Source organism: Tetrao urogallus (assembly GCF_951394365.1).
Source record: "Tetrao urogallus genome assembly, chromosome: 20".
Lineage (NCBI taxonomy): Eukaryota > Metazoa > Chordata > Aves > Galliformes > Phasianidae > Tetrao > Tetrao urogallus.
The window spans coordinates 4,652,934-4,793,948 of record NC_136833.1 but is presented as its reverse complement, the minus strand read 5'-3'; the positions used below and the strand labels follow the sequence as shown (position 1 = coordinate 4,793,948).

The 141,015-nt window shown below is 47.7% G+C and overlaps 8 protein-coding genes across 10 annotated transcripts; 4 read left to right on the top strand and 4 right to left on the bottom strand.

The window, feature by feature from the left end:
* Positions 1-2,217: 2,217 nt before the first annotated feature.
* LIG3 (DNA ligase 3) lies at positions 2,218-17,191 on the top strand (the record flags this gene model as incomplete). Its single annotated transcript, XM_079545281.1, has 21 exons — positions 2,218-2,359; positions 2,533-2,597; positions 2,849-3,398; positions 4,053-4,190; positions 5,168-5,365; positions 5,804-5,955; positions 6,831-6,997; positions 7,603-7,680; positions 7,795-7,963; positions 8,534-8,689; positions 9,103-9,234; positions 9,965-10,044; positions 10,487-10,574; positions 11,299-11,376; positions 12,000-12,123; positions 12,520-12,662; positions 13,455-13,529; positions 14,118-14,264; positions 15,325-15,499; positions 16,158-16,249; positions 16,958-17,191. The coding sequence occupies 21 exons, from the start codon at positions 2,218-2,220 to the stop codon at positions 17,189-17,191; spliced, it is 3,183 nt and encodes a 1,060-aa protein (XP_079401407.1).
* A 3,157-nt stretch (positions 17,192-20,348) lies between these two features.
* Positions 20,349-27,882, bottom strand: RFFL (ring finger and FYVE like domain containing E3 ubiquitin protein ligase; the record flags this gene model as incomplete). Its single annotated transcript, XM_079545181.1, has 6 exons — positions 20,349-20,530; positions 20,776-20,799; positions 21,698-21,905; positions 22,237-22,320; positions 23,613-24,017; positions 27,703-27,882. 6 exons carry the CDS (start codon positions 27,880-27,882, stop codon positions 20,349-20,351), a joined length of 1,083 nt encoding a protein of 360 aa, XP_079401307.1.
* A 15,461-nt stretch (positions 27,883-43,343) lies between these two features.
* RAD51D (RAD51 paralog D) lies at positions 43,344-46,872 on the bottom strand (the record flags this gene model as incomplete). Its single annotated transcript, XM_079545178.1, has 10 exons — positions 46,564-46,872; positions 46,419-46,480; positions 46,164-46,282; positions 45,444-45,525; positions 45,211-45,345; positions 44,798-44,893; positions 44,582-44,672; positions 44,251-44,321; positions 43,873-44,040; positions 43,344-43,421 (listed from the first exon to the last, which is right to left on the bottom strand). Exons 1-10 carry the CDS (start codon positions 46,757-46,759, stop codon positions 43,344-43,346), a joined length of 1,098 nt encoding a protein of 365 aa, XP_079401304.1. The 5' UTR covers positions 46,760-46,872.
* Positions 46,873-48,604: 1,732 nt separating this feature from the next.
* Positions 48,605-57,050, top strand: UNC45B (unc-45 myosin chaperone B; the record flags this gene model as incomplete). The annotated part of the gene is made up of 19 exons (XM_079545174.1): positions 48,605-48,766; positions 49,081-49,117; positions 49,589-49,764; positions 50,128-50,217; positions 50,474-50,641; positions 50,758-50,926; positions 51,090-51,260; positions 51,501-51,672; positions 52,088-52,388; positions 52,758-52,852; positions 53,379-53,520; positions 53,879-54,019; positions 54,398-54,525; positions 54,642-54,708; positions 54,810-54,923; positions 55,057-55,172; positions 55,794-55,911; positions 56,011-56,166; positions 56,483-57,050. The coding sequence occupies 19 exons, from the start codon at positions 48,605-48,607 to the stop codon at positions 56,747-56,749; spliced, it is 2,790 nt and encodes a 929-aa protein (XP_079401300.1). The 3' UTR covers positions 56,750-57,050.
* A 250-nt stretch (positions 57,051-57,300) lies between these two features.
* Positions 57,301-61,880, bottom strand: LOC306954219 (schlafen family member 5-like; the record flags this gene model as incomplete). The annotated part of the gene is made up of 5 exons (XM_079545280.1): positions 57,301-57,318; positions 58,617-59,151; positions 59,443-60,166; positions 60,866-60,994; positions 61,436-61,880. The coding sequence occupies 5 exons, from the start codon at positions 61,878-61,880 to the stop codon at positions 57,301-57,303; spliced, it is 1,851 nt and encodes a 616-aa protein (XP_079401406.1).
* A 5,214-nt stretch (positions 61,881-67,094) lies between these two features.
* On the bottom strand, positions 67,095-69,044 carry PEX12 (peroxisomal biogenesis factor 12; the record flags this gene model as incomplete). The annotated part of the gene is made up of 3 exons (XM_079545123.1): positions 67,095-67,494; positions 68,080-68,624; positions 68,919-69,044. The coding sequence occupies 3 exons, from the start codon at positions 69,042-69,044 to the stop codon at positions 67,095-67,097; spliced, it is 1,071 nt and encodes a 356-aa protein (XP_079401249.1).
* A 2,930-nt stretch (positions 69,045-71,974) lies between these two features.
* Positions 71,975-131,940, top strand: AP2B1 (adaptor related protein complex 2 subunit beta 1; the record flags this gene model as incomplete). 3 transcript variants are annotated; one of them, XM_079545210.1, is made up of 22 exons in its annotated part: positions 71,975-72,011; positions 73,842-73,947; positions 75,295-75,430; positions 77,190-77,435; positions 87,932-88,122; positions 89,996-90,217; positions 90,931-91,051; positions 93,155-93,250; positions 97,421-97,536; positions 98,435-98,600; positions 99,088-99,186; positions 101,936-102,195; positions 104,472-104,664; positions 110,762-110,782; positions 113,321-113,362; positions 115,135-115,281; positions 116,066-116,211; positions 118,550-118,679; positions 125,739-125,823; positions 126,488-126,574; positions 130,460-130,614; positions 131,866-131,940. In XM_079545210.1, the coding sequence occupies 22 exons, from the start codon at positions 71,975-71,977 to the stop codon at positions 131,938-131,940; spliced, it is 2,877 nt and encodes a 958-aa protein (XP_079401336.1). The 3 variants fall into 3 exon arrangements, with proteins under 3 accessions (XP_079401336.1, XP_079401337.1, XP_079401338.1); XM_079545211.1 differs by lacking the exon at positions 110,762-110,782; XM_079545212.1 differs by lacking the exons at positions 110,762-110,782; positions 113,321-113,362.
* A 5,619-nt stretch (positions 131,941-137,559) lies between these two features.
* Positions 137,560-139,514, top strand: RASL10B (RAS like family 10 member B; the record flags this gene model as incomplete). The annotated part of the gene is made up of 3 exons (XM_079545108.1): positions 137,560-137,775; positions 138,805-138,929; positions 139,244-139,514. The coding sequence occupies 3 exons, from the start codon at positions 137,560-137,562 to the stop codon at positions 139,512-139,514; spliced, it is 612 nt and encodes a 203-aa protein (XP_079401234.1).
* Between the last annotated feature and the right edge of the window lie 1,501 nt (positions 139,515-141,015).

The window sequence follows — 141,015 nt, the reverse complement described above, 5'->3', positions numbered from 1 at the left end:
TCTGTGAAATCAGTTTCCTGCAGCTTTGTGGAAAGCTGCTCACCAGATATGCAGTTCCATTCACAGGTGCTTAAAGGTGGCCAAACAGGGAGCTGGAGGAGTTTATTCAAATAAAAACATAAAACCCAAACCAATTTTTATTCCCCTCCTCGCAAAAGTGCTTTGCAACCCAGAATATGCAGTAGAATTAACAGCAGAGACCACTATCAGCACCACAGCAATTGAAACACCCACTCAGACCCACCGGCCACAAACAGCTCTGACAACACAGCTTCAAATTTTCACCCCTTCTTTTGGTGCCACTGCAGACGAACACCCAAATAAACTCTTCAGGATGAAGAGCTCCCAGCTGCTTTGTTCAGGGGGCAGGAACTAAGAGCGGCCCTGCTTTGCTGCTGTTACTTCCAGGCCTTTTAAAAGCATCCAAACAGCAGTTGTGTCAGCTTCCTGCTGAAGAAATTGATGTGAAAGCCAAACGCTTTGTCCCTGCAGCATTCTGCCACCTGCCTGTGCTTACTGCTCTTCATTACCAGTCGGGGCATCCATCTCCTGCCCCCGGAGGGGAGCCCTCCTGCTTCACTTACCTGTCCAGGAGGCACCAAAACCCCCGCAGATCAAGAAAAGCCGGCAGGCAATTCATCTCGCCCTGCTCGAGCCTTTGAAATGCCCTCTGCAGGCTGCTCTACTGATCACAGCCTATTTTAGATCACTGCTGACTTTCAGACACTAAAAGTTACAGAAGCGAATCCGACCACTGGGAGGTTGCTCAGTTGCCTCATTTAAACCAGATAAGGCACTGCAGCTCGTGTCAGCCCAAGTTCATCTTTCTACTCCATCTCTTTTACCAGGCAAAACACAATAAAAGAAAGATAACACCAAAGGAGATGCCACAAACACTGCACTGTGCTCTGTGCTCCCTGCAAGCTCTCTCTGAAGAATGCACCCACATCTGCTTCTGGGTGTCAGGATCATCTTCCCCCACAAGAGGCCACAGTTATGCTAAATGTTGCACAACCAACAGTTGCCTCTGTAAATAGTTTCTTAATGGTACATCCTTTCATGAAGTAATTGGCACAATAAAAAGCTTAACCGCATTAAACTTCCATACCTTTAACTCTGGTCTGTCAAATGCTTGGTCCTGGAGCTGCTTCTCACAGTGTCCAGTTCAGCGTTCCAGCACTGAAGCACAGCACCGTACAGATGCCTTCCACGTACAGCAGTTGTGAAGGACTTCCCCAGCACCCTGACCCTGCTGCAAATCATCATCAGGGGCTCAAAGCCATGCTGGGTTAGCCTGAGGAGCTCAGTTCTTCTATTTCAGGATTCCCACCTCTTTGGCACCACAAGGGACCGGCAAATTTCTCTTCTGAATGGTATGCACTGTGCGAGAGCAAAGTCCTGCACTGTGAGGTATTGCAAATTAATGCAGACTTGCTGCTTTACAGCCATATTTACTAACAAGAAATGGTTCTCTAATGGACATCATCCCAGTTTTTCAAAGTTTTATACCTCATCCACAGCTCCGAACAGCCCAGTTTGTATAGCTGGAGATTGGCGTGCAGCGAAAACAAGGAAGACGGCTGTAGTCCACCTTGTGCTTGCTGGAGGCCTGCAGTGCAGCAGTAACAAGTCTGCCGATGCAAATTCTGCACCCTGCCCCTCACAGACTGCCTCAGACATGCTGAGCAACAGCACAGCAGGTCAGTGACGGCCCAGAGTCCTTCTGGGTGACGGCAGGAACCATGCTGGTGGTGTGCGTGGCACCCTCACCCCAAATCCCTTGCAGCATCCCAGCTCCACCCAACAGATCCTTCGGCAGGGAAATGGAAAGCTGTTCCCACAACCAGGCTCCAAGATCACTGAGCTCTAGGAAGAACTGAGGTAACACTGCAGCACCTCAGGGCTGTGCAGATCCGTGAGGGCTCCTGGAGGGCCGGCATTTGGGCCAGGAGCAGAGCAGTGCCTCAGACCCACAGGAACACACAGCAGTGCTCTGAGGGCTGATCTTGTGAGGCCGAGTGATACAGCAGTGCCCCAGGCCTGGGCAGGCAGAGTGCAGTGCTCCTGGAAGGCACGTTCTGAAGCCCAAGTGACTGCCAGCACCTCACGCCTGCACAAACACAGCTCGTGGAGGGCTAGGTTTGATACTGCAGCACCTGAGAGCTCTGCCGACATGGCACAGTACTCCTGGAGCACCCATTTGGTGGAGTCAGGAACATGGCATCCCCTCAGACTTTCACGAACGTGGCACAGCGCCCTCGGAAGGACGATTCTGGAGGCTGGGGGCGAGGCGCTGCCTCACGCTCGGACGCACACCGCAGCCACGCGCCATCGCCTCAGCGGCGCCACGAGCGGGAAAGTGCGCGCGCGAGAACGCGAGGCGGTGCAAAAGGCGGGAATCGGCGCGAGGCGGCAGCACGCTCCGCTGTTGGGCGGGGCCTGACCTGGGGGGCGGAGCCTTCGGCGCCGGGATGGGGCACAACGCCCACTGCGTCGTTGCGCGCATAGCGCATGCTCTGACGTCACTTCCAGGCTGCCGGAAAGGGGGGGGGGCTGCGGTGCTCTGCGCCTGCGCCCTGTTCTACGGTGGCCCGGAGGTGGCGGCGGGGTGAGGCCCAGAGCGAGGGGCGGTGAGAGCGGGAGCGATCGGGGGGGGTTTGCGGGTGAAGAGGCGAAGTGGCGGCGGCGGCGGAGCCAGAAGGGTTGGGGGCGGTAGGAAGCGTGGAACCGGTGGGCGGCGGGCGGCATCGGGGTGGCGGTGGAGGCTCTCTGCGGCCCGGCTGCAGCGTTGGCCTGCGGGGCGGCGCGGGCCCGGCTCAGCGTCCCCTCTCTCCTCTCTCGCTTACAGCGGCCCGAGGCGGGCTGGATGCCCGCGGGCAGCGCGGCGCTCACTCGGGCTGCTCGGGCGCTCGGGCTCGGCTGCCCCAGGGCGCTGCTCTCCTGGCCGAGGCCCTGGTCGCACTGCGCTGCTCTGCCCGGCTCCCGCTGCCGGCCGTCGGTGAGTGCGGCTGCCCGCTGTGTGCGCGTGAAGCCGGGCGGCGTCGCCGCGAGTCTCCTCGTCCCTCCACCCGTGCACGCGTGGCCGTGCCGGGCCTGCGCGGCGGCGGGGGACATGGCCGAACAGAGGTACTGCGTGGATTACGCCAAACGCGGCACGGCCGGCTGCAAGAAGTGCAAGGAGAAGATCGTGAAGGGGATGGTCCGCATCGGGAAGATCGTTCCCAACCCTTTCACGGAGTCTGGCGGGGATATGAAGGAATGGTACCACGTCAAGTGCATGTTTGAGAAGCTGGAGAAGGCCCGGGCAACCACCAAGAAAATTGAAGACATCACGGATTTGGAAGGGTGGGAAGAGCTGCAGGATGGGGAGAAAGAACTGATCACCAACCTCATATCAGGTGAGATACCAGGTGGGAGCTGGGCTGCTGCTGAACGGCTCCTTCTCTGGTTATGCCACCAATTACTGCACAGCCACGTGTTTACCTTGCAGTTGCAGAATCGTAGAATGGCTTGGGAGGGACCCTTTGGTTCCAACCCCCTGCTGTGGGCTGGTTGCTCCCACCAGCTCAGGCTGCCCAGAGCCCATCCAGCCTGGCCTCGGGCACCTCCATGGATGGGGCACCCACAGCTCTCTGCGAGTGCCAGGGCCTCACTGCTGTGACTAAGAGTCCTTGCTGACTTGTTAGCATGATTTAATGAGAAGATGGATGGGGCTCAGACCTGTGCCTGAGCCTGATAGTAAAGGGAAGTAAGTGGGCACTTGTGGAATAGAGCTCCTTACTTTGTTTGTCATGATTGACTGGAGGAGGTGATTTAATCCAGGCATAGATGCTTAAAGTTCAGATTAATGCCCCAAGGAAGCATCGTTCATTTTCCATTTTCATCCTTTTTCGTGAACTTTGCTAAATCATGTAGTCTTTTACCTTTTGCTGTATGAGAAATGTCCCTCCATCCCCAGTTTTAGAACTTGTTTGCTGCAGTTTATGTACGTGCAGGGGTGTTGGAGATTATATCTGGCTACTGGTTTGAACCTTTGCTTTGCTGCTTTACAGAAGCTACATCCAAGGCTGCAAGTACACCGAAGAAAAAAGCAACAGTTCAGGCTAAGCTCACTGCCACTGGACAAATAAGCAGTCCCCAGAAAGATCCACTGGCTAATATCAATCCAAAGAAGTTCTCTGGCTTCACAGGTAAGTCTTAAAAATGATTCTGGGAAATCCTTCTTTTCCAATACTGATGAGTTTTTTTTTTTTACTTGACTCAGTTCAGTCATTTTTTTCTCTGTTTAAGGTGGTTTTGTTGTAACTATTTTACTTAATCTGGTTTGGTGAGAATGTGTGGTTGTGTTGGTGAGGAATTGGGCAGAAGGACTGGGAGCACATAGAGTGTGAACCTATGGGAAAGTAGGCTTAGCTCTGTTGCATACAGGTTACATTGTTTTATGATTGATTGCTTTGGTTAATGACCTTTCTCATTCTCTGAACGACACCACGTCTTGCTGAAAGGGAGGCTGCAAACATCAAGTTTACTTCAAGTACTAATCAAGTTTACTAATCAAGATTACTGTGGGATCTGAGAAATATATAGTGCTACTTAGTAAAACAATCATCCCGTACAGCTTGCTCACACAACTACGCTGTGCTGCTCATCAGAGCAGCTTCATCAGCTTTGAAGGTAGCCCTCCTTTGTGCAGGAGGTTGGTCTAGGTGCTGCCAGAGCCCCTGTCCAACCCATTTGTTTCTCATTCTCTTATAGCTGAATAGTCAAATGCTCGACAGATGTGAATAAAAGCTAAGTGAGTTTCTTTTCTCTCATTTTAGAAATGATGTTAGGAAAATGAGCTCCCATGAAGGGAGAAGGCGTGTGAAGCAGAAATAAAATAGAAGCATCTGCCAGCAGGAGTTTGCTTTCACCAAGGCTTAACTGTAATTGTCTGGTAGAGTTAAGGTAGAAAAATCCTGAACAAAACTAGCGGGGAAGAAAATACATTTTTTTAAATTTAACTGAAACTTAGTCACAGATTTTGGGGTAGCACATCGTTACTCAGTTCTGAAGCTTTGTCTCCGCAGTGGGTTTGTTCTTCTCAGGTTACCTTAGAGGTGTTCTCATCTTCGAAGTCTGCCTATGCTGTACTTAATAAAAGAGCAACCTGTTGTCTTTCATTCAGCCAAGCCCAAGAATTCTGATGAGGTGTCTGCAAACTCTTCCCACAACTCCAGCCTGTCTGCAAAGAACTGTGATCCGAAGCACAAAGACTGCTTGCTGCGAGAGTTCAGGAAGCTCTGTGCCATGGTTGCTGACAAGCCTAGTTACAACGTGAAAACACAGATCATCCAGGACTTCCTGAAGAAGGGAAGTGGAGGAGGTATTATTCCTGCTTTGCATTTTCTGCATGTGAAAACCCTCTCAAACTTCCATGTTATTATGTCAAAAGCAAGGGAGAGTTGAAATCGGATTGCTCTTTAGTTTAGGCTGTGAGGAGTGATGATTTCTGAATTACGTTGATAATGTCTGCAGAGTGAACTGCTGTCCACAGAACAAATGCAGGTAAGGGATGTCTTGGGCCAGAACTGCCTTGGCTGTTTGTACATGCCACCAAAATTAGCACCAGAATCAGATTTGGAGAGAAATTGTGGATCCCCTGAAAAACGTCCTTCCACGTGAAGCAGAGCAGTTTGGTGGGATGAGGAAGACACAGCTGTGTTGGTTTTTTCCCCAGTCATGCTAATGAGTACAAAGAGCCAGAGCCTGTAGATGAAAATAAATTGTGACAGTTTCTAATGGTGTGTGCTTTTTTTTCCAGATGGTTTTCATGGTGATGTATACCTGACCATTAAGCTACTCTTACCAGGCATCATTAAAATTGTTTACAACTTGAATGATAAGCAGATTGTGAAGCTGTTCAGTAGAATTTTTAACTGCAGCCAAGAAGAAATGGTCCGGGACCTGGAACAGGTGAGTACAGAAATCAGCTCTCTTAATTTCTGCTGCTTCGTTTCTTGATATGGAGATTCTTGATATTTCCCCCCCACCCCATTATTTGAAAGGTTGTCAGCTTAACTGTTAGGGAGCTGGTAAATCTTTAGTTTGTTTGTTTTAGCAGATTTCATAGAGCTTTCTGCCATCTGGAACATCTAGAGAATAATGTTTGATGAGAAAGCAAGATGTGAACTTGCCTGCAAAACGTTAGAAAATAAGACTATAATACTTAGGCAAGCTGAGCTGCATCTGCTTTCTCTAAACCATTTTGTCTAGTGTGTTCCTATTCAACTGATTTGTCACTTTTTTTGTTAACATCATGAATTAAGAACTAAATTAATAGGTCTGTCCCTGTGAGCTTAAGTTGGCTTGTTAAGCTAGATTCATATAATTGCCAGTGCTTATGTGTGCATTCAATTTCTGTGCATAGGAGTTGGTAACTGACTGAGCACACGTCTGATTTCATTGCAAGATGAAGAAAACGGGTGAATTCTTTCACCTCTGTTGCCTAGATATGTGCAACCTTCTAACGACACCACTAGGCAGAGTTTCTTGGATTTACAAGTGGACTAATCCTGAGGAAATAAGGAGTCTGTGATGCTGCAGCAGTAACAAATGAAATACAGCAGTTGGGTGATAGTGGTACTCTTGCACACATTTTTGCAAGTGAAAGGGCTGAAAAGATGTACTGTGTGTAATGGCAGCTTTATTGTGACGTTTAGCTGCAGTTCCTTCATGCAATTGCAGCATTGTTCCTGTGCTTGCTAGAATGGTGTTGAATCTCCAGCAATAGCTTTCCCACTTGCTGGGCAGAGCTCTGACCAACAGCCTTGTTTTCTTCTTGGAGACAGGGAGACGTTTCTGAGACAATTCGCCTCTTCTTTGAGCAGAGCAAATCTTGTCCTCCAGCAGCCAAAAGCCTCCTGACCATCCAGGAGGTTGATGAGTTTCTCATCCAGCTGTCCAAGCTTACTAAGGAAGATGACCAGCAAAGCGTGCTGCAAGATATCACTCGCAGGTAAGGGATTAAACAGCCTCTGAATCTGAAGGTTGACACTAAAAATAGGAGTGGGTATCCACATTTCACAAGCTGGAACAGATGAGAAAGTAATCATAAGCTACAGAGACTGAACTTTATATCTCTAAGCTGCTGTCAGTGGCTTGATTGGCCCACATTCAAGTCAGGGAGAATCATCTTTGCCCGTTAATTACTGTTGAATCTGTGCTAAACAAATGGTTTGCATAACTACCCTACTTAGCTTTTAAGTTTTTGCTCTAGGTAAGCTGGGCAAAGCCTTTAAGCCATGTAGACATGCTGAAGAGTCTTTGTGTGGCTTAGCTTGTGATAGAGATTCACTCTAGATGCCCTACTTAACTGAATTTTGGAGGGCATCTCTATACAGAGGGAAAATTAATTTTGGCATTCAAATATGAAGATGATCAAAAGCCTTTTGGATATTCTATTTCTGCTTCTGGGATATCACTAATAAAACGTTCTCTTGAGTTGAAACCCTGCAGAATGGGAAGACCTTTTTTGCGGAGGCCTTGACAAGTTTCCTTTTTTCAGCTGGAAAATAGTACAGATAAGTGTCTGCCATCTCTGAATCTTCTTTCACACTTCAGATGTACAGGCAACGACCTGAAATGCATCATCAGGCTAATTAAGCATGACTTGAAAATGAACGCCGGCGCAAAGCATGTGTAAGTATCGCCTTTCGTTAGGAGCTAAAGGCAGAAGTGAGCATTACCTTCATAAGCCACGAGCCACAGACGTGAGGTCGATCCGTTTTCCCTCTGTTCTCAATTCCAATCAAGGTTGGATGCTCTGGATCCAAACGCTTACGAGGCGTTCAAAGCGTCGCGCAACCTCCAGGACGTGGTGGAGCGAGTCCTGAGGAACCAGCAGGACGCTGAGAAGACGCCAGGTGTGAAGCGAGCGCTCAGCGTGCAGGCCTCTCTGATGACCCCAGTTCAGCCCATGCTGGTAATGTCGGCCCCCCTGCAGGGGGAACCTATAGCAGAGGAAGAAATGGAGTTCTCATTTGTACTGTCAGAAACCTTCACCTTTAGGAATCAGTAGACAGATAAGTGATACAGATTTTTCACGTATAATGCCAGATAATTTGTGTATAATTGTAGCTTGATTTCAGTCCAGACATGACTTTTTTATTGGGTTCTTTCCTGTCATCTCAGAAGCTGATCCTTTATCTGGAAAAAGCATAAGCTTTTCTTGGACTACAGACTGAAATCAGTTTATCTTTTGTTTGAACGCATCAGAGTTCAATATTTTATTTTTGAGCTCGGCACACACCTACAAAAGGCACAATGCTTACACCTCTAAGTAGGTGGAGAAGATAAAAACTGAACAGCTGCAGTATTCTGACAACATTCAGGCAAATGAAACCAAAACTTGAACTCAGACTCTGAATCAGACTCTGGACAGCGGGATCCGCAAGAGAATGGATGGCTCGTGTGTGAAATTAAGTAAAAGTAGCTGTATTTAAAAATTGCATCATCTGAATTTCTTCTGCTCTTTTCTCTCCACCTTTCTAAGGCTGAAGCCTGCAAGTCAATAGAGTATGCCATGAAGAAGTGCCCCAATGGCATGTATGCAGAGATTAAATACGATGGTGAGAGGGTGCAGGTCCATAAAAACGGGGATCACTTCAGCTACTTCAGCCGGAGCCTCAAACCTGTCCTGCCTCACAAAGTAAGCACCTGCAAATTGTTCTGTTACTCTGTAAACGTGAGTGAATGTCACAAGTTCCTGTAGGCAGGGAAGATACCTTCTGTTGTGCACTTTTTTGTTTTATTTCTGCACATATGTAAATCTAGAAAAGCAGCATTTGGTAGAACTGTAATCAGTTTGTTCTGGTGGCTTTTAAGACCTTGAAGCTACAGTTAACCTACCTGCTCTCAAGTGCACTTTATATGTTGCAGTTGGCTTGGCTTGATGCTGGTTGAGTGATTTTGTTGTGTTTGTTCTATTTATGGATCATGCTGATGGTCTGTGCTGCAGCAGAAATGTGCACACGCATCTCTCAGACACTTCTGGAGAGAACGTCTGCACTGGACTGAGTCCATCTCTTCAGTCAGAGGTCTTTGTCTGTTTTTTCCCTCAAGGTAGCCCACTTTAAGGACTTCATCCCCCAGGCTTTCCCTGGTGGGCACAGTATGATCCTGGATTCAGAAGTTCTTCTAATTGATAATAAAACTGGCAAGCCACTTCCTTTTGGATCTCTTGGTGTACATAAGGTATAAAATATATATGTATACTTAAAAAAGAAATCCTTTGGGTCAGAGGCTGTTACTCTGCTGACTTAAACACATCACAGAATAATTTGAGATCTGGTGCTTCCTCAAGAACTTGAAAAAAATCTAAGATTCCTGAGAAAGCTGCTGTTAAAGAAAAGGTACCATTTTAAAGCAGTAGATTTGACAATAACTTGATCACAAGCAGGATAATAAGAAAACTGCAGCTTAAAATGTGTGTTCAAAAAAAAAAAAAAAAAGCCTTGGAAGAATTTGCAGTTCTGTAATTGCTTACAGTTGCCTATAGAAATGCATAGCAGGTCAGAAGGCCAGAATGATGCATGGATATAATCCATAAGAGTATTATGTAGGCATTGTCTAGATTAAATGGTGGTAAAGAAGAGGACAGGAAAGGGCAAATTGTACTTGAACTTAAAGGAGCCATTAATCTGAAGTGTCTGGAACACTTATTCTTGCTGCAGCAGTGATGGATTTCAAGTTGCTCATAGTCATTAGTATTTATTATTTCCCTGTCACTAAGAAATTAACATGCTTTGTTTTCCTAGTTTGGGCTTTGACACATTCATTCTAAATGTGAATTCTAAGAATACTTATGTTCTAAGGGTATGTAAGTCTTCTAGAAGAAGCGGTGTGGTTTTGGTGGTGTATTTTAAAGATTCCCTGCTGCTGCTTGCTGCAAGATTTCTTTTAAACGATCTTCATTGTTTTGCAGAAAGCTGCTTTCCAAGATGCCAACGTTTGCTTGTTTGTGTTTGACTGCATCTATTTCAACGACGTCAGCCTGATGGACAGGTACGTGTGGCACAGTGTGAGAGCAGCCTGTCATGGACCTTCTGGATTGCAGTACCCCTGCAGAGGGAGCGGTTCACTTTGGCTGCTAGGCTTGGCCATTTACTCCTGCAAAATCAAGAGAGCATAGGGGAATCTTTGTGCTAAAAGCATTGCTATGGTGCTCCATCCTGCTCTACAGCTCCAGAATATCAGAGTAACTGCATTTCAGCTGAACTCAGTGGGTTTCAGTACTCCGCTCATCTCCTGTCTCTGAAGCTAAATATTCTTATCATAGATTTGTTTTACAGCTTCTTCCTGGAGGAACGTTAAAACAATTTATTATCTGCTCTGAAACTGCAGGATAAGTCATTTAACTAGTTAAATGTATTTCCTGGAAGTTCACGTGCCTGCTGCTTCGTGTCAGGAGTGGTTTGTAGCCCGAGTGTGTTGTGCTCTGCTTTAGGCCTCTGCGTGAGCGCCGTAAATTCCTGCACGATAACATGGTCGAAATCCCCAACCGGATCCTGTTCTCAGAGATGAAGCACGTCACAGTGAGTTGAGCACACCTGCTGTTTGATTGAACACTGCACTGTGGGCACTTCTGTGGTCCTTGACTACGTGGCCCTCTGTAAATTAAGGCTAATTAAGGCTGCTTCCAGTCTCCAGACTGGCAACACCAAGTGCGTGACACCTCTTTATTTTTGTAGCACAGATATGTTCTGAGTCCTGAAAACTGCATTGAGACAGCAGTAGGCCCAACTTTCCCTTTGATTGTTAGGCACAGCCTTATGTCCTGTCATTTTCCCCCACTGCTGCTGCTATCTGGAGCACCTTGGTTCTGGTGGAGGATGCTCAGACATTTGGAGCAAATAAAGCATTCTGGGAAGAGAACAGCATAGGTCTCAGGCAGCTGGACAGAGAAGTAAACATGTTCTGCTGGCTGAGATGATCTCATCTTGTGCATAGGTACAGGCTCAGGATACAAAATCAGTCTCCCTCCTTTCTGAGGAGGCTTTTGTTTTTGTTTGGTGTTATGTTTTTCAACGTCCAGCTGCTCTCTTCTAAGCTTCTAAGACATTCCCAGCGTAGTTGCTGGATGTTCAGCAAAGAGAACAGGTGTGGAACTTTCTTTGGAGAACTATTCTATGAAATAAATTACTTGTTCATCTCTGCAGTTGCCTTAGTTTTAGTGTTCCACTGCTCCAAGTGGAAAGCATGAACACTACAGCCACTTGACAGTCTGGATGAGCTTACCTCAATGCCTTTCCTTTTCAGAAAGCTTCAGATCTGGCAGATATGATCACCCGAGTCATCCGTGAGGGATTGGAAGGACTGGTGTTGAAAGACATAAAGGTAAGTTTGTGTCTCATCTTCACTGGTGGATGCTGAGATTTAGGGACAAAAATCTCTCTACTTAATACTGAACTACTTCATCTGAGTTGTAATTCTGCCCTATTGTGCTTGAAGAGGTTTCTAACAGTGCCCAGAAGGGATGTACAGTAGCTTTACCCAAATCTCAGTTACTGTCACTTTTCTCATGGATTTTGGTATTTGTTTGTTCTTTTCTTGCCTGTTTTTCTGCTGTCTGGACAGAGCTCCACTTCTCTGAGCCTCATGATGTGCTTTGCACCAAGTCAGTTTATATCGCCTGTAGTGTGATGCAGTCCAGCAGGCAGATCACTGAGCTGGTAATCAGAACTGCATTTTAATCACAGCTCTGCTGCTAGTCCCTCATGTGACTCTCTATTTTGCTTTGTGCTGTCACCTCTTGGAGGTCTGTGGGTGGAATACACTCATCTGAGCAGTCCTGAAACATCTCTAGATTCTCGTACATGCTGACATCCAATCCAGGTTCCTTCCTATACATCTGAGCACTGCAGGCTCTGGTACTCATAAAGCAAGGGCTGTTTGAGGAGATAGCTGCCTACAAATCCATCTCCTTTCTGACTGGAACGTTCTTGCTTTGTTTTGCACAGGGTAATTACGAACCAGGAAAGCGGCACTGGCTGAAAGTGAAGAAGGATTACCTAAATGAGGGTGCAATGGCTGACACAGCAGACTTGGTGGTGCTGGGAGCTTTCTATGGGAAAGGCAGTAAAGGTAAGTCTGGCATTAGCCTAAGTCAGATTGGTTGGTTCAGGAAAATCCCAAGCTTTTTCCTCTTCCATTTTCTGTTTTCTGTAGCATTTGTTTTCTTGCTGCAATGAGAGTGGCTCTCAGAGTGACTGCCTGCTGTAGCCCATCACATCCCAGGCCACTGCAGGCTGCCTGGCTTTGCTGTGGCACAGCTGGTGCAGGAAAGCATTAGGATTCGGGTTGGCCTTTCACGGAGCAACAGGGTTCAGCTTTGTGTATGAACTGATGCAGAGAAACCGTCTCAAACTTGTGGTCTCAGAACTCCCACAGATAAGGGATTTGGGTTCTTTACATTGATTTTTGAAACACTGTAGGCTGTCCTGTAGAAGATGTGAACTGCTGTGCTCTCCCCTCCCCCAGGTGGGATGATGTCCATCTTCCTCATGGGCTGCTATGACCCCAAGAGTGAGAAGTGGTGCACTGTGACCAAGTGTGCTGGTGGCCACGATGATGCCACCTTGGCCCGTCTGCAAACAGAGCTGGATATGGTGAAGATCAGCAAGGTGAGATGGGCAGGGAGGCAGAGGAATGCTTAGCACAGGACTTGTTAAAAGCTTCTTCCTGCTGAGCTGTGTGTTGGTTAAATACAGAATTCAAGTGCTCTGCCAGGAACGAACAGTAACTCAATTAGAGTTAAATCAGGTAAATTCTCTATTAACTTATCTCTGAGAACTGAGGGGCAGTGTGGGCATCTCCTAACGATGAGACACTGCTTGAGGTTTGTACTCAAAACACCGAGCAGGAAGCCGGGCACCATCTGGTTCCTGCTGAGAGTTTTATTGGGAGAAGCAGCACTTTTTTTTCTTGGCATGTTGCAATTGGGGAAGGCGGTCACTAGATGGGGCCGTAGGTGAGATGCTTGTCGGGATGTGGTCCTGGTGCTGGATGGCCTGAAATGCTGAACTTCGTGGGGCATAAATGAAAGTGCAGAATGGTGTTTTTCCAGACCTAGCACACAAACAGCTGAACTTTAATATTAACTTGAGATCCTGAAGGCTGCTGGCATCTGGGTTATAGAATCTTAAAAATGTATGATTTCATAGGAATTGCAATTGGAGGAACATAGTGGTGTTATGTATGGCATGACAACAGGTAACAGCTGTGCTGCAGGTAATCTTCTGTGATTCTCTAGAGGAGAAATCAGTGCTCTGCACGTTACAGCAAGTTTAATCCATACAGAGGCAATTAAATACATGTTTGCCAATTTACTACAACATTATCTTTCAGCAGCCTCCCTTGCAGGATTAGATTAGTGTATGATCATAAGTGTTATCTTGTTTTTGTGCTCTTAATAGGATCCTAGTAAAATTCCAAGCTGGCTGAAAATAAACAAAATCTACTACCCAGACTTCATTGTCCCAGATCCAAAGGTAAGTGATTAAAGTCATTAAATGTTTTCCAGCCCCAATACAGCAACCTCCTTCTTCTACAATTGTACAGCTTATCCCTGTTACAAAATTAGTCTTCATGCTTGGGAGAGGAGTTTAAGCATGAGTTTTTATCTCTGAATCTTGCAGGTGCATTTGAGACTAAGAGCTTCATGAGGCAATCACACCTGCAGCCCCTCTAGGAAATGTTTTTATACATTAAATCCTTCCCAGAGGTGAACTTACTTAGAAGAAGCAGTTAGAGCACAGTTAAATCAGATGAAAGACAGCTGTAACCCAGAAGCTGCTATTGTTGTTATGCTGAATGTACCAGTATGCTTTGTGCCATTTATGGGTGATAGATACAAGGAAATTGGCAATATATATTAATGGAAGATCTTTTGATTCACTGGAATAAAAAATAAATAGCAGCTGTCCTAATTAAGGTGGCTAGGAGGTATCCATGGAACTCTGTTGTGCTGGGAGCGGGAGCAAGGTGCTGTAGAAGTAGAGGAACACAGATGCATTAAGGTTATTTCACGAGAGCACACAACAGTGTGACGTGGCTTCCTTCTTCACTGCTGTGTTCAGAAAGCTCCAGTGTGGGAGATTACAGGGGCTGAGTTCTCCAAAGCTGAAGCCCACACTGCAGATGGGATCTCCATTCGCTTCCCTCGCTGCACTCGCATTCGAGATGACAAAGACTGGAAGTCAGCCACCAACCTCCCGCAGCTGAAGGTGAGTTAACATGGCCTGCTTCTCTGCAGCGTGCTTGCCACTAAGTTCTGACAGCAGCCTGTACTTAAAAAGACAAATTCTGATAGGATAAGCACTGAGGACACTTGCTGACCAGCACCTCCAGTGGCATGTTTTGTGCTCCATTTATTCTGGGCTCAGGCTGTTTCCTGGACTATTTTGATGCCAATCTTATTTTTTTTCATGGGTCTCTGTTTTTTTTTCCTTGAGTCTCGTGAGCTGCTGTTGTGTGTTTTGTGCTTCCGGGAAAGTTTGTGCTGGCAGCTAGTTCTATCAGCTCTTGTAACTGCCTTCATGGTGAGCAGTTTCCTTCCTGAAAGATCTGACCTTAATTCTCTTAAGTGTTTATGGTCATTTGATTTCCCATTAATTGCTGGGATTGCATGAGGCATCTGGGAAGTGACTAAGGGTAGCCTGGCCTGGTTCCATGACACAGAGGCCAAATGGCAGCCTGCCCAGCACCCAGGGCTGCACCACCCCACGCAGCTTCTATGCCTCCTTTAGTGATAGAAACCAGTTGGCCTGTTGCCACCCCAAGCAGTAAGTCAGCTGTTGATGTGCTCTGTTCTCAGTCTAGTCATTGTCATTTGGGCTGTCTCCACGCTGCCTACAGGGACACTGACAGCAGATGTAAGTGCTTGTTATGCCATCGAAGAAAGGAGTGATTCAGTCCCTCTGCTGTCCATTCTTTCTGGCTCACTGTGCAGGTAGGGCAGAGAGGTAAAATACTCTCGTGCAGAATGTTGGGTGTTGGCCATTTTTCAGTCCAGAGAGCCAGACTCTGAGGAGTTAGTCTGATTTGCTCACTGGTAGATGATGATAATGTGTGGCTTCCCTTAATGTCAAGCAGCTGGGTAGAAAGCAGAGAGTTTGAACGCAGCTGACAGAAAAGTAGTGACAGAGAGGTGCAGGAAGGAAAAATGTAAGAGCAAACATTTCATGGGGTGGGGATAGAAAATGAGAGGAGCACATGCGTTACTACTCCTGTCTCTTATCAGGTTTCGCTGTGGCTAAAGAGAATGCTTTGTTTCTGCTCGGACAGGAGCTGTACCAACTCTCCAAAGAAAAGGCTGAGTTCAGTGTTGTTGCTGGGGAGGAGGAGGAGTCCACAGCTGGCAGCAGTGGAGAGAATGAGGGAAATTCCAGGTCTTCCACACCACACAAGATGACTAAAACTCCCCCTAACAAGTCCCCTGCAAAAGCCAAGAAACCAGAAGGTAAGGCCCCTCACCAGGGAGGAGAACCTCACAGTGTGTTCTTTGCCTTCTGTACGTTGCTTTTACAAACATGTTATGGTTAAGGAGCAAAGCTGTTTTCAACCCTTGGTTTGGCTTGTGTTGGTGTCTCAATTATGATGTAATTTCTCAGGGACTTGCAGTTCCTTTTTGTCTTTAATCGTGGTCCTTAACAGAATGTGTAAGACTGGTCTGAGCAGCAAACCTGCTGCTCCTGTTCCTGCAGCTGCATGCCCTTCAGTGAGATATTTTTGGCCACGAACCAGTATTTAATTTTATTTGGCTTAAGTTCACACACACAGGGTAAGGTACCTGGAGGGGATTTCCAGATGATAGCTGCAAAGCCATGCACTGCAGAATAACTTGAAGCAAACTTCTGAGCAATCCCAGAAAGGTGGTATGGTGACAGCTAGGAGGAAAGCTGTGCTGTGTAGCCAGCTGGAGAAAAGGCAGGAAGATGCCCTGGGCCATTAGTGGTAGAAAGCATCTTACCAGTTATGTTCTAATGCACAGATTTTTCAGAACAGCTTTTTAAAAGGGAAAGCCTTTTACCTTTTCTTATCCTCACTTTTCTCTGACTGCTTTTAATATACAGCTGCTATGCCGACAGCAGCACAGTGAGACTCATCTTTGTTTCTAGGCACCAAAGCAGTCGCTGAATCCCCTCAGAAGCCAGAGGAGAAACGAGGAGAGAAGCGAAAAGCATCTGAGATAGAAGACAATGGAAAGAAGGTATGGACAGTTAGGCAGCAACCACTCAGGAGGGGGGAAGAAGTGGAGGCATTGTCCATTTCTGCTTTCTACATGGGAAGCCTTCAAAACGTTTCCACAGCAGCATCCTAAATTAAAAGGAAATCTAAGGGCAGAAATAGTGATGATGAGGCTCCTGTGGAGAAAGCAGATTTCTGCAGCATTTTTTTATACCAGCAGCACTGAGAGTAGTAGGTTTGTCATGCTAAAGGCTCTCTATTCAGCAACCAACAATGTCCTGCTCTTCAGAGGCAATGCATTGTGAGTGCTGAGTGGCTGCATATAGAAGAGATGAGAGCTGTAAAGGAAGAGAATTGTCCTTTCTAGCTCATTGTGCAGTAAAGTGTAGGAGTGGGTTAAGAATTGCTGAGCTATAATTTACTGATAGGATTGCAGTAGCTGTTTGCTACTTGATGTAAACAGCAAGTCCACTCCTGGGGCAATTATAGTCTCCCATTTAAGACCATGTTCACCTGACACATCAGCACTACAGGCAGCACTTGTTACTGATGAGGTAATAATTCCCTTGGCCGTGGCACTGCTGTTTTAACTTCTGCTGTTCAAGGAAGCTGGATCAGCGTTACTCTTCAGTGTGATGTAATGCAGCCCAAAGTGCAGTTTTAGGGTATTTTATACATAGAAATTATCCTATTTTTTTTAACCAACCTTTGCTTCTCTCACACTACACAGCTGCTTCTGGATATATTCACTGGTGTGAAGCTCTACTTGTCACCCTCTGTGAAGGACTTCAACAAACTCCGACGCTACTTCATCGCATATGATGGCGATCTCGTGTCAGAGTATGACACAGCCTCAGCAACACACGTGATTGGGGACATGGAGGAGAACCCTGGTGCTAAGCAGGTGTCTCCCAAATGGATCTGGGAATGCATCAGGAAACGGAGACTGGTGGCCCCCTGCTAGCAGGCAGGGCAGCTGAGTGCTCTTAGCACTGCTACACTTCAGGAACTCCCCGAGGGGAGCAGCTGAGAAGTGGGGAGGTGGAGGAAAAGGGTGAGAGTCCTTTGTGGGGATGTGGATAGAGATGTCTTGCCCACGTCCATCAGAGGTAGTTACAACTATCTATAGCAGCTATATGGAATGGAATGAATTAAAATAGCTCTCTGAAGGATGTCACTGCTGTCTCTGTCTTTCTGCCCATAGCGTAGACCAGCGCTCTTACCTAGGTGCTGGTTTCATGTCAATGGGTTTTTAAAGTTTGGGTATTTTTATAAATAAATAAAAAAAATGGAAGCAGTTTCTCCTTTGCTGTCAGAACTTCATTTCCAAAGCTTATTTTCTGTCTGGACAGACAAACAGACCATCACATCTGGAACTACAGGCTGTAGTGCCAGTTGCTACAGGCTACAGTCCTACATCACTGCTGTGTCCTTGGGCTGGGCTGAGTTCTGTTTTTTTCTCCTGTCTTTTTACAGACCTTTGAATGTTAACTAGCAGCAGTTTGCACGTATGTGTAGGTTTCACATTAAGGGAAGGCACCAAATATGTTTCCATTACACTGCAGCAGTGCCCCATCATCCATCCGTTAGTGTGCTCTCCCTCTCTTCACAAAGTTAAGATACTGCTAAAAAGTCAGTATCTTTTCCTTTGACCAGACTGTCCTTGCAGCTCACCTTGTGGTATGTAAGCACCTGATATCCCAAACCTTTGCTGGTTAAGTGGCTGTAGGCTCCCTGCTTTGTCCTGGGCTGCTGGCAACAGAGTCAGAAAACAAGGTTAACTAAATCACATTTCAACTTTATTATAAAATTATAAACCAAACTTCTGTACCAAAACTAGTAAGTTTAACTATCGTAGTACCGAGAGGAGCTGATAGAGAATAACATGCCATTTCAAGTAGAATATTAACTTTAAAATATTTAAACTATATACAGTGTACATAAAGCACATAAATATCTCCATTTATTAGTTCAGATCACTATATTCCTTCGGATTATTAAGCAGTTCTTTCAGATTTTGATTTAACACAAGCAAAACAGCGTAGTCAGAAAAAAGGTGCTTTTCCCTCCCGAAAGCACACCTCAGACTTCAGATGGGTACCTTTTCTCAGTCATAGAATTTCTGCCATTGATTTGCAGCTTGATGTATTTACCATAGAAAATAAATCTACCCTGTAAAAGCAGATCTGCCCCCGGGGGAATGATCTTGCTACATGCCCCCCATCCTGAGTTATTGAAAAATGACATGAATTCTCACAGTGACTTTACCAATGAGACTGCTCAAAGCTTTGTCTGTGTATTCTCTGCATCTCTTAAAGATTTCCCTGTGAATCTCCTGAAGAGTAAATAGTTAATGCTTATCTGCACTTTTTGAACACGATGTGTTGAATTGCATCAGTTCTCATGCTGGAAGCTGTTAAACCTCAAGCCAAGTATTAGAGAACAACCTCAACAGGGGAAGAAAACTCAACATTTTGAGTTGAATAAGCCTCAACAGCTGTCCTGTTTTTAGTCAGTAGAAGCTCAGAGGCCACCTCAGCAGTGTAGAGGTTGTTAGCTGTGGCATGATGGATGTCTTCATCTTAAGTCCATAATCCCCACCTGTAAAGCAGAGCCCCTCTGCTCTGCACCAGCTGAGGGTGTTGCCACTCATGCAGCATTAAAGATTGCACGTTAAATATTGCAAAGTTGATTTGCTGTTATCTAACATTGCTTCAATAGATAGTAAGATGGCTTGAATGACACTTCTGTAACTGCATTTCCACTACTCCAGAAGCTTTAAGTCAAGACTTGTTTCCTCCTATTCCACTCTTGACACTCACACAGAGATTTAGTTTGATCCACATGATAAAAGGGAAAGTTGGGCAGGAAAAACCTGCAGCAGAAGGTACTCAAGTTCAGAATCACTCAGAAAAAAAATATGCAGTCCCACAGTGGCAAAAACTTAAGGCATCAAAATTCTGGAACTTTTTGAGCCCAACAGCCCAGCCCTTGCAGGCCACTGCGTGCCCATCTGTTCTCTCTAGCAAGGCCTCCAAGAGAACAAACTCTTCACCAGGACGGCTCCAAGGGCTCGTGATTGTCACTGTCACACCACAGACCTAGCCACCCTCACAGGCAGAGCGATCACCAAATGCATACTTGTGCTAAGAAGTCTGAATGCAGCAGGGCTGGAGTAAACAAGCTTCTGCAATGATGATCACTTCTCATTTTATTGATTCAAGGGAGATAAAGTTTCTTTCCAGTCTCTCTAACATCACCTGTACTTAACTATGATTGTGTAGCAATAGAAATCTCACTCTAGCTCACAAAATCTAAAATGCCCAAGCTGTGAATTCTTAGCTCCTTAATCACATGAAGTGACTGCTGAGCTGCACTGTAAGGAAACCTACAAAGTCAAACAAACCAACAGCAGCAGACTGTACGTCCTTGTCCTGCTGGCACAATGAACAGCAGGCAGGGTAAAGCTGTATTTCACAGTCTTTCACTACCCATTATTTTTTTCAGTAATCCAGATCCCATCTTCAAATAAAACAATACATTTTCTCCATAACCCTACTAGGCTAGAATTAAGCTTATTCTGAAGATGGAAATTGGAGGCAATCTGCCTGTCCTGCAAGCAAAAGCAGCTAATAAATCTAGGGGGGGAAAAAAAAAAAAAAAAGGATTTTATTCCTTGAAAACTAAGCTGTCAATGGGAACGTTGCCCAACACAACAGAAGTGGAGTCAACATTCAATAGCAGCAAAATGTGTCACTTTGAGTCCACAGTTTACTGTGTTTTTTACTCAGTGAAAAACAGGAACCTTCAGGATCTATGGTGGAAAGCTAGGCATCCATTTGTCCCACCTGTGGATCCAGTTACTCTAGAATGGAGGTTGCTAATTATTTGTCTGCTGCTGACAACAAGCTCCAGGGAGTCCAGGCACTGTGGTGTAAAACAATAGGGTGGAAAGAGCACAGGCAAACATGGCTTGAGTAGGCAGTTCCCCAGGCTTCATCCTTCCCTCACTTCCAGCAGGGCCTGCATCTCAATCTCTAACTTTTTGTAGCAACTTCACCCCTTTCTCTAACAGCAGATGAGGCTTTAAGGCATCACCAGTCTCTTCCTCCTAAGCACGCTTAGGACTTGAAGACATGGACAGCCCTTATCACATACTGCCTACATATGGGACACTCACTCATTCGCTTTCCACACTTGGTGCAGGTGACCATGTGGCCACACTCAAGCAGGACACAGTCTATGGGTAAGTCCATGCAGATTTTGCAGAGGTTGTCCTCCACACCAGGAAGCCCAGCAGCACCTAGGTAAACAAGGGACACAAAGGAATGTCACTGCGCAGTCTGCGAGTTGTCTTCTGATGCATTCATGCACTGAAGCTTTGAAAAATCCCCTTTGCATCTACATTCACGTGGGTATATGGCTGCTTCCCTCAGCAGGGAAGTAGGAAGCTTTAGCAGAGTGTTTTCTGCACAATAGAAATGGATGGGGTAGCACTGAGGTTCTTAGAAATGACACAAACGCAGCAGCGTGCAGAATATTACTTACCAGTCTGATCATCGGTGTCAGAAACTGCAACATAAAGAGAGAAAGTTACTTGGTGGGAATAAGAGAAACTGGGAAGAAAGTTCCTCAACAGTACTACCACTGCACTTCCAGCAGCCCTTATGCCAGTTTCTTTGGTGTTAAACAATCTCACCTTTATTGCCAAACACAGCTGAGCACATGCACACAAACAGGTAAGCAGTAATCAAAGCCAAAGGATATGTTCCTTCAAAAGCACAAAATGCAGCAAAATATAACACTGCTATAAATTATGTGAAATAGAAGCATATAAGCACATTGTGTTTTTTGTTTCGTGGCTTTGGTTTTTTTAATTACCAGGAACTGCACACTGGGACCTGAAAGTCAAGTCAGATGCACTCTTATCAGCACACACCACTGTCTTCTCATCAGTCAGCTGTGCAGAGAGCTCAGGAAGATCCCTTTTGTGATAAAGTGAATGAGACCAAAGCACAGGTAACCACAGCAGTTCAGCAGTGGGAGCCAATTGCTGACCACATGCCTGCTCTCAACACAGCAGCTGCACCTCAGTGGTTTATGGTGAGGCACTTTCCTGCTCACTCTGCCTGTTACCATGAGCCAAGTGATGAAAGCAGTTGCAGTCATCTGTCTGTAGTTGCAATCAGCTGATCTGTGGGTGATGCAGCAACATGCACAACCTGCCACAGCATTATGAAATCCTGAGCTGGTTCTCCTTTACTGCTACTACAGGGAAGTCACTCTCCACAGCTAGCATAATGCTCTCCTCATTAACACTTAGAAACGATTCATAGTTGAGCTACTTTCACTATAATGCGTGTACTAGAACTTAAACCTCCATTCTAACCTGCAGGAAGAAACATCAGGTAGAATTTATTCCCTTCTGCAACTGAAGAAAAGGAAAACACACACACACTAAGTTTCTCACCTAGATGCTGAAGGTCTTTCTCTTTATAAAGCCGAGTCACCCTCTCCAACAGCTCCCACTTTTCACAGCAGCCTTTGTAGTTGACAAAGTTGCGAGCAAGAATTTCCTTCAGCTGTCGCACGGACAACTCACTGATGTCTCCAATGCTTGTTAGGTCAGAAAGAGAAGCCTTCCTCCCCTGCACCAGGTTATCTTCTGAGTCAGTAGACTGAAAGAGAAAAAAAACTTGGAATGATTCTTGCTCTCAACTCCTAGCATTACAATTTAAATGAACTTTCAGCATGCACATAGCGGGAATTTATCAGAAATACAAATCCTAGGATGGAAATGAATCTTTCCTATGGCAACACCATCCACAGGACACCAATTCTGTAAGTGGAGGACAGGATGGTGCTAAAGAAGGGGACTGGGAGAGTCTGGAGGAGTTCAGTCCAAATTGCTGTTTTGCCACCCATCTCTGAAGCAGCAGTTCTGCGGTGGCAAATACAACCTGGGAAACCTGGTGTTCCTTGTTCTTTATCTCCTTTTAAGACACAAACCTGTGTCTCCTCCTCTGTTGGTGCTTCTGCTGCATTCTCAACTCCTGTCATACCAACTTGGCTTGGAGGCACATACCCAATTCCCTAAAAGAGGAAATAAAGCTTTCACCAACACCATCTCTCTGCTTGTCCAGAGGGAAATTAGCTTCACAGTTCAGCATAACTGCAACACCCCCCACACACCCACTGGACTGACAAACGACAGCACAAGTGAAAAACTGGGCATGCTGGCAGAAGTATCCCTGTGCAGCACATTGCACACCAGGTATCAGTGCAGGTCTCTTCTTAAGACCACGTCTGAAAAACTACTCAAAGACTACAGGTACAGAAATACCTCCTCAGCTTGTTCTGGATCAGATAAATAGGAGATATTAAGTGGAAGACCAGCAGAAACAATACTGGAGAAAGAAGGGGCAGTTGCTCTGATCATCTAATAAAGTGAAAGGAACTGCAGTGTAATTGCAGCTGGCTGCCCCTCAGCTGTCATTCCCCTCTGGTTTGCCTGCTGACAAATGAGGCTGTAATGTTACCATCCTACTTAGGGAAGTGGTGACTTGGTAATGTTTACAAAACAAAATAAGAGTATCAACAAAAAGAGGACCTGAATTGTAGCAGGATGTCCTGTGAGTCAAGAAAGGAAACTGAAATGTATCACAGGGCAGTAAGGGTACAGAGTACAAAGGTTAAAAAATGGGATTGAAAACATCCATGAATCTGGAAAATGAAAAGGCTCCTTAAATACTTGTGAGGATTTTTAATGTTGTTTTAAATTATTTGAGGTTTTCTTTTTTTTGTACTAGACACCTGCTGAGGAAGCAGAAGGCAGATAGTACATCGACTTTCCCTGCTCTAGCCCACAGGAAGTAAATATGCCCATTAACTTTTGTAACAGACCAGGAGCAGATGTCAAACACTGTGTAAACTTCCTAGGCCAGATAGCAGGAAGACAAACAAAGCAAAAATCAGCTTTAAAAAAAAAAAAAAAAAAAAAAAAGCAAACTTTTACAAGGAACAACAGCATTCATCATAAATGGGAGACCAGCAACAGAGCTGGGGCTTTGTCTTCTATTGATCTGGGTGCAGCTGACACTAAACACCCTGCCCATCTCACAGCGCTCTTCTCCAGCACCTCCAGATGCAGGATGCTTTGGACTGTGCTTGCACTCAAAGAACAAAACAATTGTATGCAATATTAGATTAAATGGTTGCCAAAGTTGTCAACATCAGCACAGAGACAGATCCACACATCTGCTTTGTACACAGACATCCTTAACGTTAAACTTCCACAGCACATTGCCTACTTGGAAAACCTCACGCAGCAACTGAAAATAGAGGCGGACCATTCTGCAAAAGATGCTTCTGGTTGGAGACTGTACCTCACGGTGTTCCTGAGCTAGAGAGCTTGAGATGGGATCTGCAGACACTGGGGACGTGTCGTGTGAGGTAGGGGAGGCTGTGCTGGGCGGTGGGAGAATCACAAAGTCTTGCTGTCCAGAGGCACCAGTATGAAACGGGTTTGTTCTCATCTGCTCCTCCTGGCTCAGCGCCGGTCTGTGGCCAAGGACCAGGAACACCAGGTCCTCCTTCTCGCGGCACAGCTCGGTGGAGACCTCGCGGAGCGCCAGGTAATCCCGCAGATCCTTCACCTTCATCTTGATCAGCTCTTCCCGCTGGAAAGCCGTGGCTCGGACGCGCTGGCAGAGGTGGCAGAGCAGGGGGCCGCCTTCAGGCTGGCTGGAACAGGACGTGCAGAAGTTCTTCTTACAGTCCAGGCAGATATGCTGGCAAAGAGAAGGGAACAGAATCAAACAAACCCGCCATGCCCTGAGAGGGCAGCACAGCAACCACAGCAGTGGCACCTGGAAGCCAAGGCAAGCTGTACCCCATCAGAGCACCAAGCCCTTCTCACTGACAGGTGGCACCAAGTACGTATGGATGCTCCCAGATGAGAACTCTCCTAAGAGCAGACAGCTGGAATCCTCACAGTTCATAGAAAAGCCCTGCTCACAGAGAGACCTGCCCAGGAAGGAATTCATTCTGAAATAACCCTGCACCACGTTCATCCATTTTCATCCAGACCCGTTCATCCAGTTGCAGCCACAGATGAAATCTCAAGCCACCTGCAAGGCAGCTGCCTGCAGAGTAAAGCCCAGCCAGCTGTGCACTGCCTATAAAACACCACTCTGTGCATTAGGAAAGCTGCAGCATGAGAGAGAACTGCTTAAAACACATCCCCATTTCTCACTTGCTATGGATGACTGCCTCCCCCCCGTCTTCTGTCCATTTCACCACAGTCACCAAATGAAAGTAAGAGGAAAAGGAGACAGCAAGGCCTACACTGACAGACAACAGAATTCAACTCTTATGCAATGAAACAACTTATTTTCTATGATATTCACAGTGTGTGGGAATTGGTGCCAGGCAGTTGGAGCTTTTGGAAATATTAGGCTTCAGATGTTTAAAAGCTTTTCAGATCAAAGTTCTGTTGTTTAACGCATGCATCTCCCACTGCCCTGATGTCATCAGCCAGGGCTCAATTTCCAGGAGCTCCAACCACTCACCATCCATGCTGACCTCTGAAAAAACTGATCAACACTTGGGAAAGTCAAACTCTGCATTTTCCAATAGGAATTGCAAAAGTGCACTTCAGAGAGACCATCAGCCACACCACACGAGTTCTGGGCTTTATGATTTACACCCTTTATTTCTGCAGCTGCTTGGAATGGAGAAACAGCTTTCTCCCTCCTGCTTATGGCTCAGAGCATCCTCACCCTTTGGAGTGCTGCAGGAAAAGTGCCCATGAACAGCTGGGGGGAAATGACAAATAGTAAAAAGTCTCATGAATTGCTCTTAGTGATTCAAGAACATCTCTAATGTCACAGTTTAAAGAAAGCAGACCTGTGCCCTGCGTTGCAGGGTGTAACGCAGCTCCTGCTGACAGAAGCTCCTCCTGAGCCTCTCTGCAGCCCAGCAGCCCCACAGTGCAAACCCACAGATTTGCCACCAAAGGAAACTTCTGCACAGAGGGACTCTCTGGTCACACAAACCTGAAACTCATCTCAGAATTGCTTTTCCCTGGAGGAGTGCCATGCAAAAGGGCCCTTCATCAGTCACAAACAAGGCAGGAAGGGCAATCTCCGTTTACCATCCAGTTCTGAGGAGCGTTCTGTAGGTTGGTCATTATGAAAAATACATTTTGGAAGCTTTTAGCTGACTTTTTTTTTTTTAAACCTTGGGATTGCAGGAGCAATGCAGTTACTTCGAGAAGTTTCAGGGGAGAGACAGAGCCTTGTGGTTGTGCTGGAGTGGGAGAACAAGCACTGCAGGAAGGCCAGCGATAGGAAAGTAACCACACAACAGCACTTCCCTCTCTCAGCAACCCACCCTCTGCAGGACAGCCATCAGGAGAACTGAGGGGGGAAAAAAAACAAAGAACCAAACACAAGAATACACAGCATGCTTGCTTCCAGCTGGAAGGAGCCTCCCGCATGCTCTAACTCCCACACTGTCTTTTTCAAGGGAACACACTCTATGGCCAAGGACCTTCCAGCCCCAAACTGTGCCTCTGTGCCCAGATATCACAGCCACGAGTGCAGCAAAGGCTGTGTTATGCAGTGTGCTTTCTCCAAACAGTGATGCCACAGCCAGCCCCACTTACCTATCATGCACTCAAGAAGTCAAAACACAGCCCAGGTCCCTGACCATCAGCTCCCACTGCTCTCCATTTTCAGGGGAAGCCAGCCATCCCAGCCTGTGCTTCCACAATTACATTTTACATCTTTTCATGATGCTCCAGTAGTTACTCATAAGCATCTTACAAGTACATGCTTTGCTCACATGTTCCCTACCCCACTCCTTTCAGTAGGTGCCACGCTACATGAAAATTTAAGACAATTATGATTCAAATTCAAGTTCTTGAAATACCATCATTCTGCCTTTTTAACTGAATTGAAGCCATTGTTTAAGTTATCCACATGGTCTGCAGCGCATAAGGAATTCATAGTTTACCCATCATATTCCAGCACAAGGATTAGCTGGACCCTGGAGTTCAGAAGTACTGCCTCTCCTGGGACAAAACACAGTTTTCTGCAGTCTTGTTGCATCAGTGTGAGACTTCATACATAGCTTGGTCCACATCAACAGAATTAAAGAAACAAGACAGCTTACAGACATGTCAGTTTTTTCCTCTAAGTTGTGTATACAGTTCTTTATGCCAAACCCCCATCTGGAGCAGCCTTCCTGCAGCTGCTCTGCATCACCACCTGCAGCCATCCAGCTCCAGTCAGCCCCTGAGATCCAGCCCAGTAGCAGGGTGGCAGAAGTGGCCCACGGCTGAGGAGCCCCCTTCACAACGCAGGATGTAAGCCTCACACATTTCCATGGATTACACAGAATGGGAGCAGCTGGGAAAGAAGCACACACTGTACTGGGCTGTCCCACATACACAGCCAGCCAGCACCAGGGGAAGCACAGGACTCACTGGGGGCTGAAACATCTCATGTTGCTTCAGCAGATCCCAACAAGGACACCACAGGAACAGGGCAGCACACAGACAGCACTATGGCAGCCACATGCAGTGCTTGCACTATTCCCAGCTGACTCAGAGACTGCCCAATGTCAGGGAAAAGCCTGAAAGTACAAAGAAGAGGAACACCCCCAGATTTCAAGCTGTAGTGATTCCTGGAGCATTTCCCAGTGCGAAAATTCATCAACATCCCTGTTGTTCTAAGAGTAGAAAGCAACAGCTGGACCAGGACTTACCACTTCTCTGCTGTTTGCCTACGTGAGCAAATAGATCACACAGTGAGGCAGCAGAGTTTGGACTCTGAACAGCTTTCTTTACTCAAAGCTTTTTCAAGCAGCACTACAGGAACCACCACACCCCAATAATATCAGTGGCAGCGTTTGCTGTCTAATTGAAAGACCTTGTAGCAACAATTATTTTGGCATCAGTATGCTCACAAATGAGGTTTACAAACAAGATTAAATGGATTAGGTTGTGGGGTTTTTTTTGGCACCAAGCTTCAGCAATGTAACACACAACTTCAAAAAACCTTTATGACTTCTAGTTTGCAATAGCAGCTTAGAAGAAATACATGGATTTTCCTTTACTGAAAGCAGAGATAAACAACGACGCTTCTCAGTACAATGGGTTTTTTCTTTTTAAGGGGTAAATTATAGGCTAATGTTGAATGTAATTCTCCTCTAAGTGATTACAGCTAGGGAAGTCAAGATGGAGGTTACGCCATCTTTAACAGTGTCTGCTAATTGCCAAAGAATGACAACAAGACACAGAAGCAAAGGCAAGCTGTCTTTTTCCATATGGTAACCTCAAATCAGATGCCCCCGGTGAACACTCATCTCTCTTGATGTTGGCTCTTTGTAGTGAAGGGGGAGGCACAGGGCACGCTGCAAACTGACCATTCCCTTAATCCAGTGGCACCATGGAACACTCTTACAACTCACCTTCCTCGAGGAGCTGTCGAAGTGCAGCCCGCACGCTTTGCAGCTCTGCTCAGAAGCTGTGGGTGATGGGAAGGAGCTGTACCCAGGGTTGGAGTAGGCTTGGGCACGGGCTCCCTGCGGCGCCTGCATCTCCTCGGGTGAGCCATCCAGGCAGAACCAGTTACAGCAGCTTGCCCACATAGTAACTGAAAGGGAAAAAGCAAGTGAGCATCAGTAACTTGAGAAAAATCAGGGATTAACTTCCACTAACTTATCTGGGAAAACAGTTGTACACATAATTACTTGTTTGTTCTCTTGCAAGCCAAATTCTGACATGTACACACAGCCTAAAATCCCAACAGCTCAGTACAAAACGCAGCTTTGCCTTCTTAGACCACCCATGGAGAAGTATTCCAGAAACACACTGCTGGGAATTTGCTTTGGGAGTTACAGAGGAATTAGAATCCATCTGGGCATTCTGTTTTCAGAGCGCACAGCACATGTCACCACGTCCTGCTGAACAGAGCACAGACTGCCTCCTCTGCACTTCTGCTTTCGCCCTGCAGCCCCTGGCCTAACACTGCAGTGCTGGAAGATGAGCTTAAATGCAGTTGTTTATAACCATACACCAGAATGAATGAGAGCAGCGCAGGCTCTCAGTGCCACACGGCCCTGCAGGCACTGACAGCAATGCTGCAGTGTCAGCCTGGTGCTCATTTCCACATGCCACCGCTGTCACCCTGGGTAAGCAGAGGTAATTACTGCCTGATAAATACACAGAGAGACATTCCATGAACAGCAATAACACATCACTCATTTGCATGAGCTCTGCACTGCAATCAAAACACATACTTCAGAAATCATAAAGTTAGGTTCCACACACTGATATTCAAGCAATCACAGGCAGTAACACACACCAACACAATGCAAAAGCACTGAATTTGTGTTTTAAACGGTGCTGTTGGAGGCTCACCCCTAAGAACTGCAAATTTAAACCACAGGGGAGATCCCTGCACAGGGAAACGAGCATCCCCAGGCCCTGCAGCAGCACAGGCGAGCGCTCCTCCTGCTTCAAAGCCCCCCACAAACCAGAGGCCACCCACGAGAGCACAACACACAAGTGCTACTGCCCACCCCCTGCACTTTGTTTTCCTAACAAGCCCACTAATTCACTCCGGAACACTGCAACATGTCAAACGTCAGGAAGAAAAACAAGGGAGTGCACAAAGCAGGATGGAATAAGACAACTCCACATTCAGCTGATTTGTGTCATTGCTGGGAGTCAGAAAGGCTGACAGCAGCCGCTGACCAGGCTGCCTCTGATCCGTGAGTCTTTTCCTAAAGCACCTTCCATCATTATGGGAGCACATGGAAACACCACAGCTGCTCACACAGCACAGCTGCAGCCTGCAGCAGGGTATGGCAGTTTTAATCACTTACAAACCTCTGTCAATAAGTCTGTCTGCACGCAGGGCTTGCATTGACAGATGCTCCATTGAAATCACTTTGTGCTGATGTGTGACAGCCACATGGCCAATTCCCCAGCAACTGAAGGAAAGGAGGTCAGCCGTGCCAGCAAGTCAACACTGCAGGCAGCACTGATAGCAGCAGTCTTCCTTATTCCTGGATACAGCGCTTGCAGTGGCCAACAGCAGAAAACAGATGTTCCACCCATGCAGCTGCAGGATGGCAGCAGGTCATGCCTTTGGGAAAGTGCAAGCTGAGCTGCAGGCAAGCAGCAGGTAACTGCAAGCAGCCAGGCTGCCCTGCACCACGCACCTGCAGGACCTGTGAGAACCAAGGGCAGGGGTACAGGATTAAAATCAGCCCTGCCTGGACATGCAGCCACAGCCACCCACAGCTCTACACATCTGTGAGCTCTGTATGGACCTGCAAGCACTACTTCATCCCAGAGCAAACATCACTGGTATTCAAGTTTTCACCCCACACACTATCAGAGATGGTATTCATAATGCACGCCTGGGTTTTGATGCTTCCTACATTCACTTAAAAACTATTTTAAGTCAAGCTCTCACCATATCTCTTACTCTACATACAGTATTAATGCCAACACCTTCCTGGCTGGAGCAGCAGTCTGTCCACATGCAGGATTTATTACACATGCATCATGGATTTCTACCAGAAGGTGGGCTCTGGCTGCATGGCTTTATGTTTGAATAGGAAAAGAAAGGGAATTTTTACAAGAGTGCAAACCATAAGGGACCCGAGCAAACAAAGCCAACATTTCTCATGATCTTTGGGCTCCATTTAATAAAGCTCTCTGTGAGTCTGCTTGGCTGCTCAGGAATGCAGGAAAAGGAGCACAGTGGCACCAAGGAAACACTTGAGTGAAGAGATCAAAAGGAACAGCACTCCCTCAGCAGATTTTGCCCCACATGAGCAGAAGCTCCCCAGTAAGTTCTCCTGCTCCCAGGAGTCCTGCAGCCACCACCGACCCTTGAAGTTACTGCAAACAGAGAAGGGTGCCAGAAAGGGGGGGAGATGCAAAGCAAATCGCAGCTTGGCTGCTGAAACGTGTTCAGAAAGCCCAACAGGTCACTGTGACTTGGAAATACTCATCTCTTCCTCCAGCATTTTCAAATTGTGGTTTTTGTTATTATTCCATGCTGTATCCCCTGCAAAATTCAACAGATCCCACTTTCATGAAGCCTGTTTTGCAATGGCTGAAGTTTAACGAGTTAACCAGTTGGTGCCTCGTTAAGAGCAGACTATAATTGCTCATTAAAAAACCAAACAACACTGGCTAAACCTTCTCTGATAATGTGCTGCTAAAATTAGCTCCACTAATAACCTACTACTTGAAAAGTGAAGTCACCGCTTCCTTGGGCACAAATTAGCATTTACTTGAGCAGGTCATTCTGCAGCCCTGTTATCAAGTGACATTTACTCAGTCTGTCAGTCTATGTCACAGGCACACAGACCTGGATTACAATGAATGGGAGAAACCATATGCTGGAACAGAAGGGAAAGTCAAAGGCAGCATTTACAAGAGGCAAGCAGGCAGGCTGTCCTCTGAGCACAGCATCAGAAGTGGAGGCTGAAACAGCGTGGAGGAGAGGAAACAGGAGAGCAGGAGCCAGCCCCATCCTGCTGGGGGGAAGCACAGCTACCTCATTCCGTGCTGGGACAACAGCTTTGGGCACATTCGTTTTGTTTCTGACCTACAAATGGAAAAGTTGTATCTATGAGCAAAGGCACTGGTCCACGTGTGCCCAGCATGACAACGTGCCTGTGTTGCAAAACCACATAAATACCAGAACTGTATCACTGCTAGAAACACAGCTTGGATGAAGAGGCTGACATTTTGTCCCAGAAGGACTCAATATTGCTCATCTTGCTCATTCAAGTCTGCTATACTGACAGTCTTCATGAAGGCAAACATGATTGCTCTGATCGGCCACTTGGATGGCAGCCTAAGAAAGCCAGCAACAAAGAGGACGGAGCACTCCAGTCAGCCTGCAGTGAGCCCAGAGAAGCAAGCACCCAGGTCATTTCATGGCGGCTTCCACACAGAGGAGCACATCTGCTGTGCCTGCACACTGCCTACACCTTCCCCATGGGATGCAGAGGGCTCGCAGCCGGTAGCATAGCTTGTGCTTTTGGGTAATCCATCTTCAGTGCCTCCAACAGCCACAGTCCTGCAGCTCAGTGGAGCAGTAGGAAGGCTGCTGCAGGGGGAGCAGGAGACACTCATCTCATTGCACTCAGCTGAGGAAGGAGCACAGCTCAGGGCTGCTCCTCAGAGCACACGAGCCCAGAGGAAGGCAGCTTGGCTGCGCACCAGCATCTTAATCAAGGAAGTGACATCCATTCACCACAGAGCAGAAAGGAAACAGTGCAACCCATAGGGGCAGGGCTGTGCAGGAAGGAGCCAGAGAGGCCCAGCACTGCTCCACTGCTGAAACGTGGCTGTGCTCAGCTATCACTGCTTCCAACAGTAAAACAAAGTATTTCCTAGTTACACTGCACAAAGGACACCTCTGTGCAGACAGAAACCCTTTTATATTGCTATCCACTTAGTTTACAATGGAGTAGATCACCTGCAGTGTAAGCATTCAGAAAGATTGCTTGAAGAGAGAATAAGTTAAAAGTTAGAGATCTCAAATCATAAAAAAAAGATAGTTGGTAGTCCAAGAATACTTTGTAGCTTTAGCAGTGCTTATCAGCACTTGTGTTACAGTTTGCAAGCAGACTGTGCCCAACGCCTGCTGCTGTTCTGTCTTTTAGAAGTTGGAAGGTGAAACCAGTGCGAGCACCCAATACCCATCAGCAAACCCCCAACACTGCTAGCAGCATGAGGACCTGCACTTCCAGCACCTCTGACACCTTTTCCTTGGGAAACTGGAAGGATGCTTTTAGCAAGCTGAGGGATTTCTGCAGCACTGCATGGAAAGATGGTTCCAAAGTCCCCCAGCTCTGAGGCGTGCACCCAAACTGCACAGCACCCACCTGCTGTCCTGCTCCACAGCACAGGCTGTGCCACATGACTTCACCCAATTCCCAAATGAGGGCTTTGGAAATCCTATTTTGTTTTAAAAGGAGCTGATGCCCGAGTTGAGCATTATTTCAGTGTATTTATTTTGACCTAAAGTCACACTGCACATACTGAAAACTATTTAGACAACAGTTCTCCTTGCTATTAACTCTAATTAGGTTTCCAGACATCTGCCAAGATGGCAGTGCAGTAACAGCCTGCCTTCTCCCTTGCACAAAGTCAGTGACATTCTATCAGCAAGTCAGCACAAAACCCAGCACTGAACACCACCATGTGACTGACCACTTCTAGACCAGATTTTGTCTTACCTATTTTGTCTTAAATTCCTTTGCCTCAAATTATTTGGAGAGAGGAATGGATCTGACAGCCTGTCTCCCTTCCAACACAAAACCTGGTGCACTCCCTCACATCAGCTCAACATACACATCTGAGATGGGGTCAGCTGCAATAGATAGCACAAACCAAGTCAGAAAGAGATGAAAGGAAACTGGAAAAGCTAAGATTCCAAAGTGTTCCATTTTGTTACCATACCTTCCTGGCACCCTGTGCGTGTGTCCCCGTGTCTGCAGTCTTTATCCAGCATGCAGAAGTGAAAGCAAAAGGGGAAGCTTTGCCAAAAGTGCAGCAGTCAACAGCCCAGAAACCCAAGATAGCTGCATACTATTTCAATCAATACTTTTTACAGTAGGACAAAATTGATGCTGGCTCGTGCTCTATTATTTTTTCCTCTTTTCATTCACAGCATCACAAGTCTGTCTTGGATTTCATTTCACGCAGCTGTTTTCCTCAGGCTGCCAAAACTGTAGCGACAACATATAGCAGTGAATTGCTAAATGAAAATTGAAAACTTAAAATAACTGCATGGGTTTGAATGACCTCAGTTTCCAACAAGGAAAAGCAAATCATCATTGCACAGCTTCAGTGACACTCCTCTGAGTGGGGGCAACACAGAGCTGGAGAAGAAAGGGGAGGAGAGGGTGGCACATCATGTGCATCTTCATCATACTGCTGAAATCCCCACTTGAAATGAAAAGGCATCAAGCTGCGTCATTGAAACTCTTGGGCCAAGACTGCAGCACATCACCTTCCATTTTGACTCAGTGAGCGACGTGCTCCTAACAGTGAACCTCTGGAATGAAGCACAGCAGCACAGGGGAGGCTGATGGGGGAACAAGGCATCACCCCAGGCAGAGCTCCTCCAGCTTACTTTAGGATGGGTGCACAGCAAGCAAGATGCATCTCACCATAAATCACCGTGAGGAGCACCAACTTAGAGCAGCAGGTACGAGAATTTGGAGAACGAAGTACTCAGAGTAGCTGCTCCCAAAATGGAAAGCTTTAAGCACAATCTCAAGCCTTGCAGTTTTACTCATCCAACGGCTGAGCTTCTCTTGGAGGTGGTACTGTATCAGCGTTCAGGAATGCATCGAGTTTGTCTGAAATTGGGATTGTAATTGGCATCAGTCTCTCAAGACCTGCTACCTCCATCTCAGACACCCAGGATCAGGAGTGCTCACTGATGAGCTGCAGTGCCAGTTGGAAACCTCCTCAACCACCTCCAGGGGAAGCTTGACATTTATTATTTAAGCAACACACTTCACATCTTTTTTTAGAAACCAGAAAACGGCCTCAGAACTCCCAACACACACAGCCCACTCCTTCCCCCCTGCTCCACAAACCTGTAGTAGAAAAGATTAAAAAAAAAAAAAAAAGAACAAAAAACAAGGAACCCACACACATGAGATGGATGACTGTGCAGTGAAATCGCAGCAGAGATCTGTGCAGACTGGCAGGGAACCTCTCACCTGTTCAGCTGCAGCCAGAAAAAAAAAATACTGTTTTTATTTGCCTAGGCTGAAAAAGATGAATGTATGTAATTTAGGCATCTCACAACAAGTACAAACATCACTTACTCATTTCTCAGCTATACTTATTCCAAATTAACCTGAATTCAAATCCGAACCAGGTGCTGAGATAGGAAAAACACCACGTTTTCAGGTTGGATATTAGGAAAAACTTCTCCCCAAGAGCAGCAGGCAGGGGCACAGGGAGCTGGGGGTGGTCACCAGCCCTGGGGGTGTCCCAGAGCCATGGAGATGTGGCAGTGAGGGCTGTGGTCAGGGGGCACAGTGGGGTGAGGTGGGAGTTGAGAATTTGAGAGTTCCTTTCCAGCCTGAATGGTTCTGTGATCACAGCTGGCACAGTGTGGAAGCTCTGTCCTCTAGCTCACTAGAACATCTGAGTTTGCTGGCAATTAAAGAAAGGTGGGCACAGGGTATTCTGTAGCACTGAGAAGCAAGAAAATGAATACAAGTATTGCTATTGAGACAACAAAGGAAGTGTTGAAACCCAAAAAAATCAGTTCACTTATGGCTTAGTCACCTCATCTGCAGGCAATGAGAGAAATACCCACCCTCATTTGTGGTAAGCTGGTAAAGGTGAAAGCTTGAGAAATACTTTGAAGTTCCTCTCTTAAAGCATTTCCATAGATATTAACAATCATTCTTGTGCCAAACAGCCTTCATTTAGCACTGAAGCATTTGAAACTGAAACTTGCTTACATGCAACCCTGTATAAGAGCTTGAAAACTGAGGGAAAGTGCAAGCCTTACCACCCATGTCTGCCAGCAGAACTAACAGGAGCTCCTTACAGCAGTCAACAGGAAGGATGATGTAAAGCAGCCCCTCTCCAACCACCTGCAGGACCTGCTTCTAGGGCAGAAAGGATCCCAAGCTGGCAACTGAACAAGGGCAGAGACCAAGGAACTGTGCTTCTTCTTCATTCAGCCTCAACCTCTGCTGAACGTTAAGGATTTGTAACCCCAAACCACCGGGATTGAAATCTTGCTTTGTTCAAACTGAAACACCTAAATAAACCCAGCAACTATACTGCCCTCTATTTTTGGATAGTGAATTGAAGGGTAACATCCCATGGAGATGCTGGCAGACCTCACGGGGAGCTCACCTATGCTATCAGCACAGATCACTTGCATGCAAGAAATCATTTCTCTACCCTGCAGCTAAATTCATGACCAAAAAAAAAAAAAAAAAAAGAAAGCTGTCTTCCTCTGTCACATCTCCACTGCTGTATTACAGCAGAATATTAAAGCTCTGGGCCAAACACTTGAAGCATCTGTGCAAACTGCCAGCAGACACAGGGCAGCACACCAACACGGCACAGCTGGAATTCACACTGACCAAAGCAGAGTCAGAACTGTTGAACACGAAGTGGTTGTTGGATCCTACCTGTAGAAAATACATAGAAAAGACTGAGAAGATATTAAGTAATAAAAGCTTCAATCAGCCTTTCAGAACTCACATCCTTCAGACCCCAAGCCTTTGTCACCAAGAGGAAATCTCCCATATATGGCACCAGCAGACTCAGTCCACATTTCAGCTCGTGGCTCTTGGCAAGCCCAGACATTCAGGCATCCTGAGTCAGTGCTCCAAAGATCACTCAGTTTTATAAGCCAACAAATCTGCTCTGCTCCCAGCTGTGGGGCCTTTGTTTTGTTTTTAAGTTTACTTTGGTTTGGAGTTAGTTTTCTTGCATTCCCCCCAGCCTTTGCAGCACAAACATCAGCCCGTTTCCGTTTTGCTTCTCTGAAACTGGGAGAAGCACTTTTTTCCATTCCAGGTTTGTTTGTAAAACGAGAGATCAGACTTTTGTGTTAGACCAGAACCTGGTGTCAGGTTAGGAAAACACCAACTATTATGGAAGTGAAGATATTATGCTGCCCTGTGCTTCCACACTGCCTATTAACAAGGAGTACTTGAAATAAACCCAAACATCCTCACTCCTGCTCCCAGATCTCAAGCACCATTCCCAGCATTCCAGCCCCAGCAGACATCTGCTCCCATCCTGAGCCCTTCTTTTGCTGCTGAACTTCTGGATTTGGGAACTGCCCCATTTTTTATTACATACACAGAACCAGACACCACTTATTGCTACTGAAGGAAAAATAGGACCTAAAGTTCAACAGCCGCCATTAGGAAACTGCTTTCAGATTAGTCACTGAATAAATAACAAGGGACAACCAGGGGTGAGGGTTCCTGCTTTCAGTTCCCAGCTCCATTGCAGGTGACCTTTGCATGTGGTCACTTCAGTGCTCTGTGCCCCAGTTTCCCCAACAATGCAGATAATAGAACCAAATTAACATTATTTCTTCAGGACACTGCTATGCCCACAGTGTTGTTAGATCCTTTCAGAGAAACACCACAGCTTGCAGAAGTAAGGCACTCCTGGAAAGAAATGCTGACAGTCAACACGTACTTAGGACCTTCCTACACTTTATTTATAGCTCAGAAGGTTTGCTAAATACTTGCATGCTATTTCCTCCATAACGAGGACTCAAGCTGATGGACCAAGCAGACAGGAAGAGCTGGTATCCTTTTCTTCATGTTTGTTTTTAATTGGCAGAAATTTAGGAGCTACAACCACGCATTCCAGATCTAATTTCAAGCTTGCATCTGTTATCCAGGCAGAGCAATAAAAGCCTTACCCTGTATTACCCACCCCAAACCTAGGAACAAGCTCAGACTCCCATAGCGTTACCTTCCCAAGTTACACAGCTTGAAAACCCAGCAAGGAGACAGGGCTTGTTCCAAGGATGATCACCTTACCTCACTGCACAAAGCCAGGTTTTCATGAACCAGGCTTGGGTTTGGTCTGTGTTTTGTGGGATGAAAAGGCTTCATTGTCCACTGCTGAATACACTGTTTAAAAGCATGACAGAAGTAACATCTAATGTAGCAAAAAGGTGAACTGAAACTAAAACCCATACAACCGTATCAAGCTGTTATTTCATATCTCTAAAATATGCACTCTGAAGCTCTTTCAATAGGTTTTCACCAAGGAAAGGTTCAGAGATGGTATCAGCACCGCTATCAGATGAAGCTCTCTGCAGGTTGAAGCTGTCTCCCAGGGCAGACAAGAAATGCTGCAAGTGCTTTGCTTTAACTGCACTGCTTTGCTGTGTGCAAGCAGTCATTTACTGGTGCTTTGAATTCCAGCTGCATTCCCTATGCACGCTTTGTAGGCACTGCAATTCAGCGTGGAGACGCCAGCAGCAAGCTAAACAACATCTCAGTCCTTTTCAGGGATGTCATTCTGAGTGAAGTAGGAAATAACCGAAAGGAAAGCTTCAATTCCAAAAAGCTGTCTTAAGCTCAGAGAAGCTGCTACCAAGAATGGTAAGGGAGCGAGGCACTGCACAGGCTGCTCTGAGAGCAATGGTGCCCATCCCTGCACACCCCCAGGGTCAGGCTGGAGGGCTGTGGGTGTCCCTGTGCACTGCAGGCAATGGGACCAGATGGCCCCTGGGGGTCCCTTCCGACTCCAACTGTCCTGTAATGCTATGATAAGCACCAGGAAAAGAGCAAGAAGGCCAGCAAAAAGAAGGCTGTGGGCTTTGAGTCTATTTTCACCGACAGTGCATCACCTCCTTCTCACATTTCTCCTGCACAGGACATTACACATCTCACCTGGGAGGCTGTGCATGGAGAGCTACACAACCACAGGCTGCATCTGAGCAACCCACACAGAAACACACACAGGAACCACTAAGCCCTGTGCTGAGAAACAGACAGCGTGAGCAACACGAGTGTGAGCTGGGAGAAACCAGAGTCCTGTGCTCCCTGAGCACCTTTATAAACACCGCCTTCAACTCTCATTTTTTCTGATTACACACTCGAAAGAGACCAGGAAATCCACACTTTACATGGAATCTGAAAAATAAACTGTTTCCAAACTATTTGGTAATGCCCGTGTGATGGCCGCAAGGCAGCCCGCAGTTTGGACAGCTGTGCGAGCGGCCACAGAAGCTGCATTTCAGCACAGCCCTGCCTGGAACAATTGAAACTTTCTCCAGGATGAAGTCCGCACACAGAGCACAGTGTTCCCCCGCGACAGCACAACAGTTTCATTATTGTTTAACTACTGAAAAACAGCTCTGATAATCTATCAAGCCTGACATCTCAGCCGCCTCAGCAGGCCAGGCGTGTATAGGAAGGGGCTCGAGGATCCAAGAAGGAAAATTATTTTGTTAATCTAAACAGAGGAAGCGTTTCTTTTGGGGAATAATTTGCCATTTTGAAATCTGTTCTGGAAACCAAGGGCCTGTTTGTCTTCAGAGTTATCATGTGCAAGGATCTAGAAAGCATTTCATCCGATGAATTTACTCCTTTGAAATGGACCTCGTGAAACGCAGCCTGGCAGTCCTATGGAGAGGGGATCGCCCTGCAGTACAGCAGCTCCCCAGCAGTTCCAGCCCCATGTGCTCCCTCAGCATCAGCCTGAAGAAAAAGATTCCACAAAGGCACTGCTTACCAGTGTTCTTCAAAGCATTTCCCACAGCATTCTGAAGATGAAAAGGTGTCAGAGGAAAAGAAAATAAATTAATATTTGAGCCTACATGGAAGTACAATACAAACAATCTCATTCTGAGGTTTTTTTTTGCTGGAGCACAAAGCCCACTTGAGGCTCAAGTGACATCAAGGACCACTAATGTGAAGAATTCAGAGCCAATACAGAGAAGGATAAGCAGCCCCTCAGAAAGCAACTCTTTTTTTAAAGCAAGCAGTACTTCATGGGAACACAGACCTAAAAAGCCAAGGAGGGCTTTAAGAAGTTGGAACGAGCTCTCAGCTGTGAGAAAGAGGGGAAAATAAAAATGTAAGATCCCAACCTGACAGCCATACTCTGCCTCTTACAGGAAACCGCGGTTTTTCAGCCTGGCAGTGTTCTCTGAAGACTGAATAACCACCTTCAGAGGGATGCACCATCTGGTGACAGAACCCAGCCCACAGACAAGTGCTGCTTCTGACATCAATTCAGGGCAGAGCAATTCTCCTACTCCAGCTCTCCCCCCACCTGTGAGATGGAAAGCACAGCTACTCACCCTGCAGAGCCTTCAGGCTCCAGAGTGCCAGCTGGTGTGAGCTCAAAGCACTAATCTCTGCCTTCTTGCCACGACCTTCACTAGGAAGCAGAGGAAAACCAGCACAGAATGGAGGATACAACCAGGTGCTAGGGTACAGGGTGCAGGAAGCAAGGTCATGCCATGCTCTTGTTCCAGCTCAGACTACAGAGAAGCACCAGGTTCCCCCAAACTCATTACTACACACCTGCAGCTCCTCTCATCCAGCTTAGGGACAGTTCCTGACCACTTCACCTCACAAAGAGATGTGCACACACCTCACTGCCTCTCCTCCATCAGACATTAATCTCTCACCCCCTTCCACCCCTAAGCAGCCAGTTCAGAGGCACAGGAGGTGCTCATTTCTGATCTCTGGAGCAGGCTCCACACTCCTCAGGGCCTTTGAAAGGCTTTAGAGAGCAGACTCTCCACAACACCCGGTATGCATACAACAGTGCACTTTAAGAAAGAAAGGTAATCTACGCCTAACAAAAGGTTTCTTCTCCTCCATGTATTCCAGCAAAGCCAATGGGCACAGCACAGGGACAGCATTTCCCCTTGGCTGAAGGTGAGGCTGCAGACCACAGCTGTGCATCAGGTGCAGCCCCAGGTGAGTCAGCAAGGACAGCAGGAAAGGATCACTGCAACTGATGAGCAGCCTGCCCACTGCCCACAGCTGCTGCAAAGTCTGAAGCACCTCTTTTAATAACCCTACTACGTGTAGCACTGGAGATTCACGCTCTAGCCTGACTGAAGAGTGCATCTAAATTATGGCTTTAAAGCTATTCCAATTCAACAGAAACTTGAGCTGTTAAGCACTTATCCATGAACACCAATGTGATGGCAATCAGCTTTTAATTAAGCCCGATTGCTACCAGCCGGGGGACGCCCACACCACAGAGGGCTACAGCTGGGGAGCTGCAGCAGGGCTCATGTAAGCAGAGAGAATCATCCCCAGTAGGAAACACAATAGCCTGAGCAAGTCACTTGGTTTCATTAGACCCAATTGTTCTACTGACCATAATTATGCTTACAGAAGCAAAGGTCCCTGAGAATAGAGACCTTCCTCCCAACCACTGTGAATGCAAAATGGGTTATAACACGGCGCAATGGAGCGTGACAGGATCTAGAAACCATAAGAACCAGCATTTGGAGCCAACAGCTTCATGTTCCCCTTCCCAGCTCTGCAAAAAGCAGGTGGCACTGGAAACGACAACAAGGGGAAAATACTGTTTCTTCTTTCACATCACCACCTACATGCCTTAAGCATCGCTTAATTTAAAATACGAGGCTCACAGCCTTTAAGCGCAACTTGCTACATTGTCACACACGGCAACTCCTGCAGCGCCTGCCGTTACATCCTAACCAAACGGAGAACCGGAAAAGAATCGCACAGTGATGGAACAACTGGGCTGGAAGGCACCCATAACCACCCCGAGCCCAACCGCGGCACTGCAGGATTGCTGCAAAAAGGAGAGCACGGGAAGTTCTGCACACAGCCTGGGAAAAAAGAAGTGCTGTGAAAGCCTGCACTGCCCTCACACAGCACCGCAGCCGGGCCAGGAGGAGGAGACACACAAAGAAAACACGGCTGCGTCCCGGCAAGTCGCGCGTTGCCCCGGACGTACCTTAGGCAGAGAGCTCAGACATCGCGTCGGTGTCACAGCTACCTCCTCTGATCGCAGCCCGCCGCGCACATCCCAACGGAGGGCCGGCAGGTGTCACCGCCCCGCGGGCAGAACGGGCAGGAAGGAGCCCAGAGCCGCCCTCAGCCCGCAGGAAGCGCCGCGGGCGGCTCGCAGGAAGGCACCGCCCCCGGCAGCTCCCGGTCTCGAATCTCCCGGTGCCCGGCCCGCAGCCCTCGGGGGACCTCAGCGAGGGGATCCGCGCCCCACGGCCCCGAGCAGGGAAGCCGGGCCGGCGCTCCGACACTCACGCGCCGGCCCACCGCGACTTCCCTCCCCGCTCCGAGCGGCCCCCCGAGCCCCGCCGCCTCACCTGCCCCTCGGCGCCCCGTCCCGCGCCGGGCCCCGTGCCGGCCCAGGCCGCGGCTCCTCCCCGAGCGCTGCGCTCCGCGCGGCGGCGGCGCTATGGCAACTGTGCGCCGCGGCCGACCATAGAGAGGGCGGCCAGAGCGCCGGCCTTAAAGCGGCGGGCTGCGCGCCCCCACACGGCCCGCCCCCCTGCGGAGCGGAGGTCTCCCTGGCGCCCTCAAGCGGCCGAGAGGGGATTGGTGACTGAAAGACCGCCGGTTCGAGACTCCAGCCGGGCAACTCGGAGTTCGGACGGGAACAGCCGCGGGGACAGCGCGGTGTGACTGTGCGCTGCCTTGGAACCAGGTCCCCAGTGCTGTGGTAACATATACTTACTCACAGGCTCGCAGAATGGCTTGGAAGGAACCTAAAGACCACCCAATTCCAACCCCCTATCACAGCATCACAGAATGGCCAGGGTTGGAAGGGACCTCCAGGATCACGAAGCTCCAATCCCCCTGTCACACGCAGGGCCACCAACCTCCCCATTTAACTCTAGACCAGGCTGCCCAGGGCCCCACTCAACTTGGCCCTGAACACCTCCCTTGTCCTGCTGCTATCTAGCATTTCCAAGAGTTGATTCCCCTCCTGGTTGCAGGCTCTCTTTAGATACTAAAAGGCTGCAATCAGGTCACCCTACAGCCTTCTTTTCTCCAGGCTGAACAAGCCCAGCTCCCTCAGCCTGTCTTAGAGGAGGTGCTCCAGCCCCCTGATCATCTCTGTGGCTCTCCTCTGGACCCTCTCCAACAGCTCCCTGTCTTTCTTCTACTGAACAGGCATGGATGCTAACCACAGGATCAGGGTATACAAAAATGTACATGCATTTGTGTCCCTGTATGTGCGCAGACATGCACATACCCTAATAGATATATGCACACATATACAGATAGTACATATATACACACATAAATGTATCCAAACATGTGTGTAATAGACACATCTAGGGCAAACACTCCACCCTACAGCCCTGCAGCCAGTGCAGGTAACGGGGCTCAGAGCAGGGACATCCCCACCTGCAGTGGCACAGCCAAGCGCTGACCCCAGGACTGACTGCCTGGCTGAGCACAGGGAGAAAAGCTGAATTAGGACTTTTAGGTCAGAAACTCTTTTTGACCTACTTTTACTATGTAAATTTAGGGCAAAGCAGCTCGAGTGAGAAGCTGAGATTTTCCAGCGCAGGTAACAGACTGCTGTCACCTGAAGCCATCGTTGTGCCCATGCCAAAAGGTACACAGAACCCACAGCATCATCACCAGGAATTCAGGACCACAGCACCAAACCCCACACCCTGCACACCTTACCCCAGCAGGGCACAAAGCAGACTGCAAGCAGATGAAAGTCTCACAGCTGTGCCAGGAGCTTTGGAGCAGTGCGGCTTCGTCACCTTTCCCTGTTCCCTTCCCCTTCTCCTCCCTTTGAGTCATCGTCCCATGACAGCCCGCAGTGACAAAGTGCAGAAGGAGCATTTTCCGAACCCGGCATTACATGGGGCTGATGACTGCAACCTCCCATGATTTAGGGGAAGGAGGCAGATGGAAAACCCCTCTGCTCCAGACAAAACCATGGCTCTGTACAGCCCTCCTGCCCATAAGGATCATTCTGTGAGCTCCTGCAGACAGGAAAACTGCCCCAACATAACCAGCCGCAGGCATGGAAATCCCAGAGCAGCACAAAAATTGTAACTTTAAAACAAATTTTAGTCTTACGCAGCACAGCAGTGCCCCAAAACGCTGCAGGGCTGTCAAAGTGTCACATCCAGTGCCCATTGCATCCCTGCTCACTAACTCACCCCACCTATGCTAAGGACTACTGAGAAATCTGAAGCTGAGCAGAAGTTGCCACGCATTGAATCGCAGCCTTGGACTGTAACAGTGTGCAACACCTTTATTTCTCAACCAAGAGCACCATGGGCTGCCCAAGGCAGCAGTTATGAGGTGGGAACAAAACCACAAACCAATGCAATGCCAAGGATGGGACAGCCCCACTGGTGGCAGAGGAGGGGTCCTGCCTGCCCCATGCCAACCACACATGTGCCAAGAGAGCTCTCCAGGGAACCCCACACACGTTTTCTCACAAGGCAGAAGAACAGGAACTGTTCTGTGCTGTGGGACTCAGAGGCAGTCTGTGCTCAGTGTCTGCATGGTTTTTTTTACAGCTCTCCCAGACCTTGACATTTGCTTTTCCGTCCCCATCAGGGTCATGGTGTGGGTGTCACTGGCCTCTGTTCCTGCACATAATCGTTGCCAATATCCAGCTGCACCTGCATCCCCGTTGGCTGCAGCAGGAAACAGAAGAGCTCAACTCTGCTAAGCCTGCATGAGCTGCACCTTCCCCAAGCCAAAGCCCCCAGCTCCATCCCCTTGAGGACTTTTTTCTGCCAATGCCCTCATTTTATCTGGGTCTGCTGAATGAATGCAGTTTAGCACACTTTGCTCTGAGAAGACCCCAGGTGCACCGTTATTGCCATTACTCAGCACAGGATCACATCTCTGCAGGTGTTCGAGCACTGTGACAGTGAGATGGGCTTGGGGACACACTGACGCAGGTTGCAAGCAGTGTCCCTCATTTAACACAATAAACTCGAGAGCTCAGGCTGCTGGCATCAGGTGCCTTTCTCAGTAGCACACATCTGCCACTCTCCCATTGCAGTGTGTCCCCCTTGGGGGGCTGACTCTGCACCCCACTGCTCCACACCCACACCTCCCTTTTCCATAGCCAGAGCCCACCTGGCGCGGTGACTTGGCCAAGCAGGCAGTGTGTGGAGCAGTGCCCTCCTCCCACGGTGCTGCTCTGCCCTGCAGCAGCACACGGGTGCTGGGCACGAAGCTCCAGGAGCGGCCAAGTGCTGACTTGAGAGCGCCGGTGCTGCTGTCCCTTGTCACCTGGTTGGTCACCTGCCATGCACACACACAGGCTGTGAAACTCAGTGAAACTCCTGAGGTCACCAGGAGATGATGGCTAAGTTGTCACTTGATGAAGCTCTTTCTTCCCCTCGGTGTCACCATGCCATCCCCTCCAACCAATCAGCCAAAGCAGCTGCACCAGGGGCTCCTAAACCTGGGCTCCCTGCCATGGCAGGAATGCTCACAGACAGCAGCACTCACCAGCACTGCCACGCTGAACTCCTTGGCCAATGTCTTCAGCTCCCGGGCCAGTTGCATCATGATGGCCAAGCCTGCAGGTGGAGCAGGTATTGATGGGTGGAGGGCTCAACCCAAACAGAGGGAGCAGCCCCCAGAGCTCACCCCAGAGGTAGAATCATAGAATCACTCAAGTTGGAAGACCTCTAAGATCAAGTCCAACCATTGACCCTCAGCAGCCCATTGGTGACGCTGGATTTGTGTGAGCCTTATATATGGTGCTCATAAGCACCTTCACACCATTTCCAGCACGTTGCCATCAGCCTCCACCCCCACAGAGCAGCTCAGGGCTCACCCTCTGACTGCCGGCCACCCAGCAGCGGGGACAGCACAGCTGACACGGAATCAATGAGCACTGCCTTGAGCGGCCCCGCCGAGCTCTCCACCTGCAGAACAGAATCAACCGTGCCACATTGAGCAACATTTTTTAGAGGTGTTACAGCTGCACTGAGGCTTGGATATCCCTGGGATGAAGTGACACTTGTCAAGGAGAGGAACTTGGAGGCCTTACCTGTTGGGAGAGGCAGTCCCGCACCTCATGCAGGGCACGCAGCATCTCATAGATGTCAAACACGCGGATCACCTGCACCCGCTGCAGGGCCTCCAGCTGTGACACACAGCAGTGTCACCCTGCAACCTGCACTGCACGCACAGCACACCCACGTCCCTCCTGCCCATGCCACAGAGCCAGGGGCCTTCGTTTTTCCTGTATTTACCCCCACTCCATGAACATGGTTGTCCCCACAGCAATGATGGCAGCAGCACAGCAGAGCAAGCTCAAAGAGCAATGGGTGAGGGACTGAGTCAGGTTCTCCCATTCTCCACTAAGAACAGCACCCAGCCTCAGTAGGAATGGGCCCAGCAGAGTCCATGAGGATAACGGTGGGCTGATGCCCATACAAGCAGGAAAAACACAGAACTCACCTGCTCCTCCTTGTCCTCCACCCGGGACTGGAGCATCTGGTAAAGGCGAGAAGCAGTGAACCCCCCCGTGGAGTCGAGGAAGACGACGTGCTGCCTGAGGCCGAGGGACACGCTGGCCGCGATGCTGAGGCACACCTGGAGCAGTATGGACCGGTCATCAGCTGCCCACCCACGGCACAATGAGAGCCTTCGGTGTCCCCGTCCCCAGGCAGGTCACCCCCTGCCCCACTCACCTGTGTTTTCCCACTGCCTGGTGCTCCTGCCAGCTCCGTCACCTCCCCGGTGTACAGCCCTGCGTCCAGCAGCTGGTCCAAGCTGTGGGGTGAGCACAAGGTAGGATGCTCAATATGCATCCCACAAAATGGGGACAGTGCTCCCACATACCAGTACCTATCATCCACTTCACAAAGAAGCCATAGGCTCTGCTCCCACCCTCCAGCCCTGACTCTCCATACACCGTGGGCTGCAGCAGCTCTGCAGTGCAAGAGAATCATGCTGAGATGGGAAAGAGCCTGGGAGCCAGGTTTGAACATCTGGGGTTTCTCTGCATCCCCACTGTAACAAGCCAACAAGGAGACTGGAGAAAGAGAAATAAGCCTGGGCAACAACGAGCAAGTCATCTCTTTGCCAAGCCTTGGGAAATCATCACTCCAAACCCTCCCAGATCCATAACTCTCTTCTCAAGGGGAAGGCTGAGGGCAGCACATTCTCTAGTCTAGAACTGAGACATACAGCCAATTCCAAGAGATGTGCAGGCTCTTGCAAGGACAACAATGGCAGTGTCATCCCTCAAGGGACAGAGACCAGCTGACTTCACAGCCACAGGACATGAAAAGTCACCTCTGCTCTCAATGGGCACAGCCAGGCTGGGGTTGGTGACAACTGCTAGAGACAAATGGGACAACATTGAGCACACTGGGGCATCACCACATCACAGCTCACTGGGCACCCACCTGGGGCTGCCGGTTGGCAGGATGGCAGTGGAGCTCTTGAGCTCCTCATAGAGGTCTGCTCCATTGGTAGGGAAGGCTGAGAACTGGGCCAGCAGCACACGGCGCACAGCCACCAGCGCCTGTTGGACAGTTTGTAAAGGGACTAAGAAAGCCCACAGCCACCAACGTGCCCTGCAGAAGGTCCCCCAGAAAAGCCCACCCAAGCGGGGAGCTGTGAGTGCCCAGCTTAGGGAGGATTCAGGGATAACCCGGTACCTTGTAAGACAGGGAACAGTTCTGGGCAACATCCTCCAGATCCGATGACACAAAGTCCACCACTACAAATGACACAGAAACAAGAAGAGTGGAACGTGTGCTGATACCCCAAAGGGGCAGGAACCAACATCCCCCACCAAGTTACCGGTCCTGATGTTGTTTGCCCTGAGGAGTTGGATCATCTCTTCAGTGAGACCAGGGCACAGCCCGGCCCGCAGGACCACCATGGCCCTGGCACGGCAGGACAGAGCGCTGCAGGGATGGAAGCAGAGACCTGTGGGGAGATAGGGTGGGCACCCAAGGGGTACCGTAGTGTACACGGGGGTACCACAGTGTACCATGAGGACATGCACCCCGCAGCATCCCCAAGGGGCCGCCCACACCGCAGTGATGCTGCGTGACCCCAAGTGGGTCCCTTTAGTGCCACCCGTCCCCAAACCACACACGCAGCCATCACCGTGCCCACGGGGCGAGCCCTCCCCAGCAGCCCCACGCGTGTCCGGGAACGCTCAGAGCCACGCGGAGCCACGCAGAGCCCGCACCTACGGGTGGCCGAGGGGTCCCTAAAATACCGAACCTCATCCCATATCAACCTCCTTCCTGCTTCCTGCCGGCTGCGGAAGGGCTGCCGGGCTCCGCACCCCCCCTAGCGGTCTGCTCACCCCCAAGGATGCTTCCAAAAACCGTGATCCTGCTTCTGGACAGCAATAGTAAGGGAATCACAGCTGAGAGCTGGTCTCTGTAGTGGATGCCACTCACCAGCTGGGTCTAAATGGCCATCCAGTGGTCCAGAGTCTATAAATATTGGAATCAAAAGTGTAGGGTAAGATAGGGTACGGTACAGTCGATGTTCTTCAGTAACCACAGAATTATAGCATAGCTCAGGTTCAAAAAGACCTTCAAGGTCATCAAGTCCAACCACAACCTAACCACACTACCCTAACTCTAACAACCCACCACTAAATCATGTCCCAGAGCAAAGCTGAAGCCTTAAGCATCGTGTGCCCAGCACAGCCCCTCTGAGCCCCACCATTGCCCCAGGGCTGCTGGACGGTGCCTTGATGCTCCCTGGGGGGCGATGGTCCCACAGAGCTGGCTGGCTCTTCCCAAGATCTGATGTGAGCAAGTGGCTAGAAACACCAGAGATGATGACTGCCTGGGGCTGGCTTTTGAGCAGACCTACTGGGGTGTGCAGGTGGGTTTGTGTGGTGGAAGATGAGGGTGCACTGGGAGGCTCTTTGCTGTCCCCAAAGATGAGGGGCACATGGGGAAACATGGGGCTGATTCTCTCCCCCTCTGCCAGACATTTGAATTTCCTCAGGAAAAATTTCCTTTTGCTTTCTCATCCTCCAGAGGGCCCCCAGCACCCACTGAGCTGCACGGAATGTATTGGTAGGAAACATGGCTTACTTAGCCATGGAAGCTGGGCTGTGAGCGCTGTCAGGGGGAAGCTGTCCCTACTGAAAGCAGTGTAGGGAAGGGGTTCTGGTGCTTTCCCTCTACGGCTGTTCTGGAAGGTGCTGGCAGCTGCCAGGCAGAGCCACTTGTCCCTGTGCAGCTGTCTCATGCCTCCCTAAATAGAAAGGAACATGGCGCTGAGCACTAGGACGGGGGTCAGCCGTGTGAACTGATTTGTTTATGGCACAAAGCCCTCCCATTCCCACTCCATTCTCCGTGCAGCTCTGCAGGTGATGGATAACAGGGATCCACCCAGTGGGTGGGAGAGCAGCATCCCCTCTTGGTGCCCAGAGCTGTGTGCCCTTACACACAGCGTCCCCCCACACGCTGGCTGGCGGTGGCCCCCAGCCCTATATAGCACAGGGGACAGGCAGTGGTGACAGGTGACAGTGACATGCAGCAGGAGCTGCCAGCTCTTGCCCAAACTTGGAGTGGGAGGTGAGCTCTTTCCCCAGCCGTTTGGACTCTCCAGACTTTCTGAGCTCTTTTTTGCTATTTTATTTCTATTCACTGGTCACTACAGATCGACAGCTGTGGAGGTCTACTGCTGAGGAGCCGCAGCCTCAAGGAGCAGTTTGATTTTCTGAGCACTTCAGACTGGTAAGGTGCTTTTGTTCAGGGATATTCAACAGGCAGCCCAAACCAGAAGGGGCACAAATTTCATGTTTTTCCTTAAAACTCCCAAGCAGCCTAAAATGAGTGGGTTTTTTTTTTCCTCTGCTCCCCAGATGGAGGACCCCATCCAGCTGAAGGAGGAGGGCAACAAATATTTTCAAGCCAGCGACTATGAGAGAGCTGCTGAGAGCTACACGAAGGCCATGAAGCTCAACAAGGACAGGGCACTGCAGGCCGTGCTGTACCGCAACCGGGCAGCGTGCTTCCTGAAAAAGGTGAGGAAAGCTTTGGGTCCCATCGCATAGCATGAGCATGCTGGTTTAGCTCAGCAATGGTCCCAACCCCAAATTGCTGCAGGCTTTTCTATTGCCGCCTGCAGGCTGTTGTTGTCTGACCCATACCAGACATCCTCATTTCCTTCCATCACCAGTGAGATGGTATCCAAAGCTCCCTTCTTGCCTTCCATAGGCTCCTATTGCTTTCACCAGGGTGCCCTGTTAGTGGGAACAGAGCTTGAGTTGCACCAGCAGTGGGGTCACGCTCCACTGTCTCACTGCTGATGAATTGCTCTGCTCCTCTGGTTTTGCAGGAGGAATATGCCAAGGCAGCCTCGGATGCATCTAGAGGTAAGGAGAGGCTGAGTTTGTGTTCATCTGCTCCAGCCCACTCATGACTGCTTTTGGGGCACTGTTCTCATGGTGTTGTGTCCCCTAACACACAAGTGCTGGAGAAGGTATAAAAGGAGATGCAGCAGTTTGGTACATCAGTGCTGGTTTGGTACCAGTTCACTCTGAGATAACAATACCTATGCGTTCAGGAAAAGCAGCCAATGTATATTACAGGATCTAAGATCACCCAGTCCAACCATCCACCCTTGGCTGTGATTGTTCTACACCATGCCCCTCAGTGTGACATTGACCCCTTTCTGGAACACCTCCAGGGACAGTGACTCCACCACTCCCTGGGCAGCCTGTGCCAATGCATCACTGCTCTTTATGAGAAGAATTTGTTCTTAATATCCAACCTGAAGCAGATTTTACATGGGGGATTTTCAAGAAGCAGACTTTGATGCCCTGACCTTTGGATCCCTTTCCCAGCTATTGACATCAATTCTTCGGATATCAAAGCCTTGTACCGGCGCAGCCAAGCTCTAGAAAAATTGGGAAAATTGGACCAAGCATTCAAAGATGCTCAGAAATGTGCGACCATGGAGCCCCGCAACAAGAACTTCCAGGAGACCCTGAGGCGCCTGGGGGCTGACATCCAGGAGAAGGTAAATCCTGGGGCTCATGGACCTGGAGATGTGGCACTGAGGGACATGGTGGGGATGGGTTGAGGTTGGGCTTTGTGATCTTAGAGGTCTTTTCCAACCTTAATGATTCCATGATTGAATGGCTTTGTAGACATAGTGGGAATGGGTTGGGGTTTGACTAGATGACCTGGTGGTCTTTTCCAGCCTTAATGAGTCACGATTCTATTGGGGTGAGCTGGGCAATCATACCTGCTTTCTGAGAAGCAATGCCCATGTTGTTATCCAGCTTGCTGTCTGCCATTTGGGGACCGTGGTTGTCTTGAAGTGCAAAAGGAAAATTGCTTTGTGGTTTTCTGATGCTGCACACACTTTGTGTTGGCACAGCTGCGCATTCAGTTCTCCACGGACATGCGGGTGCAGAAGATGTTTGAAATCCTGCTGGATGAGAACAGCGAGAAGGAGAAGCGAGAGAGGGTGAGAATCTGGCATCGCTCCTGTGCTCAGGGAAGGTGGGCCCCAAAGTACCCAAACTGGGATCCAACCTGTCCATCTCTGCCACATTCCCTGCGTTTCTCTCCAGGTGCTGACTTGTTTTTTTTATAGGGAGGATCAAGACTGACCTCCAGGTGCACCTGGAGAAGATGCTTGGGATCAGAGCTGGGGATCCCAAACATATCCCAGAGGTGTTCTGGAAGCTGTGCTGCTGATCTCTCCTCTCTCTCCCACCCAGGCTGCCAACAACCTCATAGTCCTGGGCCGGGAGGAAGCGGGCGCCGAGAGGATTTTCCAGAACAATGGGGTCAGTTTGCTGCTGCAGCTGATAGAAACCAAAAATGCTGAGCTGGTCCTAGCAGCCGTGAGGACACTTTCGGGCATGTGCACAGGACATAAGGCTCGGGTGAGCAGCTTGGGACATTCACTGCTGTTGCCTTGTACCTGGAGAGAGAAAAATCACAGCTGTTCAATGCGCTCATGCCCTTTGCTAACAGCTCTGCTCTCTCCTTTCGGGGTCAGGCCACTGCCATCCTCCATTACGTGGGCATTGACAACATCTGCTCGTGGATGTCGGTGGACAATGAGGAGATCTCCCTGGCTGTCTGCAACCTCCTGCAGACCATCACTGACTGCTTGCTGGGACAGGGCAAGGAGGAGCACCATGGCAAGGAGGAGGCTCTCGTGCTAGGTAATGGCAGTCCTTGGTCTTGTTGGAGAAGCAAGGGAGCTGGTTCTCTAACTTCAATACCAATGTTGCAGCCATGTGATGGCTTTGACTGGTTTTCTCTGAGTTCACCAGCTTTCAGAGAAAGCTTCTCCTGACTGGCTGCTGCTGCTTTGCTTCTGTATAGATACTAAAAAAGACTTGAAGATGATCACGATGCGTTTGCTGGATATGTTGGTCAGTAAGAACGTATCTGGGCAGGGACGAGACCGAGCTCTCAACCTCCTCAACAAGAACATACCAAGAAAGGACCCGAAGGACCATGACAACAGCAGGACCACTTTTGTCATTGACAATGGTGAGTCCTTCCTCTCATCCCTGCTCTAACCTGGGAGGTGCTCAATGCCACAAACCCATGAGCAGAACATTCTTTTCAGTAAATCCCTTGATAATTTCTTTGTCTAAAGATGATGTGATCAGGCTATAAAGTAACTGGCAACTCAGCTGTCTGTTTCACTGCAAAAACACAGCAAACAGCATCCTGAGTTTTGGACATGCCCTCTCTCCTCTAGCAGCCGTATCACTTCATTGTTTCCAGGCTTAAAAAAGATATTGAAAGTGGTGGGTCAGATTCCTGAGATGCCTGGCTGCCTTCCGCTGACAGAGAACACCCAGCTGACTGCCTCCATCCTCCTCAATAAGCTCTACGATGACCTGCGCTGCGACCCCGAGCGCGACAACTACCGTGTGATCTGCGAGGAGTACATCAAGTGAGTGGGGTGGGCTCCCTGCAGGGCTAAAGAAAGCCGTGGGGCTTTTTGATGCCAAACTGAGGCCTTTGGAGTTAAGGATTTGCCAGAGATCCTGCAGGATCTTTGAGCATGGAGCCTCATGTACTCCTACCAGGTGGATTACAATCTTTGCATGAATCTGTGCTTGGCATGTCCCAGATACCTGTATATTTTGCTAATGGTGCTCAGCCCAGCAGAGAAATCACAGAATATCCCAAGTTGGAAGTGGGCCACAGGGATCACTGAGTTCACCTCCTGGCTCCACACCACCCAAAAATCAAGCCCTATTCTCTTGAAACAAAACTGCTCACTAATTCCTATCCCACAAGGAGCTACTCAAGGGAATGAGATCAGTGAGCACAAACTGTATGCTGACTCTGTCTGCCCCATGCAGGAGCAAAATTGACCCACAGAACATGGACAAGACACTCCATGCCATCCAGATGGTGTCTGGAGTTCTGCAAGGGCCCTTTGACTTGGGCAACAAGCTGCTTGGCATGAAGGGGGTGATGGAGATGATGGTTGCCCTGTGTGGGTCCGAGAGGGAGATCGACCAGCTGGTGGCTGTGGAAGCCCTCATCCACGCTTCCACCAAGCTGAGCCGAGCCACTTTCATCATCTCTAATGGAATAACACTCCTGAAGGAGATCTACAAGAAGACCAAGAATGAGAAGATCAAAATCCGAGCCCTAGTGGTAAGGATGCCAGCCCCTTTGTCACCTCCTTAACCCTGGGTTTGGCAGAGGGAGGAGGTGCTGGGGACGTGCTGGGGACGTGTTGGGATTGCTCACCACAGCTCAGGGATGGCTTCTGGTGCTTTCCTTACAAAGGAAGATGCAGACCAGAAAAAGCACAGGTATTACTGGTAACTTTGAGGGCAAAACTGCTTAATTTTCCACTAAAGACATCCAATAAGGGCACAACATCTGAATTTGCTGTGCAACAAGCTGCAAAGCCTATTGGGTTTTTGGATGTTTCCTCTTAGACTTGACTTCAGATACTGGTTTAGGCTGACTTTGGGCAGAAACACTAGAGGATTAATGAATTATTCAATTCCTCCTCAGGGTCTTTGCAAGCTGGGCTCAGCAGGAGGGACAGACTATGGGCTGCGGCAATTTGCTGAGGGCTCCACGGAGAAGCTTGCCAGGCAGTGCCGAAAGTGAGTTGTACCTTGGCATTAGTTCTGTTATTCCCGACTTTGCAAAGCATAACTATGTGCTCCTCCCTGGCTTCATTCCCTGCTGCAGAAATGCCTGCAGGGAGAATCATAGAATCAAAGAATCATTAGGGTTGGAGAAAACCTCTAAGATCCCTAAGTTCAAACCTAACCCATCCCACCATGCCCACTGACCACGTCCCTCAGTGCCACACCTCCACAGTTCTTGAATACCTCCACGGATGGTGACTCCTCCACTTCCCAGGCAGCCTGTGCCACTGCATTACCACTCTTTTGAAGAAGTTTTCCCTAATATCCAACCTGAAAACCTCCCCTGGAGCAATTTGAGGCCGTTCCCTCTTGTCCTATTGAAAGAAAAGTTCTTGTCCTGAGGCACCCATAGGGAGATGTAGTAGAACTCAAGTGCAGGCTCAAGCCTGAAATGTTCTCAGCACATTTGTTCTTCCTTCCTTCTTTCCAAAGAAATCAGTCCTGGCTCCTGAGATAAACGCAGATTTCTCTCTTCCAGGTGGTTGTGCAACACCAGCATTGATGCCCGTACCAGGAAGTGGGCTGTGGAAGGACTGGCATATCTGACCCTGGATGCAGACGTGAAAGATGACTTTGTGGAAGATGAGCAAGCCCTGCAAGCTATGTTTGAGTTAGCCAAGGTTCTACTCCCTTACAGTGTTCTCTCATCCCTCTTGTAGCAGCTCTCCAGAGTAACACTATCTCCCTAAGCAGGAGCAGTTCTGACTGCAAACCCTCATCTCTAGTTTAGAAGAAGTTCAGTTTTGTATGTGCTGCTGAGATACCCAAAACTTGTTATCAACAGATAAGAGCAGAAGTTTGCTCTTAACCTTTACTATCAGCGACTGTAATAGGTGTTACCACATGAAAACCAAAGGCATCAAGGTTCTGACACCATCTGATGGGACCGTGTCCTGTTTGACCATAAACTTCAGTTTTTCCCTCATCTGGGAGTAAGCCAGTGAGCACTTCAACTAGGACTTTTATTTCTCTGTGCAGACAAGTGACAAGACTATCCTGTATTCTGTGGCTTCTGCACTGGTGAACTGCACCAACAGCTATGATACAAAGGAGCTGGTCCCAGAGCTGGTGCAACTGGCCAAATTCTCTAAGCAACACGTGCCTGAGGAGCATCCCAAGGTAGGCTGTGTGTGGCCAGGAGGTGCTCAGGTCTGAAGATTTTAGATGTTAGGTGGAAGTTCCTTACTCAGAGGGGGGCGATGCACTGAACAGGCTGTCCAGAGAGCTGTGGGTGCCCCATCCCAGGAGATGCTAAGGCCAGGCTGGATGCAGCTCTGGGCAGATGAGCTGGTAGGGGACAGCGAGCCCATGGGGGCTTGGAACTATGTGATATTGAAGGTCCCTTCCCAGTCCATTCTGTGATGATTTTCTTTGGGTATTCATCATCACAGCCACCAGGTCTCCTGGTTCCCAGCCTATCAAGCTGAAACTGCTTTGCTCCCCAGCAGGATGGCAGCTGCTAGAGGCTAATCCGTTCCCATGTCCTCCCCTCTGCAGGACAAGAAGGATTTTGTCGTGAAGCGAGTGAAGCGGCTGCTAAAAGCTGGCGTTGTCTCGGCCTTGGCCTGCATGGTGAAAGCTGACAGTGCCATACTGACAGACCAGAGCAAGGAGCTCATCGCCAGGTGCCTGCTGGGCTGCTGGGCTTTGCCTGGGATAGAGTTAATTGCAAAGCCTTTGTCCTGTCCCGTGAGGGAGGGGGGTTATTGCTGCTCCAGTGAGCGGTGCTGTGCTTTTGCAGGGTGTTCCTCGCGTTATGTGATGACCCCAAGGACCGTGGGACCATTGTTGCTCAAGGTGGTGGAAAGGTGATTCCTCTTCTACCTGCAGCCCAGCCTGACGTGCATTAAATGTCTGTTGGGATCCTGCAATGAGGGGAGGTGGCATTTAATGCTTTCCGGTGTGTTAGGCCCTGATACCTCTGGCTGTGGAAGGCACAGACGTTGGCAAGATAAAAGCTTCTCATGCCCTGGCAAAAATTGCTGCTATCTCCAATCCAGACATAGCGTTCCCAGGAGAGAGGGTGAGTTTTAAAATAAAAAAGAGAGGTGAGAAACCACTTGTTTTGTTACTTTTCTTTTTTCAAATGAAAATCACCAATATCATTCAAATGAATATCACCAATATGGAAAAGTAGTGATACCTCTTGTTCTCAGGTGTACGAGGTGGTGAGGCCCCTCGTCAGCTTGCTGAACACTGAGAGAGATGGCCTCCAGAACTATGAGGCTCTCCTGGGACTCACTAATTTTTCAGGAAGAAGTGATAAGCTTAGGTGAGTGCTGCTGCTTTTTGGGCTTCTTCCCTGCCCAGCTGCTTTATCAGGAGTGAATCTGAATTTTACTTCAATGCTTTTCTCATAGATTTGGGAAGAGTGGTTAATTTGAGCTGCCTTTGCCTTTTTGTTCAGGTCTCTGAACAAAAAGATCCATAAAATACCCAGTAAGAAGTGTTTTTCCTCTGGAAAGGGGAAAAATAGCGTGAATTCAATTTGCATTAGGCAAGGAATAAACCACATATCATGAGTCCTTGTGCTGTGGGCAGATTTATTTCAAGCCCCCCACATCTCTCATCTGTCTGCAGTTAATGTTTTAGGTTGATTACAGGAAAAGAGAAAATGATTTCAAATTAACGTAGGGCAGATTTAGGTTGGATGTAATGAAGAAGTTTTTACAAGGAGGGTGGTGAGGCACCACATCGGCTGCTGAGAGTAGGGCTGATGCCAGTCCCTGCAGACCCCCAGGGTCAGGCTGGAGAGCTGCAAGCACTGATGGAGCTGTGGGTGTCCCTGTGCACTGCAGCAGTGGGACCAGATGGCCTCTGGGAGTCTGTCTGAACTCCAACCATTCCATGATTATCCCATCTCATGATGTGTTTTGATTCGTCTTCAACACAGGATGAAAATAGTCAAAGAAAGGGCACTGCCAGACATTGAAAACTATATGTTTGAGAACCATGACCAGCTCCGACAGGCAGCCACGGAATGCATGTGCAACCTGGTGGTCAGCAAGGAGGTAACTGCATCTCAGGTCTGGCTGCGTGCAGCAGCTCCTGAGGCACCTCGATGAGTGCTCACACTCTGCGTTGTCTCTGGATTCTGTGACTTTTTCCAGGTTCAGGAGCGGTTCGTGGCTGATGGAAATGACCGGCTGAAGCTGGTGGTGTTACTGTGTGGTGAGGATGATGAGAAGGTCCAGAAAGCAGCAGCAGGAACCCTGGCCATGCTTACAGCAGCACAAAAGAAACTCTGCTCAAAGATGACTGAAGTGGTAAGACATAAGCCTGATTACCAACAGCGTAGGCATAACCTTGAATGCTTCTCTTAAGGAAGATGCAGTCCATCAGCTGTCCAGTGAGGAACTTAGTGTGCATGCTCCTTGTTCATCCCACAGAAAGTAAAGCAACTTTTCTTAAGCCAGCTTCCAAGGCTTCATCTTAGAGATGAAACCATTAATCTATAGCTGTTCTTCAAGTGAAGCCCAGCATATAAGCTGTCAGGCAAGGTTAGGAATGCACTATTACGCCCTTAAAATTTGATTGAGGTATTCTTCAGACCAGTACTAACAACATTTCCCTTCCTTGAAGACCACCCAGTGGCTTGAAATCCTGCAGAGGCTCTGCTTGCACGATAACATAGAAGTGCAGCACCGTGGACTGGTCATCACTTTCAATTTAATCAGTGCCAGCAAAGAGCTGGCAAAGAAATTGGTGGAGTCAGAGCTCCTGGAGATCCTGACGTTTGTTGGCAAGCAAGAAGATGACCCCAAGAAGCAGCATGTAATTAACGCAGCACGTGACTGTCTCACAAAGTGCATGGATTACGGGCTGATCAAACCTCTCTCTCGAGCGTGAGGAAATGGAAAGTACCAGAGAGGGTTGGGTGGGGAAAAAAACTTACTGAGAAATGTGAAGAACAGAGCCATCAAGAAAACCCCATTGCCAAGGCAAGGAATAGAGCTTGGGGAGAGTTTTGAGGGATTGGTGTTTGGAAAAGGGGGCATTTGCATGAGAAATTCAGAAAGCATCCATCTGAGCTCAAGATGGTGTAAATCCATTCATGACCCCCATTCACTTCTGCAACCGTTCACAGCTCCTAGTACCACGGTAGCACCAGGCTTAGTTGCCTCCCATCCAGTGGTCAGAACATAAATTGCGTGCTTTTCTTTGTGTTTTTAAATGGCTTTAAGCAGTGTGTAAGAGTGGAGGATGAACTCTTAATAAAGTCACTACTTTGCTTCACATAGAATCTCTGCTGCTTTGCTTTAATCAAGCAAATGAATGGTCGAGGGCAATACTCAGTTGCAAAGTTACAAAACACAGAGCAACCTAGACTAACCAGTTTGTGGCACAAGCTAATTCACACCAGTTTCAAAATATCAAATGTGCAAAGATGTGAAAATCAGCTAGATGAAGAGGCAGCACTGATGACGTAAGCTGAGGTTCACACCAGAAACACACAGAGGGCCCAACAGGGAATACTGAAAACATCTGATGAAGGAAGAACAAGCAGCCACCAGTTGGCAACCACGCTGCAATTTTATTGTATAAATATCTGCATTCCTATCAATAGATTCTCTATGCATGCTATGCATAACACAAATAAAAGACTCTTGCTTTAGTCTGCAGCAGAACAGAAATCTAAGTGCACAGGAAATATGATATTCTGCAGTGATCTGAAAGCACATTAAAATATTTCCGATTGTAGTGTTAGTGACATTCCTGTGATCAGCAGGGCATGATTAAATGATTGACGTGTGGAGGACAAGAAGGGAATCGTGCAGATAGTCTTCCCTAGTTAATGACTACTAGTTAATGACTAAGGAAAAAAGGAAGATGCCTCCAGCTTCCAGAAGTAAGAGAAGCAAGAATGTTTGCGCTAATAGATTTGACAATCTGAGGCAAGTTTACTTCAAGGCTGATCCAGATGGGTACTATGTCTTATTTTAACCATATCCAGTATAATCATTGGTGTCTTGTAAGCATAAAGGGAGAGTATTAGATTCTTCTTCCAAACCAGCTGAGCCACAGGCCATTCTATAGTGGAAAACAACATAACAACACGGAGGTCCGTGGCTTGTTTTCAACCAGCCTTCAATTTTAGATATCCAGTTTTAGGAATTTTGGATCTGTTCTTTGAAAGGACTTTGCATTTAAGAGTTTTGCCTAACTGGCATGTCTGAAACCAAGACAGAAGTGCTACTGATACCTAAGGTCAGTAATGCAAAGCTGATACAACTAGGTGGTTCTAACTCATAGTGACTTGCTGAAGTTGAGTGGGAAGGTCTCTCGTAAATGCTATTTCTGTGTATAGTAGTTAAAACATGGACAGAAGGCTTCATTTTCTACTCCATTAGGTGGCTAAGAAAGTACTTCCTTAGGTACCTAACAAATAAGCTTACAATTTTGAGTTCCTGAGCTATGCAGTAGATTTTTTAATCAGAGCAGTACTATAGTGAGCTTTTTCTGTGTACCAAAGCTCACATAACAAGTGCATATTTAAATTAGCTCTGGATGCTACAGATACTAATATATTATTTAAAACCTCATTATGGTTGGGAAGGGGATAAGGAATAATAGCAAACACAATCTTTCTTTCTAAGCCAGAGAAACGACGGAAGCTGTCTAGAACAGTGCACTCCTCTAGCCCTTCACCCATTTGTCTTGGTAATATTTTTGATATCCTCAATGCTTCTCTCAGTATTTTGCTGTGCCTCTTTACTTGGGCAGTGTTGTAGCACAGAATAGCTATATCTTTCTCAGAGTAACCACTTCTAAGATAATTATGACAATGCTTTGCCACATACTCTGCTATTTCATAGCAGTTTTTCTTAGGTACTATTTCAAAGTAGCCTCTGACACCATGAGCACATGTGGCTGTACGTACCAACCTCCGTAAACGTGCTTGCAGGATACCGATTGCAGGATTCTCTACAATCTTTTCCATTATGTACTTTAGCCTGCAATAGATACTGCTAGCATTACGAACCACCTTGTTTAGCATCTCCACAGGATCATGCTGTTTTGGTTGTGGAAGACCAGTGGAGAAGCAGTGAGTTGTCTGCAAGTAGTCCAAGAAAATCCACAGAAAGCCAGGCTCAGAGTGCTCTGGTGAAGTCAAAGCCAATGCCTTTCCATACCAATCACCATCCTCATCTCGGAAATTCTGTGCTTCATCAATTATTATGTGCTTCACGTAACTATAATCGTTCTTCAAAAAGGTTACTCTTGTCACAGCTTGGCAGATGTTCTTCTTTCTACAGAAGAAATGCAAGTGGATTTAAAACAGTCTCTGTGCATGGTAAACTACAAGTTATACTCGATCAGAACAAAATAATGCCCGTGGTATTTTAATCACATTTATCAGTAGATATTAGGGATGTCAAGAGAAAAAAAAATGAACCTAACTAAAAATACATTCCAAATACACATTTTGAAAACTGCAATGGTGATGGACACCTGGCACACCAAATCTAACCAGTGCTCAGCTATTTCAAAAAGTGTTGGTCAAAGAACATATTGAAAAAATAACAGGAGTAAAGACTTACCTCACAAAATCTTTCAGAGGTTTGTTCTCACATATGTAAAGAACCTCCTGTTGTTTGCATTTAAACATACTTTTTATTTTCTCTATGAGTTTGAGGGCCACAATAGTTTTTCCTGTTCCTGGTAGACCGTAAACATACAGCTTCTTAGTTTTGTGGAGATTTTCTGACAGTAGCTGGAATTGTTCAATGGTCAAGAGGTTCAAAAACTCAAAGCCAACAGAGTAACTCAAGAAAGATTTGAAATTCAGCAAAACTATGATGAGAGAATGCAAGAGGTTTTTCAAGCTGACGCTGTCGATTGAGCCATAGTTTTCAGGATACAGTTTTTGAACATTCAGATCCCATTCTTCTCCACAGTTAGAGCTGAGAGGCAAAGTCAGTAGCTTTGGTATTACACACAATTTGTGAGTATAACCTCCAGTGTTGACTAATTTCTCCTTCAGCCTCCAGGCTGTGCGTCGTGAGTAGTGAAATAAACCCTCAGAGAGATGTTCACATACTGTATAGAGGATAGGTGGCCTGCCGTTGGCTACTAGGAGAGCGTCACAGATTATGTCTTGGTTTTCTGACAGGCCAACCTCAACAGCCCAGCTTCTGGAAAATATCACAACTCCTTCAGAAACATCCTTCAACTGTTCATCCATTAAACTCTTCAGCCCCAGGTGCTCTTGGAAGAGATCTTTACTGAGTTTTTCTGGAGTATATATTAGGCTGTGGGATTTCACTATCAATGCAGAGCACAAGAAGTAGTTGGTGTTAATATAAAGTATAAAAATCCAGCCCTCTAAAATGATGCTGAGAAGATTCATACTGGTGGAAGACCACAAATACTGATCCTAGCTGCCTGAAAGCCCTTTTCATGTGTTTCTAGATTTAAGGTTTTTTTTAATGCTGAGTTATCTGATGATGCAGTATTTACATTTCCTACCCAGGTCACAGTTCTTTTACTAAAGATGCCAGCACAGGGCCACCTTATTCCTGCCATGCTTAGGTAAACCAGCCTAGCAGACAAATTAACAAACAGCTCAATAGAAAAGCCCCCGGACACTTGGCTGATCTTGCAGTGCCACAGAAATTCTGCTCTCTTCCCAGGCCCTGTCTTTTTACATATTTTGGGCTGATTCCAAGTGAACTTACCCTACTATCTTTCCCACTTCTCAGTAGACTGTGAAAAATTCGCACAGCCACGCTCTGTCCCCAGAGATGTTCAGCTAGCTGAGCTCCATCATATATACATGATAATATCTGGAAGATGTCAGTCCTTGGGGAAGGGGCACCAACCTTTGGATGCAGTGTTGCCATCAGGTCTGCAAACCATTTCCATCTCCCTCACCTGTTTAAATACTTTCTTCAAACTCCTTGATCACATCCTTGGGATTCATCTTTAGACCTATCAGTCAGTGAAAGCAATGCGTATACCTACCTGGAAACAGTTGCTCACAAAGATCATCCAGGCTGTTAAGGCCCCGGTGTGAGTAAACTGACTTGGCACAGGGCGGCCCCCCTGTCACACTGAGCTCCAGCTTAAAGTTCTCAGAAAGTTGTGACAGATCTGGAAATGAGAAATGAAAACATACTATAGCATGAGCTGTTGCTGCCCCTTAGTGCAAGGTGTACAAACCATCCTCATGCTGGTTTTAAACCTTTTATTCTTATTTAAAATAACAAATGTGATAAATAAACAGAAGGAGTGGACAACAGCTGATTAGCAGTGAATAGACTCCAGTTACGGATCATAGAGTTATTCTTGGTCTTCTTATCTCTAACTACTGTTGTGATCTCTAGCTCTATTAGTGATACTCCTTTCATTGCCCAAGAATTGGCCAATGAACAAACAATCTCTGTCTACACCTTTCTGCCTGCCAAGCTGGTAGCCACACTGGAGAAAGACCCTAAAAGGCAGGAGGACCAAGACAGTTTGGACTGAATCCAACCTACAGAAAACCAAAGGAAATACCAAAATCAGGAGTGGATTATTCTGAGTCTTACAGACCTGGATCAGCAGAGGTCATCCACGCAGCCCATTCATTTCCTTTCAGTCTCCTGATAGTGCCTCCGTCGAACAGCCATGACTGCGGATCTTCTGCAAACACTACACAAGTGAATGGCTCAACCTTCACAGCACAGACATAGCCATAGTGCTCTACCGCCCCATTATACACTTTGAAGATTTTGTATTCACACCTTATCTGGTGTTCACATTCACGTTTGCAGAAATGGAAGATGGTTAATTTTTCCTGATAAACATAATCAATTAGGTTTCTTAATTTTTCGAGGCCCTCATCATCACTTTTGAATCCCTGTACGACCCTGTTATCATCCACACCAATCCACAAATACCCGCCGCCATCTGTATTTGCAAATCCAGAGATGTACTGAGGCAATATCTCATTAACACGAGTGAAAAACTTTTCAGTGGAAAAATGCTTAAATTCCATGTTCCCTGACTCCGTGAAATTCAATGTCTCTCCACACTGCAGTTGGTCCCTATTAAACAATTCAGCAACAGTGTTATTTACAATATGCATGTCTTCATCAGCAGCCATTGTCTTCCTTTTTATAGCAGGTGCTCCTGTGCTATATTCTGCCCTAGCTTTATTTTGCTTTTCTTCAAGGAAAATCAAAGCTTCAGTAGGGGTCATGTGGGAAAGAGAAGCACCATTTCTTGTGTACAACCCACTACGGAGGCTACAGATACGTGGCTTTGCAGAGCTAGAGATTGAGGATATCTTTTCGCTGTTCCATGTTTTAATAAAAATCAAAAGGTTGTTATCCTGCTGTTTAAAGTCCAGGTATTTTGCCAAATCCGGAAATAAAAGAAGAGAACGAAAAATATCTTGTAAATCCAGCCCAATATCATCTCTCTGTAAGTCGTAGTTTTCATTTTCTGTCTCTGCTTTTACCACACCTCCTCCAGAGTTTAGCAAGGCACACACTGCAGAGGCAAGGATGTGTTTTTGATCTTGTTTCAAATTTTTTGGCATCTTTTTTCTTGCTTTCTCACCAAAGGTTATTTTTCCAACACACAAAACTAGTTCAGGATACTGTGTTGCTTCATCAACCCACACCAGCAGCTGTGGCTGCAGCTGATGGTCCTCAAGAGCCATTTTGGGCCTGGAACAATTGTTAAAAAAAACTGCTTACCATTTAGGTCAAAACATCGCACTTCCAGATGCTCCCCCCAAAAAAACATTACCTTAGCAGCAGCTACTCTCCAAACAGCAAATACAGAGAGAGAGATTAAACGAATTGTAATAATTTGTTCCCCCAAATGGGTCCCAACCTTTGGTTTCTGGGAGTTTTTGTGCTTCCTCCATGCCACCTCCTCTATTCTGAGTACAGCAGCCTGCAACAGCCCAGAGCAGCAGCACCCACTGCACAGCACTTACCTACCGCTTCCAAAACAGAGAGCGTGCCTGAAATCCACAGACCACCATCTCTCTCTTCCCTTACATCCAGTCTCAGCCTCCTCTCTGTTACCTGGAAGCCATTTCCCCTTGTCCCATCACACAGACTCTAAGAGCCCATCTCCTTTCTCACAGCCCCTTTAGACACTAGAAGAAATCACAAGCAAGCAACTGTTAGTTTAACTATTGTATCAAATCATGGTCATACTTTTCCTTTAAAAGCACTTTCTGTTGAGCTGATGGGATGATTTGTATTTTTAGCTGCTGTTAGTTCCCTGTTTTTATTCAGAGGAATACAAAAGCTCATCGCTCCCATTTCGAAAGAAAAAGCCGCTACGCCTCGCAAGGCCGGCCCGCACCTCAACCACGCAAGGCGGAAAAAGCTCGCACCAGCGCCTCGCCTTCCTATTGGCGAGCTCTCTGAGTCAGTAGAACCGCGTGTTGCCATTGGATGGAGCCGGGGAGGGGGCGGGACGAAGCGGTAAGTTGTTGCTGGGCGCATGGCGTCTCGGTGAGCGGGGCGCTGAGGGGAGCAGGCCCGACTCTGAGGAGCGGGGAAAGGGCGGGCGGGCTGCAGAGGGCGCGAGGCGTCGGAGGCGATCGGGGACTCAGGGGATGGAATCAGGGCCTGGCTGGCAGGGATGAGTGCGTGGAGGAGATGGGTGGCTTGAGGAGGTGGTCGGGTTAAGATAGGCCTGGGGGCCCTTGGAGGGCTGCTGCGGGGTTGTGTGGCAGGGTTTTCCTCCGCCTGGTGCTGGGCCTTCCTGGCACCTCAGCTTATGGTTACTGTATCTTACATGCAAAGCATGCTTTAGCCTCTTAGCTGTAACAGCAAGCACTGCTAAGGAGACAGAAAATGCTGCTCCTGTGGATGAGTAACACAAACCAGCTCCTTCTACCTGTTGCACTCCTGTGTGTGAGGTGGAGTTTTAAGTTTGAAGCCAAGGGAGCAGCAGTAAAAGGCGCAGCAATAAAAGGGGTCTTTGTGTGCAGCAGGAGATACATGCTGGTTGAGCAGTAGTGTTCAGGAAGAAGAAATGGAGAGCTTTTCCTTCTCCATTTCTCATTTGGCTTTGTCACACATGCAACTGAATGCACAAGCTCTATGAAGGAGTGAAAGCCAGCACACGGATGGCACCAAGTACCACCTCTACAGCACTGCTCTGTCAGGGAGTTGAGTATAAATAACTTCGGGTTATTTATTTATTAAATAAAAGTTATTTATTTGCGTTGAGTATAAGCAGGTAGACCTACAGTTATATACAGAAGGAAAAGTCAACTCACCCAGCTAGTGGAGGGGCTCTCTGGCTATGCAGCACTCCTTCTCAAACAGCAGTCTAAGTCCAAAGGATGTTCTCCTTTCTCTAGCTAGCTCCAATATGTGCTACTTCTGGGTCCACCCTTTCCGGTTATGTGGGGAGTATAAGTGTAATTTGTGCTTCCTGAGTCAGCCACAACCCTTCCTTATGTGTTCAGTCCAGCCTTGGACTGACGTGGTGTTTTGTTTTTGTTTGTTTTTCTTTCTTTCTTTCTTCTTTTCTAGAAGCAAACAAGCATCTGGAACTAGAACTTTTTCTGTGCTATTTTCTGATCTGGGAGCAGATTTCTCGTTGAATGGAAACGGGTTTGCCCAAAGCAATGATGAGTGAAGTGTTCTCTGAACTGGTATTGCTGAGACTTTTAGTCTTTGCTCTGACCAGGGCATGATCACGTAATCTTCTCTCTGAGCTTATTTAGGCTAAACTCTTCTAGAGCAAACAACTTTGCTGCTGCTTGAAATAGGAAAAAAAATCATAGTTTGTTTGTTTTTTTTTTTTTAGCAGTAGAAAAAATATTGATTTGAAAACTGGGTTGTGCAAATAGCTGTTTGGATTTGTGTATCTTGCTGCAATATCATTTAGTACAGAGCTTGCAGTGAGAGAGGTTTCTTGGCTTTTCTCCTACATGTGGCCTGGCTTTCGGACCTCCAGGTGCTATGGCCTCTGTATCCTCTGCGCTTGTAAATGCAATGTAGACTCTGTAAAATGTCGTTTGACACTTTTTCTGGTAAAGCACTCATCAGAGGTTAGCACTAATGCAGCGAACAGCATTTCTAGTTGTGAGCTCTGTTGTCAGGGGTGGCTCTGGTGCTCTGCTCTCATGCTGTCTGTTGGGTGTGAGATGGAGAGGAGCAGGTGAAGAAGTCATTCAGCTGCTTCTCTTCTGGTAGGGCTTAGGATGCTGCAGGTATTATTGTTAATGCAGCTGTTAGAGAAAGAATATGCCTAACGTAGGATTCCCCTAGGCTGTTCATTGGAGATGGTTTTTATTATGTGTGGATTTTCAGAAAGGTAATTATAATGTTGATTATAAGAAAGATAATTGAAACCTGACAAGGTTTCAAATGACTTCTCTGATGTCATGAGACCCCTCTAAAAGATTACCTGGGTTCTTAGGTACCTATTGAGGTACCCAGAAAAAGTGACACTCAGAATGCCTGGTAGGTGCTGAGGGGGTTTTAATTTCTATTTTTGAAAACACTTTTTGTGACTTTTCACTGACGCCTGATTCAGTGGTTAGGAATTAGTGATGGGCTGTACTGATCTGAATCCATGGGACTGCAGAGGGATGAAGTGCAGCCCTTTCAGGGAGGAGAAGAGGCTGAGCTAATGAAACAAGTACAAGAAAAGATATGGGGCCACTGTAATGCAGTTTTTTATTCTCTTCAGGTTTTGGTGCCAGCTTTGTGTTCGTTTCTCTCTGCTTGTGGAAAAGGAAGCTTCTATGGGGGATGTATCCAGGAGTACAGTTACAGTGATTCCCTTCTGAGGACAAATCACATTGTTTCTGATGAGGAAGAATGGAAGGCAACTCAATTGTTAGTGCTTTCTTTTTTTTTTTTTTTTCTTTCTTTGTCTAGATTTGCTCAGAACATGGCTTAGCTTTGCTGGGTGTTCTAAACAAGATTTGCAAAGTCAAATTCTGACAACGACGTGCTGTGCAACTCCAGTGTCACTGCTAATGTTGATGTAATTGTATTAATAATACCATGCACTGAGGATACTTTGGTTGTGACCATAGACCTCAGTTAATTTGTAAACTCCAAGGTTGGTTTAATAAAGCTGGTGGTCCTTTACAAATAGATTTCTCGTCTGTCGTTAGACCTTATGGCAATTACAACACAGTGGAAAAGCAGATAAAATGTAATATTTATGTAATTCTCATTAGTTTCACAGCTTTGTTTTAAAGCAAGAAACCTGAACAGATATTAATTTGTCCGTTAAGGACAGGCCAGTCAGAAGCAGTCAGTGTCAGGTTGGTATTCTTCAGCGACCTGCAGGATTGTTAAACATCTACCAGGTAACTGCTAGCCTGTCACTGCTGTGGGCTTAATGCCCGTTAGTCAGATAGGCATTAAAGAGCTGTTTAACATTCAGAAGAGTAATTAGAGCTGTTCAGACCTGGGAGGCTCACATGTGGGTGATTCTGTGCGGGAAGGGTGGTACAGAATTTGCCTACATAATTTGTGCAGCAAGTTTTGCTTCACGTCACAGAATCACAGAATGGTCCAGGTTGGAAGGGACCTCAAGGATCATGAATCTCCAAAGCCCCACCACAGGCAGGACCACCAACCTCCCATTTAATACCAGACCAGGCTGCCCAGGGCCCCCTCCAAGCTGGCCTTGAACACCTCCAGGGACAGGGCATCCAAAATGTCTTAAAACGTCAAAGTAATAGTTAATTCAAACCTAGACATTAAAGATTCCCAGCACATGAAACACTTATCTTGTACCCACAACCCTCATCTGCAAAGATGAACTGCCAGCAAGCTTTTTCCAATCGTCAAAAATTTATTTGGATTCTCGATCAAGAAAGAATTTTGCTTTATAAAAGCAGGTAACAACAGAATCAGAGACTTATTTAACAATTAATTAATTGGCACAGCTGCTGCTTTAAGTTGGTTTGTCATTTCTCTCCCTTGTGGAGAAAAGGTATCCTCCCTCTTCTATCCCTGCTTACATTTCAACTCTTATTTCTATAAAGAGTCAGAGGTTTTAATTTAGAACCGTTGGTGGGAATGAAGGACGTCATTCAGAGGTGCTTAGGAGCAGACCTCCACGAGCAGCTCAAACCTTGAGCCCCTTTCATCGTTACTTTCTCCCCTTTGAGGGAGTCACAGAGCGGCATCCAGCTGCCCGCAGTGCAGCACCACACCGAACGCCCAGCCGCTGTCCTCAGAGATCTCTGAAGCTCAGCGCAGCTCTTTCAGCTCTCAGGAGAGTACAGTTTGACGAGGTGCTGGAGCTCCGTGGCGTAGCCAGTGACTGGGCAGCGCTGGTGAGTCTTCACATAATTATACACACAACGGTAGCAAAACACAAAGCCGGACGTGGACAGGGCTGTGGCGTTGACTCGGGCTTTGCGGCACAGAGGGCACACTGTCTTCAGTTTGGGTAAGAGAGCTGAGCCCACCCCCTGGTCGAGATGCACAGGGGGTGGAGGAGTAGGAAGCGCTGTCAGAGATTTGATAGTTTCTTGGTTTTCAGAGGAGTACCACCAGTCCAGGAACTGCAGGAAGAACACGCATACAGACAGGCCGGTGGACAGCGAGAAGGCGATGCCACCCAAAGCCTTCCTCACTGCTGACTGCACTTGTGTTTTAATGCTGCAGGAGGGAGAGAAGAAACGGAGAAATAATTAGCACTGTGCATTAGTGCATCTGCAAACTAACAGAGCAGGGGAGAAAAGCACTGCTTTATACAGCTTAACTCTAAGCCGTGACATCAGGGCGTCTGGTGTTGGTAACAAAGTATCTGCTAGGATGTTTTTCTCAGATCTTTGTACACTAAGAAAGCTTCAGGTCATGCGCCAACTAAATTAGAAGAGTTTGGATTGAAGGGGCGGGGACCACAGATGGTTTCACTCATGGATCGCTGTTTTACAGAACATCAAACATCCTTATGTCTTAGTTGCAGCTCACAGAAATCTAATAGCTCAGTTTCCATCCTTTTAGCAGAATTGCTGCAGTCAACTTTCCTTGTTAGAAACATGTAGGTAACAACAGAACAGGATGGAGGTTGGAATGCAAAAAAAAAACAAAACAATTTCATTACCACTAAGTCCTGTGAAGCTAATCCCTGCTACCTGTTTTCATATTTTCACTACTTATATTCCTTCTGGAGCATGTTTTGAGAGAAGGCAGCTTAATCTTGAAGGTCAGTAACACTCTGGAATGCAGCTGCTGACATACCTGTGTGTTTGACTCGAGGCTGCTACAGGCAGTTTCTTCTCCAGGGCCTGGATATCCTCTGCAGTCAGTCTCACCAGGCGAACGCCAGCCAGTCGCAGCAAGGGGGAATGATGCTGAGCCTTCCCGAGGATGTAGCACAACTGCTGGATCAGAAACCAGCCCTCCCAGGCCATGTTTACAAAGGGGTAGGCGGCTAGGAAGGCTCGGTAAAAACGCTTCCAGGAGGATGATGGAGGATGGATGGAGTACTCATCCTCTTCCCTAAGGCTGGACACAAGCTTCTCTAGCTTTCCTTTTAGGTAAGGAACGAGAATCAGCAACAGGAGAGACTTCCAGTGCTGCTTCTTCGGCAGGCCAGCAGCGGCCAAAGGTTGCTGTTTGCAATCTCCTGTCGGTATCCTCTTTAAGCTATAAAAGTTCTCAGAAAAGGAGGCACTGCACCTGGCCAGGTAGTGCTGCTGGAGCAGAAAATCCAGAAGGACGTAGATCTCATCGAACCTGCGCCAGAGGAGGCCGTACCGGCCTGGATTAGACTCAGCAAGCACCTGCAATGAAAGAGACACAGCAGGGATGGATCTGGTTGTGCTGTGAGTTACGCCAAACTGCTCTGGTAGCTTATGAGAATCACAGAATCATTAAGGTTGTAAGAGGCCTTTCAGGTCCCCAAGTCCAGCCCCAGCCCACCGTGCCCACTGACCACAGCCCTCAGCGCCACATCTCCCTGGTTCTGGAACACCTGCAGGGTCGGACTCCCCCAAGAGTGGGCAGCTGTGCTGAGAGGCAGCGGAGGTGAGGCCCGGTGGGTTTCCTGCCCTGAGCTCCCTCCTTCAGGCCCTTACCTTGACCAGGTGCAGCAGGGCGGGCTTCACGGCCGCCATCAGGCTGTCCTGAGCCACCGCCTCGAAGATGGAGGGCCGGTCATCACCGGCCGCCTCGGCCGTCAGGTGGGCGCCCAGCTCCGCCATGCTGCTCGCCCCGCTCCGCCGCAAGGGGGCGCTGCGACTCCCACCCCGTTGCGGAGGCCGAGCGGGCGGCGCTCCGCCTCCTTCTCTCGCCCTTCTATGGTGGAGGGGCGCGGCCGCTCTAGGCGGGGGGAGTTTTCTTCTCGCTCCTCGCGAGTCCTCCTGGCTGCTCCCTTCGCTTCCGGTTCCGGTTCTGCCACCGCCCCCGCCCCGCAGCGGTGTGTCCGTCCGTTCGTCCGTCCCAGCGTGAGTGGTGCCGGGGCGTGGGGAGGGAGCGTTGGGAGAGGCTGGAGGGGGTACTGGGAGGAGCTGGGAATTGGGAGGCAGTGGTGAGGCCCTGGGAAGGGGGTTGGGGAGAGGGCGAGAGGCACTGGTGAGGTGCTGGGAGGGGATGTGAGAGCCGGGTTCTGGGGTAGGGTACTGGGTTGGGGGAGTGATCGTTGGTGGGGTGCTGGGGGCAGCTGGGAGCAGATGAGGGTGTTACTGGTGGGGTACTGGCAGTGCGTGGGGGCACTGATGAGACACTGGAAAGGGGTTTGGAGAGAGGGTGGGGGGCGCTGGAGGGATGCTGGGAGGGCGTGTTTGGATGGAGTGGGGAGGAAATGTTGGGAGGTGTTACTAGGAGGGGGTGGTGGCACTGGGAGACGCTGGGATTGGGTTGTGATCACAGGTGAGGCACTGGGAGCAGGTGAGGGTCACAGCAGAGCTGGGCAGGAGGCCTGGGAGGTTAAGGTACTGTGAGGGACCTTGAAGGGACTGATGAGTCCTGGGGGCACTTGGCAGGGGTCGAGGCTGTGGAACTGGGAAGGAAGCAGGAATGGGAATTAGCAGAGAGAACTGTTGGGAGGTCTAGGGCTGCTCCTGCAGCTGGTGGGCATTGGGAGAGCCGTGGGAGGTGCTGGGTGTGAGGACTGGGTTCCTGCTGCCCACAGAGGTTGGTGCCAGATGGGCAGAGTGCTCAGGCAGTGCTGTTCCTGTGCTCCCAGTTTGTTTTTCACTGGTCTGTCATGTTTAAATGTCGCACTGGTGTGAGCAGCATTAAGCATTGCCAGAACTTCTGGAGAAGTTCCTCTGTGTCTCTTCTTGTTGGCTCAGGGGTAGGAACAGGGGCCTCTTGCAGCTCAAACGCCTTGTAGCTGTTTCTGCTTTAGCAGATGGCTGTTGGACATGGATCTAGTAAGGGAAGGGTGACCAGCTTTAGATTTTCCCTAAAAATACAGGGCTATTTGTGACATTGTTGTACGTTCTTTAGTCTTTCCAGATTTAGGTTTGTGTACAAGGAGCTGGCATTTTCTTGAGTTATTTAAAAGCATGGCTATTTGTAATGCTGGGCTGTTTTGATTTGGCCTTCAGCTGAGATTTGCTGTAAACCATGTGGAGTTGCCTTGGTATATGAGACAGACTCAGCGCTGCTAGCAAGCTGTCTCTTAACAACGTGTGAAGCAGCTCTGCCGTAGATGAGGCACAAAATCTGTGTTCTCTGCTGGAAGAGAGCTGTTTTTCTTGAGTGTGGCAGTTTGCTGCTTATTGAGCTGAGTCTGATTTCTGTCTGTTTGAACGGAGGTGGTGAAGGCAGGTGATGAAGGCAGGTGCTGTGCTTGGCCTTATCTGGGCCCGAGTGGTTTTATCATTCTTCGTGTTACCAAATGTGATCTGAGGTCAGAAAAAAACAGCTGAATGTCCTGCTTTGGGATTTAAAGGTCAGTATCAAAATCCAGTGAGGGTTTTTTCCTGTGTGTAGCTTTATATAACTGGGATGATGTACGTGGTGGTGGTGTGTTGTTTTTTTTTTTTCTCCTCCTGGATTTTCTCTATAATCTGCTCTTTTGATCACTGTTAAGGCAACATTGGACCAGCTCAGCTGAGAGATGTGCCCCAGGTCGACAGATCCACATATAATGCAACCAAGAACAGCATGGTGATGCTCAGTGCATTCTGTGTGGCATCCTGCCAAGTGCTCTTGTAGAGGAAAAACACTTAAGTGCTCTTTAGAGTTGGGCTGCAGTCGCAAGGACTGTGTCAGCAACAGGGCTGCTGAGCCTGGGCTGGGTTTGTGGTCACAAGAGGTATCGAGATGGGGCAGCAGGTTGTTTATCTGCTTGGACGAGGTAATGACTGCTCTGCCTCACTGTGCTGTGTGGCATGTTAAGGGTGATGGCCGTTGTGGGTGGGGAAAAAAGAAGATGCTGGTGGTGATGGGATTGGTTAAGGGATGAGGAAGGAAAGTGTTAAGAAACAGCAAGCTGGTTGCAGAGCTGGGCAGGGTCTTGGGCTTGTCCTGGTGCTGAGCCAGCACAATGTGAACAGTATGGAAGCAGACGGGCTGTGTTTAGGAGAAAAATTACTTGCTGGCTTTGCTGGTCACATTTAAGGTCATAGAGGTACATTTAAGAGGAGAGGAATTGAACAATAGGTAGAAAAGGATGGGGGGTGAATAGGAGAAAGCATGATTTGGTTGTTTCTAGGGTCATGGATTCTTAGCACCCATGCAGACTGTTTCATCAAAAACAGTAGATCTGCCCACTCCTATGCTTGTTTGTCAGCCTGTACTGGAGAACTGTTTGAGTCGTGTTTGTCACAGAGCTGGCAATTGCAGGAATGAAATGATGGATCTGCACATATGTTTGGGCGATCCCTGTAATGTAATGTTTTGCTAATTTGGTTCTGAGGAGCAGGGAAGTGCTGGTGGGACCACTCTCTGTGAAGCACTTGCTGGCCCAGCAGCATTTTTAAGTCCGGTCCACAGACATGCACAGCACTGAAATAATAACCTCATGTGAGTGTCAGAGGTGGGAGATCTTGGCAGAGAAAGATAACAATTTCAAGCTTGAGAGAACTGGAAGACAGAGGCTTTTCTTTTCAGCCTGTTGTCAGCTCCCCGTCCTGTCTGATTCTTACATTATTCTTTTCAGGTGTCTTAAGGAACTGGAGCCATGACGGACTCCAAATACTTCACGACCAATAAAAAAGGTTGGTGTTATGTGGGCATGGTGGATTGGAGGTGGCGGGGAGCTATTTTTACATGGCTTTTTTAACTGCATGCAGAAGAACTCGTGCTTTTCCTTTAGCTCTGTCCTTGTTTCCCATCTTAATCGTCCAGGGAAAAACTTCAGAAGTAGGTCACATGGTGACAAAAGACAAAACTGATTGTAATAGACAGATCTGTAGTGTGTTAACTGACCCATATTGATGCTGTTTTGAGCACCAGACAATGACACATTAGGATTTGAGTGCAGTTATGATCAAAACCAATGATTTAGTTATGGGCTAACAAGTTCAGGACTGAGGATGGTTGTTCAGTTGGGCATCACAGGATTATGGTGATTAAGATTAATATTTAATGTGGATGCATACTTCTCTCCCTTAAGCTGACACATAGGTACACATAGGTAATGGGGTTTCCCACTGCTGCATCCTCCAAACCTGCAGTGAAATACATCTGTTTTCCATGTGCTGCTTTTGACATTCCCTTGGCTTTACCCTATGTGCTGTGGTCACCTCTCCTCAGGAGAAACAGCAGCAGCTGAAGACTGGGGCTGTTTTACCCATTTACCTCTTGCTTTGCTGGAACAACCCCAGACAGATTTCTTTTTTTCCCCTGAACTAGTTCTTAAACAAAGCACTGTTTATCCTAGCTCTTGCTGGCTGTGATTTAAGCCTGATGTTGCTCATCGCCTCTCCCGGAGATGTAGAAAATGGTTCATATCAATCTCTCCTTTTCAGGATGGCTGAATGTTTCTAATGAATGCTTGCCAGTGAAAAATCGACAGCGTCGATCTATTTATGAGCTCGTTCTGAAGCTTAATGAAACATAAATTAAGCAAATGCAGTTTGCTTCTTTCTGAGGAGCAGCTCTGCCTGTAAGTTCAGTCCTAAAGTGTCAGCCAAGTGTGTCTGAGATGGCTGCAGGAGGCCAAGCTGTACCGAGCTGTGGTGTGCGAGCTGCTGCTGGCTGAGCACCGCTTGGGGCATCAGCTGTGTGAGCCATGCCCACTTTGCTTCCTTGGACTGGAGGCAGTGGTCACTGCACTCTGTTCTTCAGAGCGGGAAGCTCTTTTCTTCTTGAAGCCTATGTTAGTCATCTTCTGCAATGGAAACTGCTGCTCTGACAAAGTGGTATCAGCGGGTAAGAATTGAGAGTTAGGGGACAGGATGTGTTTTATTGAAGACGTTTTGGTGTTTGTAAGGAGGGTGTCCTTCTCAGCCTTTGGTTTCTGGTGTAATGCTGCTCCTTCCTGGGGAGTTGTCTGTCACCAAGGAGCCTTATCCCTCCCGCAGCTCTTGCTGTGTCTGGTGGAGGCCTGATAAGCTCCTTCTGTACTTTGCAAACTTGCTTTGCTGTTCTTGTGATCCAGCCTGAACTGACTTTCCAGCACTATGTGGAGAAATTCTTATTGTGGAAGAGGCTGCTATGTTGACTGCAGAAGCTGTTGTTGCTTTTGTCAGTGGGAGTCTGGTGTCACCAGACATCTTTTCATCTTAGTTATATAATGGTTGCCTCTGAGAAACAGGTACTACAGGGATGTGATTTAATGCTCTGGAAGTTGCAGAGCTGCAACATGCAGTGTGATTCTTGTTAACTGCTTTCTGGTAGCAAGGCATTGCCCCTATCACTCTGAATGTTGCAACTTTGCTGCTTCTTGGACAGTGTTCTCCATAAAATCTGATAGTTTCTATGTGCTGCTGCACTGGTTTTAGTGGAATAACAGGCCAGAAGAATAAAAAGTCACTTTCATGCTGCCTCTAAAGCCAGACCTTTTTCTTCTCCAAGAAAGCTCAATCCTTTCTGTTTTCTCCCAGGAGAGATTTTTGAACTGAAGGCTGAGCTCAATAATGAAAAGAAGGAGAAAAGGAAAGAAGCTGTGAAGAAGGTTATTGCAGCCATGACTGTGGGGAAGGATGTCAGGTAAAAGTAAATTTCTTCCACTTACAGCACTTCTGATTCTGCTGGGCCTCCCTTGGGTGTGCTGGGCACACTCCTCTATCGTTACTTGTCATAGCATAAATTTACAACACACTTTAAGATGAGTGTTTTTAAAAGAGGACCCTTGAGATTTCATCATGATGGCTAAAAGGTGTAGAATCACAGAATGGTTTCGGTTGGAAGAGAACTCTAAATATCATCTAGTCCGAACCCCAGCATGGGCATTTACCATCTGATGTGCTGATTCAGTTTTTGAAACTCCCTTTTTGAAATAACCAGAGACTTGCTTGAGCTGAACGCTTTTTCTGGCTTCCCTCACTACTGGAATCTGCTGTAAAGTCGCAGTAGTCCTGGATTCGTGACAGTAGGATCTGTTGCCACGGAAATTGAGATAAGGTGGCAAATTTAGAATCATGACTTCATCATAGAATGGAGAAACACACAAACTGTAAGGGAGAAAAAGTAATGTTTTTGCCCACAATGCTTGACCTTCAGCTTTAGATCTTTACAGCATACTGGAAAGCTGCGGATGTCCTTGTGTAGTTTTCTGCTTTCCTGTGCAGGGCTGTTTAGAGATTGATGCTTGATATTTGGGTGACACTCAGCTTATCAGTGTTTAATCTCCTAAGGTTTTGCAAGGCTGAAATTTGGCAGGTTCTTTGTAAGTGCCCTACACTACCACAACATTTTTAAGCATCTGTTTTAGTTGTTGGTTAATTTCCAGGCCTGATATGGTGAAGTTTCTTATTGGTTGAACTCTCCAATTAAAATTCTTTAAAGAAATTGCATGAATTTTTACCTGTTCCAGGTGTGATTAAGTGATTAAAGTGTTACAAAACTGATTGCAAACTGATTAGGAAGGTGTATGGGGACTGCTGGGTCACGGCCTGAACCACTGATTGAGCACCTGGGGAAAAGACCTGGTCAGCCCTGGGAGCACAGGTGAAGGAAGTTCAGCTGTGAGACTGGAAGGAGTAGAGCCAGGCTGCACTTCTGTTAGACCTCATGTAAGGGTTGATTGGCACTGGGGAAGGCTCTCTTTGTGGAGATTCCTCCTTGGTGAAGCCTTCCCCTGCTAGAATCTTCTGATACAGGTGAGCAATTTTCTTCCCTTCCTTTGTAGCATCTTTCTATTGTGCTGGTCCTTCTGTCATCACACCTTTGTCGTAACAACTTTCCCATCGTATCGAAGTGACCTGTCATTAGACTGCACAACAATTAGAATTGAACTCCAATTTTCTTGGCTTCTTTGATATTGTCACTGTCCCTCTGTGTATCCAGTAATCTCACTGCTTTTTCTCAATTCTTGTTTCACTCTTATCTGTCCAGCTCTCTCTTTCCTGATGTTGTGAACTGCATGCAGACTGACAACCTGGAGTTGAAGAAGCTGGTGTATCTGTACCTGATGAACTACGCCAAAAGCCAGCCAGACATGGCCATTATGGCTGTCAACAGCTTTGTGAAGGTAACTTGTTCCCATGAAAATGGCCCAGCAGAGAGATTGCCACCATGTTTCTTTGTCCATCAGCCTTTCTGAGCCGTTGTCTACTTCTGCTTTTGTACTGGAGTCTTTGGTTTAAAGTTGAGTGTATAGAGGAGCAGGAAATAAGGAGTTTGCAGGCTGAGTCCTGCAGATCTGGGTCCTGTTCCTGTCTTGCTGCCTCTACTTACTGCAGAGGAGATGACTTACATGTCCTGAAAGTGGTTATGAGAGAGCAAGCTCCAGGAAAAGCTGCTTTTATCGTTTTGCTAAGCATCGTTACAGGCCACCTTCTGTCACTGGTAACAGAACATTTATTTTTCATCTTCCAGCCTTTGTAGTAGATCTGTCGTACATATACCTAGTTCTTTGAATGCCTCAGCAGTGTGCCTTGTGGAAATCTGTTCTCTGGTGAAAATGAGAGACAGTTCAGTGGAAAATAAGTGTGATTGCAGTGTTGCTTCTAATTCTGTTGTCAAGTTGCCTCTCCTTATCTAGGAAGTGTTATTTCAGTCTCATGTTATGTAAGTTAAAGCCTGGCACTTAGAAAAAGTTTGAGACTCCTCCTAACGCATTACAAAATCCCAGAAACCAAGGAATGTGATCATATTGTGAGTTTCTGGTGTGGTGTGTGATGCTGGAAGAGGTGAGAAGAGCAAGGCTGAGAGCAGCTCTGTTCTGCCCAGGATGATGTCCCTATCTCCACATACAGGCTCTTGGAAAGAATTTTGTTGTCTGTCATCTCTGAAGTGTAATGCAGTTAGAACAGACTAACAAATATAGCCAACATTTCCCAGTGCTTTGCTTTTCCAGGCAGGGAAATGTAGAAATGTCTGATGTCCTTTTTGGCAAGCTGAGGGACAGGCATTAATATAGTGAAAATGTTGGCACTTGTATACCTTAGCTCAGTGATTCACATGCAGTTCACAGTTCAAAGTGGTGAATGCTCTGGTGAGAGATGTCACTTTGAAGTGGATGCATTCAGGTGTGTTTCAGTTGTAGGATGTGAAAACAGTGAAAGATAAGTGTGCAAAATGCTTCTTGTAGATCATTTTGCATCCATCCTGTTGTAACCTGAATGCAGAACAGGGTTGCTCAGAGACGTAGATAGAGTGGGGGAGTAGATGGAGAGTTTAGCTTTAAAACCTACTGAATTTTTAGAATGATTGTGTGGATGAATTATGTGGCTTTGAAGTATAATCATCTCATCAGAAAAACACCTCTGGTGTCACCTTTTGGTTCTTCCTGTACTGCTTGTGTCTAGACCTGTTGGCCTGTGAGAAATATAACTGTCACAGTTATATATATCACTGAATAGCTGTCACGTTGTGTAACTGGTTACTTCTGCCATTATATTCTTTGGTTCCTTTAGACTGGAAACTGTATTTTGTCTGCAAGCAGCCTGAGGCTAGCCTTTGGATGGTGAGAGGTTCCTTTCCAGCATAGCTGTGTTTTAGGTTTGGCCGTGGTGAGGGACGCTTTGTCTGGGGAGAACTAAGGGAAGCAGATCACAGTGTTACTGTTTTGGAAACTATCATAGCCTGAAAATGTTCTGTGGTGGTATGGAACATTTCTGTGAATCTGTTCTACCTTTTATCATCAATCTGAATTAATTGCCTTTTTGAACACGTAATCCAAGAGGATGCCTTTTGTTTGAAATAAGAACGGCGTGATTCTGGCTGCGGGGAAGATATTAGCGATGATTGTTGCAGAATTGATGACTGTGTGTTCTTTCCCTTTGAAGGATTGTGAGGATCCAAACCCTCTCATCCGTGCTCTGGCCGTCCGCACCATGGGATGTATCAGGGTGGACAAGATCACGGAGTACTTGTGTGAGCCTCTTCGCAAGTGTCTGAAGGATGAAGACCCTTATGTTCGTAAGACTGCAGCTGTGTGCGTGGCGAAGCTGCATGACATCAATGCCCAGATGGTGGAGGACCAGGGATTTCTGGATTCTCTGCGTGACCTGATTGCAGACTCGAATCCTATGGTAATGTACATATCCTGGCAGTGCACTGCCTGAACTGGAAAGAGACAGGCAATCAGGAATGTGAAGGCTTCTAATTGCAGTTGATGCATTGTGAGGAATGCATTGATTAGGGAATGCTTACTGCTTGAGAAAATAGGAGATGCCCGTTTGGGCTTTTGCCTTTTTTGTCTATCTTGAGTGCTGCAGCAAAAGTTTAACTTATGGTCTGATGACTCAGAAGAGCAGGGTGAGAAATGCTTTTTCTGATGTTCCTACCATGGCTGCAGCTCGTAGCCATTGCCTTCTGCAGTGAGGAGGGCGGATGAATTCACTCACTAAGGCAGATAAATCTCCCAGCCTGTAATGAGGGAAGGAAATTGATTGTGTTTTTCATACAGTTAAATGAGTTGTCAGAGCAGAGGTAGAGGTCAAGACCAAGAATTTCACAGGGTAACTTACCCGCTAAATTGTGTTTTCACAGATACTTGATGTGGAAATGGACCCTTTGTCATATGTCACTGTTACTTTCTAATCAAAATATAGTGGGTTTTTTCTTTTCCAGCTCTTACAGAGCACAGATCTGATGGACCTATTCTTAAAGATGTCATGTTATGTGGTTATTGTGGATATAACAACATATTCTATGGCACATGAATCAAACCACATAAAGCAAATTGCTGCCTTGGGGTAACTATTGTTGGGCAGCCCTGAATAAGTCAAGGGTGGGTGGTGAGGTACCGACCCTTTAGCAGGGAGTGAAGGCTGTGAGTACATTTCTTATGGCTTTTTAGTGGTGCTAAAACTGAAAGTACCTGGCTTTTACAGGCATAAATCAGGGAGCATTGGTGCCAACCGGAAGATAGAAGCACCTATTGCTGCAGTCTCTTTTCCAAGCTGTTCCCTTTTCTTCCCTCCTTGAATTTATTATGCTAGGCTTCTGTGTGCATACTCATGACTACTTGGAGGTGTTCCCTCTGCCTGAGTAATTTTGAGGCACAAGGAGAACACCTGCTTTTTATAAATGGGATGTTGAGAGTGCCTTACAGCCTCTGAAGGTACTTGGTTGGGCTGCTTTAGTTCCACTTAAATACTGGCCCCTGACCTTCACTAGTTCGCTGCAGTGATGGAGTGTACTGTGAGCAGGGATATAACCTACTTCTCTTAGCCTGATTTCCAGCTCTCTGATTTTCTTCTGCTGATTCTAGCCTTGTGAATGTGAGTTGAGGAGCTTAGGCTTGAATAGATGCAGTACTTCAGGAGAAATAAATAAGCTTTGTTTGCCCTTTCTGCGTTTTGATCTCTGTAGAGTGATCTGTTTTGGTAAATAAACCATAGGCTGTTAGGAGAGAACCAGTATCTATTTTAAAAGCACATTAATACTGACTGAAATGAATGGAGAGAAGGTTAGAGATACCAAAGAGTAGTTCATGCTCCATTTGTGAAATAAGCCACCACAGTAGCACAGAGATGCCTAATAAAAATGATCAATTTAAACTTATGAGCTCTGTCTGGGTAACAAAGATGAGCTGGGATGGAAAAGCCTTTGCAGCTCTACCTTGGCTGAAACCCTACAGGGTCACAGAACCTGCATTGTGTCACACTTACCTGCTCATCCTGAGGCTGTGTCCACATCAGGAGAATGCAGGGGTGATGGTGATGAAGAGGAGAGGCCTGTGATGTGTTTTCAGATCTGCAGGCTTCAAGAGGATTCTTGCTTTTAACGGTGCATACAGAGAGATTTTTGTCAGCTTTTGGACTCCTATAGCTGCTGACTTAATACACCATCTAAGCTGATTACAGAGCCTGAAAGTTCCCATTTAGTTTAAAAAAGCAAAAGTGTCAGATATCAAAAAGAAAGATCAGTTAAGAGTGGTATAGATACATCTATCCTCGTGGCACATTCCTCTGCAAATGGTGCATCTCATTCATTGCAACTTACCTAAACTCATTCATGGCTTTATTAATATAAATGCTTCTCTTCTTTTGATGACTTGTGGAAATGGGCACATTAGGCATTCAGTGGAGCAGAATGGGTTTTAGACAGGAAGTCCACACTTCTGTTCTGAAAAATGATGATTTTGAGCAGGAGTTGAAAATTCCTCATGTTGAAAAATAGTCTTTGAGAAGGGTTTGGTGTGACTTTGTAATTGGCTGCCTGTAGCACGTGAGCAAGCACGATCTGTTCAAGCTGGGTGCTGTGCTGAATAACAACTCCATCTGTGGCTTGCTGATTGCCTTGTAATTGTGTGGAGATCAGGATGCATGCTTCTGTCTCTCACATCACCCTCATTGTAAAGGTGTCCAATGTGAAGCTGGAAGTGACCTTGTCAGAGCTATTTTTCTCTGTATTTTTAGAACTGGTAACTTATTGCCATGATATCATACCAAAAAGGGGGTGGGGGTTTTGAGGGCGTTGCAATGCTGAGGGTGTGTAGCCAGGGTGCATTTCTTCTTAACTGGGCTTATTGTTGTTGGGATCTGGCCTTTGTTCCTTGAGGATGTACAGGATATGCTTCTGGAGGAGCTTTATCTGTGGCTAAAGGACCAGCACCTGAATGCAGTACAGTAGTTCTCCAGCTGCTTCTGTGGTCTCACTGTGGTACCTTTGCAGTTTCTCCTGGGTGAATTCAGCTTTCTAATTGCATCTAGGTGGCTATGAGTACATATGACAAGGTACTAGATGGGTTGGTGGCTTACTGTGTTTCAGCTGATGTCTTTCTTTCCATGGGCAGTGGGCCAATAGCACATATGAGGATGTGCTTCAGTTACCAGGTGGTTACACTGCAGAAGTTTGGTGGATGGAGACCTGAATCTCATTTTGCAGGCGGATCTAAATTGCCGTGAGCTGCTTTTTGTTGCCGGTTCTGCTGAAGTTTCCTCTGTAGATAAACCCTCACTGCTTCCCAGATGTGTCCCATGACAAACACTTTGTCTTCAGCGCTCAGCATTTTCTTGTGAGAAGCTCAGCAGAACCAGGCCTCCATGAATATAAAGCTAGAGGCTGGCTGCAGGAGGTGAGAGATTGGTCTCCTATGTGTCTGCTGATGGCTAAAGACACTCTGAAATCCTTCAGAGGACCACCACGTTTCCTTTATCCTCATCCTGTGTTCTGACACTTGTGAATTGCATTCGATGACTGATTGCCATGAGAACATTGCACACTCCAAGCTCTGGTGATGGAGAAGAAGGCCACGAGATGGCAGCAGCTCAAAGCAGAACCAAATCTGTTCATGGCTGCACACCTTGTTTTGTAACTTGTTTTGTAGTCCCCCTTCTGGCTTTTATCACTTTGCTTCTTGGTTTTCCTCAGAAGTGTAAATGTTAGCAGAAAAGCATAAGGGGAAAGCCATCATAAGCCTTACTGGTCTCTTAATATTTGAATGGAACAGCCTTTCTTTTTCTGAACACTTCTGATCCTTGACCTTCTAGGATAGCTTACAACCTGTGGGATCGTTTCCTTGTCAATCTGTGCTAGCCACAAGACTCCAGTTTGGTTGGTGTCATCTTCTCTCAGTTCTCTTATAGGTGCTATTGGGTTTTTAATTCCTTGTAGCACTTCTTCCTCCTGTTCTGCTTTGTCACTGTGCTGCTCTGGATGACAGCTTCCAAGGTGTGGCTGTTCTGCTCCTGTGTTTTCATGGGCTGTGTAGACATACCACTTATCTGCTGTTCAGCAGTGTCATGTTTTATGCCACCTGTAATCCCAGTTTATTGGAAGGAGCGCTGTTGGGAATCGATATGGAGTAAACAGATCGTGTAACGAGATGATTAGCAAAGACACCAAGTGTATGGAACGGAGTTACTCTTTTGTTGTGCCTTTTTGCATCTGTTTGTAGTAAGCTGTGCTGAGAAGAGGGTCTCTTGAGCCCGGATAACGAGCAGATGTGAGGTTAATCTTGATTTAGTCAGAATCACCTCTAGCAGTATTGAGTTTCCATAGCTCACAGGCTAGACTGAAAGCCCATTGATCTGTATCACAGTGCTTTCTTGACTCTCCTGCTGTGACTGCAAGCTCCACAGGTTCCTTCTCTGCCAAACAGAACTTGAAGTATACATTTGGGCTTCCAGTATGGCATTATGAATGAAGAAGGTCCTCACTTTCTCTTTATTAGTTGCTGGCAAGCTGTTTGTCTGTCTGAGACTGTATCCTGGGGTATGGGACTATTCAAAAGCAGCTTTACCTCCTGGGCTGCCCTCTGCTGTATGTTGTACAGGAATATTGCTCCTCCTTGTGTAATAACATCAAGAAACTGCTGGTGGTCCTTTCGAGTCCCGACAGGACTTTGTGGGTCTGGTCTTGTACAACATCATCTTCACAGGGCTCTTTGTAGGCCACTCCTGCCAGTTACCTTTCTATCTATCTGAGAAGCTGAGAACTTTCTTTGCAGAAGGGCTGTGGTTGCAGAGGAGCATGTATAAATAGGGGTATGTTAATGTGTGTGGAGGGATGCTTAAAAGAGGCAACGTGGAGATGAGCAGGGAGTTCAGAAGCCTCTTTGCTTGTGTGGCTGCGTTGCAGCAGTCAGACTGCAAAGACTTAAATTGGGGGAGAGGGGAGGGCTGCCACCCCGTGCTGGTGGCAGGGCTTTAGGTTGGATTTTTGGGTTGGGTCAGGCTGGCTGAGCAGACGGTTGTTTTCCAGGTTGTCACCTTGAAGAGATCTGAGGGAACTGTGGGCCTCTATGCAGGATTTGATTTTTGGGTAGGCTGAGGGATGCTGGTTTGGGATGGATTCTGTGGAAGCTGTTTTTTCCCTTCCTTCTGAATGCTTTCAGTCTGGCAGAGATGCAATGCGTTCATACAGTAATGCATGAATTTCCATGGCTCCCAGGAGTCTGTCCTTACAAGACCCCTCATTTATAAACCTTAATTGACAAATTCATCCATCGGAGACCTGTTTCTTTCCAATTACTGCTGCCAGTGTGTGTCTAATTTCCCAAGTGTTAGTCTTGCCCAATAGATCATCCCAGGATCTCTAATATCAATTTGAGTGCTGGGAAATTTTGTTGCCATGTGCCTAGATGTTACACTTTCAATCAGAACAGACACTTCTAGCTACTGACCAGCACTGTTTGTCACAAAACTCTGTAGCTGTGATGCTTTGTTACCCCACCAGTCCTCACACTGTCAGGGCTAAATAAGGTTTTGACTGGTGGGCTCTCTTCTAAAAAGGCTGCTGGGGTGAGAGAGCCCTGTTTGCCGCTGGATGGTGCCAGGGAGAACCTCTGCAAGGGAAGTTGCAAAGGGCCTTAAAAAAGCCTTGTGAAAGAACTGTTCCTGGTATGTGATAGGTGACCCTTGGGGTTCTTGGGGAAGCATGGTTTCCTGTCTTACAGCCAATGGATCCTGATGCTGCAAGACCAGAAAGTAGGAGCAGTGTTCAGTCTGCTACAAAGTGCTCTTTTTCTGCAATGCCTCATAGGAGCAGTGAAGCATAAAAACCACTGAAGACGAGCTGATCGTGGGGAGCACAACACTTTGCCTTCCCTGCCATTGCCACCTCCAGAAAAATTCATCCCACTTGCAAAAAGCAAGCAGGAGGTCTTTCCCACGCCTCCCAGGCAATTTGCAGTTCTCTGGGTGGGAACTGATTACTTATCCAGCAGCGTGGTTTCAGAGCTTCAGGTACTGAAGTACAGCCTTGTAGAATGAAAGCAGTGGAAGATGAATGCCTACTCAGAGCCCCGTGCACGTGAGATGCTATTTTCCAAGACTGTGTGTGGACTGAGGATGTGTTAGTCTCCCAGGGTCTTAACGTGAAGCTATACACACATTAATGTGTTAATTATGTGAAATATTTAAATAGGCTTTCTTATTTATTTAGGCCATTTTTGATGGTCTTGGGCCATTTCTAGGGATGCTAACTTAAAGGGGGCTTGTAGATGAAAAAACGTATAAACAGTGCTGGGGTGTCTAGCTTTTAGAGGAAAGAGCTTGCCTATATTGGTACCCATTAAGGACCTTTCAGACTCACTGCATCACCTGTGCTATGCAGACAGGCAGCCCCATGAAATACACATCCATGCAGATGCCCCCACCACCCTGCTGGAAGGCCGTGCTCCGTGGCACGAGCACACCATGCACGCTCAGTGTACTGCTGGAAAATGTCAGCATCTCTCTGTGTTCTCAAAAACATCACGTGGTGCCTGGCTGTCTCGAGGCTGGGAGCCTCCAGCGAGGTGGCATCTTTTTTGAGCTTTTTGTTTTCCTCCTTTTCTTCATTTCTTCCTCGTTTTAATGGGATGGTGCGCCAGAGGTTCCCGTTAAGCAGCAGAATGTTGTATTTCATTAACTACATTACACACTTGGTTTGATTTCCAATTAGCCTGGGATGCCAGCACAATAATCTGATTGCTTTGACTCTTTGGCGTTCTAGATCTGCCTAGCTTCCCTCCTGTTCCCCCACCCCCTGCAAAGCTTTTCTGTGTGGGCTGGCAGGCAGACACTCGGGTTTTCACCCACCCCCTTCCCTCCTTGTTGATGTATTTTATACCATTTGCTCTGAGCTAAAGGTTTGAGCTGCCAGGAGGAATAACTGGCAAAGCAGAGCTCTGAGCTCTGCAGCTTCTCACAGGTTGGAGCCAGAGTCTGGGGCTACAGAGGTGGGGGTTGTTTGTAGGTGGGTTTAAAAATGTGGAGTTCTCATTAAATCTGTAGCACGGTCTTAAGTGTAGGGTTTATTTTTTAATAAGAGCCTGTGAGATTTAGTTATCTTGGTACCAGTGACACTTCTCCAAGTCTAAATTTGTCAGGAAATTCCAGCCAGAAAGCAAATTTATTGTCATTCAGCTCAACTGTGCTCTGAAGGGATGTTGCTGTGACTGCATTTGAATAGTGTTGACATGTAGTGGATTGATTTTAAATTAGCAAGGCAGGGACCTCAGATGATGATGGTCATTACTGTTTAATCTCCAGTCTGCTCTTCATTTGTACTTTCTGGGTGATTTTTAGGCTGATTTTCATTGGTTGGGATCTGTGAGCTGTGGTTTTTGTTTTGCCAGGCACATCCTCGCATATATGGCCTTTTATAACACACAGCATATTTGTTCAGGCTTTTTTTTTTTTAACTTGTTATTTTAGAAAATGGTGCTTTACAGTGCTTACACCATTAATCATTGTCTCAGATTTGTTATAATGCATTTGCATACAAAAATGATGTTAAATTACAAGTTAAAGCTTTGAAAAGCTATTTGTGTTCTTTGTTTGGATTCACCTGTCTGTGAGTAGCAAGCTATCCTTGCTTCTGAGAACCAAGAGCCCACACTAGATGTTAGTTTGGCCTTTTAGTTTGCTTTTAGTTGATGAAATAAGTCCTCCAGCTCTCAGCGGGTTTCCCATTCCTTGGAGCTGGCTATTTGTTTTTTAGAGGCAGAGAGCAGTGGCTTGCTGAAGAAGCCCATGGCTTGCTTTTTCTGCTCAGCTGAGCTGTGACATTTGCTGTGAAACATCTGTTTCTGATCTGATCTTACAGTTCTACGCCACACGTGAAGTTTTACCTTTTACTTTCCGTATATTCCCCCAATACTGTCATTGCTACTTATTTTCAAAGTGAAGACACTGTTGTGTAATTTGTTTTATCACTTTGTACCTTGCACTTGTTCAGCAGACAGACTTCATTATCTCATATTGCTGTGCCAAGGAAGAAGAATCAACCAAGTTGGACGCAAGTTCAGCCTTTAAGTTGTGGATTTCCTTTAGCAAGTGCTGCTGAATCTGATAGAGATCCATAACTCCCCAGTAATGGCCAGAGCCCCACGTTGTGGGCAGCATTTCAGTTTAGGTGTACGTGTTGCCTGAGCCGTCACTTGATGAGAGCTGTGGGCAAGGTGGGAGCTGTGCACTGGGATGGAACTGTGCAGTTCTGGCTTGCTTTGCTCTGAGTTCTTGTCTCATCATGCATCCAGGGCAGCACCAATGAGGAGAGGTGAGCAGGCATACTTGAACCAGTGTTTATGTTGGACCCATTTCTGAAATCTGTTTTCATTTCAACTGTGCTGTGGCTGTGTAAAAAGCCTTGAAGATGCTAATTATTTTTGTTGGCATACTATAACACATCAATATGTTCAGTATGAATCGCCAGCAATTGCTTTTTTATTTTGAATCAGTGTTGCTTAAAGTTTATTGAAAATATTCCCCATCCCCTTCCATCTCCACTTCAGGTTCATTTATCTTTGTGTCACCAAGCTGACAGCAGCAGTGCTCTGCTCAGGTAGAAGGTGAGGACCAGCTGTAGTTGCACACTGTGATACTATATCCCAGCCAGCCTGGCAGAGCTGAGCTTCTGCCTGTGTTTCACAGCCCCTTCCAGTCCTTTTTGTGGTGCAAATCAGAACATGGGCAGCAGGCTCCTTAGGCATCATACCATCTCATGCTCACACGTATGGGTGCTTCTGATGAAAACCTGACACGCTTCATCTGGTGGATTGCCACTTAGTGTCCCATCCTCAGCCTTCTGTGGATTACAACATTTATGCTTCCATGCTTGTTGCTCAAAAAAGCCCCAAAATCACAGAATGGCCAGGGTTGGAAGGGACCTTGAGGATCACGAATCTCCAGCCCCCCTGCCCCATGCAGGGCCACCAACCTCCACATTCAATACCAGATCAGGCTGCCCAGGGCCCCGTCCAACCTGGCCTTGAACACCTCCAGGGATGGGGCATCCCCAGCCTCTGTGGGCAGCTGTTCCAGCACCTCACCACTCTCATAGGAGAGAACTTCCCTGACATCCAACCTAAATCCTTCCTCCCTCCACATAAAATCATTTCTCAAAAGATCCTAAAAGCAAGCAAGCCCTTGCTCACAGCACTTTCTGAGTTGGAGCCACTGCTTTTCTGGGTATCCTCTGCCTGTGGCAAATTCAGGGTGATAGACATGGCTTCCTCTGTAAGGGAGGAAGCTTCAGCACAGCTGCTTTCACTTGTTCTTGCCCCAGGGATGAGGATATCCACATGGACTAATTACTGCAAGAAGTCAATACCTGGCAGCTTGAGTTCATTTGCCAAAGCACAGCCCTCTTCCATTGCCCAGCTGACAGGTACCTTTCTGCAGTGCTTTGGTTCTGTCACTTCCTTTTTCTTTTTTTCCTCTGTTTCATTTTGTAAGTGTTTTCTTGTAACAGTTTTGAACTTTTAAGTTGCTTTCATGATTTGTCTTCACTTGAAAATTTCCAAACTAATGAAATTAAAATGGTCTTCTGCTTCGGTTTTATGCTGTGTCACATTAACCATTCAGGAATTAGGCAAATTAAATAATGTGACAAATAAGCAGCACATCTTAATAAGTAGCTCATTAAAGCAGCATAGGAAGACAGCAGTTCTGATTGCTAATGGTTTTGGTGATGGAAGGCTCACTCAGCTAATGAAATTCATCAAACCTTGGATCGGAATCTCTGACCTCTAGGTGTGAAATGCAAAGCAATCAGCATTGCTTCAGCAGTGACTTTGGAATACATTGCTTTAATGACAAGCAGTGATGGGAGCAATGCACAGAATTTCGTGGTTGTGCTGTTCTTGTTTTCGGTGTATTGCATCAAAACCCTTTTTAATCATCTAAATGCAAGGGTTTTAATAAGATGTTTCTTTGACTTTAATCCCACAGAAAGTAATGTTATAAGGCCCTGTTTGAGCAGATTTGCTCAATGAGTTAGGGTGACATTGTATATGTTGTGGTATGTCCTCAAAGCACCTCTTCATAGGGCATTCTGATTTTGTGTCAAACTTGGGCTTAAATTTCTTTTGGTTTCATGTTAGATTTTGAAGGAAATAGAAGAGTCTTCCCATCTCTTGGATTGGGCTGAGCCATATGCCACAGGGCTGCCAAGGGGGTACTGGGCAAGAGGCATCCATTCCTGACTGAGTACAGTGATTAGAGGCTTTGGGACCCTGACTGTCATATAAAGAGAACGTCCTTAATAGAAATGGACCCACTTGGATCATTGAATCCAACTCCAGCTGAGCACCTGATGGGAACAAGGAGAGGAGATGATGCTTATGGGGGGCTTGCTGCAGGGAAGCCTGTAGGTGAGATGCTCTCGTTGATCCATGTGGGCACCCTCAGATGCCATTGCTGGCCCCCTCTAGAATAATGTCTCTGGTGAAGTTCTGGTCCCAGGTCCTCATTTTATCTTTATTTTAATTTACTTTAATTTCTGTCTATCATAGACAAAAACACTTTCAGGGTGTAATTTCTCTAGCAAAATGCTCTTTACGCCTGTGTTGACTTCTCATATATCCTATATTTGTCATTAGCCCTTTCTAGCTGTGCTGTTGCTCTTTCACTTCTTCCCCAAGAGACTCAAAATTTCAGCATAGGGTAAGGTTAAAGTCGGGCTTTGGATTCTCAGAATTGTTTGTAAGGTTGTACTGGGTCCCTGAAGGCTGTGATGGCTGCAGCTGCTAACACATGCCAGGATCTCCAAGTGTCCCATGTGTAACCCGTGCTAAACCCAAGTTAATCCCCATCAAGCCGCTGAAGACACAGTAGCAAAGAATGCCTCTCCTTGTCTCCTCTTCTCCCAGGTGGTAGCAAATGCTGTTGCTGCTTTGTCAGAAATCAGCGAGTCGCATCCCAACAGCAACCTGCTGGACCTGAACCCTCAGAACATCAACAAGCTGCTGACAGCGTTAAATGAATGCACAGAGTGGGGGCAGATCTTCATTCTGGACTGCCTGTCCAACTACAACCCCAAGGATGATCGTGAAGCTCAAAGGTACGTTTGATCCTGCTCTCACATGGGCTGCTTGCATGATTTGGTAGCAGAGCACTTGCAGACTTCTGGCATTGTCACCTCTGTGAGAAAGGCTTGTAAATAAGAGGGCTGTGTGTTCTAGATCTCAAACAGTACAAAAAGTCTTGATGTAGAAGTTTAAAAGGGAGGTGAACTTGGGGGATTTGGGCTATTGCTGGTGAACTGCCACTTCCCATTGCAGAGCCAATTCCTATTTCTTACTGCTCTTTTGTGTTTCCCACATAGGTCTGAGGGCTTTCATAGTATTTTTTCCCACTAAAAGTTAGTCTGTGTAGAATAAAAAAAAAAAGTTAAGAAACAACTTTAAATTCTCCTTTTTTCTTCTGTTTTTAACTCCAATAACTAAGCTAAATGTGGAGACCTTAGGCGTATGTAGTGTGCTTCAAGCCTCTTCCTGGTCTATGTCTGAAATCACAAAGCCAGATTTCATGCCCAAGACAATAAGGAACCAGAAAGGACAACTACTTGGTGTAGGGGAGTTCTGAGATTGATGTATTCCATGTTAACAGTTGGGTGGAGGGGAAGGAAGGAGCACAAGCCCATAAACAAAATTTAGTCAGACCTGCTCTGATTTGCTGTATGTCTCTGGTGACTCTTCTTTTTGAAGCACAAGAGATAATCCAGTAAAAAATTTCTGCCAGTAGTCTTGCTGCTTTTTTTTCCACCTCCCTCCTCCTTGTGCTCTAAGATTTTGTGCCAGAAAGCAGATATTAATGAGTGCTAGAGATCTCCAGAGTGTCAGGCCAGCATTATCCTGGCTTTGTAAGAGAGGCACCACTAGTTTGAGCAGCTGTGAATATCCCTGAGTTCCTTATCCTTAATTCTGCCGGAGCACTGTACAAAACTGTATGGGCAGTAATGACTCCTTTTGGAGCTTGACTCTTAGGGTCTGTCTTATTTCAGATTGAAGAGTGGCAGCACCTGCCTTTGTAGTGTTCTCCTTTACAGCAAGGCTGCTGTCACTCTCCCTGCACGCGGGGAAGCTGAGGCACAGCGGGCTGAAGAGGCTTTGGCTTTACAGGCGATCTTGGGCAGTGGCATCTAAGATCTGCTCTCGTCTTATTTCAGCCTCCTGTGCTCTTCCCTTAGCTTTACTGCCTCCCTTCCAGGGTGGCTGAAAGCAAATCTTTCGGAGAAAGAAACTTTAGGGAGGCACAGATGGGAATAAGGTTGTTCTGGGTTAGCAGTGTGCAGGAGGGGGTGGGAAGAAACGTAACAGATGCTGTCAGAAAGACCATATGAACCCAAACTTCCTTTCTGCTTGGGATGGGTTGTTTAGGATGCTGTTGAATATAGGATCCACCGAGGCAAGTGATGAAGCTGAGTCTTGGGAGGATATTTAGGTTGCTTTTTTCCTGTTTCTTCAGAGTAACAGAAACTGGTTTTTTTAGAACCAAATTGTTGTAATGGCAGAAACCTCTCCTAAGGCAAGCAAGCCTGAAGCATGTATCACCTCTGTATGATTACATGGGGGCTAAAGTGTTTTTCTGGTAGTGGTTTTGTTAAAGTTGTTTTGTAAGTGGCAGATGAGATTACAGAACTTGGAGAGAATACCACGAGGCAGAAAAAGCCAATAACCAAACGTCCATTGCTGAGGGCTGGAAGAATTTGAGTGAAGTGTAGCAGGAGAGAAACTTGAAGCTGTGAAAGAAGTCATTCTTCGCTTCCTGCTGTGTTCAGGAAAGCAAGGCTGTCTGCCTGTTCTCTGTAAACAAAACCAAGTAGAAGTGTTTGAGGAAGGTGTCTTTAGCTGTGTGCATTCTCCAAAGTTCAGGTAAGATCTGAAATATTTTGAGATTTCTGGATTAAATGTGAACCCCTCTTCTGTCCCCAGTATTTGTGAGCGGGTGACTCCTCGGCTGTCCCATGCCAACTCAGCAGTGGTTCTGTCAGCAGTGAAAGTTCTGATGAAATTCCTGGAGCTTCTCCCCAAGGATTCAGATTATTACAACATGCTGCTGAAGAAGCTTGCTCCTCCACTGGTTACCTTGCTGTCTGGAGAGCCTGAAGTCCAGTATGTCGCCCTGAGGAACATCAACTTGATTGTGCAGAAAAGGTAAAATCTTAGTTCCTGGATGTGGGAGGACATCTGCTTTCCTTCTGTTATTTTTATACATGCAGAACTGCCTTTAACTCAGGTTCAGCCTCCTCAAGGGTTGGATTAAACAGTCTTGTGACTCTGGTAGCTTACATAAGTTGTGTCGTTGCAGAGACTCGTGATACCAGTGTCACACAGTACTTTGTTACCTGTCTTTTTCTCTTCACTGCATTTTAAGTGCACCAAGAAGTGCCCTCCCACCAGACTGTAAATCAGATTGCATGCAGGGAGGAGAGCGTAACTGCACAGGTCATAATGACCTGTAGTGTGCTTTATCCTATTGCCTTTCTATGTGGAAGAACCAAGCTGATAACATACTGATGTACAGCGTTGTTTTTTCACCAAATTACTCCCACTTGCTTGAATACTGCCTACCCTTACTGGAAAGGTGGGACAGCACTTTGTGATTGTGTGTGCATGGCAGAGTTCCTGTGCAACGGCAGAAGTATGTGCAAATGGAAGCAGGAAATGAATTTGTCAGTGGGATCTACATAAAGGTGTTTCACTGATGACAGTGATACGGACATCAGTGCATCGTAGCACTGTGCACAGTGCTTGGCTCAGCAGTTCAAATGGAGGAGGTGTGATGTAGATGTGGTTAGATAGACCAGTTAGAATGGAGCCTGTTGTTTTGACCAGTCTTGGGTGAAACAATGTTATGTTCCCTTCAGGCCTGAAATCCTGAAGCAGGAAATCAAGGTGTTCTTTGTGAAGTACAACGACCCTATCTACGTGAAGCTGGAGAAACTGGACATCATGATCCGCCTGGCTTCTCAAGCAAACATTGCCCAGGTCAGCTCAGCAAGTTCTAACAGACCCTGCGTGTGTTCTGGGCATGGAAAAACCCTCTGATCCCTGAAAGAGACTGTGCAACTATCACTCATGTTGTTCTGCTGTTAGGCATCACTTTCCCTGTGCTCTTTGCAGGGAAGAATTGGAGTTTTCCCCATAATTTCAGTGGAGGTACCAATGATTGTGACAATTAGGTAGATCATTTTACAAATTATGATTCTGGGTGAAAAGCTCCTGTCAATGAGTCACTGCTAGAGCTGAGGTTAGAATGAGAAGCTTGTTTCCAGAAAGAGAGGTGTGCCTTTAATGGAAGCATTCAGAAAGGTCAAACATTACTGAAGTGTGAATTTCAAGTGTATTAGTTAAATAGTTACTCCCTTGCATAGGCACTCTTCAGAGCTAAAATAACCTTCATCTTGCTTAACTTGCTTGCAGAATGGCAACGTCACAAAGCTAAAGCTAAGCTGAATTGAAACTACTTTCTAGTTTAGATTCTCTTTGAATGTAATATAGTTTAATCCAAAGCCCTTAAATAAAGTAAGTGTTCTTGAGTGCCACTCTGGTCACAAGGCCTAATGCTAATGCAGAATGATTAATGCCTCTGGTTAATGCTATTATTGTCCTATCCTAATTATCAAACAGCAGCTTCATTTAATGTGACATTTTTAAGCAGCTGTCTCCACTGTGTGTTATCCTTGTCTGTTTGGTTTTTGTTTGGCTGGTGTTTGTTTGTTTGTTTTGAACAGAGCAAGGTAATTCCATGCCCCTCTTGTGCTGGCTATGTGGAAGACATTTTAAAAAGCAGTTTCCATCAGAATGTAGGCTCCACACCAGATTTAATGCCTAGTGTTTAGATAATGCAGGCTGTCTGGATGAAAGGCAGTGGTGTCTGGAGGACAGTGTCTCAATCTGGGATCTGCAGAGAAGTAAATAAATCCCTTCCTGGTTCTGAAGAGGCATTCCTAAAAACAGCTCGAGCTTTGTCAGAAATGCACGCTGAAATGAGACCCACTGAGAGCAACCTTCTGCTCCCTTCTTCCCCGTGCAGCTTGTTGAGACGCCCAGTCTCCATGCCTGCTGTATCAGGCAACAGATTGCTTGTATCTCAGGTTCTCAGATTCAGGCAATATTTGGAAAGCACAGACTACTAAACCTGAGTGCTAAGTGCTGCGCAACGTAGATCATCCAAGGAAATAATTGGACTTCAAAACACAGATGCCCTGTCTTCTTCGTGTAGATTTATTTGTCTGCAGTCTGGCCCTTCAAGGCTTCTTTACCTTGTCACTGTTCTGAGCAGTTGGCATTGACTACAGATTTTTCAAACAACCGTCTTGCTTTGTGCTGCCTCACTTCTCCTTTGTCGTTTCTTTTTGACATCACCGTGATGTCATGTGTGACATGAGCAACCGAAGCGTGAGATTTTGAGAGCAGATAGGTTGCATGGGGTATTTTTGTTAAGGATTTCTTGTTTTAAGGTAAAGTAGCTTTTTGCTGTTAGATCCAAGTGGGTCTTGGTGTAAGCCCTTGTTCAGTTTCCATTAGCAAAATAACTGAAATAGAGGCATAAATCTTTAGAGGAGGCGAATCTTTATATTGTTACTGGTCCTTGTATGAGTCTGTTCCATGATGTCTTTGAATCCCTTCCACTTCTTTGACCCAGTAAGGATGCATGGGTTCATCTCCATGCAGAAAAGCAGAGAGAAAAAGAGCTTTGCATGCAGTGGATGTAGCACAATAAGTACAACAAACTACATAAAATCTGTTTGTGAGGTGTGTCAACTCCGTGTCACTGTATCTTCAGTGTAAGGGGGATTGCAATGGTTAAGTTTAGCAGGGCTGATTTTGCCCCCAGCTGTTTGTCAGGGGGAACTTGGAGCCATCTTTTGGCTTCAGCCACCCTGAATCAAGTCTGCCTGCCTAATCCAAGCCGTATTTCTTCCCAACAGCATTGGCTTCAGAGGTAGAGATTGATATCAGGGTTTTGACAGTGTTAGCTTTGGATGTGCATGGTTGGCTGTGGAAGAATACATCCTGCTTGTGTGCTGGTGTTTGGGTGGCATCCCTTGTCAGCCAGGTGTTCACTTTGGCGTGCTTTCTTTGCAGGTCCTGGCAGAGCTGAAGGAATATGCTACTGAGGTGGATGTTGACTTTGTTCGCAAGGCTGTTCGAGCTATTGGACGCTGTGCCATCAAGGTTGAGGCAAGTACCTGAGGCTTCAGGTTTTCCATGCTTTTCTGACTCCAGAACCAATCTCAGGCTTCTTTGTCTCATTCTTAAGTCATGTGAGGCTTCTTTGCTCCTATGTTGGTGATTGAGTGATGTGGATCCACCGCAGCTGTGGGCATGGCCCCAGCAAAGCAGCAGGGTTATGAGCTCTGGGTGACTGTATCACAAGGGGGGTCTGCTTCTCTCAGTCCTCAGCCTGCAAGCAGAGCAAGGCAGCAAAATCATCACAGATGAAGTATGCTACTGTGCTGGCTTCAGTAGAACAATGACTGCTTATTCGCAAGGTCCTCCTTTAATCGCTGTGACCTGACCTTTCAAAGGGGGTAGAAGAAGAGACTGAATGCAGAGGAACTCAGTATTAAATGTTTTATGTTCTTCCCCCCCCCCCCATTTCAGCTGAATAGAACAGAGTTACAGAGTCTTGTTATGGAGTCAGCACTGAAGAACAACTTGCACAAACATGGAGTTACTCTGTCTAGTTTGAAGGTCTCTGTAGTTGGTGGCTTCATCTGGAGTTTGCTCTCTAACCTAGCTGCTTATAAAAATACTTCCCAAGAGTCTTTGCAGTTACCTGGAACAACACTTCAAAACATCCTCTGCCAGCTCAGCATTCACCAGAATGCTCATAATAGATTTTTTTTATTAATGCTGTTCCTGCTAATTGGCCTAATTTGTAAATAAATCTAGGATGCCTGACAGGAGCTCAGAACGGCTGTGAAGAGAGAGATGTCTTATGCTGTGGTGTTGATACTTTCCACTAAACTGATAAACGAGTGCCAAATGTCACATGAGGGGTCTAATTTCAGCTGAGCTCATTTAGCTCTTGCTAAAGCATGTTCCCATGAGCACTGAGCAGCAGCAGGCTTAAATAAAAACCTCATCATGCCTGGCTGAGTGCAGTGTCAGAGCACAGGTGGCCCTCATTTCAGTTAAATCACTGGTAACCTGCATAAAGAGGACGCTGACTTTGTCCCTCTGAGAGATCTACTGCCTCTTCCCACTCTTTCTCTTTCTCCCCTTCAGCTCCTAGCGGTTTATCACTGCAGTGGCTGTTCTTTTAAGTGGGACCAACTGAGCAGGTGATCACAGGTTCAATTCTGCAGTTCAGAACACTGAGTGCTCCCTCTGTGTTGCCTGCAGCCAGGAAGCTGTCTGGAAAAAGCCACAGTAGTGACAGTAGGAAATGCTACTGAGAGGTTAAAAGGAGCTGGTGGCAGCCTTCCTGTTGGGGTGCTTGTGCAGGGCAGGGCAAGCTCACCTTACTTCTCAGTAGGGGTTTTCTCAGTAGGGCTTGGCCCTGCTCTGTCCTGGTTTCAGATGGAAGGTGATGTATTCTGACAACACTGTGATACTCGTAGAAGTTTTTACCCTTTCTCACTCTTGTCCTTGACGCTTTTTGTTTCCATCCCTGATGCCATGCATTCAATTTGTAAAGAGCCAGTAATAACAATAATATTCCATGGATCAACAAATTGGCAGTGACCCTCCAGCTATATAATTGTGAAGCTCTCAGCAAGTAATGTTAACCTTGTTGTTTTTTTAGCAGCAGTCCTTTGAAGTCACTAGTGCTAAAGATGAGGTCTGTTTACTCCTCTAACAAGAGCCAGACTTAAGAGGGCAAACACAGAACAACTCATTGCATGTCCTCATCTCTAGGTTAATCTCTGTCCTCGGTGCATCTGTGTTTACTAGAGGCTGTTTGTTCTGTGAGTTATGACTAATGGAAGAGCATTCTCTCAGCCATCGGTGTTCAAGCTCCCAAGGCTTAAAAGTCTGCTTTTTGACATAGGGCACAGGCAGCAGGAGCTGCTGATGAATGAGTATTCACAGGGAACCTCAGCTCTGCCTTCAAGGATCCTATCTTTCGTCCAATTATCTCTCCTAGAAGAATAAGACAGTAAAATAAATTTGGCTGCTGAGCCGTTGAGCGAGTGTGGCAATACCTTTGTTGTGTAGCATAATGCTGAGAACAGAAGTAGTGTTTATTTTGGAAATGTAAGCAATACACGTCCTGTACAGCAAGATTAAGGGATCTTGCCCTTAAGTCATCGTGCTGGTTTGGGGGATGTCAGAACAAACACGTTTTGTGTGGGTAGACCAGTTAGGGTCAGAGTTAGCTTTGGGTGTACCTACAATGTACGGTTGGCTAGCCAGACTTAATAGTATGAGTTGAAGGTATCTGTGGTGTGCTCTGCTGACATCAGTGGATGAAGAAGCTGTCTGATCTTAGCTGGCTTGGAAATGCAGCACTGCTCCTCTTCTCAGGCCTCTGAAGAAAAGGAACTGCTGTAGATATTGTACAAAGGGTGAGCCCTGTGGAGCAACAGAGAAGCAGCAGGAGCTGTGTTAGAGGGGGATTTCTTGGTTCCAGGAGATTTTGCCAGCAGATGAGCTCTTGGAAATCTTGGAGGCTTATGACTGTAATCTGGTGGGCTTTTGGTTACCACAGCAAATTGGATGCTAGTTGGTTGTCCTTCCCTGTGCCAACTTGAGAACTGTTCTTTTCAGAGCACTCTTTCATCAGTTTGCAGAGCAGTGCAGTCCCTGGGAACATCCACCTTCACACAGCAGTGTGTTTACAAAGGATGGGGTGAGCAGGGCTGTGTTCTGTTATGGGGACTTGAGAGGTGCTCTGTGCATATGCCCACATGACAACTTCCTTTCTGAGGGACTCTTGGGCTAAAAATCAACAGTGTGTATTTCAAAGTGAATGTTATGCTCTTCCTAGAAAAATTCATGCTTCAAAGCGTCTAAAGAAGAGAAAAACAAGCTATGATTTGCTTTTCCTTGAAATTTTTGACTCGTGGAACTGTGCTAGGTGTAGAACCAGACAGGGCTGCGCTGCTGAAATTGCAAACAGCAGCTGGTGCTGTAGGTACTGGAGAGGGGAGTCGGGTAAGAACAGATTTACCCCAAGTGCCCTTAAGATCAGCTGTTATCATGGCTAGCGATAGTTTTGGGGAAACTGGTAAGAGGTGAAATTGCAAGGTCTGTGGCATCCAGCTTGTAAGGAGTGGGCTTCCCATGAAGGCAGAGCGAATGCTGTTTTGTAAGGTGTCTCCTTGGCTGATCCCCATGCTGACATTGTCACTGTTTGCACATGTTCACTGTATTTGTAAGATAGCATTGCTTTAGTCGCAGGGCAAAAGATCACAATGAGGTTTTGGTCTTTGCTTGTCCTGAATTTAGCTGTACATGTTGTCAGGATTGTCCTTGATTGCCCATTCTCAAAAGCAACTTGCTTAAATGTCATTTTGCTTCTCCTTCTCTTGCCCAGCCTTCAAGTGCTGGAAAAGCAGGGGGGGCTATTAGATCACTCGAATTGAAAAATCCACCTGCGGTGCTGTTGTTTGTGCCCTATGATATTTGTCTCCATCCTGAATGCTTTATGAATGTTCTGATGGCAGCTGCCTAGGCGGTGTCATGAGCAGTCTGCTTCTCACATTAATCACCAGCTGTGTAATGAGGCTTCTGCTAATAGCCAAATCATTGTCCCTGTTTCAGACTCTCTGGTGCTGGAGTTTGTTGCTCCTGTGTTGTCCTGCCTGCTTGTGCTACCTGGGAGCAGACCTCTGTGAATCGATTGCTTCTAATTCCAATCCTGACTTCTGGAGCGTGCCACTGACCAGTCCTTATTATCCTGTGGGGTCTGTGGCTGGGTGTTATGAACTGCTCAGTGTGAAGTCTGCTTTGGCAACAGCTGTATTTCTGTTTACAGCTGTCTCTTCACGAGGTGCTAGTGACTTCACCCCCAGAGCACAGCACCTGATGGTGATCTGAGCTGCTTTTTGCTGTTGATCTCGCAGTGTATTTGGTGCATGGTTTTATCTGCCACCCTCTAGCTTCCCCAGACATGTTCCAGCAGTTCCTGTCAGAAGTCCTCCAGCCCTGACTGCTTTCTTAGCAAGTCCCGGAGAGCTCAGGAGTTCCAGTCGGTTGGTATCTCCACTGTTTAGCAACCTAAATTCCCTGGTTAATACACTGCTATCACCTTGCAGGTTTTTTGGACACACATACTGAGTTGGTAGCTATAGCGCTTTTATTTTTCCCCTATTGGCCCTTTTTCACATGCATTCCAGGTTTCTCAGCATGTGCTGTGAGAAATATTTCTTCATCTTGTTTTGTCTTGTTCTGTTCATCCAGCAATCTGCAGAGCGCTGTGTGAGCACGCTGCTAGACCTCATTCAGACCAAGGTCAACTACGTCGTCCAGGAGGCCATTGTGGTCATCAGGGACATCTTCCGCAAGTACCCCAACAAGTATGGAAGTATTGCAGGGCTTTGGGAAACCTTTGTCTGCTAGCACCACAGTACAGCAAGGCAGAACCTGCTCAGCAGAGCTTAGCAGAACACTGAGCCCAGGTGGCTGTCTTTCTGACAAGCAGTGTCTGTTCTGGTCCTAGCTGCTGATGTGATGCAGATGTCAGCTGTAGACAAGACACCAGCCTGACAGGTTGAAATTGAACTAGCTTTCTCCATCAGATGTTCTCTCTGGCTTGGGTAGCGCCCAGCTTATTTTATGCCTTCATGCAATAAGGTTTTGTTTCTTTAGCTGTAAAACAGTGTGGCAGTGTCTTTCAGCAGAGGTTTTGTGATCACCTAAAAAGTAATACAAGACATCTGTGGGTCTTTCTGGCAATTTCTGCTGTCAGTTACAAGATAGATTGTGTACTTACAGCAGGGATACCCACGCATGGGAACAGGAGAAGCAAAATAATTAGTGTGGGGTATTGTCTGTTTTATAGCAAAGCCTTTGGGGAGTATAATATCCAATTCTGGAGTTGCTAGTCTGAAGATAGTAGGAAGGCTGTAGGATCTGATACAGACTCATTTTGAACATTTGGACGCTTGGATCAAACGTTCCCTTTAGCAAAATGGAAGGGGAGGCATCTTTGTCTTGAGTACCACTTCTGGGTGGCCTTGCTGATTAAAGAAACTGCAAAGCCCTTGAGGATCCTGTGAGGTCCTGACACTCAGATTGGAAAAGGGGAAAGCCTGGGAGTATCTTCAATTGATTGAAAATGCTGCTTGTTTCATGTTGTATAGAAATACAGAAAATTGTAATTCAGTACAGGATTCTCTGCAGAATTGTGGGCTGAAATGAAGTAAACGTAAGTCGAGTTCACCCTGGTAATTCACGTGTACTCTGATAAATCAGGTATGAAAGCATCATTGCCACCCTGTGTGAGAATCTGGATTCCCTGGATGAACCAGATGCCAGAGCTGCCATGATCTGGATAGTGGGTGAATATGCAGAACGAATTGATAATGCAGATGAACTGTTGGAGAGTTTTCTGGAGGGCTTTCATGACGAAAGTACTCAGGTACAAATTGTGTCACATGTCTTATCTGTAGTGTTTCCTGTACTGTGTGTGTGGGACTGACTGCAAATGTTACTGCAGTGGTCAGAAAACAGCTTCCAATAAAAAGTTAAAGTTTTACCTAAAACAAAACCCTTGAGACAGAAAATCTGCAGAGTTCCCTAGATGTATTTTTTTTGTGGAAGGAGAAGACTAAACTTCCTGCATGTTGGATACTCCTTAAGGAATGGCCCTACTAGGGACCAGGACATGCAGAAGAATAGTGATGAGATGCATCAAAGTGTGACATGAACCTCGGTGTTCTGATCAGGGTCTTGTTTGCAATGTGTTTTGCTATGGAGAAGAGTTTAAGTTTGATTTTACTGGATTTCCCTGACAGAAAATGATGTAATGTTGCAAAGCGTGGAATTTCATGCTAGCAAAGGATGTTGAGACCTGGGATACTTTAAAGCAGGCTGACTGATCTTCCTTTTGTGTTCCTTTCTCCTAGGTGCAGCTCACCCTTCTGACTGCTATAGTGAAGCTGTTCTTAAAAAAGCCTTCTGAGACACAGGAGCTGGTTCAGCAGGTCCTCAGCCTAGCCACACAGGTGAGCCAAGGTGCACAGTGAACCAAAGTCCTCCAGACCCTTTGCTGGTCTGCAATCCAGCGTATCCCATCTGCTAGACTGATCAGCTGGGCTGGTATATAGGGTTCAAGCATGTTCTCCTCTCTTCCCAAGGGGAGGGGCTTACCTCCATTTAAGAACTGCTCTGTGCCTGTTACCATGCCATCTGGCATCTTCTGTCTGCTTCTTAGCTCTTACTTCATCCTAAATCACTCTCCATTCCCCAGCAAATGAAATGTTAGGGACAGAGTAGAGTTTTGAAAAATAACAGAATGCTTTCTTGACGTTGGCTTGCAGTTAAAACATCTGTATCAATGACAGATGGAAAGGACCAGGCAAAGACTTTGTTCTGTGAACCACAGAGTTCAAGCAGTGCTGTAAAAAGAAAAGAAATAAGATTTAGGTTTTTTCTTTGTACTTGGATACCATCAGCCAATGTGGCAGCTTTGTTGGAGACTATAGCAGTGGGTTAAGATCCCAGATTCATTATGCATGAGGAGCTGTTTTGAGCACAGATCACTGCAGGTAGTTCTGGGCTTGAGCTGGCAGACAGAAGTGCTGTGTAGTTTTGGAGGACAGAAGCAGAGAAATTCTGGTGGCAGAAGCAAGCAAAACTCCAAGTGAACTTCCTACACTCTGTGGCTGTAATGACTAGGGCAGCACTGCAATGGAGTGCCCCCAAAAAATGATTTACTTTGCAGACCTACCGTACCAACCGATGAAAACTGTCCTCAGCTGCTATGGATGAGTGACAACTGACTCCAGGTTTTCTGCTCCAGAGCATTCACCACTGGCCTTTTGGTTCTGTTTGTTGCAAGAGGTCGTGGCCATCATTTACTTACGCTTCTGTTGGTGCTTTTTGGGGTGCTGCATTTGGCAGGGATAAGAAATCCAGCCTGATCTTTTGCTTAAGAGCATTCAAAATCTGCTGTAAGGAGCCTCTGAGCTCTTCTTCGGGGAGGGATGGGCGAGGGGCCAGGTGTACCATTTGTCTAAGCCAACAGAAGAAAGGTACTAAGTGTTAAAACCCACTCTGCTGAGTCACAAAATACTTAATGGCACCCTAGGACTACAATAGGCGTCTGTTTTTTCTCTGTTTGTCACAAATGTTGATTCAGTCTGGCTTCTTGTATTTCATATGAATAATAAGTCAATGTAGGATAACTGGCTGTAAAACACTAAAAAGCCTTATGCTTCAAGGTCTCATTTCTAGGTAGAGATGCTGTTTTTTCACTTGAGTGGGAGAGTAATTACACGTGTGCTTCTTTCCCCAGCTTAGGTATTGTTGCGCTTTGAGTGCCTCTCAGGGTATTGTCGGCACAGCAAACTGCAGGTGTGATTGTAGCAGAAGTCAGCTTAATCCAGCCAACACTGGCAAAAATAGCAATGAAGCAGCTGGGGGATGGGAGAGAGATGTGTAGCAGTGATCAAGATCCCTAGCAAGTTCTTAATCTAACAGATGGCACTGACCTTCTGTAGCATTATTGCTGTTGTCCATCTGACACAGGTGGGTAACTAAGCTGTGGGTTCGTTGGTATGCACTGCAAGTGTGCATGCAGACCCTGGAGAGTGGAGAATTGGGAAGGAACAAGGAAAGGAAAAATTGAAGCCACTTGTTCCAATAGATTTATCAAAGATGCAGGTCTGCTTACCTGGCTATAGGGGAAGAAACAGTTGATCTTGAGTCTGTATGTGCCTGAGAGTCGATAGGAGCAAGTGGTCATCTTTCATGTCAGCCCTTGCAGAGGCCTTGTCTGATCTTGAGCTGCGTGCTGCAGGCAGGATGAGGACATTCCTGTAGGAATTGCAAAGGACAGTAGGTGAAAGAGTTCATGACTCCACCGTCAAACTGAAAAACAGCACTGCAGAGAAATCTTTCAGTTGACCCAGACACTGCATCCAGGTCCTTGTGAGCCAGAGGAGTTCACCATGCTCAGCCTTATTACAAATAGAGGTTTTGCTGCGTGTCTGTGTATGCCTCGAGGCAGAGGGCAGAGGAGGAGGTTATAGCAGGTCAGCAGCACCGAGTGAGATCACAGGAGAAGAAATAACAAGGAGGGAGGCTAATGAGCTGTAGGATATGTTAACAGAATTTTATAGGAATAAAAACCAGTTGCATTTATTCTGTTATTCTACTGATATGGAGATTAAAAATCCCATCTCTTTCTTCAGTGAGCAGTTCAGACATTACACTGCAGCATAAACCCCATCACCTCCATATCCCTAGAACATTAGCTGCCAGCTCTCACCTCTTGATGCTCTGGGCAAAACTGTTTGTAAAGGAGAGCAATTAATTCATGCAAAGGCAGAATTATCTGCACTAAACAAGGGTGTTATTGACAGCTAGAGAACTGATGAGGTATCTTAACATTTATCATTATCTTCCCATATTCCAGTAGATAACTAAAAGGCAGGATAAGTAACATCTCTTTTGTTTTGGAGAACGCTGCTTATTAAGATCCATCCAGTAGCTCTGCTGTTTGTTTTCTTTCTCCAATGAATGCCCTTGGGTAAGTCGTATTTCTAGGAATCTTGAATCCTTGTGTTACAATACAAAGTACAGTATATTTACTCTTAGGATGTGACAGTTGTTTCAATTCATTGGTGACTGTCACTACTAAAATGGATGCTTTTTTAATTCATGAGAATCACTAGGAAAAAAAAAAAAATGAAGTGATGGCAGACATTAGTGCCCATTGGAGCTGTGACTGGATGCGTTGCTTTGTCTCAGGATTCTGACAACCCAGACCTGCGGGACCGTGGCTACATCTATTGGCGCCTTCTTTCCACTGACCCAGTGACTGCCAAAGAGGTGGTCTTATCAGAAAAGCCACTGATCTCTGAGGAGACTGATCTGATTGAACCCACTCTGCTGGATGAGCTGATCTGCCATATTGGGTCTCTGGCTTCTGTGTACCACAAACCGCCCAATGCTTTTGTGGAAGGGAGCCATGGGATTCACCGCAAGCACTTGCCAATTCACCATGGAAGGTAAGCTGAGGTGGTAATGAGCAGGCTACTTGTTTCTTCCGAGCAAGCAGTCCAGAAGATATGAGGGTCTGCTAAAGAACTCCAGTTTTTATTGACTATATAGTAGCTTATAATCTGGAGCTTTAATGCTTCCTTGTAATGACAGTCCTGGAAGTGGGTTACATCTGCAAGAGCAGCATTACAGCAGTTCCAGGCTGTGGGGGTGTTGCTGTTGACCCTGTTCCCATGGTTCCTTGTTCAGGTAAGCACTGCTATTTGCTAATGGTATTAATTACAAATCTAAGTGTGCTTTACAGCAGGAGACAGAGCATCCAAGCTTACCTTTTAATAACGTTCACAAAGTGACATTTGGAATGCTATTTTTTGCTGTTTCGCTGATAAATCAGTGTGCAGTGCTGCTCCTTTTCTATTTTCTGATCCCACTTCTCTGCTATTCTTAGCAACTAAAGCTATTTATGTAATATGATGAGCTGTGGGAAACAGAGTTGCTTTCTCCCTGCCTGTGAAATCGAGTCTGGCTGCACTGACCCAGGACCAGCGAACACAAGTCTGCCAGTCAGATAAATGCAAATGGTGCTTCCTCTCTTACTTGATTTGCCCTAGTGGTAAAAATGAGCTGAGTGTGGGTGGCTTTAGTCTCCCTTGTTACCAGCCTTTCTGCATGTTGTTCACTTGTCCACTAGAGATTGAGGTTCTCCTTCAGATTGAGCAGCTGCCTATGCAAACCTCTTTACAGAGATCCATTTTGTACAGAAAATAGAAGCTTGGGATTTTGCTTGTAATACACACAGCCTTAGCTTTGTCCTTTCCTAACTTTTTGTTGGGCGGTTGGGCAGCTGCAGTTAAATAAGACCTTGAAGGGATTGCTTTACTCCATTGGCAGAAGGATGAGTAAGTGTTGAAGAGGTGTAGTGCTAAAGAAATTACATACTGGGAACAAACCAAGTGTGTGTGCTGCCGGCTCGTAATGTGCCTCTGCTCATACATGCTGTTCTTTCCCGTTCTCTGTTTGGGGGTGGGAGTGGAGCACAGTAACCACTCTTCAGAACTGTTTTAGCTAGCTGCTCAGTGTACTCCAAGTCCCTGTAATATTGGTACCATTAGGCATCTAAAGCTTCTAATGCAAAGAAGCTTTCAGCCCTCTCTGCCACTGCCTGGTGGGTCATTCATTCAGCACTCCTTATGCTGCATCTTTTTCTCCTGACACTGGAGTTGGTAGAGGCTTAAACAAGCTAAAGCTTCCCCTCAGTAATGAACAGGGATAAGGAAGAGGATCGTAGCTTCTCAAAGTCAGGAGCTGCAGTCCTTACAGAAGAGCTGCAGTGTTCAGCACCTTGCCAGTGCATTAATTCCCACAGCACTGCTGTGCAGTTACCTGCTGGCTGCATCCGCAGTGGTGCAAGCTGGCAGTAATGCTGTCAGTTACTGCTGGCAGCAGGACGCAGTGGGTTTGAGGTTATCTAGACTATTAGAGTCTCTGGGTTTAAAGAGAAATATGTTGCAGTGAGCTGTCTGGGAGCTGCCATGAGGCTTAGTATTTTTCCCCTCGTTAAATCCTGTGGCAAATGAATATAAAGTGTAGCCAGACTGCTTATGGTGAGAAACTTCAGAATCTGTGTAAGAGGCACTTCTAGTAATTAACATGTCTGCTAATGCAGAGAATAAGAAATAGGTGGTGGAAGGGAAATACCAATTCTAGATTGAGATATTTAATTAGGAAACAGTGGAGCTTGGTGTTGGTCAGTGGAAGGAGATAAATCCAGATCTGTGGGGAGTGCCTGGGTTGGAGTAGCATTGGTTGGAGTAAGGACATGAGGGTTTTATCAGTGTTAGGTCTCAGAAGAAACTGTTGTTTTTTTTTCCCCCCAGGTTTACATGTAGTTCTCCAGGCCCACTGGGCTAAAAATCATCTCTGTGGGCTTTTTCTGAGTTGGGAAATAGTTGTTTCCAGTGCTGTAGTGTGTGTAGTACGTAAGACTCATGATTTTGGAGTGGTCTGGGATTCTGCAAGTAGGCAGCATTTCACACTTAAATTCCCTTTTCTGAACTGAAACCCATGCACAATGCGTGGCAGGTCCTTGAGCTCAAGGACTTGATGTGCTAAATAACAACTTGCTGTAACACATCTTGTACATGGCAGCGGTTAGACGGATGGCCAGGATCATCCTTTAGCTGGCTTTTGCCTGTGAGCCCACCTCTAGATGTGTTTTCACCATGCTGGAAATCAGAGACCAAAGGCGACTTAACATCACTCTTCTTGTCCTTCCTGCCTGCAGCACTGATGCAGGAGACAGCCCTGTGGGGACAACAGCCACAACAAACCTGGAGCAGCCACAGGTCATCCCATCGCAAGGCGACCTGCTGGGTGACCTGCTCAACCTGGACCTGGGACCCCCTGTCAACGTTCCCCAGGTGTCCTCTATGCAGATGGGTGCCGTGGACCTCCTGGGAGGAGGGTTGGACAGCTTGGTAAGCAGCATGCTCTTTACATTCAGCCTGTGTGAAATAAATGGAGCTTGTGCTCATCTCTGCAAAGCTTCGATCACTTGTGCTTGTAATGCTCGGATCCTTAAGCTTCCAGTGCTGAGACCTGTAATTCCAAGAGAATTGAAGTGGTGCTCTTGTACCAACTTTCAGCAGGTTTTTCCTGCTGTAAAATGAATGTTGCTGCATGCAGTAGAATCTTCATGCCAGGAAATAAATTTGTTTCTCAAGCTTTTTCTGTCTGTAGAGAAAAACTGAAGTTGTTTTAAAGTTGTGAAGTGTCTCACTCTTTTGTAATTAATTTCGACTCCCTCTTGAAGTCCACCCAGTTCCCAACTCCACTGAATTTCAGTGCCAAACTCCCAGGGCTGTCAGCCATAGCCCTTGGTCACCCCGTATGTATATGCTGTAGATTGTTGTGGCTCAGTATCAGTAACATCTTAATTGCAGTTAGATTGTAGGGAAGCGCTCTGCCTAGCCCTCCCCCTTGCTACAGCAGCCATGAGGAGGTATTCAGATACCTAAAAGGGTCAGGTCTCAGAGTATAAATAATCATGTGATGTCTGCTCTGTGGTGTGAGTTGGGAATAAGCTGCAATGAGAGGATGTGTTAGCAGGTAACAGCTACAGTGGAGAGGAGATGAGTGGCAGCCAAGCAGGGAGAGGTGGTCAGTGTAATCACAGCCTGGGACAGTGGAGCACATCTTCTGTAGCAGCCTGCTGGCTTACCAGTGTGGTGAGAAGCAGGCTAGCTGTATTTGCACCATGTAACCTTAGTAAAACTACCTCAGTGAGCACAGCTTTCAGACCTGCAGTGGATTTGTCTTGTGTGAGGTTTGGCTTCCAGTGAGCTGAGTTGGATTAGCTGTGCACTGGGTTCAGGTGCACTTTCAGTTCTGAGTCAAGCTCTGTATAAGAAGTGGGAGACAGCTGGATGAACCCTGATGCAACAAATTCCTTTTTGCCCAAGACTTTTTTGTAATCTTCAGCAATCGGATTAAAGCAGACGTTAAGCACACCTCCAGCTCTGATGCTTCATGAGCTAATGAACTGGAAGCAATCTAACCCATAATGGCATTGGTGTTCACAGAGGTCAGATGTGCTTTGGTCTCTGTGCCATCTACACAGCATCTTGGGGATGTTCTTTCCTCCTAGGGGTTGAAGATTAGGGAGGGAAACTTGCAGCTGATGTTGCTGGGAATGCAGGCAGCACAGGGCAGTGACTTTTGCAGCCCTTGCCCTGCATTGTGACAACTGCCACTAAGAAATTGTGGGATTTTTATTTGTATTAATGCATTGCAGAGAAAGACTAAGAGTTAAATTTGTCTGTGCTGTCCTCCAAGCTCTCTCTTGTAACCCATTGTTTCTCAGTATCAGAGACAAATGAATGCAGCAGAAAGACTACAGCTTGGTTTTGAGAAAAGGTTTCTCTATCAGCTGGCATTAATGGGCTTAATTCAGTTGACCCACTTTGGCAGAGGAGCTGTTAGTTGATGTGATAGGCTTTTACTTCATGTTTTTCCCAGGCTTTAAGGAAATTGATGGGGCTGGGGGATGTGATCTACCGAAGTGACTGTTTCTGGACAATGCAGTGCCTGGGGTTGTGTGTCAGCACTCTCACAGCTGCGTTATTAGATGGGGACAGCAATGAAAAAAAAAAAGTCTGAATGATGTTTTTTTTCCTCCAGAATGCTTTTTATTGCAGAGCTGTTGGATCACATGTCCTGTTTTCTCCTTATCCTTTGCGTGTGTAAGTGAATCCTGTCCTGATGTATCTGTTTTTCCCTGGCTTTTTGTTCCCTAATAACCTTGGTTTGTGGGCAAGTGAATATAATCTGTCTTTGTTTATTGCTGTGGACATGTGTTTAAAAAGCACCAAGCTGAGTTCTCCCAGCCCAGTGCTAACGAAATTGCTAGGCAGCATCTCTGTGCTGCTTGACTAGCCAAGGGAATCCACGCTTGGATCTTAGCCTGATATTAGACTGGGCTTGTACAGCTCCAAAAGAGGGCTCAGAATGCACGTAGGCACATGCCTGACTTGTGCATGGGGTGTGAGTGGGTTGGGTGTCCTCAGGTGTTTCCTGGAAGAGAGCTGAGCTCTTTGTTCTTCTCTTGGAAATAAAAATGGCCAGGAACCAGGGATGGTGGGCGCCTGAGCTGCTCGTGCAGTCAGTGAAGGGAGCTGGAGCCTGAAATAAGTTCTTCCATCTTCATCAGTGTTGCATTACTCCTGAAGATTTTTCCAGATGCGTTTCCTTTCTCTTTGTCGGGAGACCGAGCACAGCGCCCATTCCTCTGCATGGAGCAGTGTGAGCAGTCTCCTTGCCCAAACCAGAAAGAGTTTATTTCTGTTTGGGTCCTTGTGCTGCAGCAGAGTAATCCCATTGCAGCTGCTGTCCTCTGTGTGTGCTCCTTTGGCCCTTCTTTTTCCATCCCTCTTATCATCTTAAAGAAGAGTTCTGGGACCAGGCATGGAAGGATGCTGAGCAAGACTATGATCAATCCCAACAGGATTGTGTGTAGAGTTGTTTTTAAGATTCCTGGTGATGGAGTTTGTCACCTCTGCTGTCAGTCTCGATTCTCTGCTCATCATGAGCTGATCCTTTTTGGATCTCAGGTGACCTGAGAGGAGATAAAGGAATACCATTGAATACAATGGTGTTCATACCATAGCCTGAGTTGGGGGCACGCACTGAGTGACACACAAGAGCAGAGCAATTCTCAGCCCTGCTTGTTCCTTGCAAGAAAGCCTAAATAAGCCACTGTGTTAGAGTGGAAGAAAACTGCTTGGGATGTGCATGAAATCATGGTCTGCTCCAGCGATGGTGAGATTGCGTCAGTACTGCGAGTGTCGCAAAGGCAGCTGAAGGTCTGGACGGGGCTGCAGGCTCACAGCCAGTTTGTCACATTCGCTCAGTGTCATGTGTTGAACCCTTGGATACTTGTTGCAGATCTTGTGTATTTCATCATGCTTCCTTTCCTTCAGAGAAGGCGTCTGTCTTCAGATGCCAAAGTCCCAGCGAGGCTGACTCAGGAAGGTCAACAGAAGCATTAACTTCCACTGCAAATATCATTCTGCATTTCTGCTCCTCAAACTGTAGGGTTTTGTGTTGCAGGCATTTGAATGGAGTCTGCATGCTGTAATACTGGGTAAACAGCAAGTTTGTATTGTTTGCTTTTTTTTTTTTTTAACTCAGGACTGCTAGGTTCTTGTCCCCATGACCAGCCAGCTGCTCGGTAGGTTAGTTTCTTTAGTGAATACCTCATTCTTCATCTCCATAGTGAGTCCTGTAATTAAATGTGCATATTGTGCATGCACAGATGCTGAGCATGTGTTAACAATTTAAAAAAAGAGGAAAAAATGTGCCTTTAGTACAAGAACAAGATATGCTTTGTTTATAACCAGACTGGCTACACAAATTTTGGAGAGAGAGTGCTGTTCTGTAGCAAGCAGAGCCAGCACTGAGTGTGTTCCAGGTTGTGCCCTTGTCAACCCTGCACAGTTCTTGTTTTTCCTCTGCTTTGCTTTCTTTCCTGCATAACATTGACCAAGCCCACTGTTGCAAAGCTGCTTGAGATCTCCAGCTCTTGGGCAGCAGACTGAAGGATGTGGAAGTATGGATTGTGATGCTCTGTCTCCTTGAAGCCCATCCCGATGGCTGTGCTTCATGCAGACTGCAGGCAGCGCTCCAGCTCCCAGTGTATTCTTGATGCAGCCCTTTATAGGATAGCACCGCAATGAGCCAAGGTCATTTTGTCTTCGAGCCTTTTCATGTGTTCATTTGCTCTGAAAACCAGTGGGCACGAGAGCTGTGCTGCGTGGCATGTCATGCAGTGAGCTGAGTACTTAGCAGGAGCTGGCCACCATGGCAAGGAGCCAAAGGGGCTGGCTTGGAGCTCAGAGATGGAGCAGTAAATCTGTAGGAATGGACAGGATTGGATTGTCTGTTATGTAAGGATTTTATTTAATACTCTAAGCGCTCATCTACAAGAATATTATTGATTCAAAGCTGGCAGCTCCTGAGATTGAGTTATGTCCTAAATTGTAAAGCTATTTGATAAACATTGGATAACCATAGTTTTTTTTTTTTTTTTCTGTAATACCTGGGCTGCCTCAATAATTTTGGGCCATTCTAGGTGGAGCTGTAACTCTCTGCAGTCAGGTTGGATATTGGAGGTGTGATCCCAGTTGTCCCTTCTGTGTGACTGTATCACTCTAACACTGCCTGGAAGAGGTTGTGGTGAGGTGGGGGTTGGCCTCTACTCCTAGGTAACAGCAACAGGACATGAGGTGATGCTTTAAGTTATGTCAGGGGAGATTCAGGTCAGATATTAGGAAAAATGTCTTCCCAGAAAGAGCAGTGATGCATTAATACAGAGAGGTGGTGGAGTCTCCATCCCTGGAGGCGTTTGAGAACCATAGAGATATGGCACTTGGGACACTGGCATAGGAGTGGATTGTTGTGGTACTTGGTGATCTTAGTGGTCTTTTCCAACCTTAATGATTCTATGGTCTATTGCTTCATTTACCTTCTGGAACTACAGCATGGCCCTGCCAGGTCAGACCCACTGTCTATCTCTGTGCAGTGGATGCATTGCTTCCCCAGTGTGCTCCTCAGCCTCTCACAGTGGACTGAGCCTTTCATCCAGGCTGTTCTGGTTGGGTCAGCTCCAATGGACATCTGTGAGGATTTCTGAAAAAGGGCACATGTCCCTTGCTGGAGCACTGCTAATACGGAAAAGGAGCTCTTCTGGTGGGTCGCTTATTCTAGTCTTACTAAAAGCTATTCAATTTGTTACTGCTAGACCTTTGGAGAGTTGCCTTTTTACATATTAGAAAATATAAATGCTTAATACTTAGTTTTATTGTTGATGGAAGCCATTCTGCAAGGCGAGGCATTAGCAGTGAGTGCTACTGAAGCTGGTGGCTGAGATTGGCAGCGTGGTTGGTGCTCCACCACCTTTGAGGCAGCTTGGTCCTGCTCTGCAAGAGAACAAACAGACAAGAAGCAGCATGCAAGATACTGAAAATGTCTGTGAATGAACCACAGCAGTGTGTGCAGTGAGATACTGATCTGCAGCCCACCAGCGGTTCAGAGGGTGCACTCCGTGACTTATTTTTAGTTCAGTGAATGCTGTGTATGCTTTGCTGTGATGTGACTGAGTGCACGCTCAGCTGCTGGAGTTTAACGCTTGGTTTGGAGTGCAGAGGAGCGAGGAGGCAGTGATTGTCTCCTTTTAACCCATGAATTATGGCTCCATGAAACACGTAGCTGCTCCCACAGGTCTCTCTGCAGTGCGGATACACGCTGGTCCCTGTGCCATGGGTGGTGCAATATCTGTATGTGGCTCCACCCTCCCCTATTATTTTTTTTGGAGCTTCAGATAGCTCACATAGCGTTGCAGAAGTGATCACAACCCCTCTGGATCACATGAACACTTCAGCAGAGCCACTTCATTACAAGCTACTGTTAAGATGCAAATAAACCCTCCTGATGCAGTAACTCCAGCAGTGCTGCACTTCATAAGTCAGCACAACTGTCTGTATGAGCAGGAATTGCTGGGGTAGATGCTCTCTAACTGCAGAACAGCCACAGCACCATCTGAGTCAGCAAACGTGGAGTGAAGGTGCTGGTGCTGTCCTGGTGTTACGGGGCTGGCCTGGCCCACAAGGCTGCTTGGATGCTGTTGTAGCACAATGGTTTGTGGAGTTGTGGTGGTACTACAGAAGATGCCCTCTTGGAAGGGCTTTGTGCGCCTGGTGACCAAGGCTCTGTGCTAGTCCCCTGCTTATTGTCACAAACAGAGGCGCTGTGCTCTTTAGCAGGAGGCAAGCTTGCCAACTTGGGCTTAGGGTTGGGGTTTTGTAGGGCTGCAGGCTGCCCACTGACTGCCATCCTGGCATGGAGCAGCAGTCCTCCTCCACCCTTCAGGGCTTACAGAAGCACTACTAATGCAGTCCTCACCTCCTGTTGAATGGAAATGGTTAAGCAGAGCTGCCAGCCCTTGGGAATCAGTTCAGCAGTGCTTTTTGCCTGACTAATAGCTGCTCCTTCCCTTCTGCACCCTGCCTGTCACCACAGATGGGAGAGGACGCTCTGTGGGTAATTGGTTCCTGTTCCCTCTGTCCTCCTCCTTCCCTCTTACTCACGTCACTGTTATGGTCTTCACTATCGTTGGAATCTGGAGTAAAGTTAGCTCTGAGGCCCTGACAGGGAAGAGTGAAGGCTGGCTGCTACCTTGAGGTACCCTGATATGGCACTGCTCCCCTCCCTTGCAGTGAGCACTCACAAGCCCAGTGTATGGGTTTCTTTGAGGTCGAGTTCCTAGCCTGCAGCCCCTTGTGAGTGCAGTAGGAAGTGGTAGAACAGTTAACATCCTTCTCGATTATGCTGAATTATTCAGTCATTTCCATAATACCCTTTGTGAAATGCTTGCTGCTTGATAAACCAGTCTTTCTCCTGCCTCGAACAGTACCAGAAATCCTCCATGCATACAGCAATATCTGGAAATGAACTGGATTATTTACTTTTTTCCTCTGGACTTTGCTGCCTGTCAGCATAGAGTGCGAAGTTCATTGTGCTGAAGACTGAATAGAGATAAGGTGTAATCGTTGCATTTATTACTCCTCAGTGAGCCAGTAACAAGGTGTAAATGATCTGATCTATTCATCTACAACACGGCTTGGCTTAAGAGCAGCCTGCAGAATGTGGCTCTGCTCTGCCAGGCTGCTCCAGTAAGACCTGACAGTGTAATCAGTGCTGTTTTATAAGCTTGGTATTAATTGGATTTGAATCCTCTGGCTGGCTTTCTGTGCTTCTCTTGACTTTGGAATCGCTCGTTCTTATCTGTCATCCCTTAAGCAAGCAAAGGGACCTGGGACTTGTGCACCATGAGAGGATGGCTGTGGAGTTGTAAAAGATGAGGGGCCTCTGATAAACTCCTGCTGTGACACCAAGTAGGGATAAGCTGAGACTCGCAGGGGAAGGAAAGAAACTATTAAGACTTCTGAATAAAAGACAAACTGTGCATGATTTGTGCTCCTCTAGCACCTCACAGCTGTTAAAGTGCTTCAGGTGGCTCCTATGGGGAGCAGGGGAAGGAGGGAGATGTCAGGGGGTGGAAAGGAATCCAGAACAGTGCAGGGATTCATCAGCTTTTATGTGTGTTTTGGTGCTGGTAATCTTTGCTGCTGCTCTCGGGGTCTTTTATCCATTTTATCTGTGCTCTGAGAAATAAGTACAAAGCTTTATGGTATCTCTTGACCAGTGTAAAATGCACTGCCATGAGATATCCTAGAGAACAGCCTGCAGAGCCCAGAGCAAAACTGAGTTTCCAGGTTTTTACTGCGGAAGGAAAAGGGTTGGGACCTTTTTGCCTCAAAGCGCATTGATCTTGGAAGTTCCCGCTTTATGTTGTTTGCACTTTTTTCCCCTCAATCTTTTATGCCATCAGTGTATGTTTGAACTGCATACTGGAGCCCTTTGATGGCCCAGTCAAGTGCTCTTTTAAAACAAGCAGCCACCCCGAATCTCATGGACACCCTGATGAAATGGAAGGGCAAAGCTACCTATGGGGCAAGCCATGCTGCCCTGACTTCCAGTCCACCCCTCTCCCCCATCTCACTTCCCCTCTTCTTGCATGGTGTCAGAGCATGATCTGTGTCCAGATGTGACAAAAACTGTACTTGGTTTGTACTTGTACTACCATGGTCTCATGCAGAATCCTTGGATGAGTCTGGAGATGCCTCTGTAGGGAACAGCTGCTGCAGATCTGTGCATACAGTGGTGTGGATGTGTGAAAAGGGGTGTTCTGAGAACGTGGCCCAGGTGGTTTTTTTTGAAGTGTGTTTGTGGTAGGACAGCTGCAGGTTGGCCTGGAAGAAGGGCTTCAGAGAGGATATGGTGCGTATGGAGGATGTAAAGTAGCTATTTCAGTTGCCTCCAAATGTGTTTGCGTAGCTTGGCAGACAGCATTACCAAAATATCCCAGTGCACAGTAAGGTCTCTGTGCTATTCCAGTGGCCCATTAGATCGTGAAGCTGGTTTTGTCCTCTCCAAGGACAGCAGTCTTCAAAGGGAAACCAAAGCCCATCGAGCTGGGCTTCTGTAATAGCAGCTACAGCTCTTTCTCTTTGTTCCCAGCTATTGGGAAAAAAAAGAAAAAGCAATTGAGGAGAGAGACATCCCTGAGACCTGTTGTGTTTTTTCTGTCATTTGTGGCTCTTGTCTAGAAAACCACAGCTTTCAGGAAGCAAGCTTCCTGTCAGTTTTATTTTTATTCCATTTCACAGTTACCCCACTGGGTTTTATAGAGCTGTGGGTTGAAGGGAAAGCATTGATGCACGAGAAGGGAAGAACTGCGCAGTTTGTTGCGTGGATGACAGGCGTGAGAGAGGATGAATTTTGGTTTTGTTAACCAGGAAAATGCTTCTTGCTGCAGTATGTGTCTGGAGGTAGATTTCTAGCAAGCTCTGCTCGCAAAACAGCCCTGAAGCCCCTCTGTTCACTGTGCTTTCCCAGCATTGCATTTCTGTCTGTCCTGTACACAGCAACAGTGCGGGTGGGAGCTCTGCTCCGGCCCTCTGACACTGGCTCTACTGACCTCTGTCTGTCTCTCCTCTCTCTCCTTCTCTCTTTCAGCTTGGCAGTGACCTTGGCGGGGGCATTGGAGGAAGTCCGGCAGTAAGTGCCATTCCATTTTTTTCCCCAGTTTAAAAAAAAAAAAAAAAAAAAAAAAGCTGCAGAAAGCCCAGGGGGTTTTTAACTACACCCTTACCCACTGTGTGCAGGAAGATGCTTAAAGCCCTGAAGATGTATGCAAATGGAAACTGCAGCCAAACCTACAGGTCCCAACCGATGTTGCTGCCATCTGGGCTCTCCTGAGAGTCACTGGGGCCAGAGCTGCTGACTTTGCTTAGCTCTTCTTTCTCGGAGCTTTCGGCTTGAGCACCAGCATTAACATGGCAGTACCCTGTCCTTAAAGCTGGAAGGCTGAGGCTGCTTACTGCTCTGCTCACACAGCTCTAACCCTAACCCAGCGCACCGCAGCCTTGTCTGACCTGAGCAGCTCCATGCTTTCCTCCTCCCAAAAGCCATGTATGACTTTTCTCAGGGCTTGGTATGCTCTGAGCATACCACATGTGGCCAGTGCTGTGCTCTGCCTGACACTGGCTTCCTTTTCTGTCCTAGTGCCTTGAGCCCAGGACGCTTCCAGGCTGCTTCAAAGCACTCTTAGTTTCAAATACATACCAGCTTCTTCTAGGAAAGCATGGGAAAACGATGCAAAATGACAAGAGAACACAGCAGGCAGGAGGGAGCGTGCCTCCAACCCATGGTCAAATGCAAGCTCCAGTCCCTCCTCCTAGCACTGCATAGAAAATGAGAAAAAATGTGCTCAGTTCTGGAAGGAGGGCCCTTGAGATACTGCTTGTGGCTGCAGTCATTCTCTCTCCTTCTTTCCCTGTGAATCTTGTGTTCCTGTCTAACTTCACCATGAGGGCAGAGGACAGCCTGTGGCATGGTTTGTGCTCTGGAACGTGGGGGCTATTTGCTCCGCAGAGATCACCCCTACAAAGCCAGGTCTCTGCCTTCCTGAGCCAGCACAAACCCGCCACCCAGCTCTGTAAATCCATCCCTCCTCCCTGTCCAAAGCATTGGTTGAGAAGCCACATCTCAGGTAGGTTCCCAAGCACAGCACAGAAGTGAGATTTCAGACCCATCATGAGTATCTCCTGCTGCATGCCTTGATCATTCTGCTTGTTCCTGGGCTGATAACTGTGGTGAATCCTATCCTCAAGCACTTAATTCTTCTTTCTCTCAGTAAGATAACTTGGAAACTTGACTTGAGCGTGACTGTCCCACTGGGAATTGGGACCTCCTGTTAAGTCCTGGGGGAAAGGATTGCCCTTCTTGTAGGCACGGTGTCCCTTGGTGGGCAGAGACCACTGATTCTGCTTCATATAGTGAATCTTTTGAACCACAGTGCTAAAAAAGCAGAGCTCTGGCTTTGGGTGGGAGTATGTAACGTGGTTTTGACTCCCTTTTTATCTCTGGATATGCAAAATCTTGCAGATTCCTGAGGAATGTTATAATTGGAGGAAGATTTGAAGCATCTTGTCTTTTTCCTGGGCTTGTGTAGCATAGATCATAAAGCTCACTGTCTTTTTAGGCTGGAGCAATGAGGAATAAAGATTTCTTTATGTTGGGAGTAGATAACTGGAACTATAAAAATGATGTGAAAGCTATTGCGTGGTTGAGGTGACAGCTGGATGTAGGGATTACTTGCCGAGAGCTTTGGAGTTCAAATGCATTATTTAGCACTGTTGATAATTCAGTGGGGAAGCTGCAAATGGCTTTAAAATACGTAGGATATTGCCCAAGTTCATGCTTTATTAAGTGAGTGGTGTTCTTCGTATGTGGTGTTAATTGTTGGCTGTTCTTTCTAACCCGTCCAGGTGGGGCAGACCTACATTCCCTCTTCTGTGCCAGCCACTTTTGCCCCTTCACCCACCCCAGCCGTGGTGAGCAGTGGACTCAACGATCTCTTTGAGCTCTCATCTGGTATAGGCATGGCTCCTGGAGGATATGTGGCTCCCAAGTCTGTACGTAAGGAAAGAGAACAACCTCAGTATGTTGCCCTCCCTTAGGCAATAGGGACTGAGGCTGCTCGTGTCCCCTTTGTTGGTTTGTAGTGCTAGTAGAGCACCTTGGGTTCTGTTTTGTCCCATTAGGGACAAAAATTCTTTGTTTTTCATGGGCAGAGCAGTGGTTTGTTGGAGATGACATTAGTCACAGAGCTCTAGTTTTTTTTATTCCTTCATTTTGCCTGTGACAGTATTACTCTAAAGATTGGCCCATAGAAACTGTGAGAATCCCAGTTTTGTTGGAGACCTACTTCCCAGCAAGCTTCCCCAGGAAAATGAGGGCAGGATACCATTTGTTACAATTTTCCTAGAAGACTCGTTTATTTGGAGGAATTGAACATGACACTGCAGATAAAAATCACATACTCAGGATGAGCACTCCACAGTGTAATGCAGATAAATGCTCTATTAGACAGAAATTGCAGATGCTTAGTCTGGAGAGTTCATTAGCTACAGAGCGTGGTTCTGGTAGCAGGCTGCAGAGCAGCCACAGGGAGCTCAGGGTTGGCCCTTTCATGCCTCAAAGGGAGTAAACAAACATTTGCACTCATTAAATAGCCAGTGGTTGAATCAACTAAAATTACCCTATGGGATCTAGAATCTTGGACTACTGCAAGGCATGTTGGTCCTGATCTGCTTGCAGGTTACATAGCATATCAGACCAGGTACAAAAAATCCCCGTAGTTTTGAGTGAAGTATTTCTTTTTGAACTGCTCAGATTTTCTGAAATCTCTTGTTTCAGGTTTGGTTGCCTGCAGTGAAAGCTAAAGGACTGGAGATCTCAGGCACATTCAGTCATAGGCAGGGACACATCTACATGGAGATGAACTTCACCAATAAGGCTTTGCAGCACATGACTGACTTTGCCATTCAGTTCAACAAGAACAGGTAAGAAACCAATATGCTTTATCTGCTATCTTAAAAAAACAAAAATTGCATGTTGTTATGAAAGGAGTCTGTCTACTGGAGAGCTACTACTCTCCATTACACTGCCATAGTTGAGAGCTGAAAATACACACTGGTATGGTGGTGTTCAATTGTGCCGGCACTGCTGCCTCCTGCATCCATTAAGTAAACAGGCAGCAGACAGTCCCATCATTCTCCTGGCTTGAAGCAGCATCTGCCCTGTTTAATCTCTCCAGAGTTTTAAAGCCACCTTTTGTGTTGTTAGGCAGGTAAGTGGCTTTATAGCTACTAAGTGCCCTGAGGAAAGTGAGAGAATAAACAGACAAGCATCTGAGCTGCACAAATACTGATCCCTAATGCCTTTGCCTCCTGACTTAATTGCTATGCTGCCCCTCAGACTGTCTGGAAGTGCAGGTCTCATTAATAAAGCTATTTGTCAGTGGAGAAGTTGCAAAGTAAGAGCCTATGGCACGTGTTTTCCCTGTAATTGGCAGCGAAATGATTTTTGCTAGGAGCAGCCACTGGAGTGCTTAGAACATACAGATTGTTCTCAGAAATGCATCCCAGCCAAAAGACGTGACATGGTGGTGCCTCCCCACTGCCTTCCCAAAAATACCTTTTCTGGTCACAGGGCACGCAGCTGCTTTCTTGTAGGTTGTGAGCAGCACATCAAGGCCCAGGATGGTTCTCATCAAGGCTGCAAAGAGGATCTTGTGACTGAGATGCTTTGCTGGTTCCTTAGGAGCCCTTCACAGGAAAAGGGCTTTCTATAACTAAGATCTGCTGGAACCATCTCTTTAATATCATCGTTAGCCTTGCAAATTTAGGATTTCTTGGGACAAATAGTATTTACTTATAACAGACATTATGCTAAGTAAGTCAGTAAATGTTCTCCCTGGACTGCTATATTTTCCAGAGAGTTTTTGCTAAACTGCTATATGCAAATGTTTTGTGCAGATTGGTCTTTAAAAAAAAAAAAAAAAGATTTTGCTTTTGATTTTCCCTATACATCAAGCTGTGTTCTAGCCACACCTACGTGGTGGTGCTTCTCAAGGATGTAAGAAGTTTAAATACTGTACAGTAAAACAGCAGTTTCTCCTTTTGCATCTTATCAACACATGCTCTGTATGTTTTCTACTACTGTTTACTCTTCTACAAATGCTGTTCTCCTGTCACTGCTTTCCACTCTGCCTGGTGCATTGGAAATAACTGCAGTGAGCTGTCTCTTTGGGTGTAAACATTAAGGCTTGTGATTAGGACGTTTCTATTGCATTTCTCCCTTTCCTGCTGCTACTAATTGCATTCACTGCAATCCTGGGATAAAAGATAGGGGATAGAAACAAACAGCTAGACCTCTAGTGTGCTGTAATATCACAGCCACTTAGTAGGAAATGCAGCTTTCTTTCCTCTCAAAGAATAAGGGAAAACACCAGGGTTTATATCTCCTAAGGTGAAATGGCTGCAGATGGCAATTGTCATGGCTGAGTCCTCTCTGAAAGCATTCTCTTCTCAGCTTCTTAGAGCTGAAAACTAAGGAAAACCAAGAACAGTGCATCTGCTGGTATCAGAAGGAGAAGCAAGCGTCCTGTATGTCTGCACTTCTGTTTGCCTTTGAAAAGAACCTGCACTGTCAGATTGTACAAATTCTTATGTTAAATGTTAGCTGCTTTCCCTCTTCTGCTCTAAATTGAGGTGCCTGTGGAATTAAATGCAGCTTGGACTGAAGAGGCAAGTAAAGATTTGCTGTATGGTGATGTGTGACCCCAGCTGAAGGAGCCTCAACTCAAACCAAGCATTAGAGCCAGGATTAAGTCCAGATGCTGTCATTAGGGACCAAACAGCTGGCTGCATTGATTAATTTGTTCTACAGTGCTCTGTTGTAAACCACATGTTCCTCCTTGGTTATGTTATTTGTTTGGTATTGGCTTCAATTCTTTCTTCTATAGCTTCCAATGGCTAACAGCCATACAGAGAGCCTGGAGGCCCGAGCCTGACGGATGCCATGCAGGTGGTAGAACTGTTTCCAGATGTGGATCCTCTGGGCTAGGTGCATGCTGTCAGGGAGACCACCAGATTGGTTTTCCTTTGCCTTGCACTGCTTTGAGTATCTGCCGTGATGCTTGTTGTCAGCTGTGCTCCTTTTCCTGGAGCAACAGCAAGGGCAGCTCAGGAAGAAGTGGGGCAGTCCAGGAAGAAGTGAGCCAGCTCATGCTTGGCAAAAAGGGAATAGGTGTTGGGACAGCACCTGGATTTCTTCCTCATAGACTCTCTCCAGCAGTGCAGTGCTGCTGTCACCATCTCTGTTTTTTCTCTTGCCCAGCTTTGGGGTCATCCCAAGCACTCCATTGGCCATTCACACCCCTCTGATGCCAAACCAAAGTATTGATGTCTCTCTGCCCCTCAACACCCTGGGACCAGTCATGAAAATGGAGCCTCTGAATAATCTCCAGGTAAGGATTGTCTCCTGGGCAGGGGTGGATCTGCAGCTGCTCAGCCCTGATCTTTGGCCCAACACAGTGTGGTAACCAAGCCCCACATATATAGGGCAACCAGGTAGAGCCAGAAGGTTGTGTGAATGTTGGCCACGAGCCTGGCCAAATCTTTTTTCCTATTCCTTTCTCTGAAAGAAAACTTCTGGGATTTTGTGACTTGCCTTTTCAGATGCCTCGGAGCCACTGCTTGCACTTTGTTCTGCTCCAGCAAGGCACTTGTGTGAACAGATTGCAAAGTTTGGTTGGGCTTAAAAACTGGAGCTGGTCTGAACAGAGAAAGCCTGGTCTGGACCTAAGGTTGTCTGCATCAGTTCTGGCATGCCTTAGTGGTCTTGCCCGAGCTGCTGTAGCTGAAGCACTCATTGAGCGGATGTGATCCTCTCCTGGAAGGAGGCTGTTCCCCATTCCTATTGCATGCAGGCACCTGGCAGTCAGACTCCATGACCTCTGTCCCTGTTTGTGGAGCTGGCTCCTCCAAGATGAATTTTCCTTGTATCCCAAGGGTGCAGTTAATTGCATTGTAGCATGTTTTGCTTATGTCATATCTACAGGAGGTGGGAACTGGGTTGGGTTCCTGTAACGTAGCAATCCACAGAGGGGAGTATTTTAAAGTAGCTTATTCTCTTTATAGATTAAGAGAATGCAATGAAAGTTACTATTTATTCTGCCTGAGCAACTGTTTTTTCCTTTCCCTTGAATTCCTTTCTGGGGCTTATGATTTATTGATGAGTCTTTGGGCAAGCAGCTTGAAATAGCTTCTCTGGCACTCAAACGAGCAGTCCTACACTTGGGCTCTGAGCTCAGTCATGCGATTGGGGGAGCATGTGGACAGTAAGTGACTTGCATGTGCTTGCCTTACACAGAGGGCTCTTCTGCCCTGTGGAAGAGCTGGGTTCCCTCTGCATCTAGGTCACAGGTTGTTCCTCCGCATTTGGGTTGGATGGTGTGAAGTCACTGCCTGCTCTGAAGGCAGCTTGGAGCTCTAAGGAGGTGACGATGGTCCTGATCTGCCTCCATAGCACTGGAGATGCTCTCAGTGAGGCATTCTCAAGTTGCTGCTACTTTCATCAGCAAGGAAGTGAAGTATTCAGGTTATTAAACCTCTAAAGGAATCAGAATGCTGTCTCTTATATTCTCTTCTGCTAGAACAAAGCAAAGAGAAAACATGCAAGGAAACCTCCGACTGCCTTATATTGGGACAGCAGAGCTTCATCAGTGCCAGACTTAGATACTAATTTGCTAGCTCTCTCATTGCCATAGAAGTTGGCTGCCCTTTTACAATTGGGGAAGCTGCCATATGGAGTAATAGTATATTTCTCTGCAAGGAGTTGAATCATGATAGCAGATGCCAAGTTAAAAAGAGCACTCCCCTTACTTTCCTGACAGTAGTGGGTTTGATGGAGATCTGTTATTGCCCTGACAGCCAAGGCTCTGGTTTTGTTTTGTGAGTTCATGTAGAAATTATCTGTCTTGAAACGGTCCGAAATCATTTTGGTGACCTACTTAGGGAACAATTTATAGCACAACATAGGGACGTTTGTATTCTCCAGTCCTGCATTCATTGAAGAACCAAAAACGCTCATCAAGCTGAATTTGCTTAATGCAGGTTTGTTTGTTATTTTTTTTCCTGAGCTGTAGAATTCGGAGCTGGTTTGAACCTGAGGACCTTACCTGCAGCTCCTGTTGTGGTGGGGATCTTTTTGTTTTACTACCAAAACAAGTAACTCCTGAGCTAACCAAACTGATAGCTTTCAGCTTTTTGTTATGTTAATTAGGAACTTCAAAGGCTAGCTGTGCATTCCTTAGGCAACTATTTCAGAAGGAATGAATCCGAGTCTTGTTAAGGTTATTTTTATTACCATTTCTAATCCTTCAGCCGATGCAGCTGGTTTAATCTTAGCACTTGTAATCAAGGAAAGAAGCTGAAATATTTGACAAGTTAACAAAATGCCTTTTTTTACAAGAAGGCTAATATTTTCAGAGGCTTACTTAGGTAAAATATGACGATTCCCAACTGAACAGTCTGTTTGCTGGTTGTCTTCCAACACTGTGATAATGAATAGCACTGCGCTCCTCCTGTCCTGACTGAGCAGTGACAATTTTCTTGACCTGTGGAGTTGAAGCCTTAGATTCAACACTCAGTCAAGCAGTGAATTATTCCATGGATAAAGCCCAGGTTGGGCTGAACACAGCAGTAACACAAAAGGTGTGCAAGAGTTGATTGAGCCTCACCATGGTTGGTTGCCTGGCTCCTTTGCCAGCTGGGCTGCCAGTGGTCATACAGACTTGCTGTGTAAACCTGAGCTCTCAAAGAGGACAGTGGGTTCTGAAGTGGGATTTTTTTCGTAGTGAGAAGTCTTTTATTCTTTTCAGGTACTTCTTGAAGTAAAATTTGAAACAGGGAAATAAGAGCCTTCCTGTGTTATTGCAGTTCCTAATAAATGGTGGCCATTGAGGGGCTGTGAAATGCGGTGAAATCATCAGAATGTTCGATCTGATCATTTGCGTACACAAAAATTACTCCCCTAAGCCTGGAAATGGGTGAAATGGAGCCAGCCTGCTGAGTTTCAGGAACAAGCTTGGCCTGTCATGTTACAAACCTGATTGTTTCTTCTATGAGGTGGTAACTGTTTGCAGGAGTCAGAGCAATCAAAAACAAGCTGCATGAATTGAGAGTCTGAGCCTGGAGCACTGCCTTTCTCTTTGGGTAAGCATTCAGAATTGCCTGTCAGTGCACTGCTTTCCCCTCCATCACCTGCTGTCAGCTGTCCGGGCTGTTTGTTGCAGCTGCTGAGCACACAACTGAAAAGTATGGCTTCTGTTTTCTGAAGTGCCCATAAAGTGATTTGGACTGGACTGACGAGCATGGGAAGGGAGGGATCTGCCAGCTCCATTTCTTCCTGGAAAGTGATACTTGGAAATGCAGACCTCTCCTGAGCGGTGTGAGGTTCAGAATATTTTTTAGCTCCAATGATTTTGGCAAAGCATTATTTCTGTACAGGCAGATGAAGGTGCAGCTTCCTTGTTGAGAAGAGATCAGGCAGGTTAATGCACCAGATCACACTTAAGCCCTTCCATGTACAGTTCTGCTCTAACTCATCACTGCTCCTCGCTTGCGTTGTAGAGCTGTTCAAGCTCATTCATGAGAAGTGATAATGCACCCTGGGTCACAAATGCAACACTTGGAAACAGATTTCACAGTTTCACCTCTCCTCTGAGAATTGGTGTGAGTCCAGGCAGTGGATGTTATTGATTTGGAGCCTGCTTATAAATTACATATCTGCCTGGGAGATTTGTGTCAAGCCCACTGTCTCAACCACCATGTATGGCCTTGTGTAGTTGGAAGTGGAAGATGGTTTTTTGGGCTTGTTGCCTGGATTTATTTACTCTTTTTCTGAATGGCCTTAACTAGTAAGAGTTGTATTCCAGCATGGAGGAGAGCCTCCAAAAGGGTTCTGCAGTAACACTCCCATTGCAGCTCGATGTCTGCAGCCAGCTTCTAGCCTAGCTGTAGGTAGAGCATCCAGCCTGCTGCCAAGCTCCTCTAGATCCCGAGCAGCTGACCTGTCAAACACAATGAAGGGAAACAGCTCGCATTCCCTGAAGGCATCTGACAGCAAGAGCAGCAGGCTGTCAGAGAACACGCCATGACCTTGTGCTGGCAGAGGTAGAAGACTCTGCAGAGGAGAGTTCTCGCCTTAGCAGTTTGGCTGTTACCAGGCTCTAAAGCAAAACCAAATTGGAAGGCAGTCCTTAATTTAGTGAAGCTGCTAATGGGATTCCAAGTGGGTATGTTGTGTACTTGCTGCTGATGGAAAGCATCTGTGTTACTTTCAGACTTGACGTGGAAAGTTGGTTCTTACGCTCAAGTCTGGAATTTAAAGCATCAGCAACCTACGCTACTGAAGCAGTGATGTAGCATTGTTCTTAGGAGGTGGCTCTTCCCCTCGCTGCCGTATGTTGGCCATCAGAGGGTTGTGCTGCAGGGAAGGACGTCAGCAGTGTGCTCATGCTGCAAGGTGAGCAGTGCGTTCTGGAGGATACTTCTCCAATTAGATGGTCTCAAACAAGACATAAGGAACTGGGAGCCCGCTACCCATCTTCAGTGGGTCAGACACTTTCAGCAATGGAGCATCACATGAAAATCTGTCACCTTCTTGACTTTTATCTCTCTGAAGCTTTGCGATCTGCTTGACTCAATTCACAAGCTGGTCATTTATTATTTTTTTTTCTCCTTTCAAAAAAGATGGCAGATGGAAAGCTGTTTTGATTTAAAATGCTTCTGTTTAAACTCTCAAATGTCTGAGGCTAGAGGTCTTGTTAAAGATTTAGTAGCTCATACGCAGACCGACAGGTTAAAGCTGCGGAGCCCCAGGCAGAGTTAGTCTGGACTGGAGAATGTATTGAAGGCAAGTGGAGGTTGCTTTCAAGCATGAAAAACCTGCAGAGACATCTCAGCTGCTGGTATCACTTCAAATGTCAGTGATTGTCTCGGGCTCCCACCAAAGGAGCAAAGTGTACTGTGTTGTGTGATGGCAGCTAGGCTGGAAATGCTCCCCCATCTGTCCCAGTGCTATGTCTGGGGACACTGTATTGTTTTCTATCCTACTTGCAAAAATGACACGTAACAGCTGATTTCTGCATCATTGCAGATGCTTGCAGTGTGACGTGTGATGTCATTGCTGAGCCCAACGGAGCAGTTTGGGGGAAGGCTGAAGTGAGGTTTCTGTGCTTTGCTGGGAAAAATTACACTTCACAGTGTCTTAATTGTGCAGCTCTCCAGAGTATAGCAAAGCAGCTTACTCAATGTGTTTCTGCAGAGTTGAGAAGCAGGTCAGCAGATACCTTTTTATAGCGTTTTTGGAGCTGCAGGGACAGGGTTAGCATATTAATTTGGTGCGTGCCTCCAGAACTGTGACTGGAGAGAAGGCGCTGCTTTCCAGCCCTTGTAAGAAACTGCTGTTGTATGGCAACAACAATTAGCTGCGAAGGCAAAGTAGTCTCTGTTGTTTTAAGACAAGGCAATTAATCATGAAATCAGAGTTGGGAAGATCTTGGGTCACGCAGTGCGGACCCTGCTATGCTTTGTTGTTTCCCAGCACTGCCTCATAGAGCTGTGTCGAGGCTAATTTTAAATACCTGAGTGCTGAAGCTTTTGTCTTCCTCAGGAGGAAGGAGTGCTGCTTCATCATTCTCACTATCAGGTTTTTCCCAGACATTAGCCTAAGTTTTCCCTCTTCTGGCTTATCTCTGGGGCTGCTCTGCCCAAGCGCAGTGTCTCCAATGGCCACGTGGTCCTTCCCCAGACTCCTTCCCACAGTGAGGTGCATTTTTGGCTGCTCACCTAATTCCATTTTGCAGAGGTGAATCCCTGAGGTCTGTCCACCGATCCTCCTCACTCCCTCCTGCTCTCAGTGCCTCCATCACCAGCATCAGATGCTCACAATCCCAAGTATGACGTCCTTCAATATATTTTTATTTGAGATTGCACCATAATTTTATTGGGCTTCAAACTAATCCCATATAAGCCAGTGTGTGCTGTGGGAATTAAATATAAGCTACTACCTTTAATGATGGCTGAAAGTACAAACCCCCATGGAATCACATTCATCTTCTTGCTTCTCTTTGCACTGCTGGCACCCCAGCTGCTGGATGATTCCATTGGGAATGCTCATTTCAGACCACCTATGTCTGATCAGATCAGAACGCAGTGACTTGCGTTGGAATTCTGTTTTATTCCCCTCCTCATGTACCTACAGCTATTCTTGCAGAAATTTAAGGGTGCCTTTCTCGACCTACTACTACAGACAATAGATCTTCCCAGCAGAACACTGATGTCTGTAATTATTTAATGTGACTGGAGTTTATCTTGGCATAAGTCTGCATAGCAGCAAATTAATTTCTTTGGCTCGGCAGTCAGTGTGGTTGAGCTTGTGTTTCAGCTGGCTGAAAAGCTGCAGAAACTTCTTTTTCAAAGGAAGCTCCTGCAAGTCAGTGCTCACCACACAACCTCAATTCCAGGTCTCTGTCTGCTGAGCTGTACTCCTGTGACAAGCTATTGTAGTGCAGGATGTTGTGAGGATTGCATGAGAGGCATAGAAATCGGGCCCAGAGCTACATTTTCCATGGTATATTATGACAGGGCACTTTCTCAGACCTCCCATTTACTCCTGCTATACTGTCAGCTCTTAGCCTGCCTGGAGAGAACTGGAAGTGGCGTTGCTCTCAGTTGGCAGAGATTCATCAATGATGTGGCAACCTTGTGTGATAAGAGGCAATGTGGTGCATCTCCCTGACTGGTGGTGTTTAATGACATGAGAGTCAAGTCTTTTGTCAAATTATCCTTTTTTTTTTTTTTCTTCACCTGCCCTGATTGCTCCATGTCAGAGTTTTCTTCCAGGAATGAATGCAGCACATTGTGTGCTTGGTGGGAGATGCTATGAGGAACATACAGAGCAGAGCAGCTTCAGGCTTAACATGATTAAGCCAAGAGCCTGCAAGCACTGACATGGCTGAGAGTTGGGATTAAAGTTTAGGGGATACACAGGGCTTTGGAGATGGGGAATTGCAAAGGTGAGATGGAAAAAGAGGAGTAATGGAGAAGCTCACGTGTAACATGACAGACACGATAGTAGCTGTTTGTGGCCACTGTAGACAAACTTATACTGAGGATGGAAGAAGTGAGGGGAGGGGGTGGCTGAGCAAGAGTAGAGAAGAGCAGAGTTGCTGTCTGGGACCTGTCAGTGCAGTTGGCTCTGAAGCATTGTGGTGAAATGCCTGCAGAAGATTGAGCAGCTTTTAGTGAAAATGGAGAGGGCATGGAGGGGTGGGAGTGATCTTTGTCTGAAATTCCCCAGCAGTACAGCAGCATCTCTCCAGGCAGTCTCATGCTCAGAGCTGACCTTTGCTAGGAGAGCAGTGAGAGCGTGAGCAGGCGATGGACCTTGCAGAGCCATGGGACCCCTCTGGACTTCCAGACAAATACTGATGCTTTAACCACCATTTCTTCTACAACAGGTAGCTGTGAAAAACAACATTGATGTCTTTTACTTCAGCTGCCTAATTCCTCTCAACGTGCTTTTTGTGGAGGATGGCAAAATGGGTGAGTGAGTGCTTTTAGGGCCGTGCTCGACCTTCCTGAGCCCTACAGCATCCAGCTGGGCACAGCTGTGCCATGGCTGAGATCCACGTGTGCCTGCCCGTGATCTTTGTGCCAGCGTATCCCAGCAGACTGATTGATCTGCAGTGGTTGGGTGGCTTGTCCCCATAGCCCTGCAGCTCAGTAGCTGCATCTCACATCTGCTCTGAGTCTCTGTCAGACAAGGAGTGGATCTGTTTGCTTTGAAACTGATTTCTGGTGGTTTTTTTGTTGTTTTGATTCTTTGGGGTTTGGTTCACTCAAATGAGTGTGGGAATTTGCCTCAATTTTAACTCTTACTTTCCTCTTCCCTTGATTACATTGTTTGGGTTGGCATGTAAAGAGCATCTTAACTTGCACTGTAACATAATTCTTAAATCTGTGGGTCTCCTTGTCAAATCCCACCTGCTCTTGGTTTGTGAGGCTGTCTTTGGTTTGGGGACATCCAAAAACCACCAACACCTTGCTGCTTTTGCAGTGAGACTGGGGTTATCATAGAAACAAACCCTGGATCTGACCACACCAGGTCCAAATGTGATCCAGAGGTCTCCTGTGTCTCTACCTTGCATCGTTCTGTTCTAGTTAATGCTATAATTCTGCATGTGCTGATGGTGTGTCTTGTTTGCAGAGCGCCAGGTCTTCCTCGCAACTTGGAAAGACATTCCAAATGAAAATGAGCTGCAGTTCCAGATTAAAGACTGCCACCTGAATGCTGGTGAGTAGGTTAACTGTGCCATGCTGAGAACATTGAGCAGCACCTTTGGTGTTCAGTGGACATCACTTTACAGAGAGCAGTGTGTGTGAGTTGCACTTAAGAACGCAACAGCCTGTAAACCCTGGAGCCTGGTCAAAAAGTTTAGCTGGATCCATAAAAATACATTTGAAATCTACGGTCTTCAATTTCCCATCTCTGCTTCTTCCTTTCATTCTGCATCTTGCATTCTTGTTTTCTCTTTTACAGCTTTGCTTCTCTGTAAAGCTGCTCCTGTAAATGGAGCTGAGCACCTTTTTGGGAGCTGTGCTTAATCTCATCCTGCTGCTGTGTGTACCAGGCAATGCCATACAGCCCTGCCTTTAATCCTGGGTTGGTCTCTTCACCTTTCAGCATCTTTCTACTTTCTGTTGTGAAAGAGTGATCTTACACACTGCTATAGAAATGGTTGGACATCTGTGGAGGGTAGGCCATGTGAGAGAAGAGCTGGTCTGCTGGAGCTAGTCTGCTGTAGGCAGACCTCATAGATCTGACCTTACTACTGCTGAAGGATGGAGTGTAGCAGGTGGAATGTGGCTAGCTTGCAGCTTTGCACCCAGTCAAGAGGTTCTGGACAGGAGCCAAGTGGTTTTACCCAGAGCTGCTGTGCTTCACAGGAGAAAGTGTCCCTATTGATGCTAAACCCCATAACTGTTTTATTCTCTCATCTGCCATTACACAATGAGCACCCTCTTGCTTCAATTGCAGAAAGAAACCATGGATCTCTTTGTGCTCATAATTATTACTATTTCAGAATGTAAAAGATTGAGCATGCAAAAGGGGAAAAAAATAGCAGCTGTTGAACCTTCTGACTTGATTTCACTGTGGGGGTTTCAGCTGAGAACAACCTCTGCTCCTCCTCCAGCCCTCCCTCTGCTCCACTGTGCTTGGCACGGCCTCTCCTGCACTGCAGTGTTGCTTCTGCTGTGGCTGTGCCCTGCTCCCTGCATCTCAAATCTGAGATGGTAACTTCTGTCATTGCCACTGAGGTGTTGCAGTCCTTGCAGGCCTGGTCCTCTTGGAGGAGAGTGGCTCATGTTCTAGGAACTTCCTCATGAGAGGTGCTGAAGCAGAACACAGGCAGTCACCTGAGTTGCCACCAGGGTTTGGAGGCACGCTGTGCCATCCAGGGCCAGCTGTCACTGCACAGCAGGCACCTTACAGCCCCTCATGTGCAAAATGCAGGCTTTTCCCAGATTTCTTCTTTTGTTCCTTCAAACAGAGACTGGCTTAAGAGTGGAGATGCTCCTGTGTTTGTCTGCTCTGAGGCCGTTGTGGGTAAAAGACTCCTATGTCTGCAGTGCAAGCCAAGCAGGGCTGGCTGGAGCTTTGATGGTTTGCAGCAGGGATAGCAGGAAAGGCTGCATCTTTGGCAGCTCACCCTGTGCCATGGCACAGAGCAGCTGGAAAACCTTGACTGCTGCAGGTGGCAGCCCTCAGTGCCACCAGCTGAACTGAAGGTGAGGTGCCAGGCACCTGGATGAGAGCAGCGTGCTGCTCCTATCCCCAGCATCAGGCTGGGTATTGGGAAAACTTTCTTCTCTGAAGGAGTGGTGATGCAGTGGCACAGCTGCACAGGGAGGTGGTGGGGGGGTCCCCATCCCTGTGGTGTTTCTAATCCGTGGAGACGTGATCAGTGGGCACAGTGGCAGTGGGTTGGAGTTGGACTTGGGAATCCAAGAGATCTTTTCCAACCGTAGTGGCTCCTAGCAGTGAGAGCCAGCGCAGCCGTGGGGCTGTCTTTGGAGCCGTATGGCCACAGAGGAGTGAGTGTCTTTGGAGCTGTGTCTCAGAGCTGGGCTGTACTTGTGATGCGCTGCACATCTTGAATTGATCAGAGCTGTGCTTCACACGTCTGCCTATTTAGGAGGAGGTTATGATAGTGCTGTGAAGAAAAGTATATTCTGGGATGCAGCTTGCAATGAAAACAGAAGGTCATGGATACAGTGCTGTGTTCTCAGCTCTTAGAACTCAGTACTAACCTAATTGTTTTGTTTTAAATGAAATGGCAGGTACCCAGCACTAAAAGCTCCACGGTGCCCATGGAGTCTGCCACCAGAGTGTATGGGGAGGGCCAGGAGGGCTGCAAAACCTTCCACCCCATTCTCACTACTGATCACTACCACATCCTGCATGCATTGTGCCAGATTCAGTGGTGTTTGTGTCAGCCATGCTGGAAATAGACCCAGCAATCTGGGTGCTCTGGGTACAGCTGGACCCACTGAGGCTTCCCCTGCACCAAAGCTCCATTTGCTGCCTTTACGCTGCTTTTTGACATGCTGAGCTGGATGGAATGGTAAAGGACTGCTACATGAAGCTGGGCTGTGCCCGTCAGATTAGCTGGATGGTTTTCTTTTTTTAAAATTTGCTTACTCAAGCGCCGAGTGAAGGAGCAGAGGCTGACTTGCATGTGGAGAATGAATGCCATTGAACAGGGATAATTAGTTGCTGTGCTGTTCAGCAGTTCTGGTAACTTTGGTGTGAAATGAAATCTTCAGTATTTGGAGCTGAACGTGGCTTTATTGGTATGCAGCGGTCATCTCAGCTTTCCCCAAGTAATGTACTAATGCTGGAACTGAGAGAAATTGCATTTTCTTGTTGGAACAAACAGGGACACAATCACATGCAGGTTTGTCTGATGTTTATTTCTGTATGCACAAACCTAACAGCCCGGTTGTCATCTATTAAGGAGCCCGTGCTTGTGGCATGCAGTGCAAATGAATGGTGATACTGAACTACGTGCTCTCCTCTGGATGCCATCCTGCATCACGGGGTGCTGGTTGGCAGTCGCTGGGTGCTGCAGGAGCAGGGAGGTGTGTGTGTGGTTCCTGCCCATGCCAGGCACTGGCCGGGGCTCTGCTGGGTGCTGTGCTCGTGGTGGGAGCTCAGCGGCTCTGCTCCCAGCAGCTCCCTGCCTGTAAGGGCTGTGCTGTCAGATGGCATTAGCGGCCCTGCCTGCAGCCAGCACAGCCTGGCACTGTTGCTTAGCAACTTGCCTGATCTCCGAAATCCCAAATTCTCATGCTGGCCTAGCACAGGAGGGATGGGGACCCGCAACCTGGGGGCGAATAGAGTGGCTCCCAGCTCCCCCCAAATCAGGGCTGGAGGAGGGGGTAGGAGGTGCTGGGTGAGCACGTTATTTCTCTGGGTGGCTGGACGAAATGGGATGACTTCTGGTAGGATTTCAGGCACTTTTGGGGGCGTATCTGAGGTCAGTGAGGGTAGCTCCACAGTGCCCCTGTGCCTGCTCAGGGTGAGTTTGTTGTAGAGAGCAGGAGCAGAGGATGGGAGAAGGCAAAGGAAGGAATAAGGGTTTTTAAGCAAAGGATCTCATTAGGTACTTATATCTACCAGTTTCCATAGTAACTGGGGAAGAGAGAGAACCTAAATCTGAATGTGTCTGAGTAGCTGGATGCTGGAAGCCTCCCTGACCTGCATGCAACCACTCTGCAGCCAGTGGGCACATGGGTGCAGCCTGGGGTATGGACACCACTCTGAGCCTTCCACCCCAGCACGCAGTGTGCTTCTCTTGCTGCCATCCAAGGGCTGAGGATCGCCCTGCCCTACACCAAGAAGCCCCTTGGCAGCCAGAAGCTGCTGCATTGGGTCTTCCTGTTCTGCATGTTTTCTTCTGCTCTTGCTTCTCCAGAAGGTCCCATGGAAGTAATTTTCATCACAGTTGCCTCCATACAGTTCTGCAGGTGAAATCTCACACCTCCCATCAGTGCTAAGGCCATGCAGTGTGTTAAAACTGTCACAGCCCTGTGCTGAAGAAGCTGCTCCGGGCTCTGCTGTCTCCACAGATGTATCTGAGCTAACATGCATTTTTCTTTCTTTTTTTCTCTGCAGACACTGTCTCCAGCAAACTGCAGAACAACAACGTCTACACCATTGCCAAGAGAAACGTGGAGGGTCAGGACATGCTCTACCAGTCCCTCAAGCTCACCAATGGCATCTGGATCCTGGCTGAGCTTCGCATCCAGCCAGGCAATCCCAATTACACGGTGAGACCACAGGGATGTGGCACATGCTGGGATCCTCCCAGCTCAGCTGGTGTTGATGCAGATCCCGTTCATTTGTGTAGGGGAGCAGAATTCCCACTGAACTGCAGAAAGTGAGATACAACAGAATTGTGCTGCTCTGTTACCAGTGAGCTGGGATAATGCCCGCTCAGCAATAAGTGTTTATTTGCCAAGGTTACCCAGAGATAAAGCCAAGAGACATTAGCAAGAAAACATTGCCAGGACACCCTCCCCCCTCCCCCCCCCACCTCCCCCGAGCAAACAAGCAGCAATTGATGCCTGGCTGGCTCCACAGCAGAGCTGGCTGTCTGGGCATTAGAGGCTCCAGGCTCCTGCTGGCATCAGCCTGTGGCTGGTGGGAATCATAGAATCATTAAGGCTGGAAAAGACCACTGATATCTAGTCCAACCACCAATCCATCACCACCATGAAATTGCTGGCTGCCCTGTGTCGTGTACCACTGCGGCCGTTCCCTTTGACTGCTCCCATTCTCAGCATCCCATTGTTAGAATGTGTCTCTCCTGTTGGAAGGTGTTCTGGGCTGGGGAGTTGTAGGATGAAAGCAAGTGATGGGAAATGCTTCAGCGAGGGGACTGACGCCATTCTGCTGATCTTGGCCCAGTCCTTGCTTCATAGATGGGCAGTGTCCAAGTTTCAGTCTGTAAGGACTGAGCATGCAGACATGCCCTCAGGCACAGGGCTGTGATTTACAGTGTGACAGCAAATCGCTGTTACAGAGCTCAGACCAGCGTGTCCCCTTTGCTCATGCCTACAGTGCTGTGTTTGGTAAGGAATTTGGGAACCCCACGTGGGCATTTGCTTTCGTGTGCTTCCTCCTGCTTGTGACAAGCACTGAGAAAGCAGTTTGGTTTTGGTGGTGAAAGAAGCAAAATCCAGAACTATTCTGGATCTGAATAGAATGATTAAGGTTGGAAAAGACCTCTGAGACCCCCACATCCAACCCCCTGCACCCTACCATGCCCACTGACCACATCCCTCAGTGCCACATCTCCATGGTTCTGGAACACCTCCAGGGATGGTGACCCCTGCCTCCCACTCCCCCCCATCTCTGGGCAGCTGTGCCACTGCATCTCCACTCTTTTGGAGAAGAAACGTTTCCTGATACCCTCCCTGCTGCGTAAAGCAGCAGAAACTTTGTCCACTCTGTGCTGTAGGTCAGGAGGTGCCATCCTGCACCACCACCACTAACCTCTGCTCTCCTCCTGCCCTCAGCTTTCTCTGAAATGCCGTGCTCCTGAGGTGTCCCAGTACATCTACCAGGCCTACGATGCCATCCTGAAGAACTGATGGAGCTCTGCCTGTGCCTCACCCTGCAGGAGGACAGAGAAACGGTCCCTGGGTCCTCCTCCACTGCTGGTGTGGGGAAAAGCACCCTTAAACTGGAAGCAGCTGTATTCATGTGTAGGATTTCAGTCCGAGGCACTGATTAAACAAGGTAGCAATTAGTATCCACATGCTAATGATGATAGGGAACAAACCCCTTTGATATTTTTAGCGTCCATGGAGTTTGTAACCACTGCTTCAACTCCCCTCCCCCCCTCCATCCCCTTTGCCCCTCTCTTGTCCATTCTCGTGGGCTTCTCCATTTTGTGCCAATGTCAGTGTTTTCTAAATGGCTTTAGGTGTAGTTCTGATTTTGTAAAATACTGCTCACTGGAAAAGAAAAAAAAAAAAACCAACACAGAAAAACCCAACCCACAGCTTATTAAAACAAGGCAAAATGGTCGAAAACATACACTGCACTTTATTTTATATTTTTATACATTTTTTGTTTTTTTTCTTATCTGTGATTGGCTTTAAAGGGAAAGTGATTCCGTGGAAGTGGTGGGCACCCTGCAGGGCTGGCTGTGGGCTGACTGTGAGGAACAGAGCCATGTGCTGCACCTGTGGAGCTGAGGGGCTCTAAATGCAGCGAGGGGTTTTTATTGGGTTGTGCTGGCGGCCTCAGCTCTGCTCCCTGTGATGTTTAACTCCATCCATCATCTCCCTGCCCTGTGAGCTGCCGATCAAGGAGGGAAACTCCTCGTGTGTGGGGAGGGGCTGTGGACAGATGGCTAATGGGACAGTGGAGGACAAAATGAGAACGAGCTCACTACTTGGGCAAAAGCATGGGCTGTGTTCTCTGTGTCCTCACCATCTGCAGCTCCTCCTCTTGCTCTCTCTGCCTTTCACCCAACCCTTGAGCTGTGCCCCTGCACCCAGTGCTGTACGTCCCAGCAGGGCTGCAGGCATCTGATGTCCGTGGGCCCTGGCAGGATCCTGAGGCTCTGCAGTGGGGCTGAGTGGTTCTCCCCACTCCCATGGTGGCACAACAGACCAATTTGGGCTTGGCAGTGCTTGCACTTGCTGAGCTGAGCACACTTCAAAAGCATTTCTTCTGTTAGCAGCCCCTAGGGCACGAGGCACTGAGGGTTTCTCAGTCCTTGCCTGCAGCCCCCAGCCCCTCTTCTCCTACCCACCCTTTGGGCTGGGAACCCTTCCCTTTCCCATTCACAGCTGTGCACTCACCATGTTGCAACCAGTGAGTGCTGCAGCCCCAGCAGTGAATGCAAAGCCTTGTGCATGCCTTGCTCCATCCATTGCTTGCCCTGCTTCATTCAACAAAGCCTCTAACCAGGGCAGCTCTGCCCTCCCCAGCATGTTTTGATGCCAGCTCTTCCCCAGCAAGCAAAGCTCTGACACATAGCAGCCCCCATGTTGTCATTTAGATGCCACGTTCAAGGTCAGTAAATGTTTTATGGTGAAGATGGTTCATCAGGGCTCTGTCATCACCTGCAGCCAAGAGGCCGATGCTGGGAAGAGGTCAGAAAGCCCCGTTTATCTCCCCCCACCCTGAGCCTCAGTGCAGAGAAGAGGAGCACCTGGCGGGGCCTGGAAGGCTCTGTCCCTGTGTTCTGGTTGGGGAAAAAGTGGGGCAGAGCTGGAGTAACACAGTGCCTGTGTGTGCTGGGAGGTGATTGCTCCAAGCCCTGCAGGGCCACGGCACAAATCATTATTAGAGCAATTAACGAAGCACCGGCAGCGCTGAGTGCTGGGGCAGGGAGAAGACAGCAGAGGGTGAGGAATGAGCTCAGCCTTACACTACGCAGCTGGAGGAGCTTTGATATGGGGAGGGGATGCTCAGCACCCCTTCCTGTGCCACATTTCTTCCCAGCATCTCGGGCACATGGGTGTCCCTGCGTTTCTGAGCCCTCCTCTCCTGCTGTGCCACTCGGTTGCTTTGCTCACCATGTAGCTGTGTTGCTCTTCAGGCTTTACCTGGCGTCCGTGTCAATAAACTCATTTCCACAAGGCCGTGGCTGTGCTGTGGCTCTATGGCTGTGGGGGCTGCTGGGCTTTGTGGGATTGGGCTGTGGGTGCTCCCCGGGAACCCCTTTGCTGTACCAGCCACTTCTTTCCTACAGCAGAGATCTCTGAGGCTGTTCTGGGGCTGGCACAGAGTGTGGACCAAGCATCCCCAGGGCTGATCTTCCACTGTGTGTGACAGTGGCCCAATGGAGGATGGGAAGAGGATGGATGTCCCCATCTCACCCTCTCCGAGGGGCTGTGTGCGCCCTGACCTGCTTTTCCCACGTGCATCAGTGATGCATTGGAGTGCTCTTAACCCGTGCTGGCATCTTGCAGAGGGTTTTATCTTGGAGCAGAGTGGGTTGCCAACCGTCTGTGCTGGCAGCCAGCCCCAGGTTGGCCAGGTTGGAAGGATCAGGAACGACCTCAAGGAGCAGGAGGAGTGCTGCCCTGTGCTTCTCCTCTGCCCAGCTCTGGGTCAGCAGTTCCCATTTGTCCAACAGGACCCGAAGTGGCTGTGAGATGTCCAGAGCTGCCCCATCCCCATTGCATCCTACAGCAGAGGGAAGGGCTCATCCTTCCCCATGGCTCTGCTGGGGGCTTCCTGAGGAGAAATCGGTCCTTCTCTTGCTCTGGGTTTGCAGGCAGGCTCATGCCCCATAAACAGGGACACACCAACCCTTGCCCGTGCTGATCCTTGCAAACTGGGTTTGTTCACCTCTCCTGTTAGCGCGTGGCACTGGGATCACGGTGACATGGGTGGCTTCAGACTTGGAGCTGCTGCAGGGCCATAGGGTGGGTGCCCTATGAGAAGATGAGCCCAATCCCACTGTGCCCTTTGATGGCTGATTTTGGGTCTGCATCCCTCCCTGCAGCCAGGCCGGGGATAGATGCAGGGCCAACCCTACTTCCCTCCTCCCAACCCCCCCAAAGGCCACCGTATATTACATTTCACAAATAAAACCACGAGTGAAGAGCGCCGCGAAGGGAGCTGCTAAAAATATCCCCGAGGCTGAAGCTTGGATTGTGCGGGCGAGTTCATCGCAGCCGCGATCCCGGCCCCTTCCCAGCAGCGCTCTTTGCGGTGCCGGGAAGCGACGCCCGGGGGTGGCGGGTGGGAGGTGGGCAGCGCCTGCAGAGGCACTGAGTGTTTCCCCGGCTGTGAGCATCAGGGAAACAAACCCCGAATCCCAAAAAGCTTGGGGGCAATGCGGGATGCGCTGGGCTCAGCGCAAAGGCCGTCCCTGTGCCCCCAGCTGTAGGGCTCTGGCCGGTATCCCGTTTTCTCCCCGGGAAGGAGGGGGGGCTGCGATGGCCAGTGCTTCCATTTATACCCAGCTCACCCCATCTGATGCTTTCCCAACCAGAGGTATCAGTGGGGTTGGGGGGGGGGGGGGCTTGGCCACGGCAAAGTCGGTGTTTGAGCTCTGCCGACCTGCGGGGTGACAGCCAGACCCGTGGGGATGTCCCAGCCCTCCGTGGAGAGCGGAGAGAGGTTCGGGTTCTGCTTTGAGGTGTGCGGCTCCGACCCCGCTCCCTGGAGATGCAACCATCCTCTCCCTCGCCATCGATAAATGCTGGTTGCGGGGTGTCCCAAAGCCACAGCTCTGCGATGGAGACGTCCGACCCCGGGGGGATGCGGTGCGTCCGGGAGCCGCTGGTGAGCCGAGCCGGGGTCCTACGGCGTGGGATGGGGACACGGGAGCGGGGAGGGCTGAGCCGCTGCCGCACCGGGGGCACATGGGTGGGTCTTTTCCCATCAGCACCTCCCAGAGCCCCGGGAGAAGCCGCGTCCTTCCCGGCTCCCCGCAGCGCGCTCCGGGCATTCCCCGCATCGTCTCTCTGCGCTGCCTCCCTCCCTCCCCGCATATCTCCGGGCGCTGCCGCCTCCTCATCTCTCGGGCATTCCTCGCATCGCTCCCCGCGCTCCATCCCCAGAGGAGGTTCTACCTCCCTCCATCCCTCCATCCCTCCCTCCCTCCCTCCTTCCAGCCCCGCTTCCCCCGCAGCCCCTCGCCGGGCGGGGGCCGTGCCGGGCACTCACTGCAGCGGGGCCGCCCGCCCCGCACCGGGTTCGCCGCATGGCTCCTCCGCCCGCCGGGACAACGCCGGCCCGGGGCACCGCCGCTGCGAGGTAACGGAGGGGAGCGGGGATGGGGAGGGGACGGGAGCGATGCTGGTGGGAAGGGGGGGAAGTTCAACGAGGGGGTACCCGGCTGAAGTTGAGCGGCAGAGCTCGGCCGCTCTCCCTCCCTTTTCCCCCAAGGCAGTGGATTTGCGCGGTGCCCGCATCCCCCGCCTCGGTCCCCCCGCGCTGTGCTCCTTCCTCAGGTCGGCCCCGACCCCCGCGGTCTGGGGGGGGGGAGGGATTCTGTGCTGCCCCAGAGCATCGCCGCGGGGAGTGCGATGAGGCCCCGCGGGCAGCAAACTGAGGAGGGGGGCACAAGGTCACGATGCCCCGCAGCCTGCCCCGCACCGGGGGTCTCACCCTCCTGAGTTCCGTCCCTGCTATGTCCCCGTTCAGGCCTCAGTTTCCTTTTGTGTCCCCAAATGCTGCTGCTGCCATCAGGGCAGCTACTTGTGCTTTGGGGGCAACCTCATCCCTAGGGCCCACAGGACAGTGATCCCCGTGTGTGGCTCCACCTGGGATGGGAACGGGGTTTGGGGGATGCTGAGGGTGGTGGCATGGCATTGCCCAGCAGTTTGGGGTACCCCGTGTCCCCATGGCACCCTATGGGGCTGCAGGACTCCACACCCCTGCCAGTGGGTGGAGAAAGGGGTACAGGGACAACGGGGTGGCCTGGCCATGACACTGCTTTCTGCCGTCAGAGCCAGGCCCCAGTGGGGTGTCCCTGTCCCTGGACTGCATCAGGCCCTGCTGGGTCCCTGCAATGGGGACAGCCATGGCCACACTCTCCCTGGAGCAAATATCACCATCACTCAGGGTGAAATGGGGCTGCTGGAGCCTCTGACAGCCCGGGGACCGTGCCCTGTGCCTTGGGGATGTTTCTCAGGGAACGCAGAGAGAGCATCACCAACTGGGAAAAGCATCCATGCACTGAGATACAGCAGGAGCGGCTCCCAGGGATGGGAGATGCAGTGGGACCCGTCCCACTGACATTGCTATTCCCGTTGCAGCTGGTTGGGACCTCAGTGCCAGTGGGTGCTGGGAATCCTCTGACCCCATTTCTGCATTCCTGTGCCCAAACCGTTGCCTTGGGGCCCCCGCCACGTGTGCCCGCAGCTCGCCCTGTCAGCTGGCTGGGAAATTAGCCTCCATCAAGTTAATTGCTGAAGCGCTCAAAGCCTGAAATTAAACATTAAAGCTGTCACTTGCAGGCACTGAGCAATCCCCCCTTCAGCAAAAGGCAATTCCAGCTGTCCAAATCGGGGAGACGGATTCCCCAGCTCGGGGCATAGAGCAGCCGGTGGCCGTCCCCATCAGAAATGCCCCCTTGTCACAGGGTTTGGGACATGATAGCCTTCTCCTTGGCCCCGCAGTGATGTGCTGTCCCGGAGGGGAAATGCATCCTGAATGGGGCTGAGCCCCCCTGCAAGGGAATATGCAGCGTCGGCGCCGCGGGAGCAGCACTGGGGCAGCGGCCGGCGGCCGGCGGTATGGTGGCAACCTTCAAGATCGCCGTGCTGGGAGCCCAGGGCGTGGGCAAGAGTGCCATAGTCCGGCAGTTCCTCTACAACGAGTTCAGCGAGGTCTGTGTGCCCACCACGGCCCGCCGCGTCTACCTGCCCGCCGTCGTCATGAACGGCCACGTGCACGACCTGCAGATCATGGATTTTCCGCCCATCCCCGCCTTCCCCGTCAACACCCTGCAGGTAGGGGCACGGAGTAGGGCCTCCTGCTATGGGGGTTCGCTTCCTGAAAGCTGAGGATCGTGTTGAGGTTGGGATAGAGTGTCGGTTCTTCGGTAATTTTTCAGCCCCAAATGATGGCCAACCCTGAAGGATGGGGTCCCACCTGTTGTCCTAGAGTGAAGGGCTGATGGAGCCAACATGTCCAGCACCCAACGCACCGCGCACCCATTGCCCAATGCTGCCATGGGGTCAGGGTTGTGCTGTGCGTAACTGTGGTTCCTCTAAGCCTGGCCATACATCCCCTTTGGGAAAGAGCCATTTTCACAGAATCATAGAATCATTAAGGTTAGAAAAGTCCACTAAGATCATCGAGTCCAACCATCAACCCATCAGGTCCATTTTCCTCTCTAACCCTTGAGCTCATGATTAACCCCAGTTCCATCCCAGCACAGCCCTCGCCACTGGGTTTGTCCTGGCAGTGCCCTGAGCTCAGCCATCAACACTGACCCATCCCTGAAGGTTAATATGAGAAAAAAGGGATTTGAAAGCTGTACCTCTGCCGGGGCCGGGCTGTTGAATTTTTAATTGGTATAATTACATCACCATGGGTCACAAGTCCTTTCACTGCTGCTCCAAAGCTGTGGGGCAGGAGGTGAGGGGCTCGGGGAGGTTTAAAAATTACACGCAATGTGCAGGAAATGGAAGGTCAGTGGGAGATGGACCAGAATAGGGGGTCATTGATCGACCTGGCAGATGATGCTCACGTACTCAATTGACCCTGCGGGCTGGCAAATCCCATTATCCTTCCCCTGGGTTAATGAAAAGGAATCACAGGGACATGGCAGGGCAGAGGTGAGATGGGGGGTGGGGATTTGGGGATGGAAAATGCGACATGCACAACACAACGCTCTGGGTCAGGAGTCCCACATACATGTAGAATGCCAGTGGTGGATCCTACAAACTTCTTTCCTCCTGCAAACATGTCTGGTCCCAAAGTGATGCGGCATCCTGTGGGACACGCCAGGATTGATCCCTCTCTGCACCTTGCAGGAGTGGGCAGACGTGTGTTGCAGGGGGCTCCGGAGCGTCCATGCCTACATCCTGGTCTATGACATCTGTTGCTTTGACAGCTTCGAGTACATCAAAACCATCCGCCAGCAGATCCTGGAAACAAGGTAGGGGCCATTTGCCGGCGGGTTGCATGCTGCTGGTGGGGCTGTAGGGATGGGACGCTGGAGAGCTGTGATACGACAGCAAGACAGACTCAAAGGTGGATAGGGCTGGGAAAGCAGCTTGGGGTAGTGTGGGGTAGAGTGGAAAAGCACTTGAGTGGTGGCCAAGAAGAGGGACAAGGGGACGTGGTGAGAGGCAGCCCGTGACGGTGGACAGGGTGATGGTGGCACGTTGCTTTATTGGTGCCACTTTGGGACGGATGGGATGGATGGGAGCAGCCCGTGGCTGCGTGGTGCTGCCCTCCCACCCAACCCAGGGTCATCGGCACCTCGGAGACTCCCATCATCATCGTGGGCAACAAGCGGGACCTGCAACGGGGCCGGGTGATCCCGCGCTGGAACGTCTCCAACCTGGTGAAGAAGACGTGGAAGTGCGGCTACATCGAGTGCTCGGCCAAGTACAACTGGCACATCCTGCTGCTCTTCAGTGAGCTCCTGAAGAGCGTGGGCTGTGCCCGCTGCAAGCACGTCCACACCACCATTCGCTTCCAGGGGGCCCTGCGCAGGAACCGATGCACCATCATGTGAGCCCCCCGTGCCACTGTGCCCCCACAGGACACCCGTTTCCATTGGGGTGACGCTGCACTGGGGACACCTCAGTCGTCTCTTCCCTGTGATGACTTCTGGGGAAGCAGTGACCGCTGTTGGGTTGGACCGGGGTGGGGATGCCACAGTTGTCCATTGAGTCCCAACGGGCTCTGCTTCTCTGCACAACAGAGCTGCTGGCGGGCAGCCACGCTGTCCCACAAACCTCACATCCCCACATTAGGGTTTCTCACTGCATCGCCTCCATGGGCTCCTGCTGCTCCGTGCCCATCCTGGGCAGTCCAGTTTGATTCTCCTTCCCCAAAAGTGCTCTTTCCACTCCTACCAGCTTCCTTTCCTCCAAGCTCATCCTCTCCCCATATGTCCCAGCCCCAACAGAGGCTGTGCTGGACATACCCTTGGTTTCAGGGGCAAAGCTGCTGCCGTGAATGCTGGGCACAGCTCAGCATCTCAAATACAGATCCAGGCTGGATTTGGCCCCAGCAGGGCCTCCCATAGGGGAAGGTGGCATCCATCCATCCATCCATCCATCCATCCATCCATCCATCCATCCATCCATCCATCCATCCACCCATCCACTCACCCATCCATCCACATGGAGATGGTTCCCATGCAAAGGCAGTCTCTGAAGCAATAGGGAGCTGGAGGTGCATTTCCATCCTTCTTTTCCTTCATTCTATGCACACTCCTAATGGGAAAGTGAGCCTCTTTTTTTCTTTTCTTTCTTTCTTTCTTACTTTATTTATTTAGAGTTAATCTTTTGGCTTGCTCCCCCTGTCGGGTCATCTGCATCTGTCCTGGAGCCTGGCACAGTGGTTGCTGGGGTATAAATGGCACAGGGATCTGTGGGTTGTCCCTCTGTGGATTGGGGACACTAAAGCAGGAACCAACCAAAACCCATTATCTCCTGACAGCTTTTACTTCCCAGGAGCTTCACTGCTATCCTGGTAACACTTTCTATTAAGAGTCCTCCTCACCGAGCTCCAATCCTTGGCATTCAGTGCAGCCCCGCATCTCTGCCATTGGCCCCCGCTCTGTCCCTGCCATTGGTCCCCATGTCCCCACCACTGGTTCCCACTCCTAGCAGCCACCTTGGGAACCAAAACCCATCCCCTTGCCTCCCAAAACAAAATACAAATAAACCAAAATCAGGAAAGTTGGCAGGAGGGAGCCTGTGGCCAAGAGCTGGGGGAGAGGATGAGTGTGGCCGAGGAAGGCAGCAGCTCCCATCACCCCCACAGCAAACCCTCTGTGCATCTCCTTGGGGTTTGTCAGTGCACACGACCTATATTTCGGCCTTTCACTGGCTTTACCCCTCCAAATGGTTTGAGAAGGAAACTCCTTGGTAAATGCCACTAATAAAGCATTTATACAGTGCTCCAACACACACATATCAGTGACCAAGCCAATACATTGTTTGTTACAACCCTGTAGCCTGCAGTTTATAGCACAATTAGTTACAGGTTTTTATAGCATCTATTTA